General features: G+C 42.2%; 5 protein-coding genes across 8 annotated transcripts in view; 1 reads left to right on the top strand and 4 right to left on the bottom strand.

Moving 5' to 3' along the window:
• LOC104370847 (Y+L amino acid transporter 2) overlaps positions 1-50620 on the bottom strand; it is a 68100-nt gene extending 17480 nt beyond the window's left edge. The window contains exon 1 of the mRNA XM_086608731.1: positions 50230-50620. The gene's annotated coding sequence lies outside the window, so the exon portion shown is untranslated. The remainder of the gene's footprint in view (positions 1-50229) is intronic.
• Positions 24686-38938, bottom strand: LOC104382448 (Y+L amino acid transporter 2). Its single transcript, XM_009990404.2, has 9 exons — positions 38428-38938; positions 35387-35512; positions 33157-33301; positions 32077-32200; positions 31213-31316; positions 30827-30923; positions 28019-28168; positions 27037-27220; positions 24686-26318 (listed from the first exon to the last, which is right to left on the bottom strand). Exons 1-9 carry the CDS (start codon positions 38858-38860, stop codon positions 26227-26229), a joined length of 1455 nt encoding a protein of 484 aa, XP_009988706.2. The 5' UTR covers positions 38861-38938; the 3' UTR covers positions 24686-26226.
• Positions 50621-61358: 10738 nt separating the features above from the next.
• On the bottom strand, positions 61359-93492 carry LOC104377792 (Y+L amino acid transporter 2). 3 transcript variants are annotated; one of them, XM_086608729.1, is made up of 10 exons: positions 93178-93492; positions 81479-81996; positions 76714-76839; positions 70395-70539; positions 67182-67305; positions 66359-66462; positions 65981-66077; positions 64370-64519; positions 62296-62479; positions 61359-61564 (listed from the first exon to the last, which is right to left on the bottom strand). In XM_086608729.1, the coding sequence occupies exons 2-10, from the start codon at positions 81915-81917 to the stop codon at positions 61473-61475; spliced, it is 1461 nt and encodes a 486-aa protein (XP_086464855.1). In that variant the 5' UTR covers positions 81918-81996; positions 93178-93492; the 3' UTR covers positions 61359-61472. The 3 variants fall into 3 exon arrangements, with proteins under 3 accessions (XP_086464855.1, XP_086464856.1, XP_086464854.1); XM_086608730.1 differs by having other exon boundaries at positions 62296-62367; XM_086608728.1 differs by lacking the exon at positions 93178-93492 and adding an exon at positions 91425-91431 and having other exon boundaries at positions 81479-81973.
• Positions 93493-97635: 4143 nt separating this feature from the next.
• On the bottom strand, positions 97636-119516 carry RIPK2 (receptor interacting serine/threonine kinase 2). The gene is made up of 12 exons (XM_086609444.1): positions 119317-119516; positions 115926-116079; positions 114885-115040; positions 112406-112563; positions 109263-109312; positions 108749-108910; positions 104785-104870; positions 104513-104602; positions 103789-103894; positions 99795-99974; positions 98106-98579; positions 97636-97691 (listed from the first exon to the last, which is right to left on the bottom strand). Exons 1-11 carry the CDS (start codon positions 119502-119504, stop codon positions 98254-98256), a joined length of 1656 nt encoding a protein of 551 aa, XP_086465570.1. The 5' UTR covers positions 119505-119516; the 3' UTR covers positions 97636-97691; positions 98106-98253.
• Positions 119517-133725: 14209 nt separating this feature from the next.
• Positions 133726-139422, top strand: LOC147529052 (receptor-interacting serine/threonine-protein kinase 2-like). 2 transcript variants are annotated; one of them, XM_086609442.1, is made up of 5 exons: positions 133726-133773; positions 133956-134045; positions 134669-134774; positions 137428-137607; positions 138823-139422. In XM_086609442.1, exons 1-5 carry the CDS (start codon positions 133738-133740, stop codon positions 139146-139148), a joined length of 738 nt encoding a protein of 245 aa, XP_086465568.1. In that variant the 5' UTR covers positions 133726-133737; the 3' UTR covers positions 139149-139422. The 2 variants fall into 2 exon arrangements, with proteins under 2 accessions (XP_086465568.1, XP_086465569.1); XM_086609443.1 differs by lacking the exon at positions 137428-137607.
• Positions 139423-143857: the final 4435 nt, after the last annotated feature.

The raw sequence follows: 143857 nt of genomic DNA, 5'->3' as shown, positions 1-143857 counted from the left end.
TAATGCAGCTTGGTTAGTTATTGACCTCACTTGACTTCTGGGTACAAACCAGTAGCATGCATAGGGATTGAGTTTTGAACACTCTGTTCCTGGAACACTTTTGTATAAGGGAGTCCAACAAAACACTCTGTAAAAGCTTCCCACTCCAATGCTCACAGGGCAGGATCCAAGCATGCTTGGAGATGGGAAAAAAGATGTAACTGCGTAGCTGTGTTGATAAATCAGCCTTGTGCACACATCACACCCCTCTGGGGATGAGGTTCTCAGGAATGGAGAAGGGAATGGTAACAGCAAGACTGCAGCGACCGTCTCAATGCTTGGGTCCTGCTGACTCATAACTATGCTTACTTGCAACAATGACTTTTTCCAGAGCCTATCTCAAAAAAAGAATCCATTTCTGCTTTTCTTCCCCACTCCACACAATATCTTAAACACTTCCAAAGAAAACTTCCTCAAAATCCTATGAGCTAAAGCCAAATTCTCTGAGTAGAACAAAGCTCCTCCACACGACATCGCCAAAAACATTTGATCACAAATTTATGTTGTTAAACAGTGAGTCAATAGCCAGTTTATAACAAACAATGTACCCTCTACAAACTTCCAAAAGGTTTGCTTTCCTTAGTAAGGCATGTCTGGTTTAGCAGCCCTTAATAATTTTTAACAATGCATTCTTTTCCAGATTTTTTTGGTGCAACTCAGTTTCCTAGTTGATCAAATAACTAATGAGGTCTGATGAGGATTAAAGATTAAAAGATGTCAAACTCTCTTTAAAGATCAAATGCTTTTCTCATCTCAATGGCACTTTCTCTAACCACAGGAGCACTGTGGGAACACTGAAGTAAAGTTAAATATTAATTCTTGCCATAGGTGTTCAAGCCTGACCACTGAGTCTCCAATTTTTTGCTGACTTCGTCTTCATACATGAGTGACTCCTCTCACTTCTCCCTTTGTCCCTCTAAGAATAAAAAAAGTCACCTTGGTCTGGGTGGAAGAATTTCAGGCATCTGACACACCAGTCATGCATCTTCCTCAAAATTTCTGATAACCATTCCCAGTTTCCTACTATTAGCACAATTTTTCTGCTTGTGGGAACGAAAGAAGGGAAAGGAAGTCACCTTCCCCCTCTCCCTGAAATATGAGCTCAGACTTCCAGAACTTCCTAGCTCCATTTCTACTCTCCATGGTGTCCTGGTTTCAGCTGGGACAGAGTTAGCTCTTCTTTTTAGCAGCTAGAAGAGCTCCATGTTTTGATTTTAGTCTGAGACTTGTTCTGAGAAGAACGTTGGCAGCGCACTGATGTTTATGTTGGCACTGAGGTCTCAAGGACTTTTCAGCTGCTGTGTTCTTGCCAGTGTACAGGAGTACAACAGGATAAGGGGGCAACATAGCCGGGACAGGGGGTCCACAACTCTCCTTACGATTTGTACTTAGATTTAGGATTGAGGGCCAAATGAGCCAATTAGTATTCCATATCATGCAACGTCATGCCCAGTATAAAATGAAGGACAGCTGGAAAGATGGGCCTTTGCTCTTCCGGGACTCTCACTCTCGGACTCTCAGAGTGCTCTCTCTGTCTTGCTCTGTATTTTCGGGCCTCTCGCTCATCCGGGATTGTGGTATCGGGATTCATCTGTTTCAGGATCATTAGTTCGGGACAAGATAGGCCTCAGTCGAGGGCTGGTGAGCAATTGTACCGTACATCACTCGTTTGTATACATTTATCCTTGTACGTATCCATCCACATATATATATATTGGTAGCGGTAGTAGTGAATTGTTCTTATCCCAACCCACGGGTCCCTTTTCTTTTTCTTCTTTAATTTTCTTCCTCATCCCTGGGGGGTGGGGGAAGGTAAGAGGGCGGCTGTGACGAGTTTAGCCTAAACCACGACACATGGCTCTGTGAAATGTTGGCAGAAACACCTTCCAGTGACTGCAGCTGTCCAGTCAGCCCATTAGGACAGCAGCCTGCTAGAAATTTGGGCAGAACTCTCTTAATACCACTTTGGCAGCAGAACTGGTTTAAAAACACCATGTGCTTTTTGTGCCTGATCTGGAAATTATTATTTATTAATTATTATTAATATTATTAATATTATTTAAATACGGGTTGTTTATAACTTGTTCTGAGCCAAAACGCACAAATGTTTAAGTGGGTACAGCTCAAAGGGAGTGAGAATTTAAAACGCAGCTACTCCCGAAGCGACGTGAATATGGAGCTATGGAAGCAGTGATCAAAACCAATGACTATCTGTTTTCCTGAATGTGGTCTCACTGAGAAATAAGATAAAGATATTTTCCTGTAAAGTAGGACACATAATGCAATTGGTAGCTTCTCACTAGTACAGGTAACTTGCGTGCATGATAACAAACCTGAACTTCAATGTCCAGCACGGAAGACCCAGCAGCTAAAGGGAGTACGAGCATTTAAACTGGCAATGCTACTTGACTCTAGTAGAACATTTACAATCTATAGTTTCATGAGAGCACAAAGGTAAAGATTAAATTATTTTCTTAAGGAACACAATGTTTGGCATATTTTTTTCTTGTCTCTTGTGCTAACAAAAGACTACGTCAGACCTCTAAAAATGTGTAACCAGAGTTGTGTAGGGAAATATTTCTTTTGTGAATAAGTGACTGTGGATGGAAATATTTTGAAAGAAAAACAAATCAGAAGAAGAAACAATTCAAACTTCTGTACTTTGAGAGCGGTCACATTAGCAAAACTTTTAACCAGACCCTGAATTAAGTCCACGAATAGGTACAGCCTGAGAATCGAAGGATAAGCGATTCAGTTTCCATAACAAAGATGTATAACTTTGCTATAGTTAAGTTACCCAAATTTATACCAGCTGAAAATCTGCAAGAAAATAGCAGTTTGAGAACAAAATCTTTTAAACAGCTTCTGACTGTCCTGTTCCATGCCATCCCAAAGCCAAAAGCAATATTCCTGCTAGCTTTGACAGTGCACTGTTTTCATTCAGTGGGGTCATAACGAAGTTGTTTTTGATTTCTTCTTTCAGGACTATGTCTTCCTTAAATAAATAAGGTTTGACTGAGACAGAACTCCTGGTAGTTCTCAGCAAAGTCTTCACGCTATTAAGAAAATTAGTGGAATATGGGAAACGGTGTCCTGTGCAGATCTTCCTGTATAATACCAAAAGGAGAGGAATTTTTTTTTCTCAATCATGTAAAGAATTTACTGCTGTTACAATCCAGGTAGTGATAAAAACAACTTGAGAATATCCCCAATGTCTATTGCTATGATCTAACCCTTTCCCTCATTTATAGATGTTGCTGGTTTTTTTTTGTTCCTAAATAATCTGGCCCATCGTCCTGCTCTACTGTCATAACCGTCCTTCCATCCTCATGTGATAGGGGGATAGGTATAGAAGTAGGTATAAGACCATATAAAACTATATTAGCTATTATTTCTATGGATAGGTATAAGAATAGGCCTAAGGCTACATAAGATTCTGGAATACATAGCTCTGTAAAATGTTAGAAGTTATCAAATACTAATCCCTGCTTTGAAATACTATCCGAAAAGAAGGCCAGTAAGAGAGACAAAATAAATGATGGCAAGGTTGTAACTCGTGACCCATAGGGAGAAAAACAGACAAAGGAGAGATAAGGACCAACAAGAACTAACATTTGTCTTCAAACAATAACAAGCAGGAGACAACCAGGTGTCCACTCAAGGCCAGGCCAGGTTGGGAAATGGTTTGGCTCTGCAAGCCCAGCCAAAACAGGAATTTTAGGGAAGAAGTGAAAACACACAGCGAGGAAGACCTATGGCCTTCATCCCAAAGACCCCTGCCCACGACCACCAGGAGGAGTGTCAAGGAGGAGTCTGAGGCGGATCCTGAGGCGGGGGCTATGGAAATGATCTCCTGGGAGAGACTGTCCTTTTGGGGAGGGAGTTATGAGTATGTCTGTATAAATACAAGAAAAACTGCTACAGCGGGTGTGCACGTTTGTGGTGGAGCGATCCCCCGTGCACCCAGTGCTTCAATAAACTTACCTACTTTACAACTTTCCAGGTTGTGGAGTCTGTTTCCGCATGTCACATGCTACCATCTCCCCTTTCTGGGACTATTGCTGCTGCTTCTGCCTCAAACTGGTGTGCCAAAAATCTTTGGCTAAGAAGCTGTTCAAGCATGACTCTCTTCTCTGTCACTTGGGCATCTCTTTAGGTCACATTTTGAGGGTGCACATGATCCAGGTGAGACCCAGTACTAGCTAAGGTCTGGGAGGGCTCACATGCTGGGGACAATCATCAGAGCTGTAACAATTTGGATTGTTACAGGGCCATTGTCAGCTGGAAAATCCTGTATTATAATAGGTAAGAAATCTTCCAGAGAACAGAAAGATTTAATGTATGCAGTAATTAAGAAAGGGTGTGTCTTTGCATTCTGATATTCTGCTTTAGCATGGCTGAGAACTTAAAGGCTAACCCTCCTGAACCGATAAAACTTTATGGCATCAAAAATATTGAGTACAGGTATTTTAGGAGCTCCTGTGTATGAAGTCTGAAGAATAAGACATAAAAACTCCCTGACATGAAGAAAAGTCCCTGCTCTCTTTGCCACCATGTGACGAGAAGAAAGTCTTATTGCTCTCTGGAAATCAGAGGTTCAGAATGGCGTTAACATGCCAACATGCCTCAGAGGCTTCAGCAGCCTAAATGAAACAGCTGCAAACACTTAGAATCATAGAATGGTTTGGGTTGGAAGGGACCTCAAAGATCATCTAGTTCCAACCCCCCTGCCATGGGCAGGGCTACTCTCCACTACACCAGGTTGCCCAAAGCCTCATCCATCCTGGCCTTGAACACTTCCAGGGATGGGGCATCCACAGCTTCTCTGGGCAACCTGTTCCAGTGCCTCACCACCCTCTGAGTGAAAAATTTCTTCCTTATATCTAATCTAAATCTGCCCTCTTTCAGTATAAAGCCATTGCCCTTTGTCTTATCGCTACCTGCAATTGTAAAATGTTCCTCTCCAGCTTTCCTGTAGGCCCCCTTTAGGTACTGGAAGGCTGCAATAAGATCATCCCAGAGCTGTCTCTTCTCCAGGCTGAACAGCCCAACTCTCGCAGCCTGTCTTCATAGGAATGGTTCTATGAGATGAGCCTTTGGATCATCTTCATGACCCTCCTCTGGACCCGCTCCAGCAGCTCCATGTCCTTCTTGTGTTGGGGACTCCAGAGCTGAATGCAGTATTCCAGGTGGGGTCTGATGAGAACAGAGTAGAGGGGCTGTCATGGTTTGATGTGGAGGGGGGGCGTGGTTCTGGTGGCAGGAGAGGGGTTTTGCTCCCTGCGACCTCCCCGGTTTTGGAACCGGGTTAGGCTTAGTTCTGGCCACCAGATCAGACTGCCATCCCCCTGGGGATTGAGCCAATAGGGCGCCTCTGCAAATTGCCCTATTTAAGTCAGGACAAGGGAACCGGAAAAGGTGCTTTGCCCAGGATCGAGCAGAGAAGGGAGGAGGGCACTGCCCCCGCTCCCTGGCTCCCGGCTGGGCAGCTTCCTGCGTCGGGCCGGTGCCGCCCACGGAGAATGGCGGTGGCGGAGCCAGCTGGGAAACTCGGGGGCACCCCACTCCCGGGTGCCCACTGGGCTGAGTTCACCTGGAGAGGACTGAGATCTGAGAGAAACAGCCGCATCGATCCAGCCCGTGAGGAAAAGATGCCTGAGCCTGAGGATGGTCGTGTTGGGACGCACGACAAGGCAGAGAGGCATCTGGAGTCTGAGTGACGACCCACGCCGGAGCGAGTGGCTACAGCTCCCTGAGTACCCGAGACTGTGGTAAAGCCCACACCGGAGCAATCTGTGGGGAAGGATTGTTTCCAGTGGGCTGGACTCACGCTGGAGAAGTTTGTGGATTTTTCCTCGTGGGTAGGGGATCCATTGGAGCAGGGGAAAAGGGTGTAAGGACTCCTCCTCCTTTAAGAAAGAAGCAGCAGTAACAGCACGGAATGAACTGACCTGCACCCCCCCCAGTCCCTGCCCCCTGTGCTGCTGGGGGGAGGAGGTAGAGCCGGGAGGAAAAGGAAAGAGGGGGGGGGAAGGTGTCGGTTTTAAGATCTGGTTTTGTTTCTTTCTGTCCTCTCGAGTAATCGGTTTTTGTTTCCCTTTGTCCTTCTAAGTAACCATTAATAAACTGTTTTGCTTTGAGAAAGCCCTGTCTGTTTTGCCCAGGACCATGGTTGGTGGGTGATCCCTCTGTTCTTGTCTCAACCCTCAGTCCCTTTGGTTTTTTTTTCTCTCCTCTCTACTTTACTGGAGAAGGAGAGACTGTGTGAGTTTTAGTTGCTGGATCAGCCTAAAACCATGACAGGGGCGGAATCACCTCCTTCGTCCTGCTGGCCACGCTCCTTTTGATGCAGCCCAGGATATGGTTGGCTTTCTGGGCTGCCAGCGCACATTGCCGGCTCATGTTGAGCTTCTCATCCACCAGCACACCCAAGTCCTTTTCCTCAGGGCTGCTCTCAATCCATTCTCTGCCCAGCCTGTACTTGTGCTTGGCATTGTCCCGAGCCACGTGCAGGACCTTGCACTTGACCTTGTTGAACTTCATGAGGTTCTCACCGGCCCACCTCTCCAGCCTGTCAAGGTCCCCCTGGATGGCATCCCTTCCCTCCAGCATGTCCACAACACCACACAACTTGTTGTCATCTGCAAACTTGCTGAGGGTGCACTCAATCCCACTGTCCTTGTCGCCAGCAAAAATGTTAAATAACACTGGCCCCATTACAGACCCGTGAGGAGCACCTCTCGTCACTGTTCTCCACTTGGACATTGAACCGTTGACCACAACTCTTTGAGTGCGACCATCCAGCCAATTCCTTATCCACCGAGTGGTCCATCTGTCAAATCCATGTCTCTCCAGCTTAGAGACAAGGATGTCATGTGGGACAGTATCAAATGCTTTGGATAAGTCCAGGTAGATGATGTCAGTTGTTCTTCCCTTATCTATCAATGCTCTAACCTCATCATAGAAGGTCACATCAGTCAGGCAGGATTTACTCTTAGTGAAGCCATGTTGGCTGTCATCAATTACCTCCTTATTTCCCATGTGCCTTAGCATAGTTGCCAGGAGGATCTGCTCCATGATCTTGCCGGGCACAGAGGTGATACTGACTGGCCTGTAGTTCCCAGGGTCTTCTTTTTTTCTTCCTTTTAAAGATGGGGGCTATATTTCCCCTTTTCCAGTCATTGGGAACTTCACCAGACTGCCAGGACTTCTTGTTGCCCTTGATGTCCCTGGCCAGATTTAACTCTATCAGGGCTTTAGCTTTCCTAACCTGATCTCTGGTTGCTCAGACAATTTCTCTGTATTTTTCCCAGGCTACCTGTCCTTGTTTCCACCCTCTGTATGCCTTCTTTTTGTGTCCTAGTTGGCGCCGGAGCTCCTTGTTCATCCAAGTAGGCCTCCTGGTGTTCCTACCTGACTTCCCCTTTGTTGGGATGCACCGCTCCTGAGCTTGGAGGAGGTGATCCTTGAATATTAACCAGCTTTCTTGGGCCCCTCTTCCCTCCACGGCTTCATCCCATTGCACTCTGCTGAGGAGATCCCTAAAGAGGCCGAAGTCTGCTCTCCTGAAATTCAGGGTAGTGTGCTTGCTGTGCACCCTCCTTGCTTCCCTCAGAATCATGAATTCCACAATTTCATGATCACTGCAGCCAAGGCTGCTCTTGAGCGTCATGTTCCCCACCAGCTCCTCCTTCTGGTGAGAACAAGGTCCAGCAAAGCACCTCTCCTTGTTGGTTCCTCTACCACTTGGAGAAGGAAGTTACTTGGCTGTGGCTTGTGTCAGCAAGTGATCTCCACCAGAGAATTTCAGAACCCTGTTTACATGCAGGTCTTGCTCTTCCTTAGGAGCTCCCTCAACAAATGGAGGAAAATTTTCCTCTCAGAGAAAAAGCAGAATGCCTTGAGAGCACAGACAGGCATAAGGGCCCTAAATCCTTTGCAATCTCATGTTACATCCCAGCTGTATGCACAAAGAGCAACAGAAAGGAACTTGTAGACGAACACCTGAGAAGTTAAAGAAAACAATAACAGCATATACAGGTAATTCTGAATAGCTCATAGTCAAATAGTCAAGCTGAATAGTCAAGCTACTGCCAGAAGTCACATAGAACAGTGCAGGAAGAAGGGACAGCTTGATAGTAGTTGAAAACCAGAGTTGAAATCAAAGACAATTCTTCCATAAATTAATGCAGGACTGGTTTGGCAGGGCAGGATGTCGTCAGATATTTCTCATCCTTCAGGGATCTGCAACCTCATGAGCGATTACCTCCTTCTTGAGGAGGTAATTAATCAAAAAAAAAGATTGAGCAAGGCTTGGTCAGGGGTTATGGAAGTGTGACATCTTATGAACTGCTCCATAGACTTCCAGAGGGACCAAGCTGCCTCTATTGTTTAGGATGTTTCGAAATTCTCAGCTTTCAGTTCAGGAAATACTAATAGATAAATCAGAGGATCTCTCTCAGAGATCAAATATTGCTCCCTTCAACAGATTCCCTTGGAAACTGAGGGCATTTAAAAAGTCATCTCATATCAAAGATGTTGGAACACGCTGGACATCAAATTTACTCTTAAATATAATTCAGATGATTTCATGGCCTTTTCTTTAGGTGATTGTTGTCTACTGCCACATAACTTCTCAGTAATGAAAGCCTGCTATGTCATTACTGAACATAGCAAAGTAAACCAGACAATAAAACTGATAAACTCCCAATATTTCCCAGTTTAAGTTAGGAAATTAATGACATTAAGGATGACAGGTTGGATGAGGCTTTGAGCAACCTGGTGTAGTGGAAGGTGTCCCTGCCCATGGCAGGAGGGTTGGAACTAGATGATCTTCGAGGTGTCTTCCAACCCAAACTATTCTATGACTCTATGACATTTAAAACCAAAATCTAGCACATTTTAATTATGTTTGTATTAGAAATCAATATATTTTTAGAAAGTAATTTTAAAAGTAATGAGATATCTCTTATTTTCTTGAAGTACACCCTGGGTAATTTTTCCTGCATGTAGCAGATTGACTAAACATAAAAAACCCCAACCATACATATTAATATTAATAGCTATTGGAACGTGAAATCAGATGAGCCAGCAGTTTTAACATGACCAAAACTGTGGAGATCAAACTTCACAACACTGTTACTGACACAAACATCAACAGGTCTTAAAGGAAGTATTCATGGCACATTATACCGTTCAACATTTTCCAGTGGGAGAGGACATCAAGCAAACAAAACAAGATTATGCATTTTGAAGGAATAGCATAAGATAAAACACTCCTAGCAACAATAATAAGAGACACCCTGTCTCTTAAACAACAATGAAAAATCCACTTTGATCTCCTCTGAAGAAAACATATCCCACTCACTATGAATCAAGTATATTTCCTTTTGTTTTTTTAAATTTATGTTTATAAAAATATTAATTGAATTAGTGCTTCACAGGCTCCAATCGGATTACTGGAGATCACTGGTCAGAGAGTGGTTTTCCCATAGGAGGTAATTGTTCCAACCCCAGCACTCCATTTCCACCCCAAAGCAAATCACAGAGGATATTTGAGAGAGAAGCTACTGTAGTCGAAATCTAAGAAAGATATTAAAAAGAGAAGGTAGAAGCTTACCAGAAGGTAGGTGATATGTTTGCTTCCTTTAGCAGAAAGGCTGATGTAATTAAACAGTGACTCTCTAGCGGCTGCTCTAAACAAGCACGCATCTCTTTCACCAGGACGGATAAGTTAACACTAATATGAATAGCCTCTTCTCTCACTCTCAGTTTAGCCTTGCCTTTAGCTGCTATTTTCATTACAGTAGCATGAATACTAAAATCAATGACAGCTTTCAATCTCATTGATCCCAGAGTCTCCTGGAATGTGGTTTCTCCAAACAACCTCAACCAAAGTCATTGACAGACAGAAGCAGGCAGCTTAAATATCAGCTGCTCCTTATGCCTTAGAAAGTTGTGATAGAAATGAGACAAAACGATGGCTGGGGAAAAAAACAAAATCCTTCATCCATGTGTCACTGAATGCAAAAAAACACTTGCCCAGACGTTACTGTGAAGCAAATGCAGTCTAATTCCTTCTTGTTAATTTAGAAAAGCCACAAAGAGATTTTTTACTAACGTCGAACACAAAAAAGATGTTTATTCCTGGCATAACTTGACAAACCAGAAAGATTTCAGAGTGGGGAGACTAGAAAAGAGTGGAAGTTAACGGAAAATTCTAGGTACTATTTTATTTCAAACAACCTAATGTTTTTCTGTTTGCTTTTTTGGATATATTTTCTTTTAAATTTAACCTACTTATTGTTAAATATTTTTCAACTCAGTTATTTTTCTCAACTGGAGAATCATATATCTGTGGCTTTTCTAACAATTTATGATTTATGGTGTTAAGATCTTATTTTGATAAAAGATAAAAAATAAGCAAAGAAACAAATTACTTACCCAACGTATTCAGCTTTGCCTTCTGAAACAGTATGTTGTCCTGTCTATGGAGTACCTTTGGAAAGCCAGTACGGTGTACAGCACAATATCAACCAAAACAAGTAAACACCCAGAAAACAAAGTCTAAAAGTTAATTGATGCAGGAGCACTAACCTAGGATTTTTGTTTCCCATGAACGACAAGGCCAATAGTAAGGCAAAAATCTGTGCTCATGCGTGAAAAAGAATTTGGAAGGAACTGGTCCAGCAGATCCAAAGTCTTAAGCCACTGGTCTGAGTTGAGGCACTATATAACAGGACTTCATCACAGGAAAGTGAAATAATTTAATTCAAGCACAGATATCCCTCCAATCAGCCTCAGTAATCCAACTGGAAAACAAGCAGGAGAGCTGCACCATGTTGCACATTCCATACTGTAACACACAGTGACCCAAAAAATAATAAAAACAACACAAATCTTTCTATCACGTCAGTGCTCCTCCTATTTCTTCCTTTTAAAGTAACATCTTGTAAAAACATTCTTTCACATGACATTTAAAAACAAAATCTAGACTATTTTAATTATGTTTGTATTAGAAATCAAAATATGTGTAGAAAGCCATTTTAAAAGTCAAGAGAAATCTCTTATTTTCTCCATGTACACTCTGGGTGTTTTCTTCCTGCATGTAGCAGTTTGACAAAAAATAAAAACATCCCCCAACTATATACATTTATACACTCCTCCTATTTCTTCCTTTCAAAGTAACATCTTGTTAAAAGATGCTTTCTATGGTACATTGAGAAAGGTCTACAGCTAATGTTTACACAGAAATGACTGAGCTTTTTTGAAACACTATTCAAAGCAGGTATGTGACAGGTGTTTTGAATACACAGCCTCCAAGTTGCTTTATTTTTATCTATGAAGGGCAGTTATTTCTCCCTGAGAGCTCTTTAAGTCTACCTAGAAGGACTGCACAATTCCAGCTGCCTGCAAGTCTGTGGTTACATACAGTATAACATATCAAGAAACATTTTGGCCACAGCATTGTTTTGCAGGGATGTTGTTCTCTGCTGGAAGAGCAGAGGGGCTGAGCGCCACATTCTTTAATCAGAGCCTCTGTTGCCTCTTTCTTTCCCTCTGAAATTTGAACTTGAATTTATCCTGTTTCTGATTTGGGGCACCAAACTGTTTTTTTAAAGGTGTGCTACGCTGAGGAGCTCTGTCATCAGATATTTGCCTCCTCTTAGAGCTGGAGAGCACCTTTATACCATTCATATATCCCCGTCCTGAGCCAGCCTCAGCCCTTTGTTTTTATTTTGTAGAGGCTACATGTTGGAACATGAAACAGAATGTTTTTTTCACTAATGCTTCCCATACTGCTATTGGTCTGACCCTGATGGTTACATCCTACTTGGCATTTCCCACCAATTTACAGTAACAGCACATAAATCAGCATTGTGCAATGATAGAGCAAGCAGAGAGCATGAAAAACATTTCTTTCTTGGACATTTCTCCTGTGAACACAAAATTTATTTCCTTTGCAAAGGAACATGACTCTTATTTGCATTTTAAGTAAGCAAGATGGATAATGTGAAGAAGTGAATGTGACTTTGTGTATAACATATTTTTCTCATTCCTTTTTACAGCCTTGCAGAATTTGACCAGCACTTCTGCAGTGAGGATTCTCCTGTGCCAGCTTACTACTCATAGCAGTTCTGCTGTGTGTTATAGCTACACGTACACACCTTTGCTTATGGCACAGCAAAGGGAGGTACACTTGCCTAAATAAGCCAGTGACATTTTCTGGTTTCTTGCTGACACTTCCATCACTGCTCAGGAAGGCTTCTCATACTCTGCACTGGCAACAAGAGCACTTCAATTCTTTACAGAGCCCTCTTCATTCATACCATTGCCTAGATGCAGCAGACAGCTCAGCTGCACCACTGCCAAGTCATCTGCTTCCTCCTGGTACTTATCTCTGCCCCTGAATCTTAGTGCTCAGCCAGCACAGGCTCCTACGGTCCTCATCTACAACAGCTGCAATTCCAATTAACCCTGATTGAAAAAATACTGCCAAACACCCTCTGCCATTAGCTGCAAGAGTCTGAATGACAAAGGCCACTGTTTGTATTGTCTTGGTAAAATCAGATCTTTATCTATTTTCCCATGAAGTTGATGCAGGTATAGAGCACAGCGCATAGACCATGTCAGAGAACTTCCATCATGTCAGAGAACTTCCATCAACCCCATTAACTCAAGGTGTGGGAGCAGAACATGAGGACGAGCAAAAAATTACACATACAGCAGTCAACTCCATAGCTGGTCAGTGTGGCAACAACACATGCAGGGCTCAGCTCTGATTGGGCTTGCTCTTCATTGTATGGACATGCCAGTTTTGATTGGCACTAGTGCAGAGTAGTTCTAAAGCGGGTTTTTTTGAAGAGTAGCAGCACATCACCAAGACCAGATGGTTTCCAGGTGCCGCGAAGGAGGACAAGTATAATAAAGAGGGTGAATAATAACCTAATGACACTAGGTATTCGGTGCAGTCAAAATTAAAGATGATTACAGATGCTTGAAGCAGTTACACTACTAGGTGACTAGGTGTAAAATGGCACATGAAATCTAATGGTAACAAGCCCAAAATAATATATAGAGTACAAGTGGAAGGTGTCCGTGCCCATGGTAGGGGGCTTGGAACTAGATGATCTCTAAAGTCCTTTCCAATCCAAACCATTCTATGATTCTATTTTTCCCCATGTACATGTAAAAAGATATTTTTACATCTACACTTTAAAAGTCTCTCAATGAGCTATTAGAACTCAGAGACAAGCAAGGACAGTGCTTTGAAACACCAGCAGCATTCCTCCTTGGAGTGAAAATACTGAAAAATCTGTTAGGAATTGCTGTGAAGAAGTGAGGAGTGCACAAAATACTGTTGTGTACTGGATGAGGAAGGGGATGGGAATCAATCGGCTTCCCACATGATAGTCTTCCCAAGTGGTTGCAACCTTTTCTCTCAGAGAGCAGAGTCCCATGTGCCACAACCAGAGAGGGTGACTGTAGCAGACGTCCCAGAGTTGGGCTTCCTGATGGAGAAGTGCACGAACTGTGTGATTGCACTTGACTGTTCTTGCTGCTCTTGGACTTGCTTCCACAGTCAAATCAGTGCTGAGTGCTTCTGTTGCACAGAAACTATGTTCCTCTTTCATAGTACTGGAGTTAAACAATAGAAGAAACGTCAGATTTGACATGTTGCTTCATATGTCTAATTGTTGCCTCCACATGCCCTTCACACACCCTGCGTGGCTCAGACACTCAGCCTCCACCTCCCTAACGCTACTCCCTCATGAAGGAAAGCTCAGTGTCCACAGAAAGAAGAAGGAGGGAGACAAGACTGAGATCTTCTATTGGGTGGCCTCAGGGTCTCCTTGGAGTGCTGGGCTTTGGCTAGAACAACACTCATGGCCTTACAGATGCAGGTGTATTCAGGACTAGGTGTAGGAAATTACTTTTCCCGCAGCTGTACCACCTTTGGGTGATGGTACATGAAGGGTAGCCCATACTGATAGCAGCAGTGTCAAAGTACCATTCCTGAATGTGATTGTGTACTAATCTATTATTCGTATTATGAACTGACCCTGAGATAGTTCCCTACTGACAGGCAAGAGTCAGCAGGGAGACTTCTGAAAGCAGCAGGATGCTCTTTTGCCTCAGGTGGGTGTCCTATCAGTGGGTCCTCATCTTTTATGTCCAATGTTTCCTCTCTACTATGAAGAGACTGGAGGGTGGGCAACCACTACATTTGCCTTGGTGGCACCTGGAACAGCTGTGGGATCAGTCCTATCTGTTCCCCAAGGCTCTTCCACTCATCCACATGACCTCTGGGGAGCAGCAGCTCACAGGGAGTTGACAGAAACACTAGATCAGGTGCACTGACAGGCTGCAGAACATATCAGAGGCAAGCAAATGCAAAGGTGCAACAGTAGCAGCACTGAGAAGGATCAACAGCACAAATCACAAATTCAGATCAGTCTGCCAGCCTGTACAGGCAGCCTTGTGTCCTGTGCACAGCCTGTAGAGCCAGGAAGCACGGCATCCGTGCTGTGCTCAAGTTCTGCTCGCTCTAAGGCAGAAGTTGCTTTCAATGAGTTGGGAAACAGGAAGACGGTGCAGACCCCAGACACAAGACTTCAGATGCCACTTCACAGGCCAAGTGTCCCCTGGCAGGTCAAGGCTTTTTATACGTAGCAGGACTGCTTTTACCTTCTCAGACATAATTTAAAATAGTAAATTACAAAGTTTGCAACTCATGCAGACCCTACTACAAGAACAACGTAGCAGTGTGTAAAAAGGTACCCCTAAAAAAGCCTCTGTTCTTCTAGTTACTAAAACCACAGTTCAGGAAAGCTCTTAATACATGTTGAATTTTGGACACACATCTAAGAAATGCTATTTTGCAACCTTACATGACACAAATCGTTCTTTAGGCACTACTAACAATGAACAAAGGTGACTTAGAACGTGGCATGCTGCAATGAAACACACAGTCCTGGCACTGAACTCCCATGGACCTGGCTGGCAGCTTTTCTCAGAGCCTGTCCCTGCTGGACAACTTCAGGTCTGCTGTACAAAAAGCACAACCATTCATTGCACAATTGTGCTGGACTCAGCTATCTAGTTTGAATTTTACAGCCTTTAGAGAGAAGCAGGATAAAACGCAAAGTCCTAGTTTATGCAAGAAATTCCTTCAATTTTTTTAAAAAATTCCTTTTCTATCTGAGAAATTATACATCATATTCTGCAATTCAGTTCACAAAATAATATAGGTACTGAAAAAACTCATCTGCAGGTAACTATCAATGCCCAGACTGAAGCTTGAATCGTGGAAATAGGGCAGATCTCACATCTCCATAGGTTTCCAAAGAATCATCACTTAGGATTCACTGGCAAGAGCTCTGGCTGCATTGTCCAAGTCACAGAAGGCAAAGGCAGGGACTGGGAGAATGAAGAACTGCCCACTGTAGAATCAGGTTCGAGACCATCTAAGGAACCTGAAGGTGCACAAGTCCATGGGACCTGATTAGATGCATCTGTGGGTCCTTAGGGAACTGATGGATGAAGTTGCTAAACCATTATCCATCATATTTGAGAAGTCATGGTAGTCCGGTGAAGTTCCCATCAACTGGAAAAGGGGAAACATAGCCCCCATCTTTAAAAGGGAAAAAAAGGAAGAGCAGGGGAACTATAGGCCAGTCAGCCTCACCTTTGTGCCGGGCAAGATCATACAATCGAAGAATCATGGAATGGTTAGGGTTGGAAGGGGCCTTAAAGATCATCTAGTTCCAACCCCTGCTGCCATGGGTAGGGACATCCTCCACTACACCAGGTTGCTCAAAGCCTCATCCAACCTGGCCTTGAACACCTCCAGAGACAGAGTATTTGCAACTCCTCTGGGCAACCTGTTCCAGTGCCTCACCACCCTCAATGTAAAAAATTTCTTCCTTAGATCTAATCAAAGTCTATCTTCTTCCAGTTTAAAGCCATTACCTCTTGTCCTATCACTATATACCCTTGTGAAAAGTCTCTCTCCAGCTTTCCTATAGGCCTCCTCCAGGTAGTGTAAGGGTGCTACATGATCACATCGAAACCTTCTCTTCTCCAGACTGAACAACCCCAACTCTCTCAGCCTGTCTTCATAGGAGAGGTCCTCCAGCCCTTGGATCATCTTTGTGGCCCTCCTCTGGGCTCGCTCCAGCAGCTCCATGTCCTTCTTGTGTTGGGGACTCCAGAGCTGAATGCAGTATTCCAGATGGGGTCTCATGATGTGGCCCTCCTCTGGGCTCGCTCCAGCAGCTCCATGTCCTTCTTGTGTTGGGGACTCCAGAGCTGAATGCAGTATTCCAGATGGGGTCTCATGAGAGAAGAGTAGAGGGACAAAATCACCTCCCTTGACCTGCTAGCCACACTTCTTTTGATGCAGCCCATAATACAGTTGGCTTTCTGGGCTGCAAGCACACATTGCCAGCTCGTGTTGAGCTTCTCATCAACCAGCACTCCCAAGCCCTTTTCCTCAGGGCTAGTTCCTTTTCCTCCTCTAGCAGTCATCTAGTATCTTAAAGGGGCTCTTTACAAAGGTATGTAGTGATAGGACAAGGGGCAATGACTTTAAACTGAAAGAAGGCAGATTTTGATTAGATCTAAGGAACAAAATTTTACACTGAGAGTGGTTAAACACTGCAACAGATTGCCCAGAGGAGTTGTGGATGCTCCATCTCTGGAGGTGGTCAAGGCCAGGTTGGATGAGGCTTTGAGCAACCTGATCTAGTGGAAGGTATCTCTGGTTGCGGCAGGGATGTTGGAACTAGATGATCTTTAAGGTCCCTTCCAACCTAAACCATTCTATGATTTTACGATTCCATGACTTGTAGGTCTCAATATGTGGGATTTGATCTATTAATTACAGTGGATGTCAGGAATAAATCTCTTTTTCCTGAGAGCATCAAGAAAAGTTTTCCCTCTTGTGGGGTCAAATGTAACTCCACTGGAAATTTTGTATTCTGCTTCCACGACCACACACACGCTGAGCCAGACAGGATCTAACTCTTCAGATGGCAAGAGACACGTGAATTTAATTTGCAGCTTTCCATGTATGATGGCGTGGTATGGGCAAGAGCAATGGCTAATCAGAAGTAAGGTAATATCATCATAGCACAAGTACAGGCTGGGCAGAGAATGGATTGAGAGCAGCCCTGAGGAAAAGGACTTGGGAGTGCTGGTGGACAAGAAGCTCAACATGAGCTGCCAATGTGCGCTGGCAGCCCAGAAAGCCAACCGTATCCTGGGCTGCATCAAAAGAAGCGTGGCCAGCAGGTCAAGGGAGGTGATTCTGCCCCTCTACTCTGCTCTCGTGAGACCCCTCCTGGAATACTGTGTTCAGTTCTGGAGTCCCCAACACAAGAAGGACATGGAGCTGCTGGAGCAGGTCCAGAGGAGGGCCATGAAGATGATCCGAGGGCTGGAGCACCTCTGCTATGAAGACAGGCTGAGAGAGTTGGGGTTGTTCAGCCTGGAGAAGAGAAGACTTCGGGGTGATCTTATAGCAGCCTTCCAGTACTTAAAGGGGGCCTCCAGGAAAGCTGGAGAGGGACTTTTTACAAGGGTATGTAGTGATAGGACAAGGGACAATGGCTTTAAACTGAAAGAGAGGAGATTTAGATTGGATATAAAGAAGAAATTTTTCCCTCTGAGGGTGGTGAGGCACTGGAACAGGTTGCCCAGAGAAGTCGTAGATGCCTCATCGCTTGAAGTGTTTAAGGCCAGGTTGGATGAGGCTTTGGGCAACCTGGTGTAGTGGAGGGTTTCCCTGCTCATGGCAGAGGGGTTGGAACTAGGTGATCTTTGATGTCCCTTCCAACCCTAATAATTCTATGATTCTATGATTCCATATTTTGGCTCAAGCAGATACTCTGTCATTGCAATCAGATGCTGAAAATCTTGTGTACTATTACAGAAGTGCATCTAAATAGGTCAGGCCTCTTGATCAGCAGCTTGTCTTGAACTTATTGTCATTATCATCAATTTGCCTTTCTTCTATTTATAAATGACTCTTTGTACTTCCCCTCTAAAGAAGAAGAATTCACTACAGTTTTAAACCAGTGCCTGTTCCTTTATTTTCTCTAGTCTATGCATATAGATGAAATGTTCTTAAACAGCCCCAAGCATTTTTTTTCCCGATTAAAACTCTTTGCCCTCCCTCCAGCAGGTGCTGCTCACAGTTGTTTTTGTCTCTGTGAAATGAACTTTTCTGAGCAGTAAGTAAATATATTGCTGAATTAATCTTTGTTCTGTTTGTACGCTTTGTTCTGTTTGTATTCTGTTTGGTTCCATCACTTGTCACACAGCACACTTTGAGTGACCAGCTCTTTAAAGACCTGCTAATTTCTACTGCGTTTTTCATTGAAATGTAGCACAAAACAATTTGCTTTAATGTTGACCTCTCCTGTTTCAAAACCATGGTCATGTAAACCAGGTTCCACTCCCTTTGACTCTAATACTGACCTTCTAGGTAGCTAATAACCAGACATTTCGATAGCCCACTCATCTTTCATGTCTCACGTTCCTTAATAAGCACTTCTAATTTATTGTGGTTATAATCCAGGCTCCTGATGTACAAGATAAATAAGTTATTCTCCCTTTATTGTATGACATCTTGTTTAGTTTTGCAAGTTATTTTTATCATTTGCCTATCTTCTTTTTTAAAAAATTTTAGAGCTTTTGAGACACTTGCAAAATTAGATAGCACTTCACATAGTTGCTTGGCTGCCACTCCTCATAAGTCAAAATCAATCCTGCAGACAAAAAAAAAGGAAAGATTTACAAAGCCTTATTGCTTATCAGCTAGAGAGCAAGGACTTGACAGATCTAGTACCACAGATTCCAAGATTGTGCAATAATACTTCTGTTACAGAATGAATGTAATTTTCAAGAAAAGATATTTAGGAAGTGTCTTCAGTTTCGAGTCACACAGGTGCCAAAGGCACTTTATCCTGTAACGGTGCTGTGACCTGGCCCCATGTCAGGTCGTGTGTCTGTCAGGTCATTTCGCACTTCAGCATCCTCATCCTTCCTAATGTGCGAAGACGTTTCATCACCTCTGTAGCCAGGGACCACACAACAGCCCTTACAGCCCTTCAGGCTCATGCAAAGCCCAGACATCTTCTTCAGGGTTTCTGTGGCTGACGATTAGTCTTTCCCCTATCAACATCAACTTCTGTTCTCCTTTGCTGACACAGAAATGCAGTCTGATACCCATACTCTTCCCTTGTTATTCAAAGAACGGCGATTCTCCATAAAAAGCAAGATTCTCGTATTTTCTTTATTCCTAAAGAAGAGCTAATACTACTCCTGAGCATGGTGTTGGCCCAACTTTCGCCCTGAAAGACCCTTCCCCTGCTCTGCATGTGGGCTGTTCTCCAGGGTCTCTTGTCCCTGCAGCCAGCCAAGCTTCGATCACGCGCTGCAGCGCAGCTGGCACCTCCACAGGCCACGTCTTCCAAAGGCTGCCAGTGTTATAGAATCATAGAATCATAGAATGGTTAGGGTTGGAAGGAACCTTAAAGACCATCTAGTTCCAACCCCTCTGCCATGGGCAGGGATACCCTCCACTACACCAGGTTGCCCAAAGCCTCATCCAACCTGGCCTTGAACACTTTCAGGGATAGGGCTTCCACAACTTCTCTGAGCAACCTGTTCCAGTGCCTCACCACCCTTAATGTAAAAAATTTCTTCCTTATATCTAATCGAAATGTCCCCTCTTTCAGTTTGAATCCATTGCCCCTTGTCCTATCACGACACACCTTTGCAAAAAGTCCCCCTCCAGCTTTAATGTAGGCCCCCTTTAGATACTGGAAAACTGCTATAAGATCACCCTGGAGCCTTCTCTTCTCCAGGCTGAACAGCCCCAACTCTCCCAGCCTGTCTTCATAGGAGAGGTGCTCCAGCCCTTGGATCATCTTCGTGGCCCTCCTCTGGACTCGTTCCAGCAGCTCCATGTCCTTCTTGTGTTGGGGACTCCAGAGCTGAACACAGTATTCCAGGAGGGTCTCACGAGAGCAGAGTAGAGGGGCAGAATCACCTCCCTCGACCTGCTGGCCACGCTTCTTTTGATGCAGCCCACGATACGGTTGACTTTCTGGGCTGCCAGCGCACATTGGCAGCTCATGTTGAGCTTCTCATCCACCAGCACTCGCAAGTCCTTCTCCTCAGGGCTGCTCTCAATCCATTCTCCGCCTGGCCTGTACTTGTTTTTGGGATTGCCCTGACCCACATGCAGGACCTTGCACTTGGCCTTGTTGAACTTCATGAGGTTCTCACCGGCCCACCTCTCCAGCCTGGCAAGGTCCCTCTGGATGGCATCCTTTCCCTCCAGCGTGTCCACAACACCACACAACTTGGTGTCATCTGCAAACTTGCTGAGGGTGTGCTTGATCCCACTGTCCATGTCTCCAACAACTATGTTAAATAGCACTGGTCCCAGTACTGACCCCTGAGGAACACCACTCATCAGTGGCCTCCACGTGGACATTGAACCGTTGACCACAACTCTTTGAGTGCGACCATCCAGCCAATTCCTTATCCACCGAGTGGTCCATCCATCAAAACCATGTCTTTCCAGTTTAGAGACAAGGATGTTGTGTGGGACAGTATCAAATGCTTTGGATAAGTCCAGGTAGATGATGTCAGTTGCTCTTCCCCTATCCATCAATGCTGTAACCTCATCATAGAAGGCCACCAAATTAGTCAGGCAGGATTTGCCCTTAGTGAAGCCATCTTGGCTGTCACCAATCACCTCCTTATTTTCCATGTGCCTTAGCATAGTCGCCAGGAGGATCTGTTCCACGATCTTGCCGGGCACAGAGGTGAGACTTACTGGACTGTAGTTCCCTGGGTCTTCTTTTTTCCCTTTTTAAAGATGGGGGCTGTTTCCCCTTTTCCAGTCATTGGGAACTTCACCTGATTGCCACGACTTCTGAAATATGATGGATAGTGGCTTAGCAACTTCATCAGCCAGTTCCCTCAGGACCCGCAGATGCACCTGGTCTGGTCCCATGGACTTGTTCACCTTCAGGTTCGTAAGATGTCCTGCTTGTTGACGTTCTGATGGAGGTCTTACCCCAACACCCCCATTTTTATACTTTCAGGTGGAGCTTGAGAGACTCCAGTAATGCACATCTTTGTTAGGATTGGTATAAATTTTCCTCGCTTTGATTTAACGGTATAGACTAGAAGTATTTCAGAGCGCCTGCTCAATGAGGGATGGTCGCAGCCCAGAGGTGGATAGCTTTTGGGATGGAGATGTGTTTTGGTATTATAACGATATTATAATGAGCAAAGTTCACCTAAAGGAAAATAATTTTGCAACTTGTTAAACATTAACATGGCCAAATTGCCTAGGTTAATGCCTGGCTAGGTCTTGGCATCCTAACTCCATCGACCACTATTGTTGAAGTAACAGCCGTGATCTGTCTTTCTAGGCAGCTGTGTGCGGTTACCTTTGCCAGACATTCTCTATCCCTGGTAACAGGGTCAAGCTGCGGTACCTTCGTACCACTCTGCTCCCCGTTTCGAGGGTATTGTGCGTTGCCTTGTCCATGCCAACTGCAATCTGTTCCTGGGAGCAGCAACTGTGTCTCACCTCAAAGCTGCTCTAATATTACAGCTTGTAAGCTGAACTTTGGGGAACAGTGTTCTTCCATTCCCCTCATTTTTTTTGTTTTTCCAAAGACAGTGTCTCTGAAAAAATTATTATTTTTTGACTGCATAACTGAGCATCTGTGAATAACGTAAAAAGATGTGTTTACTCTTAGAACAAGAAAGCGTTTGGGTAAAGAATTGGTCATAACTGCAGTAAGAAAGAGTCCCACCTGGAGTAACTAGAAATTTTTCCTTCCATTAGGGTTTCTTTCATTGTGTTATAGAGAACACACATAAGAGTGAGAGTCTTATTGCTCTCCTGGCAAACCAACTTGTGAGATGTAAGACAGGGCAAATTTCCTTTTCAGTACTATTTTTATGCTTTAAAACCACACAACTACAGCATTTACCAAGGATCAAATGTTTATTTATTGAAATACTTCAGCATCTATGACTTGCTTTGGATATTTGACAATAACTTACATGTATTATTTGTAAGGAGTGAAAAATCAACAAACACATGAACATTTCTGAGATTCTGATATTCGTAGAGAATTTCAACAACATTATTCACATTTATAGCCTAGTGTCTGACTACTACTTTCCTTCTGTCCAGAAAGAAAGAAAATGAAAGGTTTGTGCATCATGCCTAGGAGGTTAACAGATTAATGCAAAAACAAATCTAGGCAAAACAAAGACAAACAAAGAAGCTTCTCAGCTCAGAATTCTCTATGGAAATGGTCTTAGTCTGTAGCCCTTATTATACTACCTGTAGTGCCCTAGTGCCTGCCATCTGCTATCTCCCAAGATGTCACCTCGGGTGTCTCAAATCACTTAGGAACTTTGGGCCTGCAAGGGAAAACTTCAGAGGATGGTACAGTGCTGTCTTGGTGTGATGTACAGCTCAGCACCAAGCACGACTTTGAACTCTTGGAGACAAAGACTGTCACGTTTAGGCTGGTGCTGACTTGGAGGGTTTGTGCTCTCTTTGTGCCCTCAGACTGTCTGGGACCACAGCTCTATCATTAACCAGTGCCTTGTGATAGATGGGGTGAGAACGCCCCATTCCCGTACAGTCGTGGAGCAGGATGGACATGGTGCTATGCTGTAACAGGGGCACGTGCTGTGTACGTGACGAGCACATGGGGGTGTTCTGAGCTGGGCCACCTAAATGACACCCTAGGTCTTTGTTCCTCTTCGTGTTTTGTGATTGTGATACTTAAGTGATTTTAGTGCTTGAAGGTTGTGGCCTCCCAAAAGCAAAACAAGCATCTCTAGTATCTTCATGTTTACCCTAATTTAGTGCATTTTTTTCATAGATTTCATAGATTTTTAGGTTGGAAAAGACCTTAGAGATCATCCAGTCCAACCGTCCCTAATCTCCCATTAAACCATACCCCTAAGTAGTTCATCCACCCTTTTCTTAAACATATCCAGGGATGGGGAATCAACCACCTCCCTGGGCAGCCTATTCCAGTGGCTGACAACCCTTTCAGAGAAGAAATACTAACATCCAACCTGAATCTCCCCTGACTAAGCTTATACCCATTTCCTCTTGTCCTATCACCCATCACTCATGTAAAGAGCCCTTCCCCCACCTCCCCACCATCTTTTCTCAAGTATTTATAGGCCGTAATCAGGTCTCCCCTCAGCCTCCTCTTCTCCAGGCTAAACAGCCCCAACTCCCTCAGCCGCTCCCCATAAGTTTTATTTTCCAGCCCCTCGACCAGTTTAGTCGCCCTTCTTTGGACTCACTCCAGGAGCTCAATATCTCTCTTAAAGCGAGGGGCCCAAAACTGGACACAATATTCCAGGTGCGGCCTCACCAGTGCCGAGTACAGGGGCAGGATCACTTCCCTATTCCTGCTGGTCACACTATTCTTGATACACGCCAGTATCCCATTGGCCTTTTTGGCCACCTGGGCACACTGCTGGCTCATATCAAGCCGGTAGTCAACCAACACCCCCAGATCCTTCTCCGCCAGGCAGCTCTCCAGCCACTCTTCCCCGAGCCTATAGCGATGCTTGGGGTTTTTACACCCCAAGTGAAGGACTCTGCACTTGGCCTTATTAAAGCTCACGCCATTGGCCTCAGCCCAACGATCCAGTCTGTTCAAATCCCTCTGAAGGGCTTCCCTACCCTCGAGCAGATCGACACAGCCTCCCAGCTTGGTGTCGTCCGCAAATTTACTGAGGGTACATTCAATTCCCTCATCCAGGTCATTGATAAAGATGTTAAACAGAACTGGACCCAGCACTGAGCCCTGGAGAACCCCACTGGTGACCGGCCTCCAGCCAGATTTAGCCCCATTTACCACCACTCTTTGGGCCCGGCCATCCAGCCAGTTTTTAACCCAAAGGAGGGTGTGCCTATCCAGGCCAGCAGCTACCAGTTTCGCAACCAGAACACTATGAGAAACTGTATCAAAGGCTTTACTGAGGTCAAGGAAAACTACATCCACAGCCCTTCCCTCGTCAACCAGGCGGGTCACCCTGTCATAGAAGGTGATCAGGTTTGATTGGCAAGACCTGCCTTTCATAAACCCATGTTGACTGGGCCTGATCACCTGGTTAACCTGTACGTGCTCATTAGTAGCACTCAGGATAACCTGTTCCATGACTTTGCCCGTCACCAAGGTCAGACTGACAGGCCTGTAGTTCCCCGGATCCTCCTTCCGCCCTTTTTTGTAAATGGGGGTAACATCCGCCAGCCTCCAGTCCAGCGGAACTTCCCCAGTGAGCCAAGACTGCCCAAAGATAATGGACAGGGGTTTGGCAATGACATTCGCCAGCTCTCTCAGGACTCTCGGGTGGATACCATCAGGCCCCATAGACTTGTGGGCATCCAGCTGGCGAAGCATATCCTTGACCCGTTCCTCTTGGATCACAGGAGCTTCGATTTGCTCTCCCTCCCTGCTCTCAGACACCATAGGCCAGCTCACCTGGGAACTACTAACCTTATTATTAAAGACTGAGGCAAAGAAGGCATTAAGGACCTCAGCCTTGTCCTCATCACTAGTGATTAACATACCCCCTGTGTCCAGTAGGGGCTGGAGGTGATCTTTAGCCCTCCTTTTGTTGTTAATGTATTTATAGAAGGACTTTTTGTTGTCCTTTACGGAGCAGGCTAGTCTAAGTTCCAGTTGGGCTTTTGCCCCCCTGATTATCTCCCTACATGCCCTAACTTCCTCCCTGTATTCCTCCCTGGATGCCTGCCCATTCTTCCAAGACTTATAGACTTTCCTTTTTCTTTTGAGGTGTTCCCAAATTTCCTTGGTCATCCAAGCCGGTTTTCTACCCCGGCGGCTCGATTTCCAGCACACAGGGACAGCTCGCTCCTGTGCCTCCAGAATTTCCTTTTTGAGTAGCAACTTCATACTTCGTATCAAAAGAAAACCCTGCTGAAAGCAAACTGCCACAGCAGATGGCATTGAGATGTGAATAGAAGGTTTCACAGGAGTCCTGTCAGCAAAAACTGTGTTGGAGACGCACGAAATTACAATCCTGCAAATGACCTTGCAACATGGGGAGGGAAGGAAGAGAGGTTTAAGTCGCAACAATTGTCTTCTTCCTTATTCCATTGATGTTTCTCTGGGCAGACATCGATAAAAGACAATAATGCTAGAAGCTGCAAGGATTGTATAAAATTAAACTACCTTAATTGGGGTTAATTGAATAGGAAAGGTAAAACTCAAAGTAGAAACAAGGTATGTTATACATTGGAACTGGTGAGGCCTGACAGATTGGCCAGAGGCTCAAGGGATTTTGTAAACATCAATAGTTTTTAATTTCTCCTTGTGAATTCCTTAAATAAGTTCCACTGTGGAAAAAATCAGTGTGATTCATGGGGTCACACCCTTGATACTTCTAGGCAAGCAGTGGACACTGTGAAAGGTATAATTTGGTCGTTGAAAATACCTCTTCAGCGAAAGGATAATGAATGTGGGATATTGTAAATTGAGAATATTTCACAGAATTTAAATGACTGAAAACTTTGGATTTCTCCTTTTGGTATAATGTGTACGATGCAAATTACACACTCTAATAGTTTAACACTAACACTACATTAACTCAAAGCATGTCTACCAGTTTGAATGATATATTTTTACTTTGGCTAAGAATTTAGTTTTATTTTCAGAAGTATACCGTATCTTCTATTTCCTAACTCAGGTTTTGAATCTTGCAAATATCTGGTCTATCTTTTGTTATATTTATCAATTTATTTCTTAAGATTCTGAACTAGACCTAATGCTTTTAATTACATTTTGCAAATATTCTAATATTAGAATATTAATATATCTTCTTATCTACTAAAAAATTTTAGTTCATATAGTGCTTTATAATTTCAAATTGTTACATGAAAACTCACTATTAATAAACAGATTTTTTTTAAAAATATCCTGTAAATCAAAGTGGTTTATAAACAAGCACAAATTAACAAACATCAAACTGATGCATAGTTCAGTGGTGACTGCTTTAGTGTAACTGAACACATGGGGAGAACTTCAGATTATAAAAATTGCTCCAGATAGAAAATGTCAAGGTGCAGCTCTCAATGTCAAGGCAACTCTATCTATCCTTAGCTGCTGTAGGTTCCATGTCTGTGTCCAGGTCCAGCGGAGCACAGTAGAAGAGTATCTGAACATATTTTGTTGTTGTAGCTGTAATACATAGCAAAAATGTATAGTTCAGACAAATTTTCAATATATCTTAGACACATATATGGATTTTTACAGATTTGAAACCACTACACAGAAATTAGGAAAAATTTTAAACTACCTTAATCATTTAAATTAAGCACATTATAAATAGCTAAAGCCAAAAGGAGCTCAATAATTAAACTGAAAGTCTCATTTAAACAGACTTTCATCAACATTTCCATTGAATTGTCAGATTGACAGGTGAGTTCAAACTGAATAAAAATATTAAATATGTTTTTTTAAAGATTTCCTAAATTTGAGGAGTAGAAACTACTTCAATATTTCATAATTTATGAAAATGCAGGGACTCCTCTGACTTGGATATTCCATTCCTTGGGCAGAAAGTGAAGCAATAGTATTTCTGCCTTCCAGGGGGTTAAACTGCTTGCATTTAGTCTTCACAATCCTACACAGCTTTTACTGAGCCAACATGTTGAAATGGCTCAATACCACAAATATTAGAAGACCATAGTATATGCACATATCAGACTGGTTTGTACAGGTATGCGTGGTTTTGTTTTCAGGACCATATGATGAAGCAAACGATCTCAGACGTTCCACATACAGCACAGCAAAACTTCATAAAGAAAAAGGATTTTAGCAAAAATTATTCTTTCATTCTTCTGATCAAGCATTCAAGATTTTGGCACACGGACTAGGACAAGATGATATTTCTTACCAGAGAGCCACTGTAGCCATTTAGGTCGTTTTTCAACTGGCAGACGGACTCCCAAATAATATGCAGGAATGCCTGAGAGGATAATACCAAGGCCAGTAAGGGAATTGCGTGTGTCACTATAGAGAGGAACTATGACCAGGAAAAGGGAACATAAACAGTACATGATAGGGAAGAAGAGGTTAAGCTGTGGAGACAGAAAAAAAAATCCAATTATTATTAAAAAATGCAGTAAATAGTGTATTGTAATAATGTTGGCTTTGTAGACTAGAATTAGACAAGTCAATAATAAGACGACAACTATTGACTCTATGACTACTATGTACTGAATCTTTTGGCTGCCTACAGTCAGTACAATTTGCCAGCTTCTGTGTATGCTGCTGAGAGCCTTTTCTCTGATATATGCCTGAGTATCTGACATTTTTTTTTTGTCCAGGGCTGCAGAAACTCAATTTCTGTCCGCATGAGTGAGAGACCATCAGTCTTTCAAAGCAATACTCTAAAACTGAGCACCAATGGGTAGTTTCCCCTCTAACTTCAATTGTAAATTTTCAATTGTAAGTTTGATTGGAAAAATCAAAGTCAGCTAGACTTTCGATCATCAGGTGGATGCTACAGCACTGACGGACTGATGTACAACCATTTTGCTCAGGCACTTAACAAATATCATGCCACAAACAAGGTAAGTTGCAGTAACCTCTTTATGGATTTATTTTTCACTACAATATTTTTTTATGATCGAATGAATGGAAAAACAAACAGTAAATATAATTTCAACCTCACAGCAAAAGTACCAGAACAGATGTTCTTGTGGAAACTCAAATAGGTTTTGCCCCTTCATGTCTTATCTTGGATGTTGAAAGAATTTTTATGGGAAATAAATAATCTGTAACCTAACTAGTAATGTTATGGTTGTGATATTAAGGATCAGATAAACACGTGCATTAGGTGGCTTTAAGGCTTGTCTCCTGTCTTGTTTTCTTACCTTAATAGGCCGTTGCCTATGAGGCTGAGTATATCTCAAATATATTAGTCCTGCGATAGACAGACCCACGAAAAGCCAGTAGATGTAGGAGTGGTAATTAATGAGGAGGAAAATGTCTTCCACAAGGAGATAAAGCAAACTCATTAAGCCCTGGTCATAATAAAAAAAAAATAAAAAATGTGAAAATAGATACCTGTCTTATAAAATAGTTTGTAAAGTTATAAACCAGTCTGTTTCCAATATATGTGGTTGGACTTAGGAGATCAAGTCCTTACAAGAAGGATGTGATCAGAACTCTGAGAAATCTGCAAACAATATTCTGTGTGAAGCATGCTGGTATCTCTTGTGTAAATGTAGCAGTGAGAACGCCACGTTTGGCTGAAGAGGAGTAGGTTTTGTGAAGTTATGTTTCAGCACCAGCAGGAAACCCTCCTAAGGCAGCCAGATGAGGAGTCCCAGACTCTGCTGTGCTACGGAGAAGGTTGCTAAGAAGCTTTCTGTAGGCAGCAGCTTACTCTGCTCTTCTGCTTGGCTTTGGTTTGAAAGCAAACTTTGAATTTAGTTTAAAACTAAAAACATTTAGTTTTAGTTAGAGTAAATTCTGTGGTGTGCAGGTATACTATACTGTCTGCCTGGAAAGGCTGAGATGAGACGTAAAATAGCAGGAATTTAACATCCATTTTAACAAACATGACAAACATAATAATGCAGTTCTCACTTGACAAGCAGAAAAAAATTTCACTGTGAAAAATACCATGAGGTGCATTAAGGGAGTATAGCTCATTTTACAGGTGCAAATAGAATCCCCCTGGGAAGAGTATTCATAATGAGATGATAACCTGTAGTAATTTATGTGATGTCAAACAGGACCAGTAAGATAATCTATACATACACCTTATGCAACACAGGGCAACAGGAGACACCAAATCAAATACGTGTTCAAATAAAGAGCAGTACAATTCTTTTGAATGATTCCACCTTCGCTGTTTTCACATATCCTTCTCCTTATTTTAATCTGTTAGATTTATGGTTTATCTATTAAAATAACTTACACTAATTCTGTACCTTACGGCTGCTTGATTTTGCACCACCAGATTCATTTGTATGTCACAACAGGAGAAAATCAGTATGACTATAAGCATCCAATGGTAGGAGCACCGTTTTAAATGCTTTTTCAAGTTTGTTATAACTAGAGTCCTAAAAAATCAGCCTGTATGAGGATCTAAGTGATGTTCCTGCCATATTCTTCTCCAATGGAAACTCTGAAAATTCCCATAAAGACTTAGAATCATAGAATCATAGAATGGTTAGGGTTGGAAGGGACCTCAAAGATCATCTAGTTCCAACCCCTCTGCCTTGGGCAGGGAAACCCTCCAATACACCAGGTTGCCCAAAGCCTCATCCAACCTGGCCTTGAACACTTCCAGGGATGGGGCAACTACAACTCCTCTGGGCAACCTCTTCCAGTGCCTCACCACCCTCTGAGTTAAAAATATCTTCCTTACATCCAATCTAAATCTGCCCTCTTTCAGTTTAAAGCCATTGCCCCTTGTCCTATCACTACACACCCTTGTCAAAAGTCCCTCTCCAGCTTTCCTGTAGGTTCCCTTTAAGTACTTGAAGGCTGCTATAAGATCACCCTGGAGCCTTCTCTTCTCCAGGCTGAACAGCCCCAACTCTCTCAGCCTGTCTTCATAGCAGAGGTGCTCCAGCCCTCGGATCATCTTCGTGGCCCTCCTCTGGACCCACTCCAGCAGCTCCATGTCCTTCTTATGTTGGGGACTCCAGAGCTGAATGCAGTATTCCAGGAGGGGTCTCACAAGAGCAAAGTAGAGGGGCAGAATCACTTCCCTCGACCTGCTGACCACACTTCTTTTGATGCAGCCCAGGATACGGTTGGCTTTCTGGACTGCCAGCGCACATTGATGGCTCATGTTGAGCTTCTTGTCCACCAGCACTCCCAAGTCCTTTTCCTCAGGGCTGCTCTCAATCCATTCTCTGCCCAGCCTGTAATTGTGCTTGGCATTGCCCTGACCCACGTGCAGGACCTTGCACTTGGCCTTGTTGAACTTCATGAGGTTCTCACCGGCCCACCTCTCCAGCCTGGCAAGGTCCTTCTGGATGGCATCCCTTCCCTCCAGCATGTCCGCAACACCACACAACTTGGTGTCATCTCCAAACTTGCTGAGGGTGCACTCGATCCCACTGTCCATGTCACCAACAAAGGTGTTAAATAGAACTGGCCCCACTACTGACCCCTGAGGAACACCACTCATCATTGGCCTCCACTTGGACATTGAACCGTTGACCATAATTCTTTGATTGCGACCATCCAGCCAATTCCTTATCCACCGAGTGGTCCATCCATCAAAACCATGTCTTTCCAGTTTAGAGACAAGGATGTTGTGTGGGACAGTATCAAATGCTTTGGATAAGTCCAGGTAGACAATGTCAGTTGCTCTTCCCCTATCCATCAATGACTTGACCAACTCTGGTCTATACTGTTACATATTTAGTCATTCTGTTTTGTGACTAATGATGTTTTCTGACTTCATTCTGACTAATGTTGTTCAGAGAGCATGTACGTGTGAATCAAGCCATTCTCTTTTCACTGTAAAAAACCCCAACCAGACAAAATACCACATGCCCCCGCCCCCCAATGAGATACAGAAATTGTGGGCATGTGAGGAAGATGTCTCCATCGCAGGAGAAGCCCAGGAGAGAGGCCGGGTATAGGCGAGACGCTGCCCTCCCAGTGTCCGAGTTCCCAACTGCCCAGGGCAGGCACGGGGCCGGGTGGTCACTTACATTGAAGAGGAGAGCAGGGACTGGTGTGAAGCGCTTTGCATGAATCAAGCTCAGGCTGTCAGGGAGGTGTCCTTCCCTGGCGCCAACATAAAAAAGCCTAAAAAAAGAATAAGAAAACTCAACCAGACAGTGAGTGAAGGAATAGTGCCACATTAATTAGTTTATTACTCTATTGTAAACGCTGCTCTCTTCTCAAGCGTCCTCAGTTTACCAAAGGTGCTGACCATGAGAAGACACATCAGATTGTAACACTCCTTTCATCACAAATGAACAATTTAACGTGGTAAAAATGAACTGTGTCGCTTTTACGATGTAGTAGCAAAGAATGCAGATTAATTATAAATGATTGCTCTTCAATTATTTTAGGTAAATCTTGTATTTCATACCTGGATGCTGCAATTATTGATGAGTTTAATGCACTGTAGCAGAACATGGCCACTGCTATAGGAATTATCCACTTAGCATAACTGAGAGTTTCATTGCTAAACATCTATAACAAAAAAAGAGAATATTAGTGAGGCCAATTACGTTAAGCATATGGACAATCCTGAGAAACTCTCAAGGAAATACACTAGGCCAACTACAACATCATAGCCCATGCCTTCCTGTGACACTGATAATGAGTTGGGAAATCAGAATTCAGAAAAACCGATCACTATCAAAATAAAAATGACAGATACTTAAAAAAAATGATGAATTTCTTTTTCTAAGTCTACATCAGGTCAATGTGATAATAGATGAAGGAGTATTGACTTTAATGTATTCGAAGAAGTCTTGACTGCAGTAATCTATGAGTTATAATTGTACATTTATATAAAATACTGAGAAGGTTTCAAAAACCATTTTACTGCATATTTTTGTGTTGAAAATATTGCTGTAAACCTGCAGCATTAAACATCACACACTGTACATCAGAACAATAGCAAAAGCCTCTGGTTTCTTAAAACACCCAGAATTTCCATAGCTCTCCATCTGACCCTGGTGAAAAATCTTCTACAATGAAGTACTGTTAAGACCAGGATTTACAGAGTATATAAGAGAATTTTAGAAGAGTAGATCTATTAGATATATAATTTATATGAGTTTTCTGATATACTGGTACTCTTACATGAAAACAAAATTTAAAATAAAGCAAAAACCTTCAGCATGGAAATAATTTCAATTGTTTTGCCAAGGAGTATGCTACCTGAGACTCTTCCACAGTGTTATCCATTCAGTAACTTTTGTTTTAATCATTTTATACAACCTACCATGGGCACTGAGTAACTTCTGAGGAGAGTTGACATGTCCAACACTACATAGTATGCTACAATAGTCAACAAGTAAATAATAGTCACAATAGACGTTGAAATTGCAATAGAAAGAAGTAGATTCCTGCAAAAGAAAAATGGCAATATTGTTTCGTGTTCCTTGAATAAGGAAAATGTAAGCAGAAGATTTTCCAAACATTTGTGAATGGATACCTCCATCACTTTTTGTACTCTGTCATTTTGTGATCGTGGTGTTACAAAATAAAGAGGAACCAACATGTGGAACAATTCCATAAGCAGCTTAGTTGACTGCCTGTGGGTCTGTCACAAGTTAGAGAAAAAAAAAACCACATTTCTACCTGTAAATTTTATATACTGTCTTTTATAGGAAGCAATTTAAGAGAACCCTTAAGCAATGAGATGTAAATGCATACTTAGGTGTTTTCTTGAACGTAGTATTTTTTTCCTGGCTCATAACCTACGCATGTCCCCAGACAAGATGGACTGTATCAGTCTGAGTAGGTGAGGCACAGCACTCCGACATGACTGACATTTGTACAGAGGGGAGGAGATGATATTTCCAGTGCTACTGTGGACTTTTTGATTTTCAGTTAACCACTCAATTTTTAACAAAATGAAATATTTTGCCCACAAAGAGCAATGCTGAAGGTCACATGATAAAACAGTCATAAACCTGACACAGTCTTTACTGGCATCAAAACTGGTTCTGGAAAAATAAAACTATTGTTCTCTCTGACTGAAAAGAAGTAGGGCATTTCAGAGGGCTAGACAGACCCATGTTTTTCCCTGCTTTCAGCAGGGATTTGTTCTTCTCTGGTCTGAAGTGTAAGGTGTAAAATACGTATAGGCAAAGAAGGGATTCATTTGCATGATACAATTGGTGAGTGAGGACAATAATCAGAAAGAGTTCTCATACTTCTTCTTTTGAAAAGGAGAACATTTTTGCAGAGAAAATAGTCTGACTGATTTCCAGTCAGAAACAAATACAGAGCAGCTTGTCCTGCCATCACCTGTCTTACCAGGACACTCCTGAGATTCAACGAAAAAGCATGCTTTTACCTCTTAGGATTCTGTATTTCGTTGGTGACGTAGTTGAGTATGTCCCATCCCCTGTAGGAGTAGAGGGCAGGGTAGAAAGCAAGCACGATCATCTCTAGGTTTATTTCAGAGCCCTCAAACGAAGCTCTCAGTTTTTCTGTTTCTCCTGTACAAACGGCAGGTACCAATTGCCTGTTAGGTTTCAAAGACCACGATGTAGAAGGACACTCTCAGGTAACCAAAAGGAAATAAAACCCCACTGCATCCAGGTTTCATTACTATTTCTAAAAGTGCACAGCTTATATTTTCACTTGAAAAACAGGAAAGTTTTGGTCAGACATTCAGACAGCTACACCAGTACAGAGAAACAGCCGAACATATTTTCCATGTTAGTTATCTGTATGTGGCTGGTGTAATTCCACCAGAATTCATGGCATCCTTGTCACCTGGCATTGCCATCTAGCCTACTGAAGGAGGGAGCCGTACTGAAGTCATGCTATGTACTGTGAGCCAGGCAGAGGCACCTGGGAAACCCAATTTCAATTCCTGAATCTGTCTATTTCTTCCTCATCTGTGCTTTTGTTTTCACCAGATGAATTAATGGCTAATGGAGGGGCAGCTCTTGGAGTCATGGTTCTCAGTGGGATAATCTTTCCCACAAAGATGTTCCACAAAATGAAACGAAGAGACTTGGAAATTCTTTCCTTTCAAAATTTTCCTCTAGTTTAGCTCAATCAGTTGAGAAGACAATCTGCAGAATGCTGCAAAATGGATGAAATGTTAATGAATCTGCATGAGCTTTCAATGTGATTCTGGAAAAGGGGAAGAAATGCCCTACTGAGTTTGCAGAAGGAAACTCAACTAATATAAATGAAAGTGGGTTTAAGTATTAAGGAAGACAGAAACATGCTGAAACCTCTACCAAGGAAGAACGTAAACTCTTTGTTACAAAATGAAACAACTTCATCCTATGGTTAAACTAGGGACATAATAGATACTACAAAAGCAGTTCAGTCTTTGAAGTGCAGTAACTACGAGGAGACTGTTCGAACCATGGAGGATGAAGCTACAAGATGTACACACAGGCTGGGGAAGAAAATGGTTGGAAGGAAAAAAAAAAAGAAAAATCCAAAAGGACCAAGAGAAATTTTTTTTTACTGAAGACAGCACATATTCAAAATCAGATACATGCACGGTGCTTTAAAAAAAGAGGCATATCTGGGCACATCAGATGGAATACGACAGGGCTAGAACATCATAACCATTCTTTACATTAAAGTAGCTGCTGAGTTTAAAAGACTACTTTGACCAGATCATGGCTTGCTCCAGAAGTCTACGTCATTCCTCCTCCCAGTCCTTTCTGTATGTAAGGACTTGGTTCTGCTTAAACAAAGCAGAGACAAGACCTTCAATATCCACTAAAAACCCTCAACATTTTGTGTTCCTCACGATAATGTTTCTTCTCTGCCATTATCCTCCCTGACCCTGTGGAGCAAGGCCAAGACCTGTCGTGGGTTAAGTGGAAGCACAAGCAGAGGGAAGGGCCCCTGGGCCAAGCTATAGTCATATGCAAAGACCAGAGGTAGCACTGGAATAAACTAGTCTCCAGCTTTTCAGTGTGTTCAGTTCAGTCCAGTTACTGCTGATAGGAGGTGGCTCATCTGTCCTGTGATGTCTTACGATACCACAGTGATTCACAGGACTGCAGTATTACAGTCTTTTCCCTTGTTTCTACAAGTGCGCCCTCTCACCAAGGAAGGAAAGGACAAGTTCCTCCCTCCCCGACCCTATCCCCTCACAGGGTGCTGTGACCGCTCATGGCCATGGGCAGGGCAGGGAGAGCGGGGATGAGGAGCGATGTGAAGGATGCATCCAGCAATTTTTGCTGTGCTGTCCTGTCATAGGACTAGTGGCAAGGCTAACCTTTAACAGGAATTACTCAGAGACACTGAGGCTGACTTGACACTTGTTAGCACTAAACTGATGTTAACTCAGTGCTGTTTGCTATTCAGCCCAAGAATCACAGAACTTGGTATGTGTTGGTTTTCCCACACTACGAGTAGAAGAATAATTGAACTCCCATTGCTTAACAAGCCATGAAATTGCTCAAATCTTCCTACGGCAGGCATTTTTTTCCAGAATAAATAACACTTCACATATAAGTCTTAAGGAGGCTGATCTTCCTGCATAGATTCTGAAACTCATACACGGTTCATTTTAAAGAATTTAAGTAAATGAAAAATATTCTTACCTTTACCAATTTTATAAAGGCCAATAGCTATCACCAAGATAAGAGCCAGAACTTTCACATATGTGAACACATCCTGTAGAAGGGTTCCCCACCTCACATTAACACAATTAATAAATGTTAGGGAACCTGTAGGGAAAAAGAATATGAATGAGAGGAGCACTGATATTTTACATCACATAAACCACTTTTCAAATACATCCATCCAGATTATCCTTCTTTTAAAAATAAAACAGAATCAAATTTCACCAGTTCCGGACAACCTAGATTTGATACAATGAGTGAAACCTGATTTAAAAGTTACACAACAGTTTTTTGGATGATACTCATCATGACAGTAAGTAAGACAAAACAGATCAGAATATGAATTTCAGGACTAACTTCTGCTTCTTTTAAATAATCTTTAGATTTTACTAAAGCCAGCAGAGTTAGTCACATGCAGAAGAGATCTAAATCTTTTATTTCCACTGAGATTTTCCCCTGAGGTTTCCCTGCTGATTTGAGCTCTACTCTCCTTAGAGAGTAAGGATAGCTTCGGTATGAAAAAGTTTGGATATGGTTGGCAAGATATTGAATTGAGCCAGGCCAGCATGCCATTACTCTGTGACCATGGCTTAGGAGCCATGCCATTCACACTTGACTCCAAGTCTGAACACTACAGAAGTACTTACTTACAGAGTCCTCTCAAGATTCGGTTTTGATAGAATCAAATAGAAATAACAAAGTAGTGTGTTTGCAGAGAGTGGGTGGGATCAATTAATAGTCATTTGCTCATGAAGGTCAAGAAGGCAAAATGCAAGGTTCTGCACGCAGGTTGGGGCAATCTTAAGCACAAGAGCAGGCTGGACAGAGAATGGATTGAGTGGAGCCCTGTGGAGAAGGACTTGGGGGTTCTGGTTGATGAACCAGAGCTTGCAGTCTAGAAAACCAGCCGCATTTTGGGATGCATCAGAAGAGGCATGGCCAGCAAGTGAGAGTGGTGATTTTGTATATCTACAGTTCTCTCCTCAGACACCACCTGGAGTACTGTGTTCAGCTCTGGGGCCCCCAAAGAAGAAGGACATGGAGCTGTTAGAGCGGGTGCAGAGGAGGATTGTAAAGATGTTCCGAGGGCTGGAGCATCTCTACTATGAAGACAGGCTAAGAGAGTTGGGGTTGTTCAGCCTGGAGAAGAGAAGGCTCTGGGGACACCTTCTAGCAGTCTATCAGTAACTAAAGGAAGCCTACAGGAAAGCTTGAGAGGGACTTTTTACAAGGGTGTGTAGTGATAGGACAAGGGGCAATTGCTTTAAACTAAAAGAGGGGAGATTTTAATTACATTTAAGGAAGAAATTCTTCACTCTGAGGGTGGTGAAGCACTGGAACAGGTTGCCCAGAGAAGTTGGGAATGCCCCATTCCTGGAAGTGTGTACTGTTGGTGGGCAAGGTAATAATAGACCTGTTTAAAGAAACGAGACCTGATTTACCCCCTATTTCCTATTAATATAACAATGTTGTGCAATGGGCACAGAATTTGGTTTTTATTCTGGTGTTTAAAAAAGCCAAAATATTATGTAATGATAGTTCATGTCTTGTGTGAGGTTTGAATTTAACTTTAAACATGTCTGTAAATAATAATTTCTGTAAACCTTGCTCTAGTAAATGTGATATATGCAGTATATAGTACAGTGGTATATAATACAGTAAAATATATCAGTAACTCCTTCAAAGGGTATGTTTACTATATACGTATATGACACACGACACGTATTGTGCTGCAAAGTCTAATTAAATTCAAGGCAGTGGGATCTTGCCATGAAATTCCCAGTAAATTCTACTAAATATATAGATTTAAATAAGCGTTCTCCACTGCGTTGGAGAAGTATCAATTAAATCCATGCTCCTGAGCTTTATCCATTTTGTTCAAGCTAGTAATGAATATGCCACCTGACACTGCTAAATTGCATATCACAGTCAATATAATAAACTATAATTTTCCCAGCAATCTGGGCTGTTACTCAAAATGCTTGTTGTAAGTCAGTGGTGAGGCAACTGCTTTGCTGTATGAGAAAGCAGCAGCTGCCTGTCCCACCTGGGGCATCAGCTCAGAAATCAGAGGTACTAAAGCACCCAGTAGCTGATTCACATGAAGACTGCAGCCAGAATAACTAAGACAATGAAGGCTTAAAGAAACATCAGCATTTGAAGACTTTTTCTCTTAAGCATTAGGATTTCATGAGGTGCACCTAGAACACCAGGGAAATAAATTTTGATCTAATCAATAATTGCTTTCCTGTGCAAGTGGAGAATTTCAGCTGATGAAGTCTTTTGGAATAGGTTTAGTTGCTTTTTAGACTGTTGCCTGGTCATGGTGGTCTCAAGTTATACCACAGAGTCTTCTTCAGAAGTGAACTTCCTCTGCATCACAGTGACAAAATTCAGTGTATGTTATATTATCTGAAGTGAAAATTACTTATCCTTTTAGATATTTTTGGTTGAGTTAGACAATTTAGGTTATTTTTAAAGGATCATGTTATAGCCCAGCGTAAAAGGAACACATACTCCATCCTGACAAATCCACATTTACAAGGAAAGGAATCTGAGTGCAGTCCATCTACTAGCGGACAGATTTACACCTAAGACATACAGTCATGCCAAAGTCAACTCTGCAGAGTGTCTGATTACACCACCCAGTTTTTCTAGAGACAATACTCAGATTAGGCAGAGTATTTTTAATTCCATATGAATTTTTAGATTTTTGTTCATCTTCTATGATTTGCAAGAAATAGGGGAGAGAGCTCTGTGAATTAGGCCATAAGATCCATAGATATATGTATCTATAATCAGCAGTTAGTTTCCCCTAGCCAAATTGTTGCAATTCTCCTCTCTAATAGTCTTATCCGCAAGCAAAATCCATCTGAATAAAAGATTACTAGTTCCTATGAATATGTTTTAGAGAGGCAATAATTATTTTCACAGAAGGCAAAGGAATAGAAATTGAGAAAAATCTCTAAGAGCACCTACAATTACAGTTCTTAACTTTCAAGAATAATAACTTTACTTACAAATACAAGCAGCTGCGATTAACCTGACTGCATCATATGGCGGTGGAACACAATCAGGAAAAAATGATTGAACGATGTAGTTAGCAAATATGATTGCTCTCACTGCCTGAGATGCTGGCTCAATAGTTAGCAAGGAAGACCACAGACTGATGAAGGCCACAAAGGCACCAAATGTTTCCAGAAGATAGGCATAATAACCTCCAGATTTAACAATGGATGTTCCCAATTCAGCGTAACACAAAGCTCCGAACAGTGAGAATATCCCAGCGAGTGCCCAGATGACGAGAGAGAGTCCATAGGAAGCACTGTACATTAAAACACCTATGGGTGATACAAATATCCCAGAGCCAATCATGTTCCCTACAATTAAAGAAACTCCATTTAATAACGTGATTTTTTTTTTCATCTGCATTCTTTCACTTCTGTCTGCCATATTGTCCTTTTCAGCGCTTCCTTTCTTAGTTCTGGATCTTTTATTGCAGCGTATTTGCCAGGGAGCTGGAGCTCTCGACTATCATTACCTGAAAACAAGAGGAGAAAACAACATAGTATCTGAGATACGGGTGAGATAATTAGCATACAAGGCATAAATGATACAAAGAACAATTATTTTGCCTAGTTTTATCTTGCAGTCCAGGAGACGCACACTAGTGGATTTTCTTAACTTTCACTGGTCTGTACCTTTTTAATGGATAAATGTGAGGCCACTGTCTTTGGTTATAGATCCCAAACCTTTCATGAACTTTGAGTTCACTGTTATTATTTATCTTGAATTGTAATTCTGTGTTACATTACTGGAATTATCATAGGGAAGAAAGAGACACTGTACCTCTGGAAACACGTTGTGATACAGCTGGAGTGTTCCCCACAGGTATACCTCTCCCTAAATTTTGCTTTCATCCCAGGAAGAACTTTACTTCGTTATTATTTGTTTCATCGAATCACATCCACCTGAGAATTATCTGCTGAGGAACACAAGAGAAAAGAGAGAAAAAGATACCAAAAAAGTCCAGCCTCAGGAGGTTAATGTTAATGTGAGGATGAAGAAAAGAGCTTGAGCTGTTCCTAAAGATGAGATTTCTGCTGCAGTGAATAATGCAGCTTGTTTAGTTATTGACCTCACTTGACTTCTGGGTACAAACCAGTAGCATGCATAGGGATTGAGTTTTGAACACTCTGTTCCTGAAACACTTTTGTATAAGGGAGTCCAACAAAACACTTCTGTAAAAGCCTCCCACACCAATGCTCACAGGGCAGGATCCAAGCATGCTGGGAGATGGGGAAAAAAGATATAATTGCGTAGCTGCGTTGATAAATCAGCCTTGTGTACACATCACACCCCTCTGGGGCTGAGGTCCTCAGGGATGGAGAAGAGAATGGTAACAGCAAGACTGCAGCGACCATCTCAATGCTTGGGTCCTGCTGACTCATAACTATGCTTACTTGCAATAATGACTTTTTCCAGAGCTGATCTCAAAAAAAAGAATCCATTTCTCCTTCCCTTCCCTACTCCACACACACTCTAAAACACTTCCAAAGAAAACATCAAAATCCTATAAGCTAAAGCCAAGTTCTCTGAGTAGAACAAAGCTCCTTCACGTGACACACTGGTCGAAAACATTTGATCACAAATTTATGTTGTTAAAAAGTGAGTCAATAGCCAGTTTAACACAAGCAATGTACCCTCTACAAACTTCCAAAAGGTTTGCTTTCCTTAGTAAAGCATGTCTGGTTTAGCAGCCCTTAACAATTTTTAACGTGTTTTTTTCCAGTTTTCTTTGGTGCAACTCAGTTTCCTAGTTGATCAAATAACTAATGAGGTCTGATGAGGATTAAAGATTAAAAGATGTCAAACTCTCTTTAAAGATGAAATGCTTTTCTCATCCCAATGGCACTTTCTCTAACTGCAGAAGCACTGTGAGTACACTGGAGTATGTTAAATATTAATTCTTGCCATAGGTGTTCAAGCATGACCGCTGAGTCTCCCATCTTTTGCTGACCTCATCTTTGTACATGAGTGACTCCTCTCACTTCTCCCTTTGTCCCTCTAAGAATAAAAAAATGTCACCTTGGTCTGGGTGGAAGTATTTCAGGCATTCGATACAGGAGTCATCTATCTTCCTCAAAATTCCTGATTCCAGAACTGGAATCAAGAAAGTAGCAATTCGAGAGCAAAATCTTTTAAACAGCTTCTGCCTGTCCTGTTCTATGCCCATCCAAATACCAAAAGCAACATTCCCACGAGCTATGACAGTGCACTGATTTCATTCAGTGGGGTCACAATGTTGAAGTTGTTTTTGATTTCTTCATTCAGGACTATGTCTTCCTTAAATAAATAAGATTTGACTGAGACAGGACTCCTGGTAGTTTTCAGCAAAGTCTTCACGCTACTAAGAAAATTAGCAGAATATAAGAAATAGTCTTCCTGTATAATAACAAAAGGAGAGGAATTTTTTTTGTCAAATGTGTAACAAATCTACTGCTGTTACAATCCAGACAGTGATGAAAACAATTTGAGAATATGTCCAATGTTTATTGCCATGATCTAACTCTTTCCCTCCTTTATAGCTTCTGCTATTTTGTTTCCAAACAACCTGGCCCATAGTTGTGCCCTACTGTCCTCACTCTCCCTTCATCCTCATGCTACCATCTCCCCTTTCTGGGACTATAGCTGCTGCTTCTGCCTCAAACTGGTTTACCAAAAGCTTTGGCTAAGAAGCTGTTCAAGCATGACTCTCTTCTCTGTCACTTGCGCATCTATTTAGGTCTCGTTTTGAAAGTGCGCATGATCCAAGTGATCCAGTACTAGCTAAGATCTGGGAGGGCTCATGTGCTGGGGACAACCATCAGAACTGTAAAAAGTTGAGTTGTTACAGGAGGGTGGCCATTGTATAAGAGGCAACAAATCCTTACGGTGAATCATCTAGCAGAGAGTAAGTCAGAATGGCTTCCAGAGAACGAAAAGATTTATTTATGCAGTAATTAAAAAAGGGAGCTTCTTTGCATTTTGATATTCTGCTTTAGCATGGTTGAGTACTTCAATCATAGAATCATAGTATCGTTAAAGTATGAAAGAACCTCAAAGATCATCAAGTCCAACAGTTAACCCAATACCCCCATGCCCACTAAACCATGTCCTGAAGTGCTACATCTACACATTTTTGGAACACTTCCAGACATGATGATTCCACCACTTCCCTGGGAAATCTGTTCCAATGTTTGACCACTCTTTCAGCAAAGAAAATTTCCCTAATATCTAAGCTAAACCTCCCTTGATACAACTTGATACCATTTCCTCTCGTCCTATCGCTAGCTACCTGGGAGAAGAGATCAACACCCACCTCAATACAACCTCCTTTCAGGTAGTTGTAGAGAGCAATAGGGTGTCCCCTGAACCTCCTTTTCTCCAGGCTAAACGACCCCAGCTCCCTCAGCCACTCCTCATAAGACTTGTACTCCAGACACTTCACCAGCTTTGTTGCCCTTCTCTGGACACACTCCAGCACCTCAATCACCTTCTTGTAGTGAGGAGCCCAAAACTGAACACAGTATTCGAGGTGCGGCCTCACCAGTGCCAAATACAGAGGCATGATCACTTCCATAGTCCTCCTGATCACACTATTTCTGATACAGGCCGGGATGCTGTTGGCCTTCTTGGCCACCTGGGCACACTGCTGTTTCACGTTCAGTTGGCTGTCAACCAACACCCCCAGGTCTTTTTCTGCTGGATAGCTTTCCAGCCACTGTCCCTCAAGTCTGTAGTGTTGCCTGGGGTTCTTGTGACCACAGTGCAGGACCCAGCAATTAAAGGCTCACCCTACTGCAACAATAACAATTTATGGCATCAAAAATATGAGTGCAGGTATTTTAGTAGCTCTTGTGTATGAAGTCTGAAGAGTAAGACACAAAAACTTCCTGTCATGAAGGAAGGTCCCTGCTCTCTTGGTCCCCATGGAATGTGACAAGCAGAAAGAGCTATTGCTCTCTGGAAATCAGAGATTCAGACAGGCTTCAACATGCCAATATGCCTCAGAGGCTTCAGTAGGCTAAATGAAACAGCTGCAAACACTTGCCTGGGGTTTGTGTCAGCAGGTGATCTCCACCAGAGAACTTCAGAACCCTGTTTAATGCAGGTCTTGCTCTTCCTTAGGAGCTCCCTCAACAAATGGAGGAAAATTTTCCTCTCAGAGAAAAAGTAGAATGCCTTGAGAGCACAGACAGGCATAATGGCCCTAAATCCTTTGCAATCTCATGTTACATCCCAGCTGTATGCACAGAGAACAACAGAAAGGAACTTGTAGACTGAAACCTGAGAAGTTAAAGAAAACAATAACATCATATACAGGTAATTCTGAGTAGCTAATTTTTTTAGTCAAGCTACTGTGAGAAGTCATACAGAACAGTGCAGGAAGAAGGGACAGCCTGATAGTAGTTGAAAACCAGAGTTGAAATCAAAGATAATTCTTCTACAAATTGGAGCAGGACTGGTTTGGCAGGGCAGGATTTTCTCAAACACTTCCCATCCTTCAAAGATCTACAGCCTCATGAGTGATTACCTCCTCCTTGAGGAGGTATTTAACCTTTGCCATATGATTGAGCAAGGCTTGGTCAGGGGTTATGGAAGTGTGACATCTTATGAACCACTTCATAGACTTCCAGAGGGACCGAGCTGCCTCTATTTTTTAGGATGTTTTGAAATTCTCACCTTTCAATGCAAGAAATACTAGTAAATAAATCAGAGGATCTCTCTCAGAGATGAAATATTGCTCCATTCAGCAGATTCCCTTGGAAAATAAAAATTACCCCCAACAATATGCATTCATACACTCCTATTTCTTCCCTTCAAAGTAACATCTTGTTAAAACATACTTTCTGTGATAGATTGAGACAGGTCTACAGCTAATGTTTACACAGAAATGGCTGAGTTTTTAAAAACACTACTCAAAGTAGGTATGTGACAGGATTTTGAATAAACTATCTCCAAGTTGTTTTATTTTATCTATGAAGGACAGTTATTTCTCCCTGAGAGATCTGTAAGTCTGCCTGGAAAGATTGCACAGTTCCAGCTGTCTGCAAGTCTGTGGTTACGTACAGTATAATATAGAATCATAGAATCATAGAATTATTAGGGTTGGAAGAGACCTCAAAGATCATCTAGTTCCAAGCCCCCTGCCATGGGCAGGGAAACCCTCCACTACACCAGGTTGCCAAAAGCCTCATCCAACCTGGCCTTGAACGCTTCAGGGATGGGGCATCCACAACTTCTCTGGGCAACCTCTTCCACTGCCTCACCACCCTCAGAGTGAAAAATTTCTTCCTTATATCTAATCTATATCTCCCCTCTTTCGATTTAAAGCCATTTCCCCTTGTCCTATCACTATATACCCTTTTAAAAAGTCCCTCTCCAGCTTTCCTGTAGGCCCCCTTTAAGTACTGGAAAGCTGCAATAAGATCACCTTGGAGCATTCTCTTCTACAGGCTGAACAGCCCCAACTCTCTCAGCCTGTCTTCATAGCAGAGGTGTTCCAGCCCTTGGATCATCTTCATGGCCCTCCTCTGGACCCGCTCCAGTAGCTCCATGTCCTTCTTGTGTTGGGGACTCCAGCACTTAACGCGGTATTCCAGGTGGGTTCTCATGAGAGCAGAGTAGAGAGGCAGAATCACCTCCCTCGACCTGCTGGCCATGCTCCTTTTGATGCAGCCCAGGATACGGCTGGCTTTCTGGGCTGCCAGCGCACATTGCCGGCTCATGTTGAGCTTCTCATCCACCAGCACTCCCAAGTCCTTCTCCTCAGGGCTGCTCTCAATCCATTCTCTGCCCAGCCTGTAATTGTGCTTGGCATTGCCCCTACCGATGTGCAGGACCTTGCACTTGGCCTTGTTGAACTTCAAGAGGTTCTCACAGGCCCACCTCTCCAGCCTGGCAAGGTCCCTCTGGATGGCATCCCTTCCCTCCAGTGTGTCCACAACACCACACAGCTTGGTGTCATCTGCAAACTTGCTGAGGGTGCACTCAATCCCGCTGTCCATGTCACCAACAAAGATGTTAAATAGCACTGGCCCCACTACCCCTGAAGAACACCACTCATCAGTGGCCTCCACTTGGACATTGAACCGTTGACCACAAAACTTTGAGTGCGACCATTCAGCCAATTCCTTATCCACTGAGTGTTCCATCCATGAAAACCATGTCTTTCCAGTTTAGAGACAAAGATGTTGTGTGGGACAGTATCAAATGCTTTGGATAAGTCCAGGTAGACGATGTCAGTTGCTCTTCCCCTATCCATCAATGCTGTAACCTCGTCATAGAAGGCCACCAAATCAGTCAGGCAGGATTTGCCTTTGGTGAAGCTATGTTGGCTGTCACCAATCACCTCCTTATTTTCCATGTGCCTTAGCATAGTCGCCAGGAGGATCTGCTCCATGATCTTGCCAGGCACAGAGGTGAGACTGACTGGCCTGTAGTTCCCTGGGTCTTCTTCTTTTCCCTTTTTAAAGATGGGGGCTATGTTTCCCCTTTTCCAGTCATTGGGAACTTCACCAGATTGCCATGACTTCTGAAATATGATGGATAGTGGCTTAGCAACTTCATCAGCCAGTTCCCTCAGGACCCGCGGATGCACCTCATCAGGTCCATGGACTTATGTACCTTCAGGTTCCTTAGACGGTCTCGAACCTGATCTTCTCCTACAGTGGGCAGTTCCTCATTCTCCCAGTCCCTGCCTTTGCCGTTTCTGACTTGGGCCTTGCAGCTGGAGCTCTTGCCAATGAAGACTAAGGCAAAGAAGTCATTAAGAAGCTCAGCCTTCTCCATATCCCGGGTGTCCAGGTCCTCCGTTTCCTTGCAGAGAGGGCCTACGTTTTCCCTAGATCTCTTTCTATCACTGACTTATCTATAGAAGTTTTTCTTGTTGCCCTTGATGTCCCTGGCCAGATTTAACTCTATCAGGGCTTTAGCTTTCCTAACCTGATCTCCTGGTTGCTCGGACAATTTCTCTGTATTCTTCCCAGGCTACCTGTCTTTGCTTCCACCCCCTATAGGCCTTCTTTGTGTGCTTGAGTTGGTCCAAGAGCTCCTCGTTCATCCATGCAAGCCTCCTGGTGTTCCTACCTGACTTTCTCTTTGTTGGGCTGCACCACTCCTGAGCTTGGAGGAGGTGATCCTTGAATATTAACCAGCTTTCTTGGGCCCCTCTTCCCTCCAGGGCTTCATCCCATTGTACTCTAGCGAGGAGATCCCTGAAGGCTCTACAGTCTGCTCTCCTGAAATCCAGGGTAGTGAGCTTGCTGTGTACCCTCCTTGCTTCCCTAAGAATCGTGAATTCCACCATTTCATGATCACTGCAGCCAAGGCTGTCCTTGAGCGTCATGTTCCCCACCAGCCCTTCATTGTTGGTGAGAACAAGATCCAGCAAAGCACCTCTCCCCGTTGGTTCCTCTACCACTTGGAAAAGGAATTAATCATCCATGCATTCCAGGAACCTCCTGGATTGCCTATGCCCTGATGCGTTGTCCTGTCAAGAGATATCAGGGTGGTTGAAGTCTCCCATGAGGACCAGGACTCGTGAATGAGAGGCAGCTCCTGTCTGTCTGTAGAGGGCCTCATCCACCCAGTCCTCCTGGTCAGGAGGTCTGTAGCAGACCCCTACTACTATGTTCCCTGTCCTTGCTCTCCCTTTAATCCTAACCCATAAGCATTAGCATAAGGCATTTAAGTTTTAGCATTTAGCCTGGGAGGAATACAGAGAAGCTGTACGAGTGACCAGGGATCAGGTGAGGAAGGCTAAAGCCCTGAAGGAATTGAATTTGGCAAGGGATATAAAAAGCAATAAGAAAAGCTTCTATAGGTATGTAGGGGACAAAAGGAAGTCCAAGGAGAATGTAGGCCCCCTCCGGAAGGATACTGGTGCTCTGGTTACCTGGGACATAGAGAAGGCTGAGGTACTCAATGAATTTTTTGCCTCAGTCTTCACTGATAAAGCCTTTTGTCTTACCACCCAAGCTGTGGAAAGAACTAGCAGGGACTGTGAGGATGAACCACCGCCCACTGTACTTGAAGAGCAGGTTCGAGAACATCTGAGGAACTTGAAGGTGCACAAGTCCATGGGACCTGATGAGATCCATCCGCGGGTCCTGAAGGAACTGGCGGATGAAGTTGCCAAGCCACTGGCCATTGTATTTGAGAAGTCGTGGCAGTCTGGAGAGGTCCCCGATGACTGGAAGAGAGGGAACAAAACCCCCATATTTAAAAAGGGGAACAAGGAGGACCCGGGCAACTACAGGCCAGTCAGCCTCACCTCTGTGCCTGGCAAGGTCATGGAGCAGATTCTCCTGGGAACCATGCTAAGGCACATGGAGAGCAAGGAGTTGGTGGGTGACAGCCAACATGGCTTCACCAAAGGCAGATCGTGCCTGACCAACTTGGTGGCCTTTTATGATGGGGTGACAGAATCGGTGGACAAGGGTTGACCAACGGATATCATCTACCTGGACTTGTGCAAAGCTTTTGACACTGTCCCGCACGACATTCTTCTCTCTAAACTAGAGAGGCATGGGTTTGATGGATGGACCACTCGGTGGATAAGGAATTGGCTCAATGGCCGTACTCAGAGAGTAGTGGTCAATGGCTCAATGTCCAAGTGGAGACCGGTCATGAGTGGCGTCCCTCAGGGGTCCGTGTTGGGCCTGGCCCTCTTCAACATCTTTGTCGGTGACGTGGACAGTGGCATGGAGTGCACCCTCAGCAAGTTCGCCGATGACACCAAGCTGTGTGGTGCCGTCGACACGCTGGAAGGGAGGGATGCCATCCAGAGGGACCTCGACAGGCTGGAGAGGTGGGCCCTTGCCAACCTCATGAAGTTCAACCAGGCCAAGTGCAAGGTCCTACATCTGGGTCGTGGAAATCCCAGGCACAAATACAGACTGGGCAGAGAATGGATCGAGAGCAGCCCTGAGGAGAAGGACTTGCGAGTGCTGGTGGATGAGAAGCTCAACATGAGCCGGCAATGTGCTCTTGTGTCCCAGAAGGCCAACCGCATCCTGGGCTGCATCAAGAGGAGCGTGGCCAGCAGGTCGAGGGAGGTGATTCTCCCCCTCTACTCTGCCCTCGTGAGACCTCACCTGGAGTATTGCGTCCAGTTCTGGAGCCCCCAACATAAGAAGGACATGGACCAGTTGGAGAGGGTCCAGAGGAGGGCCACGAAGATGATAAGAGGGCTGGAGCACCTTTCCTATGAGGACAGGCTGAAAGAGTTGGGGCTGTTCAGCCTGGAGAAGAGGAGGCTCTGGGGTGACCTTATAGCGGTCTTCCAGTACCTCAAGGGGGCCTACAAGAAAGATGGGGAGAGGCTGTTCAGGAGGGCCTGTTGTGATAGGACAAGGGGTAATGGTTTTAAAATAGAGGGAGGTAGATTCAGATTGGATATTAGGAAAAAATTTTTTACCATGAGAGTTGTAGAACACTGGAACAGGTTGCCCAGAGAGGTGGTGGATGCTCCATCCCTGGAGACGTTCAAGGCCAGGTTGGACGAGGCCCTGAGCAACCTGATCTAGTTGGAGATATCCCTGTTCCTTGCAGGGGGGTTGGACTAGATGGCCTTTGAAGGTCCCTTCCAGCCCTAACCATTCTATGATTCTATGATTCTATGAAGTTGGACCCCAGACGAACCTGACTTCCTGGCTGGAGCAGCTGGAATTCCCTTCTTCTGTTCTACAGGTACTTCCAGCATATCTTTGTCATTCTTGATATTCCCCCCCTCCCCCTTCAAATCTAGTTTAAAGCCCTGTCAATGAGCCCTGCTAGTTGTTGCTCTAAGACCCTCGTTCCCCTCTGAGAAAGGCAAGTCCTGTCTGGTGAAGTAGGCCTGGTGCCATGTGGCCCACATCATTATCAAAAAAGTCAAAATTGTGGCGATGACACCAGCCACGGAGCCACTTATTAATCGACTGAATACACTTGCTTCTTCCAGTGTCACTGCTTGCAACTGGAAGGATGGACAAAAAGATAACCTGTGCCCCAGATCCTCTTACCACTTGTCCCAGGGTCCTGAAATCCCTCTTGATTGACCGTGGACTCCGTGTTTCAGTTTCATCTCCACCCACATGGAAGAGCAGTAAAGGACAGTAGTCCATGGGCCGTACCAGGCTAGGAAGTTTCCTAGCGACATCTTTAACCTGGGCTCCAGGGAGGCAGCAGACTTCCCCCAGAGTAGGGTCAGCCCGGCATATTGGACCTTCCGTCCGCTTCAGATGGGAGTCTTGATATAATATATCAAGAAACATTTTAGATGCAGCATTGTTTTGCAGGGATGTTGTTCTCTGCTGGAAAAGCAGAGGAGCTGAGCGCCACATTCTTTAATCAGAGCCTCTGATGTCTTAAAATCTTTTTCTTCTGCCAGGGCAGTGTTAAAAAAGTGTATCTTAAAAACCAGACTGTCTATTTCCAAGAACGCATAATCATTTTCACTCTGAAATTTGAACTTGAATTTGTCCTATTTCTGATTTGGGGCACCAAACTGGTTTTAAAGGTGTGCTACGCTGAGGAGCTCTGTCATCAGACATTTGCCCCCTCTTAGAGCTGGAGAGCACCTTTATACTCTTCATATACCCCCGTCCTGAGCCAGCCTCAGCCCTTTGTTTTTATTTTGTAGAGGCTACATGTTGGAACATGAAACAGAATGTTTTCTTCACTAATGCTTCCCATACTGCTATTGGTCTGACCCTGATGGTTACATCCTACTCAACATTTCCCACCAATTTACGGTAACAGCGCATAAATCAGCATTGTGCAGTGACAGAGCACGCAGTGTGAATGAAAAACATTACTTTCTTGGACATTTCTTCTGTAAACACAAAATGTACTTCTTTTGCAAAAGAAAATAACACTTATTTGCATTTTAAGTAAGTGGGATGGATAATGCGAAGAAGTGAATGTGACTTTGTTTATAACTTATTTTTCTCATTCATTTTTACACTTGTTTATAACTTATTTTTCTCATTCATTTTTACACCCTTGCAGAATACGCGTTGAATTTTGGACACACATCTAAGAAATGCTATTTTGCAGCCTTACGTGACACAAGTCATTCTTTAGGCACTACTAATAATGAACAAAGGTGACTTAGAACGTGGCATGCTGCAATGAAACACACAGTCCTGGCACTGAACTCCCATGGACCTGGCTGGCAGCTTTTCTCAGAGCCTGTCCCTGCTGGACATCTTCAGGTCTGCTCTACAAAAAGCACAACCATTCATTGCACCATTGTGCTGGACTCAGCTATCTAGTTTGAATTTTACAGCCTTTAGAGAGAAGCAGGATAAAATGCAAATTCCCAGTTTATGCAAAAACTTCCTTTAAAGAAATTTTAAAAACTCCTTTTCTATCCAAGAAAGTACACATTGTATTCTTGTGATTCCATTCACAAAATGAGTTAAGATAGGTACTGAAAAAACTAATCTGTTGGTAGTTAGCAATGCCCACACTGAAGCTTGAATCATTCAAATGGGGCAGATCTCACATCTCTATAGATTTCCAAACAGCCCTCACTTAGGATTACTCATTTATCTGCCCCTTCTTATATGGTAGTTTAGGTAGATTTCAGCTTACTTGTATGTGAAGTTTGGATTTTCCCGAATTTCAGATAGTGTTAATAGAATCTGTAATTATTTGTCAGTGCTTGTAAAAATAATTTGCCTGTGCTGTGTTCTAACAAATTAAAACCAATATTTTTTTCACTAATTTTGAAGCCACCTGGGTAAACTCCCTAAGTCTTTCTGAAATGAGCTGAAAAAAATCTCACATACCTTTTCCTCTCAGGTGGCCCCATTGGTGCCTCAACGTGTCAGTACCATCCTTCAGAAAAAACAGGACGGCGGAGATGTTGTCCAGAGAAGGTTAAGGCAGGTTGTGGCAGGAAAGATGCATGCACGTCTGTAAAACCCCAGTGAGCGATTGTCACAAACCGCCGTCTTGAGAAACCGAGACAGAGACGCTCAAACGCTTTGTACTTTCCTCACTCGAGAAGGGACCTATGGTGGATGCCAAAAACATGCTGTTTTTGCAGACCCACACAAGTCTGGGCGCAGCAGATAAGGGCAAGTCTTGTGCAGGCAGGGCTGAGCCACCTTCTGCATTGACTCCCCTGTCTTGACCTGAGGGTAAGGGCACATGTGCCCAGAGAGGTCATGTTGTGATCACAGCGATAAAAGGGAGGGGCTGAACCCACCACCAGGATGCCCTGCCCTCCAGATCCATTTCAAGAACTTTTGTGAAGTACAACTGCTTATGCACAACAGTGCTCATCCCCTGAGGAGGGACTACAGGCACCCAAAGATAAAAGGGGAATGGGCAAGCCTCTAGGCTTGCAGTGGTCTGAAGCACTTGCCCTGGCAACAAAATGGGGAAAACAAGACACAATAAAAAATCCTCTGAAAATGCAATGTAAACTTCCTCCCACCTGCTGCTCTTCTCCAATATCTCGGTACAAGTCACCAGCATGGCTGAAAGAAGAAAATTTATTATAAACACAGCCTACATGCCCTGAAATAGAGCATCGAGATGTTTTTCTCCCTCTATCAGAAAGACCAGATGGAGGGAGAAAAACAGTACTCCAGGTTGAAATGGGTTGTCTTAAACCTGTAGGTGAAAGGAAAGGATATGGATAAACAGAAAGTGTGTAAACCAGGAAACATTTAATGTTCTTTCTTTGTCATCTATAAACAAAATACTTGTATGAATTGAGTCGATAAGCATCAAGTGTTTGGCTTTATGATTGCACTCCAGCTGATTAATTTGTAACTCACCAAACACAGTCCAGAAGAACTCAGTGTCATTTCTGAGATCAATAAAGGCACAGTAAAGACAAAGCACTACATATATAAAACTACTACATAGAAACAAGACTCGTGGTGTAAGAAATGTTCACGTGGCTTCATATAGTAAGAATAAATTTAAAGATGCAGTCTTAGAGAATTAGATACAATGTCTGGATAAGGTTGAAGTCTGAGCTGTTTGTTGTCTTTCAACTTTTGTATTATAATTCTGGCAAATTCCTCTCCATGTCTATCTGAGGTATCAAGCAATTGTTGGACTTTTGATGTCCTTGCAGGTTTCGCGCTTGTAAGTTCATAGTCTTCTTTCATGAGTAAAAATCTTGATAGAAGAGCATCCAGTGACTGATTCAAACGTTTCAGTCATCTGATCAATAATTTCTTCTCTTTTACTTTGAATCCATTGATGAGCTAAATTCTGTTGTATGGTCTCCAAAACAAAATCTGAAATTGGAGAGGATTAAAAAAAAAAATAAACTATTATTGTAACTGTCTGTCAATAAACAGTGCCATAGGACAAAGAACAAGTTGAGGAAGCTCTGTTTAAAACTTGGTTTTGATCAGAAATACACTAGACTACTAAAAATGCTTTCAACATTTAACTATTGTATTTTACATTTAAAATGTTCCAATTTGTCAAATTTGGTGGTTAGAGTATTTATGTTATCCGGATCATAAAATAATTTAGTTTGGAAGGAACCCTCAAAGAGGTCATCTGTTCTAATGGCCTGCTTAAAGCCGGGCCAACTTCAAAGACAACTCTGGTTGCTCAGGGCCTTGTACTGAACTTTGAGCATCTTCAAGTGATGGGATTTCTACAGCCTCTGCAGTCAACGTGCTCCAGTGCTCAATCCGTTCCAATATTCAACCCAAGCTGGTACTAAAAAGAGAGAGGTGGTAACTTCACTTTCCAGTAGTATTTTTATTGAAGTTTACTGAAAACATTCCTGTAGTTTCCCATGTATTTTCCCCCAGCTGAGGATTCGCATAGTGAAAAGGTGCCGATTCTCATATTTAGAGAAGAGGGATGATGCAACAGCTGTTTATGAAGTTGCATGTAACTGTGTGGCCCATAAGAAAAAATTATCTCTGAATAATTCATCACGCATTAAAGCTTCTTTTTGTTGTTTTTTTGAAGCACACTTTTAACAGGTATTTTATGTGTTGGAATATCCCTGAAATAGCCAGGTGACAGCATACTTTTTCCAACTGTTCTACTAGTTTTTCAGAATTCTGCACTTGTTCAGGGGTGAAGGATGACACCAAGCTGTGTGGTGTTGTGGACACACTGGAGGGAAGGGATGCCATCCAGATGGACCTTGACAGGCTGGAGAGATGGGCCGGTGAGAACCTCATGAAGTTCAACAAGGCCACGTGCAAGTCCTGCATATGGGTCGGGTCAATTCCAAGCACAAGTACAGGCTGGGCGGAGAATGGATTGAGAGCAGCCCTGAGGAGAAGGACTTGCGAGTGCTGGTGGATGAGAAGCTCAACATGAGCCGGCAATGTGCGCTGGCAGCCCAGAAAGCCAACCGTATCCTGGGCTGCATCTAAAGAAGCGTGGCCAGCAGGTCAAGGGAGGTGATTCTGCCCCTCTACTCTGCTGTTGTGAGACCCCACCTGGAATACTGTGTTCAGCTCTGGAGTCCACAACACAAGAAGGACATGGAGCTGCTGGAGCGAGTCCAGAGGAGGGCCACGAAGATGATCTGAGGGCTGAAGCACCTCTCCTACGAAGACAGGCTGAGAGAGTTGGGGCTGTTCAGCCTGGAGAAGAGAAGGCTCCGGGGTGATCTTATAGCAGCCTTTCAGTACCTAAAGGGGGCCTATAGGAAAGCTGGAGAGGGACTTTTTACAAGGGTATGTAGTGATAAGACAAGGGGCAATGATTTTGAAGTGAAAGAGGGTAGATTTAGATTGGATATAAGAAAGAAATTTTTCACTCTGAGGGAGGTGAGGCTCTGGAAGAGGTTGCCCAGAGAAGTTGCAGATGCCCCATCCCTGGAAGTGTTCAAGGTCAGGTTGGATGAGGCATTGGGCAACCTGGTGTAGTGGAGGGTTTCCCTGCCCATGGCAGGGGGCTTGGAAATAGATGATCTTTGAGGTCCCTTCCAACCCTAACCATTCTATGATTCTGTAAGTTCCAAAACACCTGAGTTGCCCACCATCCTAGGCATTTGCTCATGCTCTCCCAGACACTCCGCCACTCATAATTATCCAGCCTTGAGGTGGATCCCTGTGTGATATTTTCAAATAGGTTTTTAACCTCAAACAAGACCTGAAATTCTTTGGGAGACATAACAATAAGACTGTGCTGGCTGGAACACTCCCAGGACATTCAAAATCCTCTAAATTTGTTTTAATGAGCCTGAATGAGAAAGGGGAGGTGAAGAACCAGGGAAAAGCATCCTCCTCATTTTCCTGTATGTTGGGCATGATTACCAACAAATTCTGAGAAGTGGTGCCCGAGATACAGGCATGATGCCAACACTACGTACATGGGCCAGCTCAGCCTTGTGGCCAGCACCGATACTGTATCATAAGTTGATGTTACACAGTACAGCAAAATGAGAGCCCTGAGATGATAAACAGCACCGCAGTGAATACACAGGGCACATAAGGAGTTACAGAAAACCACCATGTAAGCAACTGAAACATTATGACCAGTGACTATTTAACTAACACAATGAACACGTGTAGCAAATTTGGTTTAACCCATTCGAGTCACATCTGTTGTTATCCCAACCCTTCGAGCCCCACATTGAGTGCCGTAAAGGACTGTCGTGGTTTAGACCAGCCAGCAGCTAAGCTACCACACCACTGCGCTCTCACTCCTCTCTCTTGGTGGGGTGGGGAGGAGAAAATCAGGAGAAAAAGGCAAAACTGGTGAGCTGGGATAAGGACAATTTAACAGAACAGTACAAGAGAAACTAGAAGGGGTGACAACTACAATATTACTAGCATAAGAACAATACAAAATGAGTGACTATCTAGAGTGTCCTCTCCTTCTCCTCAGGTAGAACACGGAGCTCGGACATTGACCAGATCCTATCCTTGATAGATATCCCAGATCATCTGGAATTTCCAGTATTACATAGCTACATGCCATGCAGGACACACTCCTGAACACATCTGCCCAGCACGCTCAGGAGAATGTGAGCACAACGATTTTGCAGCTGCCCGGTGTGGTTTGTCCATCCTAGAGTTCACCAGCCCTCAGTCACCGCCCTGCCCAAAGGCTTTGAGATGGCCCTTCCCAGGGCAATGCGGGGCTGTTTCTGCCGAGGGTTTGGCCGTGAGTGGAGGAATGGCTTCCCTTGCAAGCCATGGCGTGCAGCAGTTGCTGACCTCAGAGCACTATCGTGCTGGTGAGGCTTTATCTTGCACTGATGTACTGAAATGGCCGGCACGGTTACATCAGCCAGGGACTCTTGATTGATGCAGCTGCACAGATGTTTTTTATCTAGGGTTTACAGACAGAAAACACTCAGTATGGAAAAGAAAACAGAATACAGGCATTTTTAATGCTACTATGCAGCTCCTAAAATTTAATTTGTCACTTAGGTCTACTGAAATGTTACATAAAGAAATACAAATATTTGACTAAAGAATCACTTCATCTTGTTCTTTTGTGAATAATTTTGTCACTAAGCTAAATGACGTATTAGAAAAATACGTCAAAAAATTCCCCACCACCCCCAACCGGCTGATATATCTCTTTGGGCTCTGAAATCATGACTCAGAGTATGGGTGATTGTATGCTACTTGAGATATATATAGAAAAAGTTTAATTCTAGATTGCCCCTATAGGGTTATAAAGTATTCAGATTTGTAATCTATAAAAGAGCATTTTTCCATGTTAAGAAAACAGTAGCAAACATGTAGTTTTGTTATCACCTGAGAGTACTATACAATTCTTCTCCAGTTAAGCAACAGCTTAAAAGCTGTTAACTATAAAAGTCCAATTTACACTAGTATTTTCTTTTTATTAAAAGAGGGAATTGATAATAATGTTTAATTAGAAAATGGAGTATTAGACTGCAGTGTTTAAGGTAATGTCACGTGTCATAGTCATATAGTAATTAAAAAAAAAGGAACTTCACTATTTTGTTTTTTGTATTTGCAGCAGTGGACTACACATATTCAAATATGGGTCAAACAAACTGCAAAACATGCTTATATTCTTGGGCACAGTTTAAACTTTGTTCATAAAAGAATGGGGAGAAAGTAGATAGTGTAAACTTTCACGTACCAATTCTATTTCAGGTAGGCACATTCAACTTATTCAGTGGAGATTCATCTATTTCAATCAACATCAATCTTAGCAGTTGTATTTAGTATATGTGGCTCAGAAAAATCTCTTTAAAAGCAGAAATCCTGAAGGGCACTGCAGACACACAATCCCGAGAACCGATTACCTAAAGAACACAAGTATGCTTGGACCTTTAAAGACATAGTAAGTGGAGGAAAACTTATTTGGTCAATATGCTTTAGGGAAGCTGGTGGTTCAGTACTTGACTTCTAACAGTTTCCTTGCAAAGCTCCCTGGGAAGAGAGAAGAGAAGAGAAGAGAAGAGAAGAGAAGAGAAGAGAAGAGAAGAGAAGAGAAGAGAAGAGAAGAGAAGAGAAGAGAAGAGAAGAGAAGAGAAGAGAAGAGAAGAGAGAAGAGAAGAGAAGAGAAGAGAAGAGAAGAGAAGAGAAGAGAAGAGAAGAGAAGAGAAGAGAAGAGAAGAGAAGAGAAGAGAAGAGAAGAGAAGAGGAAAGGTGGAAGGGAGAAAATAGTACTGCTTTGCTGGACTCTGCTGGGTGAGTTGCAGAATGCGGATTCTCATTTTAAAGACATTACATGAAAGAAATAAGCATTTGGAAGACAAAGACGATTCTTTTAGGACAGTGCATCCTGTTTATTCCTAGAATGGAACTGGTTTATCTTCCTTGAGTGTAAAACTATAATGAAAACTAAAAGGGAGGTAGCAGGTTATCCTGGTTTTAGCTGGGACCGGGTTAGCTCTTCTTTTTAGCAGCTAGAAGAGCTCCGTGTTTTGGTTTTACTCAGAGGCTCGCTCTGAGAAGAATGCTGATAGCAAGTTGATGTTTGTGGTTGGACGTGAAACTCCAAGGACTTTTCAGTGTGCCGGAGTGCAGAAGCACAGCGGGATAAGGGGGGAGCATAGTTGGGACAAGGGGGACACGATTGCCCTGGTGATTTGTGGTGGAACTTAAGATTGAGGGCCAAACTGGCCAATTAGTATTCCATATCATGCAGCGTCATGCCCAGTATAAAAGTGAGGGTCAGCTGGGAAGAAGGGCTTTTGCGCTTTGGCTCTTTCGCCGCTTTTGCTCTTTTGTGCTTGCTGCGCTGTTGCTCTATTGTTTTTCTTTCTTTCTCTCTCTCTCCCAGTACTCCCACTCTCGGAGTACTATCTCTCTCTCTCTCTGCCCCTCTCTATTTCGGGGCCTCGTGTTCGTCCGGGATTGCAGTTTCGGGACGAGACAGGCTTCACATACGAGGGGGTGGTGAGCATCTACACTGTGTATTAAATCATCTGTATTAAATTATTCTTATCTCAACCCACGGGTTTCCCGTTTATCCTTTAATTCTGTCCCTCATTCCTGGGGCTGGGGGAGGGGGAGTGACCGGCTGTGTGGGAGGGTCAGCCTAACCCATGACACAGGTACAAATTATAAAGATAAGTCTTCATGGACACCAAACCTGCAGTTATAATTTGCAGGTTAAGTGATCACACTGCAGAAAATCTGGGAACATAAGAAAGAATTTGTTCAAACTTCATAGGACAAGTCATCAGAGCAATTTTGAGGGAGAGGAGGGGAAAAAGGAGGCAATGAAAAGAGATTGCTGTCCTTAATATTGTTGTATGAAGAAAAATCCCTCTCAAGTGATCGTAATTGTAACAGCGAAATGTTAAAAAAAAGAAAAGTAAGGAAAAAAATCAAGGGAAAGAAACTGAAAAAAAAAGTAAACTGTTGGTATACGAAGGGTGAAAGGAAAAAAACAGGTATACAGCTTTGTTAAATCTAAGTACGTTTTCCGCTAGCGTGGCTGTTGCAGAAAGGTTGATGTTATTCTTTGTGCTGGGTTTGTGTGACGAGGTTTTTGGTGGCAGGAGAGGGGCTGCAGCCCCCGTAACTTCCCGGGCTCCAGAAGCGGTGGGACCGGTCTCTGGCCAGGTCAGACCCCTCATCCCGTCTGGCCAGGGCCGAGCCAGTCAGTGCCTCTGCGAATGCCCTATTTAAGAAGGGGACAAAGGAGAACAAAAGGCGGTTCAGACCTGCAGTGGAGAGCGCGGGAAGGCGTGGGGCTGCCTCTAGCCTCCCGGCCCCCCCGGCCGGGCGGGCGGCTGCCCACGCCGGGCCCCCGGCCCCCGGCTGGAGGCGGCCACAGCGGCGCAGCCTGGAGCGCTCCGAAGCGCCGCGCTCCCGGGTGCCCGCTGGGCGGAGCTCGTCCTGCCGGGACTGCCGAGGGTCGTCCGGTCCGGCACGGCTGCAGCAGGGAGAGGGCTGAGACCTGAGAGAAATGGACACACAGACACAGGGTCAGTGAAGATGGAGCGGGAGGAGGTGCCGGAGCTGGGATTCCCCTGCAGCCCGTGGTGAGACGGCAGCGGCCCCCCTGCCGCCCGTGGAGATTAACCGTGTAGCAGAGATCCACCCGTGGAGAATCCCAAGTTGGAGCAGAGGTGCCTGTGCCTGGAAAAAGTCATAGACAATGGTCTCTGTGAGCTACTGGAGACTGGAGTCAAAGTAGAGATGCATCTGAAGTTTGTGGAAAATCCACGCTGGAGCGGGTAGCAGCTCCCTAAGAAGCCATGACTTTGTGGAAAAAGCTCGTGCTAGAGCATCTGATGGGTAAGGATTGCATCCTGTGGGACAAACTCACATTGGAGAAGTCTGAGAACTGTCCCATGAGGAGGGGATCCATTGGAGCAGGGGAAAAGGAGTCAGGAGTCCTCCTCCTTTGAGACAGGAGCAGCAGAAACAACGTGTGACGAACTGACCAGCAAACCCCCCAATGCCAAGGGAGGGGTGAGGGAGAGGTGTTGTTTTTAAAATCTGGCTTATGTTTCTTGTTATCCTCTCAAGTAACCATGAATAAATCAAATTGGTTTGTCCCCAAGCCAAGTCTGTTTTGCCTGGGGCCATGGTCAGTGGGTGATTCCTCCCTGGTTTTGTCTCAACCCTCAGTCCTTCTGTTATACCTCCACGGGCCACGTCTTCCAAAGGCTTCCATACAGTCATGGAACAGGATGGACATGGTGCTATGCTGTAACAGAGGCACGTGCTGTGTACGTGACGAGCACATGGGGCTGTTCCGAGCTGGGCCACCTAAATGACACTCTACGTCTTTGTTCCTCTTCGTGTTTTGTGATTGTGATACTTAAGTGATTTTAGTGCTTGAAGGTTGTGGCCTCCCAAAAGCAAAACAAGCACCTCTATTATCTTCATGTTTACCTTAATTTAGTGCATTGTTTTGTTCATACTTTGTATCAAAAGAAAACCCTGCTGAAAGCAAACTGCCACAGCAGATGGCATTGAGATGCCAATAGAAGGTTTCACGGGAGTCCTGTCAGCAAAAACTGTGTTGGAGATGCATGAAATTACAATCCTGCAAATGACCTTACATCGTGGGGACGGAAGGAAGAGAGGTTTAAGTAGCAACGATCGTCTTCTTCCCTATTCCATTGATGTTTCTCTGGGCAGACATCAATAAAAAACAATAATGCTAGAAGCTACAAGGATTATATAAAATTAAACTACCTTAATTGGGGTTAATTGAATAGGAAAGGTGAAACTCAAAGTAGAAACAAGGTATGTTATATTCCAATATAATTACAGAAAGGAAGCATGGCTTGCCAGCAAGGTTCACAAACAATACTAGATATCAACAAAGCATATTAGAGCAGGAGCCACTGTTTTTATGGTCCAGGTTGAAAGGCTGATGGCTTTTTTTAATGACAGTTATTGTCTCTTCCATTTCAGGAGTCTAAGAACTAGGACTAGTTGCACATTCCTGTGTGCCACACTGAAAGGTTTCATGTTCAAGGTAATGCCTCTAGTTCTCTTGTCTTTCATGGCACCCACTGCTCCAGCGCACGCTCCTGTGCTGGGTGTTGTGCAACAATATTGTGAAGACTGGGCAGCCAGTGCTGGAGGCTTCCTGCGTGCTCAGTAGGACACCTGCAGGTTCCCTTGCCAGCAGGAACTGGTGAGGCCTGACGGATTGGCCAGGGGCTCAAGGGATTTTGTAAACCTCAGTAGTTTTTAATTTTTCCTTGTGAATTCCTTAAATCATAGAATCATAGAATCATTTGGTTGGAAGAGCACCTCAAGATCATCGAGTCCCACCATTCACCCTTCATTGTCAGGGTCCCTAAATCATGTTCCTCAACACCAATCCACACATTTTTTAAACACCTCCAGGGATGGGGACTCCACCACCTCCGTGAGCAGCCTGATTCAATACTTCACAACCCTCTCTGTAAAGAAATTCTTCCTGATATCTAACCTAAATTTCCCCTGGTGTAACTTGAGGCCATTCTCTCTCGTCCTGTCATTCATAACGTGGGAGAAGAGATTGACCCCCATCTCCCTACAGCTTCCTTTCAGGTAATTGTAGAGAGTGATAAGGTCCCTGCCGAGCCCCCTCTTCTCCAGACTAAACAGTCCCAGCTCCCTCAGCCGCTCCTCATAGGACAAGTTCTCTAAACCCTTCACTAGTTTCATTTCTCTTCTCTGAACCCGCTCCAGCACCTCAACATCCTTCTTGAAGTGAGGGGCCCAAGACTGGACACAGTACTCAAGGTGTGGCCTCATCAGTGCTGAGTACAGGGGGACAATCACTTCCCTGCTCCTGCTGGACACACTGTTTCTGATACATGCCAGGATTCCCTTGGCTTTCTTGGCTGCTTGGTCACACTGCAATGTTCAATTGGCTGTCGACCAGCACCCCCAGGTCCTTATCTGCTGTGCAGCTTTCCAGCCACACTTCCCCAAGCCTGTAACGCTGTAGGGGGTTGTTGTGGCCCAAGTGCAGGACCCAGCACTTGGTCTTGTTGAATCTCATACAGTTAGCCTCGGCCCATCGATCCAGTCTGTCCAGGTCCCTCTGTAGAGCCTCCCGACCCTCAGGCAGATCAACACTACCCCCCAATTTAGTGTCATCTGCAAACTTGCTGAGGGTGCACTCGATCCCCTCATCCAGATCATTGATAAAGATGTTAAAGAGAACAGGCCCCAACACTGAGCCCTGTGGAACACCACTGGTGACCGGCCGCCAGTTAGATTTAACTCCATTCACCACCACTCTCTGGGCCCCGACGTCCAGCCAGTTTTTGATCCAGCTAAATAAGTTCGACTGTGGAAAAAAATAGTATGATTCATGGGGTCACACCTTTGATACTTTTAGGCAAGCAATGAACACTGTGAAGAGGTGAAGTGTTTCCCCTATACACACACAGCTGGAACACGACTCAGTCCCTTAGAGTGCTTTGCAGCAGGTTGTTCTGCTGGAAAGCAAAAGTACTTCAGTTACAATGATATAATTTGGTTGTTGAAAATGCCTCTTCAGCAAAAGGATAATGAATGTGGGATATTGTCAAGGGAAAATTTCTCACAGAATTTACATGACTGAAAACTTTGGATTTCTCCTTTTGGTACAATGTGTAAGCCGAGAATTACACACTCGAATAGTTCAACACTAACACTATATTCACTCAAAGCATGTCTACCAGTTTGAATGATATATTTTTACTTTGGCTAGGAATTTAGTTATATTTTCAGAAGTATACTGTGGCTTGAATTTCCTAACTCAGGTTTTGAATCTTGCAAATATCTGGTCTATCTTTTGTTATATTTATCAATTTATATTTTAGGATTCTGACTAGACCTAATGCTTTTAATCACTCTTTTACAATTATTCTAATATTTAGCACTTATCTACCAATAAATTTTATTTCATATAGTGCTTTATTATTTCAAATTGTTACACTAAAACTCACTATTAATAAACAGATCTTATTTTTTTAAATCCTGTAAAATAGAGTGGTTTATGAAACAAGCACAAATTAACAAACATCAAACTGGTGCATAGTACACTGGTTAGTGCTTTATTGTAACTGAACATATGTGAAGAATTTCAGATTATAAAAATTGGTCCACATAGGAACTGTGAAGGTGCACCTCTCAATGTCAAGGCAACTCTATCTACCCTTAGCTGCTGCAGGTTCCATGTCTGTGTCCAGGTCCGGAGGAGCACAGTAGAAGAGTATCTGAACATATTTTGTTGTTGTAGCTGTAATACATAGCAAAAATATGTTGAGTTATAATATATCTTAGATAAATATATGGATTTTGACAGATTTGAAACCACTATTACAGATACTAGGAAAAATCTTAAACCACTTTAATCAGTTAAATTAAGCATGTTATAAATAGCTAAAGCCAAAAGGAGCTCAATTATTAAACTGAAAGTCTCATTCAATCAGACTTTCATCAACATTTTCATTGAATTGTCAGATTGACAGGTGAGTTCAAACTGAATAAAAATATTACATTTGTTTTTTAAAGATTGCCTGAATTTGAGGAGTGGAAACTACCCTTCAGGCCAATAACTCACTATTTCTTAATTTATGAAAATGCAGGGACTCCTCTGACTCGGATATTCCATTCCTTGGGCAGAAAGTGAAGCAATGGTGTCCTAGTATTTCTGCCTTCCAGGGGGTTAAACTGCTTGCATTTAGTCTTCACAATCCTACACAGGTTTTACTGAACCAACATGTTGAAATGGCTCAATACCACAAATATTAGAAGACCATAGCATATGCACATATTGGACTGGTTTGTACAGGTATGCGTGGTTTTGTTTTCAGGACCATATGATGAAGCAAACGATCTCAGACGTGCCACATACAGCACAGCAAACTTCATAAAGAAAAAAGATTTTAGAAAAAAATATTCTTTCTTTCTTCTGATCAAGCATTCAAGATTTTGGCACACCGACTAGGACAAGATGATGTTGCTTACCATAGAGCCACTGTAGCCATTTAGGTCGTTTTTCAGCTGGCAGATGGACTCCCAAATAATATGCAGGAATGCCTGAGAGGGCAATACCAATGCCAATAAGGGAATTGATTACATCACTGTAGAAAGGAACTATGACCAGAAGAAGGGAACATAAACAGCATACTATAGGGAAGAAGAGGTTAAGCTGTGGAGACAGAAAAAAAATTCCAACATTTATTAAAAGATGCAGTAAATAGTTTTCTGTAATAATGTTGGCTTTGCAGATTAGAATTAGACAACTCAATAATAAAAAGACAACTATTGACTCTATGACTACTATGAACTGAGTCTTTTGGCTGCCTACAGTCAGTGCCATTTGCCAGCTTCTGTGTATGCTGCTGGGAGCCTCTTCTCTGGTACACACCTGAGTATCTGACCATTTTGGCTTTTCCAGGCCTGCACAACTTCAATTTCTGCCCACATTAGTGAGAGATCATCAATCTTTGAAAACAGTACTGTAAACCTGAGCATAATGGGTAATTTTCCCTCTAACTTCAATTCCAAATTTTCAATTGTAAGTTTGATTGGAAAATAACTCAGCTAGACTTCCAGTCACCATGTTGTTGCTACACCACTGACGGATTGATGTACAACCATTTTTCCTGTGCACTTAACAAATATCATGCCACAAACAAGGAAAGTTGCAATAACCTCTTTATGGATTTATTTTTCACTACAATATTTTTTACTGGTGCAGTAATGAGCGTCCTCAAGACCCCAGGAGTTGACATTTGAACACTAGCTGAGACTTGTGAGAGTGTACTGGTATAAATATTGCTTTTTCTTTACAAAGGTTAAAAATGTAAGTTGATGAATACCAACTGCTACGTTTCAGCAAAGGAAAAGGTGTATGTGGAGTTGTGACATTGACTAAACTGGCAAACGCTGATAGGAATTAAACAGTTATTATCTGTAATCTGACTGTAATCCTTGCTTTAGTAGAGTCAATAGCAAAGCTGTCAATAGTCAAGATTTAATCTTTATCTTCCACATATTTTGGGGGACAGTTTGGAAACAAAGTGCGAACATGCTTCAGGAAAATTTGCTCTGCTCTGGAAGACTGGCAAGTTTTCTAGCAGTAGGTGCTTAGGATATTTTATTCCTTTGTTGGAACCGTGTCTTTTTTCAATCAAGAGTTACATTTAAACAGAAAAATGTGTGTTGTTAAAATTGGTGCAGGAGGTTAGGAAGAGAGAGTGACAAGGAAGAAATATTTAGATAGGGTGTTAATTTGGATTTCTCATAATTTTTACTGCATCGCTGCAGAGCTGAAATGCAGGTCATGGAACCAACAGAGCACAGGGAACTGGGAACCAGCACATGGTTTTTTGTGCCTGGGGCAAGCTGTGGGTTTCTGTCCCTGCTTCCTGGACAATCACTGGATTAAAACTAGAAACAAGATTTAGGCATGCTTTGTTTCTGTGTAGTCTTCTCTTGTAACTGATAGTCGGGCGCTCTTCCACAGTCAGTCATTAAACTTGCATTTTACTGTCTATGACCAGTATGCAGAGGGAGGGAACAACGAAAATACATTTGATTATTCAAGCTTTTGAACTTCTGCATAAGCCAAATTTTGGACACTTATGGGTTTTGGAGGGATTTTGCTGAATTTGTTAAGTCATGTAAGTTTGATCATGTAAGTTTGGTCATCAACCTCACTGGAGATGACATCTTAGCTCTACTGAGGTCTGCTGTGAACAATATAAAAGGGAGTTGTTCCAGGATGGACCAAGAACCCCAGGCATTTATTTATTCCTTGTTTATTTTGACATGAAAACAGTTATAAGACTGAATGAAAGGAAAAAGAAACGGTAAATATAATTTCAACCTCACAGTGAAAGTACCGAAACAGATGTTCTTGTGGAAACTCAAATGGGTTTTTCCCCGTCATTTCTTATCTTGTATGTTGAAAGGATTTCTATGGGAAATAAGTAGTCTGTAACCTAAATGGTAATGTTATGGTTGTGATATTAAGGATCAGATTAAGATGTGCATTAGCTGGCTTTGAGGCTTGTTTCCTGTCATATTTACTTACCTTAATAGGTCGTTGCCTATGAGGCTGAGTATATCTCAAATATATTAGTCCTGCGATAGACAGACCCACAAAAAGCCAGTAGCTGAAGGAGTAGTGATTAATGAGGAGGAAAACATCTTCCACAAGGAGATAAAGCAAACTCATTAAGCCCTGGAGATAATAAAACCAAGCAGCTTTTAATATGGAAAGAAATACATATGTTATTAAATAAAGAAGTAATAAAGTTATAAAACAGCCTGTTTCCAACATATATGGATGGGTTTAGGAGATCAGGTCCTTGCAAGAAGGATGTGCTCAAAACTCTGAGAAATCTGTAAACAATATTCTGTGTGAAGCATGTTGGTACCTCTTTTTTAAACGTAGCAGTAAGACCGCCACATGTAGATGAAGAGGAGTAGGTTTTGTGATGTTATGTTTCAGCACAAGCAGGAAACCCTCCTAAGGCGGCCAGATGAGGAGCCCCAGACTCTGCTGTGCTACGGAGAAGGCTGCTAAGAAGATTTCTGTAGGCAGCAGCTCACTCTGTTGTTCTGCTTGGCTTTGGTTTGAAAGCAAACTTTGAATTTAGTTTCACTGTCGGAAGCTCTCATGGTTTACTCATACGTTGAGACCATGAGAGTAAATTCTGTGGTGTGCAGGTATACTATACTGTCTGCCTGGAAAGGCTGAGATGAGACCTAAAATAGCAGGAATTTAATGTCCATTTTAACAAATATGAAAAATATAAGAATACAGTTCTCTCTTGATGAGCAGAAATAAATTCCACTGTGAAAAAAACACTGTGATGTATTAAGGGAGTATAGCTCATTTTACAGGTGCAAACAGAATCCCCCTGAGAAGAGTATTCATAAAGAGATGATAACCTGTAGTAATTTATGTGATGTCAAACAGGACCAGTAAGATAATCTATTCATACACCTTATGCAACACAGGGCAACGGGAGACACCAAATAAAGTACATGTTCAGATAAAGAGCAGTACAATTCTTTTGAATGATTCCACCTTCTCTGCTTGTACATATCCTCCTCTTTATTTTAATCTATTAGATTTATGGTTTATCTATTAAAATAACTTACACTAATTCTATACTTTGTGGTTCCTTGATTTTGTGCCAGAAGATTCATTTGTATGTGACAGCAGGAAAAAATCAGTACAGTAGAAGCTTAATTTTAAATGCTTTAGCACTCCTGTTATAACTAGAGTTATGGAAAATCAGCCTATGACAGCATCTATGACATATTCTTCTCCAATGGACACTCGGAAAACTCACATAAAGACGCAATCAACTCTGGTGTGTACTGTTACATGTTTAGTCGTTCTGTTTTGTGACTAATGATGTTTTCTGACTTCATTCTGACTAATGTTGTTCAGAGAGCATGTACGTGTGAATCAAGCCATTCTATTTTCACTGTAAAAAACCCCAAACAGACAAAATACCACCCCACCCCACACCGTACCCCCAATGAGATTTAGAAATTGTGGGCGTGTGAAGAAGATATCTCCAGCGCAGGAGAAGCCCAGGAGAGAGGCTGGGCAGAGGCGAGGTGCTGCCCTCCCCGTGTCCGAGTCCCCAGCTGCCCAGGGCAGGCACGGGGCCGGGTGGTCACTTACATTGAAGAGGAGAGCAGGGACTGGTGTGAAGCGCTTTACATGAATCAAGCTCAGGCTGTCAGGGAGGTGTCCTTCCCTGGCGCCAACATAAAAAAGCCTGAAAAAAGAATAAGAAAACTCAACCAGACAGTGAATAGTGCCACATTAATTAGTTTATTACTCTATCGTAAATGCTGCTCTCTTCTGAAGTGTCTTCAGTTTACCAAAGGTGCTGACCATGAGAAGACATGTCAGATTGTAACGATCCTTCCATCATAAATGAACAATTTAACATTGTAAAAATGAATGGTGTTACTTTTATGACATAGTAGCAAAGAATGCAGATTAATTATAAATGATTGCTCTTCAATTATTTTAAGCAAACCTTGTATTTCATACCTGGATGTTGCAATTATTGATGAGTTTAACCCACTGTAGCAAGACATGGCCACTGCTATAGGAATTATCCACTTAGCATAACCGAGGGTTTCATTGCCAAATGTCTGTAACAAAAAAAGAAAATATTAGTGAGGCCGATTACGTCAAGCATATGGAAAATCCTGAGAAAATCTCATGTCTTGTGACCCTGGTAATGACTTGAGAAATTCAGAAAAACGGAACACTATTAAAATAAAAATGATAGATACTTTAAAAAACATTTTTTTTTTTTTATTTTCTAAGCCCACTTCAAGTAAATGAGATAATAGATGAAGGTGTATTGGCTTTAATGTATTCAAACAAGTCTTGACTGTAGTAATCTATGAGTTATAATTGTACATATATATAAAATATTGAAAAGATTTCAAAATGCATTTTACTGCATAGTTTTGTGCTGAAAATATTGCTGTAATCCTGCAACATTAAACATCACACACTGTACGTTAGAACAATAGCAAAAGCCCTTAGTTCTTAAACCACTCAGTCTTTCCACAGCTCTTTCTCTGTCTGGTTCTGGTGAAAGCATCTTCTACAATGAAGTACCGTTAAGAGCAGGATTTACAGAGTAGATAAGAGAATTTTAGAAGAGCAGATTTATTGTATATATACTTTATATGAATCTTCTAATATACTGGTACTCTTACACGAAAACAAAGTTTACAATAAAGCAAAAATCCTCAGCATGGGAAATATTTCAATTGTTTTGCCAAGGAATATGCTACCTGAGATTCTTCCACAGTGTCATCCATACAGTAACTTTATTTTAATCATTTATGCAACTTACCACAGCCACTGCATCACTTGTGAGGAGAGTTGACATGTCCAACATGACATAGTACGCTATATTGGTCAGCAAGTAAATAATAGTCACAATAGGCATTGAAATTGCAATAGAAAGAGGTAGATTCCTGCAAAAGAAAAATGGCAACAAGATTTCATGTTTTTTGAACAAGGAAAATGTAAATAGATCTTGTTCAAATATTTCAATGGATACCTCCATCACTTTTTGCCACCTGTCATTTTGTGATCGTGGTGTTACAAAATAAAGAGAAACCAACATGTGGAACAACTCCATAAGCAGCTTAGTTGAGTACTTGTGGGTTTGTCACAAGTTTTAAAGTAAAAATCCACATTTCTCTCTGTACATTTTATATATTGTCTTTCACAGGAAGGAATTTAAGAGAACCCTTAAGCAAAGAGATTTAAATGCATACTTAGGTGTTTTCTTAGTTGAGGTATTTTTTCCTGACTCATAACCTACGCATGTCCCAAGACAGGGTGGACTATATCAGTCTCAGCAGGTGAGGCACATCACTCCCACAGGGTTGACATTCCTAACAAGGGGAGTAGATGATATTTCCAGTGCTACTTTGGACTTTTTGATTTTCAGTTAACCACTCATTCACAGAATCATAGAATCATAGAATGGTTTGAGTTGGAAAAAATCTTTAAGATCATCTAGTTTCAACACCCCTGCCATGGAAGGGACACTTTCCACTACACCAAGTTGCTCAAAGCCTCATCCAAACTGGCCTTAAACACCTCCAGGGATGAGGCATCCACAACTTCGTCGAGCAACCTGTTCCAGTGCTTCATCACCCTCAGAGTAAAGAGCTTCTTCCTTAGATCTAATCAAAATCTACTCTGTTTCAGTTTAAAGCCATTGCTCCTTGTTCTATCGCTACTCGCCCTTGTCAAAAGTCCCTCTCCAGCTTTCTTGTATGTTCCCTTTAGGTAGTGGAAGGCTGCTATGACATCTCCCTGGAGTCTTATCTCAGCCTGTCTTCATAGGAGAGGAGGTCCAGCATTCTGATCATCTTCATGGCCCTCCTCTGGGCCTGCTTCAACAAGTCATTCTTATGTTGGGAAATCCACAGCTGAATGCAGGACTCCAGATGTGGTCTCACAAGAGCAGAGTAGAAAGGCAGAATCACCTCTGGCCACACTTCGTTGGATTTAGTCCAAGATACGGTTGGCTTTCTGGGCTGCAAGTGCACATTACCGGTTCATGTTGAGCTTCTCATCTACCAGCACTCCCAAGTCCTTTTTTTTCCAGCACTCCCAAGTCCTTTTTTTTCCGTACTGCTCTCAATCCGTTCTCTGCCCAGCCTGTACTTGTGCTTGGGATTGCTCTGACCCACGTCCAGGACCTTGCACTTGGCCTTGTTGAACTTCATGAGGTTCTCACAGGCCCACCTCTCCAGCCTGTCAAGGTCCCTCTGGATGGCAGCCCTTCCCTCCAGCGCATCAACTACACCACACAACTTGGTGTCATCTGCGAACTTCCTGAGGGTGCACTCGATCCCACTGTCCATGTCACCCACAAAGATGTAAAACAGCATGGACCCCAATAGGGACCCCTGAGGAACACAATTCGTCTCCGGTCTCCACTTGAATATCGAGCCGTTGACCGCAACTCTTTGAGTGCGACCATCCAGCCAATTCCTTATCCACCGAATGGTTCATCTGTCAAATCCATGTCTCTCCAGTTTAGAGATACGGATGTCATGCAGGACAGTATCAAACGCTTTGGACAAGTCCAGGTAGATGATGTACAAGCACAAGGACAGGCTGGGTGGAGAATGAATTGAGAGCAGCCCTGAGGAGAAGGACTTGGGAGTGCTAGTGGATGAGAAGCTCAACATGAGCCGGCAATGTGCGCTGGCAGTCCAGAAAGTCAACCGTATCCTGGGCTGCATCAAAAGAAGCGTGGCCAGCAGGTTGAGAGAGGTGATTCTGCTCCTCTACTCTGCTCTCTTGAGACCCCACCTGGAATACTGCGTTCAGCTCTGGAGTCCCCAACAAAAGAAGGACATGGAGCTGCTGGAGCAGGTCCAGAGGAGGGCCACGAAGATGATCTGAGGGCTGGAACACCTCTGCTATGAAGACAGGCTGAGAGAGCTGGGGCTGTTCAGCCTGGAGAAGGCTCCAGGGTGATCTTATAGCAGCTTTCCAGTACCTAAAGGGGGCCTACAGGAAAGCTGGGGAGGGGCTTTTTACAAGGGCATGTAGTGATAGGACAAGGGGCAATTGCTTTAAATTGAAAGAGGGCAGATTTCGATCAGATATAAGGAAGAAATTTTTCACTCAGAGGGTGGTGAGGCACTGGAAGAGGTTGCCCAGAAAAGTTGTAGATGCTCCATCTCTGGAAGTGTTCCAGGCTAGGTAGGATGAGGCTTTTGGCAGCCTGGTAGTGGAGGATTTCCCTGCCCAAGGCAGGGGGGTTTGAACTAGATGATCTTTGATGTCCCTTCCAATCCTAACCATTCTATGATTCTATGATTCTATGATTCTATGTCAGTTGCTCTTCCTTTATTGACCAAGGCTGTAACCCCACCATAAAACGGCACCAAATTTCTTCAGGCACAATTTGCTATTATTGAAGCCATGATGGCTGTCATCAATCACTTCCTTTTTTTCCTATGTGACATAGTATAGTTTCCAGGAGGATCTGCTCCATGATATTGCTTGGTTACAGAGGTGAAACAAGCTGACCTGTAGTTCCCTGGGTCTTTCTTTTTCCTTGAGCAAAATTAAATATTTTGCCAACAAAGAGTAATGCTGAAGATCACATGATAAATCAGTTATAAACCTGACAGAGTCCTACTCTACTGGTCAAAAAATCTGTCCTGGAATAATAAAATAATTGTTCTCTCTGACTGAGAAGAAGTAGGACATTTCAGAGGGCTAGACAGACCAATGTTTCTCCCTGCTTTCATCAGGGATTTGTTCTCCATCTTTAAAAATTCTGGTATGAAGGGCAAGGTGTAAAATACATATAGGCAGACAAGGGATTCATTAGTGTGATAGAATTGGTGAATGAGGACAATAATCAGAAAGAGTTCTCATACTTACTTCTTCTTTTGAAAAAAGAACATTTTTGCAGAGAAAATAGTCTGACTGATTTCCAATCAGAAACAAATACAGAGCAGCTTGTCATGCCATCACCTGTCTTATCATGATGCTCCCGTGATTCAAAGAAAAAGCATGTGTTTACCTCTCAGGATTCTGTATTTCTTCAGAGACATAGTTGAGTATGTCCCATCCCCCGTAGGAGAAGAGGGCAGAGTAGAAAGCAAGCACAATCATCCCTGGGTTTGTTGTTGATCCCTCGAACGGAGCTCTCAGGTTATCCGTTTCTCCTGTACAAATGGCAGGTACCAATTGCCTGTTAGGTTTCAAAGACTACAACATAGAAAGACACTCTCAGCCAAACAAAAGGAAATAATACCCCACTGCATCCAGGTTTCATTACTATTTCTAAAAGTGCACAGCTTATATTTTCACTTGACAAACAGGAAAGTTTTGGTCAGATACCCAGACAGCTACACCAGTACAGAGGAACAGAGAAGACATTTTCCTTTGTTAGTTATTTGTGTTTGGCTTGCGTAATTCTATCAGAATTCACGGTGTCCTCATCTCCTGGCATTGCCGTCTAGCCTACTGAAGGAGGGAGCCATACTGAGGTCATGCTACGTCTTGTCAGTCAGGAAGAGGCAATTGGGAAACTCTATTTCAATTCCTGAATCTGTCCGATATTTCTTCCTCATATGTGCTTTTGTTTTCGCCAGATGAATTAGCAGCCAATGGAGGGGCAACTCTTCAACTCATGGTTCTCAGTAGAACATTCTGCCACACATAGATGTTCCCCAAAATTAAAGGAGGAGATCTGGAAATTCTTTCCTTTCAAAGTTCCCCCCTAGTTTAGTTCAATCTGTTGAGATGACAACCTGCAGAATACTGCAAAACAGATGAAATGTTAATGAAACTGCACGAGAATTCAGTGCAATTCTGGAAAAAGGGAAGAAAGGCCCTACTGAGTTTGCAGAAGGAAACTCAAGTATCTAATGTAAATGGAAGTGGAATTAAATATTAAGGAAGACAGAAACATGCTGAAACCTCTATTAGGAAAGAAAGAAAGGTCTTTGTTATAAAATGAAACAACTTCATCCTATGGTTAAACTAAGGAGATTATAGATAATACAAAAGCAGTTCAGTCTTTGAAGAGCAGTAACTACCAGGAGACTGTTTGAACCACGGAAGGTGAAGCTACGAGATGTACACACAGGCTGGGGAAGAAAATGGTTGGAAGGAAAAAAAGAAAAATCCAAAAGGACCAAGAGAAGTTTTTTTTTTTCACTGAAGACAGCACATATTCAAAATCAGATACATGTACAGTGCTTTAAAACAAGATGCATATCTGGGCACATCAGATGGAATACAGCAGGGCTAGAACATCATAACCATTCTTTAAATTAAAACAGCTGCTGAGTTTAAAAGACTACATTGACCAGATCACAGCTCGCTCCAGAAGTCTATGTCACTCCTCCTCCCAGTCCTTTCTGTATTTAAGGGCTCGGTTCTGCTTAAAAAAAGCAGAGGCAAGACCTTTACTACCACTAAAAAACCCTCAACATTTGGTGTTCCTCACAATAATGTCTCCTCTCCGCCCTTACCCTCCCTGACCCTGTGGAGCCAGGCCAAGGACCCGTCGTGGGTCAAGTGGAAGCACAAGCAGAGGGAAGGGCCCCTGGGCCAAGCTGCATCGTGGCAGCTGCACGGCAGTGAGTGGGCTGGGAGTTTTGAAGGTGATGATTTGAAAGCATGGGTAAATTTGTAACTGTGGGGACAGGGCAAATCTGCTATAGGGGTGACATCATGGACTCACACCTTTGTAAAACCACACCAGCTTCATGTAACTGTGGCCCTTAAGCAATGCTTTTCCTCTGGACCTTGTTCTCACCAACAAAGAGGGGCTGGTGGGGAATATGACGCTCAAGGACAGCCTTGGCTCCAGTGATCATGAAATGGTGGAATTCAAGATTCTTAGGGAAGCAAGGAGGGTGCACAGCAAGCTCACTACCCTGGATTTCAGAAGAGCAGACTTCGGCCTCTTCAGGGATCTCCTCGCTAGAGTACAATGGGATGAAGCACTTGGAGGGATCCAGGAAATCTGGTTAATATTCAAGGATCACCTCCTCCAAGCTCAGGAGTGGTGCAACCCAACAAAGAGAAAGTCAGGTAGGAACACCAGGAGGTCTGCATGGATGAACAAGGAGCTCCTGTACAAACTCAGGCACAAAAAGAAGGCCTATAGGGGGTGGAAGCAAGGACAGGTAGGCTGGGAAGAATACCGAGAAATTGTCCGAGCAACCAGAGATCAGGTTAGGAAAGCTAAAGCCCTGATAGAGTTAAATCTGGCCAGGGACATCAAGGGCAACAAGAAAAACTTCTATAGATATGTCAGTGATAGAAAGAGATCTAGGGAAAATGTAGGCCCTCTCCGGAAGGAAACGGGGGAGCTGGCTACGCGGGATATGGAGAAGGCTGAGGTTCTCAATGACTTCTTTGCCTCAGTCTTCACTGGCAAGACCTCCAGCTGCACAGCTCAAATCACATAAGGCAAAAGCAGGTACTGGGAGAAGGAAGAACCGCCCACTTGTGATGGTTTGATGTAAAGGATTCTTGTGGCAGGAGAGGGGATTTGCTCCCTGTTACTTCCCTGGTTTTGGAACCGGGTCAGACCCAGTTCTGGCCACCAGATCGGACTCCCATTCCCCTCGGGGTTAAGCTAATCGGCACCTATGTGAATTGCCCTATTTAAGTTGGGACAAAGGAACCAGAAATAGTGCTTTGCCAAGGAGCGAGGAGAGAAGGCAGGAGGGCACTGCCCCTGCTCCCCAGCTTCCGGCTGAGCACTTGCCTGCACCGGGGTGGCGCCACCCGCTGAGGATGGCTGCGGCGGAGCTGCCAGGTGAACTCGGGGAGCGCCCTGCTCCCCGGGTGCCCGCTGGGCTGAGTTCACCCAGAGAGGACTAAGATCTGAGAGAAATGGCCACACCGACACCAGGTCAGTGAAGATGGAGCGGGAGGAGGTGTGCGGAGCTGTTTCCCCTGCAACTGGTGGTGAGACAGCAGGCAGCCCCCCTGCAGCCAGGACAGACTCGGTGGAGCAGAGACCCACTCGCAGCCCGTGGAGAAGCCACGTTGGAGAAGAGATGCCTGAGCCTGAGAACGGTCATGGAGCACGGGACGCACGACAAGGTAAAGACACATCTAGAGTTCGTGTGATGACCCACGCCGGAGTGAGTGGCAATAACTCCCTAAGAATCCGAGACTGTGGTAAAGCCCGCACTGGAGTGATCTGATGGGGAAGGATTGCATCCTGTGGGTAGGACTCACGCTGGAGAAGTTTGTGGATTTTCCTCGTGAGTAGGGGACCCACTGGAGCAAGGGAAAAAGAGTGTAAGGACTCCTCCTCCTTTAAGTAAAGGAGCGGCAGGAACAACATGGGATGAAATGACCTGCATTCCCCCATTCCCTGTCCCCCTGCACTGCTGGGGGAGAAGGTAGAGCCGGGAAGAAAAGGAAAGCAGGGGGAAGTTTTTGTTTTTAAGATCTGGCTTTGTTTCTTTTTATCCTCTCAAGTAATCGGTTTTGTTTCGCTTTGTCCTTTTAAGTAACCGCTAATAAATTGCTTTGCTTTGAGAAAGCCGAGTTTGTTTTGCCTGGGACCACGGTTGGTGGGTGCTCCTTCTCTATTCTTGTCTCGACCCTCAGCCCTTTTATTATATTTTTTTTTTCTCCTCTCCACTTCACAAGGGAAGGAGTGAGAGAGCAGCTGTGTGGAGGTTAGTTGCCGGATCGGCCTAAACCACAACACCACTGTAGGAGGAGATCAGGTTCAAGACCATCTAAAGAACCTGAAGGTGGACAAGTCCATGGACCTGATGAGGTGCATCCGCGGGTCCTGAGGGAACTGGCTGATGAAGTTGCTAAGCCACTATCCATCATATTTCAGAAGTCGTGGCAATCTGGTGAAGTGCTCACTGACTAGGAAAGGGGAAATAGAGCCCCCATCGTTAAAAAGGGGAAAAAAAAAGACCCAGGAAACTACAGGCCAGTCAGTTTCACCTCTGTGCCTGGCAAGATCATGGAGCAGATCATCTTGGCAACTATGCTAAGGCACATAGAAAATAAGGAGGTGATTGGTGACAGCCAACATGGCTTCGCTAAGGGCAAATTCTGCCTGACTAATTTGGTGGCCTTCTATGATGAGGTTACAGCATTGATGGATAGGGAAAGAGCAACTGACATTGTCTACCTGGACTTAACCAAAGCGTTTGATACTGTCCTGCACAACATCCTTGTCTCTAAACTGGAAAGACATGGTTTTGATGGATGGACCACTCGATGGATAAGGAATTAGCTGGATGGTCACTCTCAAAGAGTTGTGGTCAACGGTTCAATGTCCACGTGGAGGCCAGTGATGAGTGGTGTTCCTCAGGGCTCAGTAGTGGGGCCAGTGCTATTTAACATCTTTGTTGGTGACATAGACAGTGGGATTGAGTGCACCCTCAGCACGTTTGCAGATGACACCAAGTTGTGTGGTGTTGTGGACACGCTGGAGGGAAGGGATGCCATCCAGAGGGACCTTGGCAGGCTGGAGAGGTGGGCCTGTGAGAACCTCATGAAGTTCAACAAGACCAAGTGCAAGGTCCTGCACATGGGTAGGGGCAATGCCAAGCACAAGTACAGGCTGGGCAGAGAATGGATTGAGAGCAGCCCTGAGGAGAAGGACTTGGGAGTGCTGGTAGATGAGAAGCTCAACATGAGCCGGCAATGTGCGCTGGCAGCCCAGAAAGCCAACCGTATCCTGGGCTGCATCAAAAGAAGCGTGGCCAGCAGGTCGAGGGAGGTGATTCTGCTCCTCTACTCTGCTCTCTTGAGACCCCACCTGGAATACTGTGTTCAGCTCTGGAGTTCCCAACACAAGAAGGACATGGAGCTGCTGGAGTGAGTCCAGAGGAGGGCCATGAAGATGATCCGAGGGCAGGAGCACCTCTGCTATGAAGACAGGCTGAGAGAGTTGGGGTTGATCAGTCTGGAGAAGAGAAGGCTCCAAGGTGATCTTATTGCAGCATTCCAATACTTAAAGGGATCCTACAGGAAAGCTGGAGAGGGACATTTTACAAGGGCGTGTAGTGACAGGACAAGGAGCAATGGCTTTAAACTGAAAGAGGGGAGATTTAGATTGCATATAAGGAAGAAATTTTTAACTCAGAGGGTGGTGAGGCACTGGAACAGATTGCCCAGAGAAGTTGTAGATGCCCCATCCCTGGAAGTGTTCAAGGCCAGGTTGGATGAGGCTTTGGGCAACCTGGTGTAGTGGAGGGTTTCGCTGCCCATGGCAGGGGGGTTTGAACTAGATGATCTTTGAGGTCCCTTCCAACCCTAACCATTCTATGATTCTGTGATTCTATCTTCACACTCCTGCCCTTAGGACTGGGTTCATTTGTTCAGGTTTCTTTAAACTAGAACAAATTAGTGACAACTGACATGCTGGATAATGGCTAAAGGGAAAAGCTCTCTTAAAGTCTGGTGTAGCTTTACAGTGTGACAGCTGACAGTGTAACAGCTGATGCAACTGCAGCCAAGGAAAGGAGGAGGCCAGCAAACATGGAAAAGCAAGCACGCTCGTTGGGTTTAATAAACTAGTTTCTGCAGGAGAAAAAGGCAATTCCTAAACTGAAGAGGGAAAACCATCTGCATTTCAACCGAAGAAAGATACAATGGCTATTTAGAAATTTCATGGGAAAGGAAATTGAGGACACCCTAGCAACTAAGCAATAGAGCTAGAGTTGGAAGAGACTTCACTGTACCAGAGGTCCAAATTAATAAAATCAAATCTATTGTCATATGCAAAGACCAGAGGGAGCACTGGAATAAACTAGTCTCCAGCTTTTCAGTGTGTTCAGTTCAGACAGGTTACTACTGATAGGAGGTGGCTCATCTGTCCTGTGATGTCTTACGATACCACAGTGATTCACAGGACTGCAGTATTACAGTCTTTTCCCTTGTTTCTTCAACAAGTTCGCCCTCTCACCAAGGAAGGAAAGGACAAGTTCCTCCCTCCCTGACCCTCTTCCCTCGCAGGGTGCTGTGACCGCTCACGGCCATGGGCAGGGCAGGGAGAGCGGGGATGAGGAGCGATGCAAAAGATGCATCCAGCAGTTTTTGCTGTGCTGTCCTGTCATAGGACTAGTGGCAAGGCTAACCTTTAACAGGAATTACTCAGAGACACTGAGGCTGCCTTAACACTTGTTAGCACTAAACTGATGTTAACTCAGCTGGTGTTTGCTGTTCAAATCTTTTTTCAAATCTGTTTGCTCAAATCTTCCTATGGCAGGCATTTTTTTTCCAGAGTAAATAACACTTCACATATAAGTCTTAAGGAGGCTGATCTTCCTGCACAGATTTTGAAACTCATATATGGTTCATTTTAAAGAATTTAAGTAAATGAAAAATATTCTTACCTTTACCAATTTTGTAAAGGGCAACAGCTATCACCAAGATAAGAGCCAGAACTTTCACAAATGTGAACACATCTTGTACACGGGTTCCCCACCTCACATTAACACAATTAATAAATACTAAGGAACCTGTAGGGAAAAAGAATACACACTGATATTTTACATCACATAAAGCACTTCTCAAACACGTCCTTCTAGACACCACCCCTATTTAATAAGCAAAACAGAATCAAATTTCACCAGTTCAGGAACACCTAGTTTCATCACAATGAGACAAATACTTGATTTAAAAGTTACATAAGAGTTTTTTGGACAATACTCTTCATGACAGTAGGTAAGACAAAACACATCAGATTTTGAATTTTAGGACTAACTTCTGCTTCTTTTAAATAATCTTTAGATTTTACTAGAGTCAGCAGAGTTAGTCATATGCAGAAGTTAAGATTTCTCTAAATCTTTTATTTACACTGAGTTTTTCCCTGAGGTTTCCCTGCTGATTTGAGCTCTACTCTACTTAGAGAGTAAGGACAGCTTCGGTACGAAAAAGTTTGGATGTGGTTGACAAGATATTGAATTGAGCCAGGCCAGCATGATATTACTCTGTGACCACATCTTAGGAGCCATGCCATTCACGCTTTAAGTCTAAACTTCACAGAAGTACTTACTTGCAGAGTTGTCTCAAGCTTCAGTTTTGGTAGAATCTAAGAGAAATAACGAAGTAGTGTGTTTGCAGAGAGTGGGTGGGATCAGTTAATAGTCCTTTCCTCATGAAGTTCAAGAAGGCCAAGTGCAATGTCCTGCACATGGGTCGGGGTAATTCCAAGCACAAGTACAGACTGAGCGGAAAATGAATTGAGAGCAGCCCTATGGAGAAGGACTTGGGGTGCTGGTTGATGAGGAGCTCAACATGAGCCGGCAATGTGCACTTGCAGCCCAGAAAGTCAACCCTATCCTGGGCTGAATTAAAAGAAAAGTGATCATCAAGTCTAGAGAGGTAATTCAACCCCTCTACTCCGCTCTTGTGATACCATATGTGGAGTCCTGCATTCAGCCCTGGAGTTTCCAAAACAAGAAGACCATGGAGCTGTAAGCAGGGCCACAAAGATGATCTGAGCCTTGGAGTACCATGAAGACAGGCTGAGAGAGTTGGGATTGTTCAGCCTGGAGAAGAGAAGGCTCCGGGGAGATGTCATAGCAGCCTTCCAGTACCTAAAGGGGGCCTACAAGAAAGCTGGAGAGGTTCTTCTGATAAGGGCATGCAGTGATAGGACAAGGGGCAATGGCTTTAAAATAAAACAGAGTAGATTTTGATTAGATCTAAGGAAGAAGTTCTTCACTCTGAGGGTGATGAAGCACTGGAACAGGTTGCACAGAGAGGTTGTGGATGCCCCATCACTGGAGGTGTTTAAGGCCAGTTTGGATGAGGCTTTGAGCTACCTGGTGTAGTGGAAAGTGTCCCTGTCCATAGCAGGGAAGTTTGAAATAGATGATCTTTGAATCCTTCCCTTCCCTTCCAACCAAAACCATTCTATGATTCTATGATTCTGCCATGTTCTTTACTTTTGGTTTTGTTGCAGAAATTAAACTCTGATAAGCATATAAAGTGCTGTGATGTGTGCTGCTTCTCAGCTGGTGGCAGGTCCAGCCAGGGGCTGAGCCACATGCCCAGCTCCTCTCTCTCTAGCACACACACAAAGGGCACCATGGGCAAGTTAACTCTATTGCAACTCTGTAATTCAAAACATAGGTAAATGAGGAATGGAAAGAGTATGCATTGGTATCAGGTATAAAGCCCAGCTGCTGCAGAAGACAGCAGGCCAAATGCGGCCTGGCTGGTCCAGAGTGCTCTCAGGCATGGACCAGGACAGACTATTTCTTCTCTAGCAGTCTTGTTCATCTTTCCTTCTGTTTCTTTGACCTGCCTATAATCTACACTGCAGTTTTGAAAGGAAGAAAAAGGGTTTTATAAAGCTTAAACCAAAAACCATTTAGAAATCTTTCTATATAGCAAGGAAATTAGCATCCAATCACAGATGCTCACAGCAGAACTTCTTGACTTCATTATCACCAGTGGCTCTGCATTACTTGACAGCGTGTCCTGTTGGCTGTCAGCGTAATAATAGACCTCTTTACTGAAACGGGACCTGATTTGCTCCCCTATTTCCTATTAATATAACAATGTTTTGCAATAGGCACAGAATTTGGTTTTATTCTGGTGTTAAAAAAAGCCAAAAGGTTGTATAATGATAGTTAATGCCTAGTGTAAGGTTTGAATATAATTTTAAACATGTCTGTAAATAATAACTTATGTAAACCTTGCTCTAGGAAATGTGGTATACATATTGAAAAAAGATTTTATGCCCTATAGCTCAAAAAATTTCCTGAGTAGAAGTTAAGTGTATACCTCTTTCTTTAAAGTACAGTAGTATATGTCAGTAACTCTCAGAATTGTAGGCCTATGTCTTGAAAATTATAAAGTAAGTGTTGACTGAAGTTTTTAATACTGAACATTTAGGAGTCATTTGTGATGCTCTAAAGTGCTATTTGAAACACTGAAAGGATATGTTTACTGCATGTGTATATGACACATAATATCTATCATGTGCTGCAGAGTCTAATTAAATTCAAGGCAGTGGGATCTTGCCATGGAATTCCCAGTAAATTCTACTAAATATATACATTTAAATAAGTTCTCTCCACTATGTTGGTGAAGTGCCAATTAAATCCATGTTCCTGAGCTTATCTATATTTTTCAAGCTGATAATGAATTTGCCACCTGACACTGCTAAATTGCATATCACAGTCAATATAATAAACTATAATTTTCCCAGCAATCTAGGCTGTTACTCAAAATGCTTGTTGTAAGTCAGTGGTGAGGCAACTGCTTTGCTATATGAGAAAGCAGCATCTGCCAGTCTCACCTGGGGCATCAGCTCAGAAATCAGAGGTACTAAAGCACCCAGTAGCTGATTCACATGAAGACTGCAGCAAGAATAACTGAGACAATGAAGACTTAAAGAAACATCAGCATTTGAGGAGTTTTTCTCTTAAGCATTAGGATTTCATGAGGGAACACTGGGGAAAAAAATTTTGATCTAATCAATAACTGATTTCCTGTGCAAGTGGAGAATTTCAGCTGATAAAAGTCTTTTGGAATAGGATTAGTTGCCTTTTAGACTGCTGCCTGGTCATGATGGTCTCATGGTGTACCACGGAGTCTTCGTCAGAAGCGAACTTCCTCTGCATCACAGTGGCAAAATTCAGTGTATGTTATATTATCTGAAGTGAAAATTACTTACTTACTTAATTAATTAATTAATTAAAGTCGTTCTTAAAAGATCCCTCTATAGCCCAGCATAAAAGGAACACATACTCCATCATGAGAAATCCACATTTACAAGAAGATTCTGAGTGCAGTCCATCTACTAGAGGTCAGATTTGCAATGCTTATCTCTTTGTTCACCTAAGACATACAGTCACGCCAAAGTCAACTCTGCAGGGTGTCTGATTACACCACCCAGTTTTTCTAGAGACAATACTCGGATTAGGCAGAGTATTTCTAATGCCATATGAATTTTTAGATTTTTGTTCATCTTCTATGATTTGCAAGAAATAAGGGAGAGAGGTCTGTGAATTAGGCCAATGATCCATAGAGTTATACATATCTTTAACCGGCAGTCAGTTTCCCCCAGCCGAGTTTTTGTAATTCTCCTCTCTTTTCCAATAATCTCAGATGCAGAAAAAATCCATCTGAATAAAAGATTACTAGTTCACAAGTAACAAGTTTGAACAAGTTGAACAAGTTTTAGAGATTCATAGATTCATAGATTTCTAGGTTGGAAAAGACCTTAGAGATCATCGAGTCCAACCATCCCTAATCCCCATTAAACCATATCCTCAAGTAGCTCATCCACCCTATTCTTAAACACATCCAGGGATGGGGACTCAACCACTTCCCTGGGCAGCTTATTCCAGTGGCTGACAACCCTTTCAGAGAAGAAATACTTCCTAACATCCAACCTGAATCTCCCCTGACTAAGCTTATGCCCATTTCCTCTTGTTCTATCTCCCATCACTAATGTAAAGAGCCCTTCCCCTACCTCCCCACCATCTTTTCTCAAGTATTTATAGGCCGTAATCAGGTCTCCCCTCAGCCTCCTCTTCTCCAGGCTAAACAGCCCCAACTCCCTCAGCCGCTCCTCATAAGTTTTATTTTCCAGCCCCTTGACCAGTTTAGTCGCCCTTCTTTGGGCTCGCTCCAGGAGCTCAATATCTCTCTTAAAGCGAGGGGCCCAAAACTGGACACAATATTCCAGGTGCGGCCTCACCAGTGCCGAGTATAGGGGCAGGATCACTTCCCTGCTCCTGCTGGTCACACTATTCTTGATACATGCCAGTATCCCATTGGCCTTTTTGGCCACCTGGGCACACTGCTGGCTCATATCAAGCCGGTAGTCAACCAACACCCCCAGGTCCTTTTCCGCCAGGCAGCTCTCCAGCCACTCCTCCCCGAGCCTATAGCGATGCTTGGGGTTTTTATACCCCAAGTGAAGGACTCTGCACTTGGCCTTATTAAAGCTCATGCCATTGGCCTCAGCCCAACGATCCAGTCTGTTCAAATCCCTCTGAAGGGCCTCCCTACCCTCGAGCAGATCGAGAGAGAGATAATAATATTTTCACAGAAGACGAAGGAATAGAAATTGAGAAAAATCTCTAAGAGCACTTACAATTATAGTTCTTAACTCTTAGGAATCATAACTTTACTTACAAATACAAGCAGCTGCAATCAACCTGACTGCATCATACGGTGGATCACAATCAGGAAAAATTGGCTGAACGATGTAGTTAGCAAATGTGATTGCTATCACCGCCTGAGTTGTTGGTTCGATAATTAGCAAGGAACACCACAGACTGATGAAGGCCACAAAAGCACCAAATGTTTCCAGGATATAGGTATAACTGCCTCCAGATTTAATGATGGATGTTCCCAGTTCAGCGTAACACAAAGCTCCGAACAGCGAGAATATCCCAGCGAGTGCCCAGATGACGAGAGAGAGTCCATAGGAAGCACTGTACATTAAAACACCTATGGGTGATACAAATATCCCAGAGCCAATCATGTTCCCTACAATTAAAGAAACTCCATTTAGTAACGTGATTTTTTTTTTCATCTGCATTCTTTCACTTCTGTCTGCCATATTGTCCATTTCAGCGCTTTTTTTCTTAGTTCTGGATCTTTTATTGCAGCGTATTCGCCAGGGAGCTGAAGTCCTCACCTATCATTACCTGAAAACAAGAGGAGAAAACAACTTTTGTAATGCACATGGCATCAGAGACATGGGTAAGATAATTAGCATAGAAGGCATAAGTGATACAAAGAACAATTGTTTTGCCTGGTTTTATCTTGCAGGAGCCGCACATTAGTGAATTTTCTTAACTTTCACCAGTCTGTATCTTTTTAATGGATAAACGTGAGGCCACTGTCTTTGGTTATAGATCCCAAACCTTTCATGAACTTTGAGTTCACTGTTATTATTTATCTTGAATTGTAATTCTGTGTTACGTTACTGGAATGATCACAGGGAAGAAAGAGACACTGTACCTCTGGAAACATGTTATGATACAGCTGGAGTGTTCCCCACAGGTAAACCTCACCCTAAATTTTGCTTTCATCCCAGGAAGAATTTTACTTTATTTGTTTCATTGAATCACATCCACCTGAAAATTATCTGCTGAGAAACACAAGAAAAACGAGAGAAAAAGATACTAAAAAAGTCCAGCCTCAGGAGGTTAATGTTAATGTGAGGATGAAGAAAAGAGCTTGAGCTGTTCCTAAAGATGAGATTGCTGCTGCAGTGAATAATGCAGCTTGTTTAGTTATTGACCTCACTTGACTTCTGGGTACAAACCAGTAGCATGCATAGGGATTGAGTTTTGAACACTCTGTTCCTGAAACACTTTTGTATAAGGGAGTCCAACAAAACACTTCTGTAAAAGCTTCCCACTCCGATGCTCACAGGGCAGGATCCAAGCATGCTGGGAGATGGGGCAAAAAGATGTAATTGCGTAGCTGCGTTGATAAATCAGCCTTGTGCACACATCACACCCCTCTGGGTCTGACGTCCTCAGGAATGGGGAAGGGAAAAGTACTAGCAAGACTTTTTCTGGTGCCTATCACAAAAAAAAATCCATTTCTTCTTCCCTTCCCCACTCCACACACACTCTGAACCACTTTCAAAGAAAACTTGCTCAAAATCCTATGAGCTAAAGCCAAGTTCTCTGAGTAGAACAAATCTCCTTCACACGGCATCGCCAAAAACATTTGATCACAAATTTATATTGTTAAAATGTGGGTCAACAGCCAGTTTATAACAAGGAATGCACCCTCCACAAACTTCCCAAAAGGTTTGCTTTCCTTTGTAAGGCACATCTGGTTTAGCAGCCCTTAACAATTTTTAACGTGTTTTTTTTCCAGTTTTCTTTGGTGCAACTCAGTTTCCTAGTTGATCAAATAACTAATGAGGTCTGATGAGGATTAAAGATTAAAAGATGTCAAACTCTCTTTAAAGATGAAATGCTTTTTTCATCCCAATGGCACTTTCTCTAACCACAGGAGCACTGTGGGAACACTGAAGTAAAATTAAATATTAATTCTTGCCGTAGGTGTTCAAACGTGACTGCTGAGTCTCCCATCTTTTGCTGACCTCTTCATACATGAGTGACTCCTCTCACTTCTCCCTTTGTCCCTCTAAGAATAAAAAATGCCACCTTGGTCTGGGAGGAGGAATTTCAGGCATCCGATACAGAAGTCATGTATCTTCCTTAAAATTCGTGATAATCGTTCCTGGTTTCCTACTTTTAGAACAATTTTTCTGCTTGCCTGAAAGAGACAAGGGAAAAGAAGTAACTTTCCCCTACCTCTGAAATACAAACTAAGACTTCCAGAACTTCCTAACTCTGTTTCTGCTCTCCATGGTTCTGTGAAATGTTGGCAGAAACACCTTCATGTGACCACAGCTGTCCAGTGAGCCCATCAGGACAGCAGCTTGCTAGAAATTTGGGCAGAAGTCTCTCTTAATACCACTTTGGCAGCAGAGCTGGTTTAAAAACACCTTGTGCTTTTTGTGCCTCATCTGGGAATAATAATAATAATAATAATAATAATAATAATAATAATAATAATAATAATAATAATAATAATAATAATTCATAACTTTTTCTGAGACAAAATGCACAAATGTTTAAGTGAGTATAGCTCAAAGGGAGTGAAAATTTATTATGCAGGTATGGAAAAATAATAGAAAATGGAGGAAATGGAAAAACACTCTTCCCCAAAGTTCAGCTTATACCTTAACATAAGCTGTAATATTAGAGCAGCTTTGAGGCGAGACACAGATGGTGCCTCCAGGAACAGAATGCTGTTGGCATAGACAAGGCCTGCTCTGTCTGAGCAGAGTGCGCAATATCCTTGAAATGGAGAGTTGTACAAAGGTACCGTGGCTCATCCCTGTTATCAGGGATGGAGAGTAACTGGCAAAGAAAATTGCATAGCTGCCATCAACGAAGACGGATCACAACTGCCGCCTCAGCAATGATGGTGAATTCATGTCCTGAAGCTGAACTTTGCTCATTATAATGACATTATAATACCAAAACACACCTCAGTCTCAAAAGCTACCCCTTTTCCTCTGGGATACCCCTATCCTCTGGGCTGCGACAACCCCTCACTGAGCATGCGTCCTGAAATTCTTCTAGTTTGTACCTTTAAAACAAAGTGAGGAAATTTACAGCAATCTTAACAAAGGTATTTGTAACTAGAGTCTCTTGAGCTCCATCTGAAAGTAAAACCAGTATAAAACTGGTTTAGGAGAAGGGGGTTTTGGGGTAAGACCTCCATTGGAATGTCTGGGACCAGTCGATGGGTGGATCTCTCTTTTCCCCCCATAGAGAGGCCTATTGGGTAGGAGCTCTGTGTTACTAATGCTTATGTACTAATAACTTGCTAGCTATTTAAAATTATCACTGATCAGTTCCATTTATTTATTGTTCCAAATCTGTTTTTGCAGTCATCTTATCACCAGCCATATTTGAACCTTTATCCTATAACCAACTGTCATGGTTTGATGTGGAGGGGGTGGGGGTTCTGGTGGCAGGAGAGGGGTTTTGCTCCCTGTGACCTCCCCGGTTTTGGAACCGAATTAGGCTTAGTTCTGGCCACCAGATCAGACTGCCATCCCCCTCAGGGTTGAGCCAATAGGGCGCCTCTGCGAATTGCCCTATTAAAGTCGGGACAAAGGAACCTGAAAAGGTGCTTTGCCCAGGAGTGTGGAGAGAAGGGAGGAGGGCACTGCCCCCGCTCCCTGGCTCCCAGTCAGGTGGCTGCCTGTGTCGGGCTGGCGCCGCCCACGGAGAATGTAGGCGGCGGAGCCAGCTGGGGAACTCAGGGGCACCCCACTCCCGGGGTGCCCACTGGGCTGAGTTCACCTGGAGAGGACTGAGATCTGAGAGAAACAGCTGCATCGACAGCAGGTCAGTGAGGATGGAGTGGGAGGAGGTGTGCCGGAGCCGAGTTTCCCCTGCAGCTGGTGGTGAGATAGCAGGCGGCCCCCCTGCAACCAGGACGGCCTCGGTGGAGCAGAGACCCACTCGCAGCCCGTGGAGAGAAGATGCCTGAGCCTGAGGATGGTCGTGTTGGGGTGCACAACAAGGCAGAGAGGCATCTGGAGTCTGCATGACGACCCACGCCGGAGCGAGTGGCTACAGCTCCCTAAGTACCCGAGACTGTGGTAAAGCCCACACCGGAGCAATCTGTGGGGAAGGATTGTTTCCAGTGGGCTGGACTCACGCTGGAGAAGTTTGTGGATTTTTCCTCGTGGGTAGGGGATCCATTGGAGCAGGGGAAAAGGGTGTAAGGACTCCTCCTCCTTTAAGAAAGAAGCAGCAGTAACAGCACGGAATGAACTGACCTGCACCCCCCCAGTCCCTGCCCCCTGTGCTGCTGGGGGGAGGAGGTAGAGCCGGGAGGAAAAGGAAAGAGGGGGGGGGAAGGTGTCGGTTTTAAGATCTGGTTTTGTTTCTTTCTGTCCTCTCGAGTAACCGGTTTTGTTTCCCTTTGTCCTTCTAAGTAACCATTAATAAATTGTTTTGCTTTAAGAAAGCCGAGCCTGTTTTGCCCGGGACCATGGTTGGTAGGTGCTCCCTCTGTTCTTGTCTCAACCCTCAGTCCCTTTTTTTTTTTTTTTTCTCCTCTCTAGTTTACTGGAGAAGGAGAGACTGTATGAGTTTTAGTTGCTGGATCAGCCTAAAACCACGACACAAACATATATAATGATATTTGTTTATCTATAAATATAACTTTCCAGAAACTTAAATAATTGATACCAGGGATATAAGGGATTTGTCCCAGTGTTGCTGCCCGTGAGAGTCCCTGAATATGTTAGAGGACCATCCTCCAACCTGGCAGGCTGTGCAGAGGGATGTGTCCCAGTGATGCTGTCAGTGTAAACCTGACAGGCTGGTCAAATTGTAAAGGGTTTGAGGAAACCTCCTTTCTCCTTAAACGGAGTGTAGCAGGCTGGTGGGATACAAGGGTCTCATCTTTCTTGGGAAACTGGCAGGCTGGTCAAATTGAAAAGGGTTCGAGGTGGTCTCCCTCCCTGTCCTCTATCAACATAACATTGTATCTTATTGTGACAGCAGCTGTTTCTGAAGCAACGTGAATACCCAGTTATGGAACGAGTGATCAAAACCAATGGCTATCCGTTTTCCTGAAATGAGGTCTCACTGACAAATGACATAAAGATATTTCCCTGTAAAGTAGGACACATAATGCAATTGGTAGGTTGTCACTAGTACAGGTAACTTGCGTGCATGATAACAAACCTGAACTTCGATGTCCAGTGCAGATGACCCAGTAGCTAAAGGGAATATGAGCATTTAACTTGACTCTAGTAGAACATTTACAATCTATAGCTTTCATGAGAGCACAGAGATAAAATTATTTTATTAAGGAACACAATGTTTAGCATAGTTTTTACTTCTCTGTTGTGCTAACAAAAGATAATTTCAGACCTCTAGAAATGTGTAACCAGAGCCGTATGGGTAAATAATTCACAAATAATTGACTGTGCATGGAAACATTTGAAAGAAAAACAATCAGAAGAAGAAACAATTCAAAATTCTGTACTTTGAGAGATGTCACACTACCAAAACTTAACTAGATCCTAGCTGCACTGACCAAGTTATACAAGGCAAAGGCAGGCACTGGGAGAATGAAGAACCACCCACTGTAAGGGAAGATCAGGTTCGAGACCATCTAAAAAACCTGAAGGCGGACAAGTCCATGGGACCTGATGAGATGCGTCTGCAGGTCCTCAGGGAATTGACAGTAGAAGTTGCTAAACCATTATCCATCATATTTGCAAAGTCGTGGCAGTCCGGTGAAGTTCCCACTGACTGGAAAAGAGGAAACATAGCCCCCATTTTTAAAAAGAGGAAAAAAGGAAGACCCAGGGAACTACAGGGCAGTCAGTCTCATCTCTGTACCAAGCAAGATCATTGAGCAGATCCTCCTGAAATCTATGCTAAAGCACCTGGAAAGAAAGGAAGTGATTGGTAACAGCCAGCATGGCTTCGCTAAGGGCAAATTGTACCTGACAAATTTGGTGGCCTTCTACGATGAGGTTACAGCATTGGTGGATAAGGAAAAGCATGTCATCTACCCCGACTTCTCAAAAGTATTTGACACTGTCCCCCACAACATCGTTGTCTCCAAATTGGAGAGACATGGATTTGATAGATGGACCACTCAGTGAACAAGTAATTGGTGGATGGTCGCACTCAAAGAGTTGCAGTCAATGGCTCAATGTCTAAGTCGGGGCTTGTGCTGTTTAACATCTTTGTCGATGACATGGACAGTGGGATCGAGTGCACCCTCAGCAAGTTTGCAGATGACACCAAGCTGTGTGGTGTTGGGGACATGCTGGAGGGAAGGGATGCCATCCAGAGGGACCTTGCCAGGCTGGAGAGGTGGGCCGGTGAGAACCTCATGAAGTTCAACAAGGCCAACTGCAAGGTCCTGCACGTGGGTTGGGGCAATTCCAAGCACAAGTACAGGCTGGGCGGAGAATGGATTGAGAGCAGTCCTGAGGAAAATGATTTGGGAGTGCTGGTAGATGAGAAGCTCAACATGAGCAGGCAACATGCACTTGCTGCCCAGAAAGCCAACCGTATCCTGGGCTGCATCCAAAGAAGCATGGTCCTGCACGTGGGTCGTGGCAATCCCAGGCTGGGCGGAGAATGGACTGAGAGCAGCCCAAAGGAGAAAGACTTGCACACTGCTGGTTGATGAGAAGCTCAACATGAGCTGGCAATGTGCGCTTGCAGCTCAAAAAGCCAATGGTATTCTGGGCTGCATCAAAAGAAACATGGCCATCATTTGAGGGAGGTGATGACAGGCTGAGAGAGTTGGGCTTGTTCAGCCTGGAGAAGACAAGGCTCCAGGGAGATCTTACAGCAGTCTTCCAGTACTTAAAGGGGGCCTACAAGAACGCTGGAGAGGGACTTCTGATAAGGGCGTGTAGTGATAGGACAAGGGATAATGGCTTTAAACTGAAAGAGGGGAGATTTCAATCAGATCTAAGGAAGAAATATTTTACAATGCAGGTGATGAGGCCGTGTAACAGGTTGCCCAGAGAAGTTGTGGCTGCCCCATCGCTACAAGTGTTCAAGACCAGGTTGGATGAGGCTTTGCGCAATCTGATCTAGTGGAAGGTGTCGCTGCCTGTGGTAAGGGGGGTTGGAACTAGATGATCTTTAGCGTCCCCTTCCAAACCAAACTATTCTATGATTCTATGATTAAGTCCACAAATAGGTACAGCCTGAGAATCAAAGGATAAGAGATTCAGTTTCCATAACCAAGATGTATAACTTTGCTGTAGTTGTTACCCAAATTTATATCAGGTCAAAATCTGCAAGAAAGTAGCAATTTGAGAACAAAATCTTTTAAACAGCTTCTGCCTGTCCTGTTCCATGCCCATCCCAAAGCCAAAAGCAATATTCCCACTAGCTTTGACAGGGCACTGATTTCATTCAGTGGGGTCACAATGTTGAAGTTGTTTTCGATTTCTTCATTCAGGACTATGTCTTCCTTAAATAAATAAGATTTGACTGAGACAGGACTCCTGGTAGTTCTCAGTAAAGTCTTCATAGTATTAACAAAATTAGAGGAACATAGGAAATAGTCTTCCTGTATAATACCAAAAGGAGAGGAATTCTTTTTTGTCACGTGTTAAGAATTTGCTGCCAATACAATACAGACAGTGATGAAAACAATTTGACAGAATGCCCAATATTTATTGCCATGATCTAACCCTTTCCCTCATGTACAGATTCTGTTATTTTGTTCCTAAATAATCTGGCCCATCATCCTGCCCTACTGTCATCATTGTCCCTTTATCCTCATGGTACCATCTCCCCTTCCTGGGACTACCACTGCTGCTTCTGCCTCAAACTGGTGTCCCAAAAAGCTTTGGCTAAGAAGCTGTTCAAGCATGACTCTCTTCTCTGTTACATCTGTCCATCTACTTGGACATCTCTGTAGGTCACATTTTAAGGGTGCACACAATGCAAGTGAGACCCAGTATTAGCGAAGGTCAGAGAGGGCTCACATGCTGGGGACAACCATCAGAACTGTAACAAGTTGAGTTGTTACAGGCGGGTGGCCGTTGTCAGTTGGAAAATCCTGTATTATAACAGATAACAAATCCTTATGGTGAATCCTCTAGCAGAGAGGAAGTCAGAGTGGCTTCCAGAGAACGAAAAGATTTAATTTATGCAGTAATTAAAAAAGGGAATTGCTTTTCATTCCAATATTCTGCTTTTCATCATTGAGTACTTAAATCATAGAATCACACAACCAATAAGACTAGAAAGAACCTCTGAGATCAAGTGCAACTGTCAACTCGATATGACCATGCCCACTAAACCATGTCCTGAAGTGCTACATCTACACATTTTTTGAACACTTCCAGGTATGATGACTCCACCGCTTCCCTGGGAAACCTGTTCCAATGTTTGATCACTCTTTCAGTAATGAAAATTTTCCTAAAATCTAATCTAAACTTCCCCTAATGCAACTTAAGGCCATTTCCTCTCGTTCTATTGATAGCTACCTGGGAGAAGAGACCAACACCCACCTCACTACAATCTCCTTTCAGGTAGTTGTAGAGAGCAATAAGGTTTCCCCTGAGCCTCCTTTTTTCCAGGCTAAACAACCCCAGTTCCTTCAGCTACTCCTCGTAAGACTTGTACTCCAGACACTTCACCAGCTTTGTTGTCCTTCTCTGGACACACTCCAGCACCTCAATCACCTTCTTGTAGTGAGGGGCCCAAAACTGAACACGGCATTCGAGGTGGGGCCTCACTAGTGCCAAATACAGAGGCACGATCACTTCCCTAGCCCTACTGGTCACACTATTTCTGATACAGGCCGGGATGCTGTTGTCCTTCTTGGCCACCTGGGCACACTGCTGGTTCACGTTCAGTTGGCTGTCAACCAAATGTTGCTCCCTTCAGCAGATTCCCTTGGAAACTGAGGGCATTTAGAAAGTCATCTTGTATCAAAGATCTTAGAACATGCTGGACATGAAATTTACTCTTTAATAATATTTCAGATAATTTCATGGCCTTTTCTTTAGATGATTGTTGTCTACTGCCACATAATTTCTCAATAATGAAAGTCTGCTATGCCATCACTGAACATAGCAAAGTCAAATCAGGCAAAATACTGATAAACTCCCAATATTTCCCAGTTTAAGTCAGGAAATTAATGACATTAAGGATGATATTTAAAAACAAAATCTAGACTATTTTAATTATGTTTGTAAAGTGTTATTTATGTTTGTATTTGAAATCAAAATATGTGTAGAAAACCATTTTTAAAGTCATGAGAAATCTCTTATTTTTTCTGGATATTTTTTTCCTGCATGTAGCAGTTTGACAAAAAATAAAAACAAATCCCAACCATGTACATTTATATGTTCCTCCTATTTCTTCCTTTTAAATTAATATCTTGTTAAAAGATGCTTTCTATGATAGATTGAGAAAGGTCTACAGCTAATGTTTACACAGGAATGGCTGAGCTTTTTTTAAAACACTATTCAAAGTAGGTATGTGACAGGTGTTTTGAATACACAGCCTCCAAGCTGCTTTATTTTCATCTATGAAGGGCAGTTATTTCTCCCTGAGAGCTCTTTAAGTCTACCTAGAAGGACTGCACAATTCCAGCTGCCTGCAAGTCTGTGGTTACATACAGTATAACATATCAAGAAACATTTTGGCCACAGCATTGTTTTGCAGGGATGTTGTTCTCTGCTGGAAGAGCAGAGGGGCTGAGTGCCACATTCTTTAATCAGAGCCTCTGTTGCCTCTTTCTTTCCCTCTGAAATTTGAACTTGAATTTGTCCTGTTTCTGATTTGGGGCACCAAACTGGTTTTTTAAATGTGTACTACACTGAGGAGCTCTGTCATCAGATATTTGCCCCCTCTTAGAGCTGGAGAGCACCTTTATATCTTTCATATATTCTCATCCTGAGCCAGCCTCAGCCTTTTGTTTTGATTTTGTAGAGGCTACATGTTGGAACATGAAACAAAATATTTCCTTCCCTAATGCTTCCCATACTGCTATTGGTCTGACCCTGATGGTTGCATCCTACTTGGCATTTCCCAGCAATTTACGGTAAAAGCACATAAATCAGCATTGTGCAATCATAGAGCACACAGTGTGTGTGAAAAAACATTTCTTTCTTGGACATTTCTTCTGTGAACACAAAATCTATTTCTGTTGCAAAGGAACATGACACTTATTTGCATTTTAAGTAAGCAAGATGGATAATGTGAATTGAATGTGACTTTGTGTATAACATATTTTTCTCATTCCTTTTTACAGCCTTGCAGAATTTGACCAGCTCTTCTGCAGTGAGGATTCTCCTGTGCCAGCTTACTACTCATAGCAGTTCTGCTGTGTGTTGTAGCTTCAGCTACACACCTTTGCTTATGGCACAGCAAAGGGAGGTACACCTGCCTAAATAAGCCAGTGACATTTTCTGGTTTCTTGCCGACACCTCCATCACTGCTCAGGAAGGCTTCTCATGCTCTGCACTGGCAACAAGAGCACTTCGATTCTTTACAGAGCCCTCTTCATTCATATCATTGCCCAGAAGCAGCAGACAGCTCAGCTGCACCACTGCCAACTCCTCGGCTTCCTCCTGTTCCTTATCTCTGCCAGGATCAACAGCACAAATCACAAATTCAGATCAGTCTGCCAGCCTGTACCCTCGTGTCCTGTGCACAGCCCGTAGAGCCAGGAAGCACGGCATCAAGTTTTGCATCTCAAGTTCTGCTCGCTCTAAGGCAGGAGTTGCTTTCAATGAGTTTGGAAACAGGAAGACAGTGCAGACCCCCAGACACAAGACATCAGATGCCGCCTGGCAGGCCAAGTGCCCCCTGGCAGGTCAAGGCTTTTTATACGTAGTAGGACTGCTTTTACCTTCTTAGTCATAATTTAAAACAGTGTATTACAAAGCTTGCATTTCATGTGGACCCTACTACAAGAACAATGCAGCAGCTTGTAAAAAGGTACCGCTGAAGAAGCCTCTGATCTTCTAGTTTCTAAAACCACAATTCAGGAAAGCTCTTAATACATGTTGAATTTTGGACACACATCTCAGAAATGCTATTTTGCAACCTTACATAACAGAAATCGTTCTTTAGGCACTACTAATAACAAACAAATGTGACTTAGAACGTGACATGCAATGAAACACAGAGTCCTGGCACCAAACTCTCACGGGTCAGGCTGGCAGTTTTCCTCAGAGCCTGTCCCTGCTGGACATCTTCAGGTCTGCTCTACAAAAAGCACAACCATTCATTGCACCATTGTGCTGGACTTGCTATCTAGTTTGAATTTTACAGCCTTTAGAGAGAAGCAGGATAAAATGCAAATTCCTAGTTTATGCAAAAAATTCCTTTAAAGAAATTTTAAAAACTCCTTTTCTATCCAAGAAAGTATAAATTTTTTCAGTTCACAAAATGAGTTAAGATAGGTACTGAAAAAACTCATCTGTTGGTAATTAGCAATGCCCACACTGAAGCTTGAATCATTCAAATGGGGCAGATCTCACATCTCCATGGGTTTCCAAACAGCCCTCACTTAGGATTACTCATTTATCTGCTCCTTCTTATATGGTAGTTTAGGTAGATTACAGCTTTCTTGTATGTGAAGTTTGGATTTTCCCAAATTTCAGATAGTGTTAAAAGAATCTGTAATTATTTGTCAGTGCTTGTAAAAATAATTTGCCTGTGCGGTGTTCTAACAAATTAAAACCAGTATTTTTCTCACTAATTTTGAAGCCACCTGAGTAAAGTCCCTAAGTCTTTCTGAAATGAGCTGAAAAAAATCTCACATACCTTTTCCTCTCAGGTGGCCCCACTGGTGCCTCAACGTGTCAGTACCATCCTTCAGAAAAAACAGGACGGCGGAGATGTTGTCCAGAGAAGGTTAAGGCAGGTTGTGGCAGGAAAGATGCATGCACGTCTGTAAAACCCCAGTGAGCGATTGTCACAAACCGCCGTCTTGAGAAACCGAGACAGAGACGCTCGAACGCTTTGTACTTTCCTCCCTCACGAAGGGACCTATGGTGGATGCCAAAAACACGCTGTTTTTGCAGACCCACACAAGTCTGGGCGCAGCAGATAAGGGCAAGTCTTGTGCAGGCAGGGCTAAGCCACCTTCTGCATTGACTCCCCTGTCTTGACCTGAGGGTAAGGGCACATGTGCCCAGAGAGGTCATATCGTGATCATGGCAATAAAGGGTGTGGTGGTGAGTCAACCCATTTTGAGAACTTTTGTGAAGTACAACTGCTTATACACAACAGTAGTCGTCCCTTGAGGAGGGACAACAAGCACCCAAACATAAGAGGAATGGGCAATGGGTTTTTGTATACCTCCTTGTCTGTCTTTTACTTGGTTTATAGGAACATAAGGGCAATGTTGTTGTAAGTTTTGTCAATCATCTTCTATATTTTGTAGTTTAGGAACATCAGACATTACATAGTTTTAAGTTTTGCCATGTTAATATCCATTGTAACCTCACTACATTAAAAGCAATGAAGTTGTTCAGAGTTACTATGTTTTGCCATTTTGCTGCATCCTAAGTAAAGCTTTATTTTTAGTCTAACCTCTTGGGTCACGGTTGTGACTCCTGCATACTGTGCAGAAAATTAAAAAAGCTCACCCGCCCGGCTCCGCAGAGTGGGATGGGACATTAATTTGGTGTCATGGACAGGATTCTTTGTGAGAAGTCCTAAAGAGGTTCTGTAAAAAGGGGTATCAGCCAGAGTGCTGAAGAAAGGAGGGCTGAGTTTTGATAGAAGCCAAAAACTCAGGCCAGAGATCCTGGCAAACCAGGATAAGCCTGACCTTGCCTTCTTCCTGCTGTTAATTTTGTTAAAAGAATACAAAGCCTGCCCGACTCCTAATAGGCGGAGCTAGGCCAAGGAACATCGGCCATCTCCCGTGACTGTGGCAGAATGGATAAGAGACTTGGCAAAAGAAAATCATTTCAAGCCTGGTAAGGGAAAGGCAGTGGTATGTGGTGTCCTGGGAGCCGCCTTAACAGCTGCCCAAAGTGACAAATATATCATAAAACAAACAAAGCAAGAAGCCAGTGAATCCCTCCAAGAATTAGTTAAAACATTGCAGGTGAAACTAGAGGCTGAATGAATAAAACAGCAAGATGCCGAGCGGGGATTAACTGATGAAAAATGAATAACAATAAACCTCCAACACAGCTGTGGGATGTTTTTGTAAGGCAGAGCGAGTAAAGGTTGCAGGTAGCTGAGGATGACTTGGAGAGTGAACCAGGGTTCTCCAGCCTAGCAAAAGAGACTGACGTTCTTGCCCAAGAAGTTACCTGTCATTATCCCTGAAAGGAGTTAAAAGAGGCAAAGGAGGAGCCTGACCCTGCTCATAAGCTCTGACCACTCATTAAAACTGAGGTCGTATAGGAAGGTGAAGACGCCAAACCCACTGTTACTGCTAAACATATACCCTACAGTGCAACTGAATTGGCTAAACTACATGAGAAGTATAGCAGACAAGCTAAAGAAACCAAAACTGAGTACCTATGGAGGGTCTCCCTGGCTGGAGGGGATCTAATAAAGCTCATGGAAGAGGAAGCTCAGAGATGTTGAGGTCCCAGTGTGTTTCTAACAGTAGAGGATGATAGAGAATCATGGTCTCTGACCCAGCATATAGGGCCAGTGGGATAGACCCAATTGAAAGGAGAGGAAGCCTGTTGCCATCCCTACCCTGGGTTGAGTCAGCTTACTGAGAGTACACAAAAAGCAGCCTGCCTCCAGCTGATGCTCGACAGGTGCCTTGCACCTCGTCAACCCTCCCCCACGCTATTGTTTGTCAATCCAGATAGGATGAACTCTCTGACCTATTGGTAACTTTCCCCCTTGGCCCTTTTAAGACTCCCGCTACCTTTCTAGTAGATACAGGGGCCCAAATGTCTGCTCTGAGTGCTGATACCACAGGCCAGCGTGGGGTCGTCCCCGATAAAAAAAAAATATGGGTAACTGATGTGTTCGGGTGTTCCAAACCTCTGCCAATGGCCCAGCTAAAGAGCCGGTTATCAGGAGACAATACCCCCACTGAGACCATCATGGTATTGGGAATGGTCCCTTTGAGCATCTTAGGTGTAGATCTATTGAAGGGGAGAGCATGGACAGACTTGGCAGGGAGAGAACTGAAGTTTGAATCTCCTTTAACTCTAATGAGGCTTCTGCAGGCAGCTCCCCTGCTTCCACCCTCCAAAATCATCAATGTGAATCATATCCTTTACCACCGGGAGTGAAAGAAGGAATTGCTCCGGCGATACAAGAATTACCCGAGCAGGGAGTGATCATTCAGACTCACTCCCCATATAATTCCCTAGTGTGGCCAGTTTGCAAAGCCAAAGGAAAATGGCAACTAACAATTGCCTATCGGCGCTTAATTGCAAGCACTAGTCCCCTGACAGCAGCCCTGCCTAACACAGATGAACTGATTTCCACTGTACAGGAGCAGTTCCACCCCATTTTAGCCACTGTTAATGTAAAAGATATGTTCTTTATGGTGCCCTTACAAGAAAGTGACCGGGATAGATTCGCGTTCACATGGAGGGTATTCAACAAACCTTTACTAGCCTGCCTCAAGGATGTCCATGTTCACCTACCCTCTGGCCCAGGCACTAGCAGAAATCACTCTAGAAGAGGGAGTTAAGATGCACCCATATTTCAGTGACGAACTAGTGGAGGGATCTGATGTTATCTGATGTTTGGGCAAACCCAAAAGAAAATAATTACTCACCTGGAAAATTTGGGACTACGGATTCTGGCAGAAAAAGTGCAAGTCCCCTCTCCTGAAGTAAAATTTTTAGATATATTGTGGAAAGGAGGAGCGAAACCTTAAGTGCCTTAGAACAGATAAAAATGCCAGAGAATAAAAAGAGGTTGCAATATGTCCTGGGACTACTGGTATTCTGGAGAAAGCATATTCCAGATATTTCTATCATAGCTCATCCCCTGTAGGATTTAACATGCAAAAAGGCTGAATGGGATTGGACCTCAATTCATCAAGAAGCTTTAAAGTTGATGGGTTTTGAGGTGGGGGCGTACCAAGCTCTGGGCCTGATACACCAGACAGATCCACTCCAAACTGAGCGAGGCTTTGCAATTCATGGGGCGTCCATGCATATGTGGCAGCGTGGGCCGGAGGGTCCAACTCGCCCTGTGGAGTTTCATTCACAGAGTTTCAAAGATGCTGAAAAGAGATATTTGAACTGGGAAAAAGGCCTCTTTGTGCTCAGTTTAGCCTTGCAGGAGGCTGAAAAAATTATACGGCAACAATCAATCATCCGGTGGGGACCCTTTAAAGTCTTGAAGCCCGTACTGGCTGGCACTCAGCCCCCTGTAGGAGCTGCACAATGAGAAACAGTTAGAAAATAGTATGCCCAGCTGCAACATTATAGTCACGTTTACCAAGTAGAGAAGGGCACACTCAAAATACTCCAGATACGAGAAGGATCCATCACTTCCCCATATCATGGATTTCCCCCCTCACATATAAAAGAGGCTCCACAGTTTGGACCACACTTAAAAAGTATGTGGTTCATCGGCACCTCTTCCAAGAGTGAAGGGAAGATATGGAAATATCGGTGGTAGCCCTGCCTGTTGATTCTAGGGAAAACTTGGTAACCTAAGGAGAAGGGAGAGCCCAAGTAGGAGAAGAGCAGTTTGGAGTGTGATAACACAGGAAACTGTCAGCATTAAATGTGTGCATACTTACACTGACTCATATGCTGCATTTAAGGGGTGTATCGAGTGCCTTCCCTTTTGGGAACAAAATCAGTGGGAAGTAAACAGACAGCCTGTACGGCAAACTGATCAGTGGATCAGTTCTCCTGGATACCACACAGTGAATTAAAAATAGCTCACCTCGCTGACTCCACTGAGTGGGAGAGGACAATGTCACTTCCAGCCTGGCAGTGCAGTGCATGCTTGATCTTTGTACAGACCCAAAGTACTGCTCATCATGTAAATACTAAAAATAAAATTGAATTACAAGTTTCATCCAGCAACATGGCATGAGAAGTATTTATAGCAGATGACAAAGGTAAGGGAGGCATTAACTAAGGAAACGTAAAAAAGGCATTAACTGAGGGTTCCCTTCTATAAGCAGTGTGTGGATCTCATCATAATACAATTTCAATAGGAATTTAAGTGGGTGTAACCAAAGAATGTAAAAGGCTATAGCTGCACCCTTTCCCAAGTATCACTTCTCAGCACAACAAAGATGATCAGCACAATGTACTTCTTGTCCCCAGGCTCCTTTACGGACTGGCATTCTTCTTATGCAGTGGCCTGAAGTGCTTGCCCTGGCAACAAAATGGGAAAAACAAAACATAATAAAAAATCCTCTGAAAATGCAATGTAAACTTCCTCCCACCTACTGCTCTTCTCCAATATCTCGGTACAAGTCACCAGCATGGCTGAAAGAAGAAAATTTATTATAAACACAGCCTACATGCTCTGAAATAGAGCATCGAGATGTTTTTCTCCATTGATGAGAAAGACCAGATGGAGGGAGAAAAAAAACAGTACTCCAGGTTGAGATGAGTTGTCTCAAACCTGTGAGGTAAAAGGATATGGATAAACAGAAAATATATAAAAAGGAAACATTTAATGTTCTTTCTTTGTCATCTATAAACAAAATACTTATATGAATTGAGTCGATAAGCGTCAAGTGTTTGGCTTTATGATTGCACTCCAGCTGATTAATTAAAACTCACCAAACACAGTCCAGATGAACTCAGTGTCATTTCTGAGACTCAATAAAGGCACAGTAAAGACAAAGCACTACATATATAAAACTACTACATAGAAACAAGACTTGTGGTGTAAGAAATGTTCACGTGGCTTCATAGAGTAAGAATAAATTTAAAGATGCAGTCTTAGAGAATTAGATACAATGTCTGGATAAGGTTGAAGTCCTAGCTGTTTGTTGTCTTTCAACTTTTGTATTATAATTCTGGCAAATTCCTCTCCATGGCTATCTGAGGTATCAAGCAGTTGTCGGACTTTTGATGTCCTTGTAGGTTTGGTGCTTATAAGTTCATAGTCTTCTTTCATGAGTAAAAATCTTGAGAGAAGAGCATCCAGTGACTGATTCAAACATGCTTCCGTCATCTGATCAATAATTTCTTCCCTTTTACTTTGAATCCATTGATGAGCTAAATTCTGTTGTATGGTCTCCAAAACAAAATCTGAGATAGGAGAGGATTAAAAAAAAAAAAAAAATTATTATTGTAACCATCTGTCGATAAACAGTGCCATAGGACAAAGAACAAGCTGAGGAAGCTCTGTTTAAAACTTGGTTCTGATCAGAAATACACTAGACTACTAAAAATGCTTTCAACATTTAACTATTGTATTTTACATTTAAAATGTTCCAATTTGTCAAATTTGGTGGTTAGAGTATTTATGTTATCCGGATCATAAAATAATTTAGTTTGGAAGGAACCCTCAAAGAGGTCATCTGTTCTAATGGCCTGCTTAAAGCCAGGCCAACTTCAAAGACAACTCGGGTTGCTCAGGGCCTTGTACTGAACTTTGAGCATCTTCAAGTGATGGGATTTCTTGAAGATGTTCAACCCGTTCCAATATTCCACCCAAGCTGGTACTAAAAAGAGAGAGGTGGTAACTTCACTTTCCAGTGGGATTTTTATTGAAGTTTACTGAAAACATTCCTGTAGTTTCCCATGTATTTTCCCCCAGCTGAGTGAGGATTCACACAATGCAAAGGTGCCGATTCTCATATTTCCAGAAGAAGGATGATGCAACAGCTCTTTATGAAGTTGCATGTTACTATGTGGCTCATAAAAAGAAAAAATATCTGACTAATTCATCATGCACTAAAGCTTCTTTTGTTGTTTTTTAGAAGTACACTTTTAACAGGTATTTGATGCATTGGAATATCACACTTTGGGCTCTCAACTAATGCACAAGATCGTTAAAGGCGAGATGCTGACACAGCTGTTGCTTTTCTTTGCCCCACCATTACTAAGAGGAAGATTGACAGGCCTAAAAAGTGGGGAGAAGTGAGAGGCAACTGATGAGTTAAGCTCGAGATAAGTTTTTTCCAGTTCGATTGAATTGCAGCACTGCTGCAGCAGCAGGAGAAAGGAGAAACAACAGGAGCAAAGGGAATTAAGAAGACCCAAGGCAGCAGGAATTAAGTTTGCTTAAAAGGAGAGAAAAAAGCTAGGAGGTACAAGCACATGTACTGGGTCACACTTTACATTGGTTTTACTTTGCAACACAAGGGTACAAGGACAGAATCACCTACATTCTTAATTTGAAGTACGCTTTGTTTTCATTTTACAGATGAACAACAGTTCCAGTGTCCGTTTCACACAAACATATATTTGCTATTAGGACACTTAGTGTGAGTCTTGGAATTAAATCAGTGTTTGTTGTACCTGAAGGAATTGGTGATGACCGCAGCATACATGATGCAGAACTTGAGGCATCTGAAATACTCTTGTCAGATGAGGGAAAATTACTGTATGGATGCACAAGAAGTTTGGCGCTCTGAGTTACAGAAATATTTTCATCTGTGCTCTGACTGCTGAGAGAGTGTGGACCTGCAGAATTTCCATCTTAAAAAAAAAGGGGGGGGGGGGAAGAGCGAGCTGTATTACTTCCATGTTCAAGTAAAACATAGCCATCAAAGACTATTTCGAGCAATTCCATGAAACAAGACATAAACTACCTAAATTCACTTCAATGATAACACATGCTTCCTTACACTCAGGTTCTGAGTACATTTATGTCCCTTATCTTTTACTAGGGTTTGACCATGTGTTTGGGGGTCTTGTTCTGTTTTAAAAGAACATTGAGAGAACTAATTCAGTAGACGTGAACTTTAAAGAAGCTCTGTTCTGCAAAACAAAATTTTATAGGAACTGGAAGAACAAAATAACTTCTTCAAGTGTTTGGAGAGGTAGCTAGGAATCAGCATGAAAGCTGACTAACATCTTTTGATGAAGTTCAGCAGCATAATAAAGGTGGAAAGACTGAAAGAAAGATTCAGGTGGAGGGAAAGAACATGAAGACCAATGGTGACATTTGGTGGGAAGTCAATGGAAGCTTTTGGTAGTTGGTCAAAACAGCATATGACTTCAAGAAAGCTTCATGTAAACTTTGAAAAGAAAGAGGAAAAAAGGGTTTTATCAGGTGGAAAACTTAATCGTTTCTATTTTTAAGATTTTTTTATGGCAGAAAAAGATGATGGATGTGAAAGCAGCAGTAGGAATGACTCAGAAAAGATGACAAATAGCTGATGAGAAACAAATTACAGGGCACATGCGTAATTCTGTATGCAGTTTTCATTACAAACTTTCACAGTGTCACTTGATAAAGAGCTTCAAAGATGTTAACTAAGAACCAGAGATAGAAACGTAAGAATTCAGACTAACAACTAAAGGCACAATAAGAACAAGTAGCTCCCTGGTCAGCTTGGGATTTATAGATATTCATCCAATGGGAGTATATGAAGGTGTATTCCTAGATCAGAGTGTTGACCTGCAGAAGAATATGGCTATAAATCCAAGGAGCAGGAATACGAAAAAGCGAAAGAAACAACACTGTCATTATTGAAAAAATCGTGGACTAGAAACTCATAGCAACCAGCGTTTCATTTCATTAAAGAGAGAGAAAGCAAGCTGGGCAGAGCTATATATTGTGAAGCAGCAGATGTCATCTACTGTGTGAATGTTAAAGGATTAGGAGACAATTAGTGTGAGTGAAAGATCATTGTAGAAAAGGATTTTAAACAGCTCTGCTGGGATAGATTGTTATAGATCACTAAACACAAACGGATGTCTAATAGCATTAAAGACAAAATTGCTAGGATTGTACTACTATGGGAGAATGAACTTGACCAGTGACTCTAACATAAAAAATAGAAACATGCTCACAAAATTTGCAGATGTTATTCAGAAAGAACGGTTTGACCTAAGTTACTAAGAACGAACCTAGCTGACCTAGAAGACTGGAGTAATACAAGTGGAAATTTGGCAGCACAAAACATGAAATCTAGACTTTCTTCTTGAAGCTGAGGCTAATGATTTGGAACTGAGATGAGGAAAAAAAACCTAGGTAGATTATTCTGTAATGAAGGATCTGGTAAAAAAGAAAAATATAAAATTCTAAGATATTTTAAGCACAGTTTTTATCAATGGCTTAAGTTAGAACATGCACAGAGAGAACTAGTAGGATATCAGGAGAATGAAGAAGGCCGTTTTATAAATGGACTTCTAAAGAGCACATCCTGTTTGTCTAGCAAAACAAAGTGTATTACCCAAAACAAAGGATTACTCTCTATATCAGAAGTAAAAAGGAACGGAGTTTGTTTAGCCTGGAGAAAAGGAGGCTGAGGGAGACCTTATTGCTCTCTACAACTACCTGAAAGGAGGTTGTAGTGAGGTGGGTGTCGGTCCTTCTCCCAAATAACAAGCAACAGGACAAGAGGAAATGGCCTAGAGTTGCACCAGGGGAGGTTTAGATTGGATAGTAGGAAAATTTTTTTCACTGAAAGGGTTATCAAGAATTGGAACAGGCTGCCCAGGAAAGTGGTGAATTCACCATCCCTGGAGGTGTTTAAAAACCATGTAGATGTGGTGCTTACGGACATGGTTTAGTGGTGGACTTGGCAGTGCTAGGTTAATGGTTGGACTCAGTGATCTTAAAGGCCTTTTCCAACTGGAATGATCTGATGATTCTATAAAAATGGGAAAAGAGCTATTTCAGCTTAAAGCAATGTCCAAGAACAAATGTGTGTATAAGCTGGCCAGGGAAGAAAAATTAGAGGTTGAAAGTTAGAAGATGGTTCCTAACTCTGAAGGAGTAATTTTCTGAAAAATTCTTCTAATTGTATTGGTGGAAAAAACAACTCAACTAAAATCTATAGTCATTAACTTCTGCCTTGGTACCATGCCAAACTCATCTCTGACAGCTACCTGGGAGCAGAATTTCACCGGAAACTATTGGATCTAATTTTGGCAAAGTGAGAGTAATGTCAGTCTCTCTTTCCATAATAAAAGGATCTGATGCAGATATTGGCAAAGTAATAACAAACACTTCTGCTATAGTACGGTTTTGTAGACAGTATTTTCACAGGCTTTACAGTATCTATACATACATGCAACAAAGTCTAAGCCACGATTCTCTAAAGCACCAACAACTGATCAATCAGATTAATAGTACCACCACAACCTCACCAATGACTTTCACAGGTAGATATAACATTTTTTAACAGGAACAAGCAGCCAAAAAGGGCTGACATTTATCATTATCTTATCTTATTACACTTATCCATGTTCATATTCAAGCTAATACTCCACTTTCTAAAATTCTTCACAACGTTCCTATTAAGCTTGGTCACATGGTAAGTTATTTTTCACTTTTAAGATTTTTATGCTTTGTGTATAGATCAATGCTTGGGTAGAGGTACAGCCAAAATACACTACGTTTGCTTTCTGCCATTTTCCCCAGCAACTCACATTCCTTAAGCCTCCCATAATTCATTTTCCTTGGAATTCCTGCTGTATTTATATCTTTCTAGTACATTGAGTACAAGCCTAGAATTGTGGATGTGTTCAAATGGGATCTGGGAAAGAAACTGCCTGTGCCTTCCTACCTCTACCAGAACATCTCCAGTTTTGCCACCCCTCAGTGCACTTTCTGTTGCCATACTTTATAGCAGTGACGTCAATTGTCTTGTCTGCTTTCACACCACTGGTCCCTGCAAAGCCAAGGGAGGCTCCATTCTTTTGAAATATACTTGTGTGTTCTTTCAAGAGAAGAAACTTCAGTGCAGTTTTAGTTGCACAATGTATTGCCATTCCACCTGGGTCTCATTGCGTTTTTCTGGCTTCTGATGGCAGCAAAACCTCAAAATGGAGTTTAGCCTGGGAATTTTGCCAACTTTTACTCAGAAAAAGTGATAGCTACAAAAGACCTGTACAGGTACATATGCAAGGCAATCTTATTAAAGCTGTTTTATTCATTGAATTGAAAATGATCGAGAGGTTGAGCTGTGTTAGGAACTTGCAGTTTACTCAGCTTTAAGAGTTATCTCCAAATGTTTAGCCTTTTTCTCTTTAGAAGCAGTCCAAACATTATTAACTAAACTGTCAAGTGTCTGAAGGGACAAGTAAAAGAATCTCTGCACTCATGACTCTGAAGAGGAAAACCGAAGCTGTGAGCTGTGGGGATTTCTCAAGTGACAGGTACCGAAAATCAGAGCAGAAATACTCTCGTTTTTTTACCTAGAGCACTAAGTTTAGAAAATACATCTCTTTTCTGACATAAACAGAAATGCAACTTTCTACTATGCAAATGCAATGTCACAGTCGGAGCGTAAAGCTGCAATGACAACCTAAGTTTGCACAAAAGCATGAGTATCTCTACCTGAGGAGAGGATATTGCACTTGGGATCAGACTTGAGTCTTGATATATCTGGAGAGATGCTCCGAAGCGGAAGTGCATCACATTGTATGGAGCCAGAAGATGTTTCCTGAAAGTATTCCAGTTGTATATTGAAAAGGCACATTAAATAAATACAAAGACACAATTGTTACAGAGTACTTTACCATCACTGTGTTTTCCTACCTGTGTTTTTACTATCTAAATGCTCAATAGGCAGCATGATTAAATAGAGTAAAACAAAAGAAATTGGATAATCCTAATACTTGTGTTTTTCCAAAGCTGACAGCAATTTTGTATACAAGCTTAACTATTAGTAAGAACTAAGAGCAGCAGCATTATTAAAATACAAAAGAAATCTGTATGACCCTATATAAGCAGGCTTCATGGAGGAGAAAGGGAGCAGAAGACAATCTCTTACAAGTTGCAGACATTGTGTGCTGCATTCCTCCTTGAGGGAATGGCTTTCCCACACTTACAGGATATACCAAACACGTCCTTCTTATTTCTGCTTACCCATCCTTGACTATCTTCACTTAGATGACTATGCATTTGCTACACACCAGCTCAGCTAATGCATTTTATGCCTCTCCTGACTGCATGGGAAAGTAAACTGCAGAACAATTCCCCTGACTAAGTCAACTCCCTTTAAAGCTCTCAGGATCTTTAATGATGTCGATATACCAAATGCAACATGTAAAATATTTACCTCTTGGGGATTCAGAGGTATATTTAGAGATATCTGCTCCACATCTGCTTTCCTTCCACTCTTGTAAATACATCGTGATTCATATAGAGACTGGAAGAGACATATTTACTTGGATTAAGTTTTTGCTATAAGACAAGACAGCAGCTCTGCACAAACACATGCTTCAGCCAGATACAAGACTAGATAAATGGCAAAGGAGATTACATTTCTTTTAGAAAGCAAAACTTACCAACTTAGTTGACCAACTCACGACTGTAACAAAAGCCACTTACCTTTGATCTCTTCAACAGAATTACTGCTTCCAGCATAGCTATTTCATCAAATGTTCGCAGCACTGGCTCAAGGTCTATCAAACATTCTAAACAAAGAAAGAGTATTCTGCTGAAGGATTTAAGGTGGAAACTAAGTTTTCTTTTTGCTAAAGCTACTTTCTTACATTTACAAAAGTAATTGGTTTATTGATACATATCAAACTCCTTATGCTGCTAAACAGAGTCTTCTTGCTGTCACCTGTTACAACAACTTCACATCACCAAAACAAACCTCATCCTAAGCTGGCCACTTCAGCACTCTGTATCCAAAGAGATCCAGGACTGTGCCAGACCATGAGTCTTGCCATCCTGGAATGGATAGATCGGTGGGTTTCCTGTGTTTCAAGATAGACCCAACAAGCCTGGTTTGCTAAGTGAGACCAAACAGCAGAAGACCTCAGAGTGGGTCACTGTCTTCCCACTCCAGCAGAAGTGTAAAGATTTATATGAGAAAAAGAAATAAACAAACTCCCACCACAACAATATCCAGAACAGATGATGTGTGACAGGACCAGAGAAGATGGTGATAGTCAAGGCACTGACTCATCACTTCCAGTGAATCCAACTGATAGAGTCCTCACGCTCACCAAAGGCAGCAAGTCAGAGAAGTGACAATCATCTGCTTGCACAGGGAGGCACAGGACAATCCAATACGCAAGTGACAACCTGTGCTCTGCTTCCTTGCTTTCCAATGCTGAAAGGTTTACGAAACTAAATATTTCATATTTGGAGAGGACTGTGTTTTCAAAACATCTCTATGAAACTGTGCTCAAGTATAACAAAACCTCAGGAAAGGACGATGGCATATCACAGTTCTGCTGCATTTCTGTCAACCCCACTCATTTGGCCAAATTCATTTACTGCGCTAGCAATCCCTCACGGTGCATCCTTATTAACGTAGCTTTATTTTTTACTGTAATTTTAACACAGTTCTCCCACATTGACTTTTCCACTAGCATCTTCAAGACGTACGTTCAATAATGGGAATCTTAATTTCTTGCATCATGTCATGGGTTAGGCTGACCCTCCCACACAGCCGGTCACTCCCTCTCCCCCACCCTCAGGAATGAGGGAGAGAATTAAAGGAGAAACGGGAAAAATGTGGGTTGAGATAAGAATAATTTAATACAGATGATTTAATACACAGTGTAGATGCTCACCACCCCCTCGTATGTGAAGCCCGTCTTGTCCCAAAGCTGCAGTCCCGGATGAACGCGAGGCCCCGAAATAGAGAGGGGCAGAGAGAGAGAGAGATAGTACTCCGAGAGTGGGAGTACTGGGAGAGAGAGGAAAAAAAAAAGGCAATAGAGCAAAAGCGCAGCAAGCGCAAAAGAGCAAAAGCAGCAAAAGCCAAAGCGCAAAAGCCCCTCTTCCCGGCTGTCCCTCACTTTTATACTGGGCATGACGCTGCATGATATGGAATACTAATTGGCCAGTTTGGCCCTCAATCTCAAGTTCCAACACAAATCACAAGGGGAATCGTGTCCCCCTTGTCCCAGCTATGCTCGCCCCTTATCCCGCCGTGTTTCTGCACTCCGGCACACTGAAAAGTCCTTGGAGTTTCACGTCCAACCACAAACATCAACTTGCTATCAGCATTCTTCTCAGAGCGAGCCTCTGAGTAAAACCAAAACACGGAGCTCTTCTAGCTGTTAAAAAGAAGAGCTAACTGTCCCAGCTAAAACTGGGACACATCAATATAAACAGAGTTTTACAGGTTTGGCACTCCATTTTCCATGCTGAAATACTAGCACTGTTAATTTTTATGGGTTATAATTAAACTGTAGGTACACATTCCAAGCACAGAGTAATGCAGAAACATGGTGGTAAGTAGTCTTTGTCCTTCCTTTGTAAGGGGAACAGACAGGTTAACCAAGCTTTTCTATTTAAAATTTATTTATCAAAAAGGATTTTGGGTGTTTTGGTTTACACCTCCACCCCGTGCTATGGTAATTGCAAAATTTCCCAATCAGTGAGCTTTTCTTCCCTTAACTTTGCAACAGTTTTGCAGCTTCCTCTTTTTCTTTTTTTTTTTTTTATGATAGTAAAGTAGAGGAAAAAGCAAGGCATGTTTTCTTCAAAGATCATCTTACTACAGACACAGCACTAATAACAGAATCCAAGTTAGCTCAAACTGTAGAACATATCCTGGGTAATCATCCCTTCAGTGTGACCATAGACTTTGATTGCTATTTTGTTTTGGTTAACTGACACAGGAAAACAAAAGAACATAAGGAAATCTCATGACTTGTCTATGTCATTTGATTTAAAAAAAAAAAAATGTAAATAGATACATTTCCTTGCTTGGAGAAAAATAAAAAAAAAAAAGAATCCTCAAATTAAAATCATGCAAACAAGACTAGTGTTAAAATAACACCACAATTTAAAATGTTCTTAATACAAAAATAAAAGTGTCTCAAAAAAGGTCATGTAAATCATTTTGGACTGTATACTGAGCATGAAGATGCTGCATGTGTTTGGATGCATCCCCATTTTGTTCTCTGCCAAACTGATGAAAAAAAACAAAATTATGAACGTTTCTTTCTAAGCTATCTGAACAATAACTTTCAAACACTTTACGGCTCAAAAGAAGTGTGCCTATAAAGGTTTTCAAAATAGTAAACAAGCTTCTGTTCACCAAAGCTACAAATGAAACATTAAGAGTGCAGACCTCTCTACTTGTAACATCAAAAAAAGCCAATAAAAAAAAACACTAAGACAGCAGAACGAACTAAAACCCCCTAGTATGTCACACTTGAGCCATTGCATCTTCAACTTAACCAGTGAGAAACTTAAAAGATAGAATTGTTTAAGCCAGAGCTCTTTGTACTGTTCTACACTTGAATACTTTCAGTAACTCTTATTCCACACTTTTGCCTCTCCAAGGTGATCCAGCTTTCCTTATGGAATTAAGATCATGTTTTCTGAAGGAGTAGGGTGGAGGTTTTTAAAGCACCTGCAAATTAAACAAGCACAGTGAGGCAGCTGCAGGAACCACTGTCAGCTTCACAACACTGACATACGTGACCACAGCAACACTCGCAAGAGCAAATTTCACCATTGAAAACAGGCGATCCCTTTCTGCCAGTTTTGATGGAATTGTCTTTACACAATGGCTAGACAAGAGCTGAAAATCACCACAAAATTAAGTGTGTTAAGGAGAAATTTGTATGAGAGAGAAACTTGGACTCAACATACACAGGTTTGCAAAAATCAAACCAAAACTTGTCCCATTCACGCTATGACACTCTAATCTCTACAAATTCCCACTTCGGTCTTATTCTCTAAATTCTGCAATCCACCGTAAAAAAGACTGAAAGTATCTATATTTGGTCTCATGGACAAAAAGGTGAACGGAGGAAAGATGGAAAGAGAATGTTAAGTGTGTGGGTTCAACCAGTTCCTGCTCGATCTGGGAAGTGAAGCAGTCAAAGATAAAGTTTCAGTGAAAAACATTTACTCTGAGATGCAAACACAGGGTGAAGTCACTACGGCTTATCTGATGCACAATTATTTGTTGGTGTGTTTGCCAGCTTGCTCATAAATCCCACAGTACTCTTATATACTTCACTTCCACCTCCTTCTTAAAAAAAATGTTCCCTTCAACAATAAACAAAAAATCCCACATGGAAGTAGCTAAAAAAAATGTGCTGCTTTTTTACAGGTAAATTAGAGATGGCAAATGCAAAAGACTTCAACTAACAACTTGGGTTTATGGTACACACGTACTTCCATTCCTAAAGTTTGTTTACAGACATGGTGGAAGCAGACGAGTACCTTATCACATGCAACAATACTGAGCACATGGATCTCTTGACATCTTTACCATTCGCCTTCTATGATTATAACATTACTCTGTAAGTACCATGCTCAACAGAAGTCTGGCAATTTAAAAATCCTTTCTCATTTTGCAAGGTAAACTCACTTAAGAACGATGGTCTTTCATCCGGGTTTTGTGCCCATCCAGTTCCTATTAATCTTATGATGAGCACTCGATGAGGAATGTCCATTGATAAACTGTCTTCACTTAAGTCTAGTCGTTGTCCTTGTGACACACTGTACATTATCTGCAAGGGGTTTATAACTTCTGTCAAAATAGACATCGTGCCTTCATTAGAAATATATGCAATATAAACAGCTTACTATAGGAAGAATAACTTAGTTTGCAGACATAGTTTTATAGTTCACCAAATTAAGTTTATGTTTCTTTTTTTTTTTACAAAAAAATGTATTTTTAATTTATCAAATAACATTGTAATTTAAAGAAAACAATATAGAGAGTTGTGTAATTTGAAAAGTAACTCAAAGTGTTGTTCAAGAAGCTTGCAAGTTGAATCATTAAAAAGTAACTCCTAAAATGAAGTCCCCAGGTATGTAGGTCTCAGGTTTAGCCTTTATGTAAAGCTGTAGAAATAAATTAAAGAAAGCCATGGCCTTACCTTCGAATGGCTGTTTCCTTGACATCACTTCCCACATAATAATTGCATAACTGTTTAAAGTATAAAAAGTATAGACGGTGTTATTTTGGATTACCTACACTTAATAACACAATGCGCTAAGCTTCATTTTATTAAAAATATTTTACTAAAATGATCCTGCATGACACACACAGGACTGACTGTAGCTAACTATGATGACCTGAATATATGAAAACTAACAGGAATTGTAACCAGTGACTTCAACTAGAACTAGCTAATAATATTAAATACTGAAAAGGTACATGGCATATAAACTCCTATTCCAAATCTGTATTAGTCTGCTCTACTAATACACTGTGAATTATATACATGCAGTTTAAATCTTGGTACACAAAGCAAAGTGCTCCCCAGAGTCCCAGCTTCTCTATCCTAACTGTACTGTGGCATTTCCCCACTCTGGACAGAAACTCTCTGACATTCCCATGGGAAGCAGGGTACTAGCAGGGAGCATGGCTTTCACCCACACCTCTATCCCAACACAAAGTCAGAGCCAGCTAAGATACAGACTTGTATCTGGAAAGCACACTCCAGTTTCTCCTCCTAGACATAAATTCTTTCAACATATGCAATCTTCTTTATAGGGAGAGATGTCCCTTTTACATACAAAGTTCACTTTACAAAAGAGTCTCGGGAAGACCACCATGAGCTACAGCCAGCAGGCTGAACACACAGTTGCTTACTCAAACCAGTGATTTTTTTTTTTCCATTCGTATCAACATGAATCGGAAGTGGCTCAGTGAATACGAAGACATATCTGCTCCATCTTTACTGTACTAGTCACCCTCTTCGATCATCAGGATATATTAAAAAAAAGGTAACTTTTTTATAATTATTTTTATAATAAAAGGTAACAAATTTATAATTGAAATTGGATTAGACTATTTCATTTAAATGAAACATCGACTTAATTTACAAAAAAATAATCAATGGAGTTAAAGCAAATAAAAGATAAAAAAAAGAAAAAGAATGTAAAAACTTCAAATCTGGTTTTCCTATTTAAGAATATGAATTTGGTGTGAGGAATAAATCCAGTAGTTCTAAAGCTAAAATAAGAGAGCAACAAAGTTTCATTGCTTAAGAACTGAATTTCAAATGTCAAACATATCCTTGTAAGCTTACCTCTACTATTTTATTTTTCAGTAAATCAATTTAAAAGTGGATTGAAAAGTTTTTCAAATTTTACTTCAAAAAAATTGAACTCCAATTTCAACTGAATAAAAATTAAACTATACAAAGAATTATTTTTTCACTATCAAAAAAAAAAGTAAGAGCGAAGTAACTGACGCTTCAAATCAATCATTTATATTGAGCTTTCCTAACTACTTATTCCATTCACATTACAGCATTCATCAATTTTAAAAATTATTCAAGTAACTTTTAGTAAAAGCAGTCCTCCCTGTTAGAAAGCCTGCTTTGGGTACATTCTTGAGGAATTTATGCAGGCAGATTTTTTGGGCTGATTTTTTTGGCATGACAAATTGTTACTTTTGTAAAAGTTAGTGTTGCTTCACTGTTGTTTGAATGATTTTTTTCTTTAAGAAAGATCCTCACAAGTTATCTTCAATATCTCAACAATATTCAGCTGTATCTGCTGTGGTCAACTAATCAGATAACCAGCCTTTCATTTAGTTTGGAATCCCTCTACAATAAAGATTGCTTTCTCAATTCTACAACACTGCAGCATACCACTTCCTACTGATTTCTTTTTACACTATTACTATTTTCCTTTCTATTTCTGCTTCATAACATCTCCTTCTGATCCTGAGCACAGATCTTTCTCTGTGACTTTTCTGGTAGTCGTTTCCTTCACTGTTTCTCTACCTTCATGTCTTCCTACCTTGAACTGCCATCCCTCGTTACTATGTTGCCTCAGTTTCTTTTCTCTCTTCTAAAATAATCTATTTCCTTCCTAATTTATCAGTTTTCTAAGATCTTCTACTTATCTTTTCTCTCTTATTTTCTCTCATTTGGTTGTTATTCCTCTGTAAGCATTTTTTTTTTTTTTCTCACAAACATTCAGCGGCATCTTCTCCACTCATTCATTAAGCCACCAGCCACAATTTCAAATCCTCTAAAATCAGAAGCTGGAGGACACACTGCTACTTCTTTCCCCATAATATACTGTTATTCCTTTTTAATGTCTTCCTAGTCCAAACTTTCTCATCAAAGGGTGAGGAAAGCAGATATGTTACCATCTCTATTATTTGGACAGGAATGTCAAGGAACTTTATGTATCCCTTAAGGGTACAGGATAATTAAGAGAAATCGTGGTCTCCCTGGAAGTGGTCAAGTAAGATGGTCAGTAAGACCCTCTGTGACTGATTCATCTCTCATCAAAATTCAACCCTGTCACAGATAGTGGAAGGTAAAGGTGGTAGAACGCAACAGAGATGGACATTGTCACAGTGATATGTCTCTTCATGCTTCCTTGATCTCCATTTACACATGACAATACCCTCCACAATCGTTCAAGTAATCTTTGAGCTCTCCAAGCCTTTTCAGATCAGCTAATTGTAACTCTAATATGCTAAGAGCAACTGCCATTTTGCTACATGGGTCACCACCACTCTACTGCTTCCTATTCTGTTGCTTCTACAACTCGGAACTGACTGACGCAAATCTACCTGAACTTTCCTAAAATAAATTATTCCTTAAGGAGAGCTCTCTAAATACTCCCTCCAATCCCATTACCCTGTTTTTTCCCTAATCCCTTTCCAAACATATGCTTTCTTCTTTCCCCCAAATACACTCTGCAAAGCATTTTAACTGATGTGCATGAATTACAGGGGTATGTGCATTGAGATACTGGTGTGGACAGTTTTTCCCCTCCCTACATTGTCTCTATGAGTACAGTCATTGATAGAAACCAGTCTCCTCTGTCTTTTTCTGTAGTTCTAGCTTAGTTTCTGGAGCATTACACTTGTCACAGTGTTTCCTAAAGAAACAGGTGATCAAATCTGGCTGCCACTCAATTCTATTTGTTGCTTATACACTTATTATACTTCTGAAAAAAATAACATTGCTGAAAATATGTGAAAGTCTAATTTAATTAAATCAAATTTGAATTCAGATTGCAAAGCCCACTTGAGGACAACATGAGCTACCTGTAGATATCGTGTTTTACACTTGCTCGAGTTTTCTGACTGGGGTTGTAATCTTCAGGTGGCATGTAGATAATCGTCCCTCCTTCTGGCAAAGAGGTTTCACTTCGTGATTGCGACATGGATATGACACGCCATTTTGACATGCCAAAATCTGCAATCTGTAAAGAAAAAAATCAGTTGTTCTGAGAAGAACTGAGAAGAACTTATGTGCTGAGCCTTGTTAGAAATTCCTGGAATGTGCCTTAAAGAATGGGTCACTTCAAGTCCTTAACCCAACACACAAAAAGTATGTGGTTGTCCTAGCAACAGGAAACACCAGCTCCAGATCAGAAAGCATTCCCAGGTCATGACTCATGCTATCCCTATAGCACTGCCTTGCCCTCTTTTTCTTTTAAAGAAGGACTCAGGCTTTTTGGCTAGGGAATCTGCTATGGGAGTCTATCTGGTGTGAAGACAATCACTTTCTTTGGTTAAAAAGAGCAAACAAAAAGCCATTGAGTACTTGTAGCTCTCTGGTTGTGAAGAAAGCAGAAATTTAGTATAAATCATAATAGCTCTAGGTAACTTAGCTTGCAGATGTCTCGAGACAGTTGCTCTCACAGAAAAATCGTAGGGTATTCCAGTTCACCTCCAAAATTATGAAATATTAATCTCGAATTAATAAATTTGATATTCCAAAATTCTGTGCTGCAAAAAGTTGGTGAATATTTTCTTTACTGTGCACTTGGAGGCCTTGTCCCTTGCTACAGAATTTGCAGTACATCTACATAAAGAATTAATTGACTTCAGTTTACATTCCCAGACATTTGTGAGCCAGAGAGCAAGATGTCAGAGTAGGTTATGGGTAGGTAGACAAACAGCCAGCAGAATAAGTTTGCTGGTTGAGCTGCAGAGTGCCTGGCATACAATGGGGAAAGATAAGTAGCCAGCTATGAGCTCTGCACTTGTCAAGTATTTGCATAAGAGCAAAACTGTTTTCAACAAAGATGCCTACGCGAGCACTGTGGCAACTAAGATAACAGAAATAAGCTTTCTGGAGAGCGTACAGTTAAAATCCACAGTGAAAAATAACCTTTTTTCCCTCTGTAACACACTCTCATCAAGCTTTCCTCACTGTAACTGGTCATGTTATCCTGCCCATTCAGTAGATCTGGGACAGCCAGAAACACTCTATGAATGGTGTTACTTTTCTACATATGCAATACTTTTATTTGGCATGCATGATAACCTTCCTTGCCTTTCCTGCTAGCTGTCCTAAATTAGAAAATCTTGCTTTACTCCAAAAAAACACTCAAAAACCCTAAGGGCAGTCTTCCAGAGACTCCTTAGAGGAGGCAGGGCAGGCATGCAAGAGTTAATCTCTTCCCTTCAATTGCTGCGGCAAAGCAACTGTCTGGCAGAGCACCAGACCACATCAGTGTTGTTAGGGTTTAAAAAAAAAAAAAAAAAAAAGAGTGGATAAAAAAATTACTTGGACCAGTTCCCCAATCAGGTTTATCAGGAAGCTCGAGAGATGGCAACACCAGCACAACTGAGTGGGAGGAGGTATGACCTGCTCGAGGGTGTGAGCGGAGACAAAACTGTGTAAGGCACCTTGCTGCCAGGAAAAATGTCTTTGCAATGGATAAAGAAGAAATCAACACTGGATCTTTGATCTTTGCTCAAGGGACTTTCAAAAAGGTTCATCTCATGGTGAAAACTGCAGCATTCACCATTCAAGTATAAATTAAGTGCAAAATATCTCTTATTTCTCATTTACTTGCATAGCGTATTCTATCAATTTTAAAACCAGAGGATCTTTTAAAAAAACCCAAACAAATCTTGCAATTATGGAAGCACCTAACCCTTCTGTCAGAAGTACTTTTAGTCTCTTTTCACATCATGGCAGCGAAATTTTAAAAGGCAGAATTAAAGTTTTAAACTAACATTACTTCTCTACGCATGTTTTCTTGCTCTAAGGATCTTCACAAAAGCCATCTTCCAACACGTACAGATTTCGCAGTTACGTTTTACATGTTCTTACACTAGACTGACAGAACATATATGTACATATTGCAGGGTAAATATCAAATAGGGTATTAACATTTGAATTTGATCTAGGGTCCTCCAGAACTAACTTGTCTGAGCATTCCAGGCAGAACACTTTCCATTTTGTCCTCAGAAAGGGCCAAAGGTAGCTACCCTTGGAATGTTGCCCTACAAGAGTGTGTCACTGCTATTAAGTATCAGATAGTGCTATAGAACAAGCAGCCCAAATTCTGGCTTTCTGATCTTTTCAGTTGGATCAAATCCACACTTGAGCAAAGCAGAGTTTACAAAAGAAGTTGTTAAGTTCTGACAGCAAGGACAGAAGAAAACATCTGGCATACAATTACGTCCCCTCTATATGGCCCATTCTTACTCTTCCTCCTCTATAATAATTAAAACCACTTTTGCTCATTCTGGAGGCTGAAGAACAGAAGAATTAAATAACTCATACCTTAACATGAAATTCATCATCCAGCAAAATATTCTGGGTTTTCAAGTCATGGTGCAGCAATGGAGGATTCATGTTGTGCAAATAGTTTACTCCCAAAGCAATTTCATAAACAATGCGGAATCTCAGGCACCAGGGAATGTCAGGATATACCTCTTTCTGCCAAGATAAAACCACAAAACCAGAATATAATCATCTGTTCTGATCTAACAGCACAACATAAAGACTTTAATAATAAGAAGAAAGCGACTTGGACAAGCAGTAATCTTTTAAAACATACACTACATGAACTCCTTAAAAAATTTCATCTGAGCATTAAGTCTGGTTAGCTGTTAAAGCAAATATATAATGCAGTGTTATGTTTCCATTCCCCAGCATTCACATAATAGTTCATGACTGGTATACACAGTGTAGGACATTTACTATACTACTCATTCATATGGAAATACGATTTACAAATGAACTCCAGTATGAAACTTGCAACCCACAGATTATAAGTATTACACAAATGAAGGAAAGAATCATATCTTATTGGGAAAAAAATAAAGCTGTGGTGAAAGTAAGCATAAAATACCACCCTTATAAGTATTAATACACCAAGAAAAAGGTTGTAAATCTCAACTGGAATCTTAGAAGCCACATTGACACTAATATCTTTATGAAAAACACACAGTTGAGCTCTCTAAGGCATGAGATATGTGCTGATTAAAGGTACAGACAAGACTGCAGTGCTGCTGAGGCACATTGCAGTAGCTTTACAGTAGCAATACTGGATGCTCAGACCAAGCTAATGGGAGCGGCTGAGAGTTCAGCACAGGAGAACTTAACGCCTGAGGGTAAGATCTGGTAGAAATATCCATATCTGTTTAGATTAGCAATATTTGACTTCTATAAACTAAATTAAAAATCTTCAATTTTTTTTTTAATAAAGATTCAGATTCAGGAAAAAATCCTTACCTTTGTGTAATACTTTCCTTAAGTATAGAAATCACAATCTATTTGAAACAACCAGGGATTGTATTTAGAGACTGTAAGTACACTTACCTCATGTAAAAGCTGGTTTAATGACCCATTTGTCATGTACTCTGTTACTATCCCCAGAAATTCAGGCTCATTGCAAATTCCCAAAATTGGCAGAATGTAACTGAACCTGGCTTTGTGTAATATCTCTGCTTCTTTTAGAAGGTGGTTTCTATCACTTAAAGAAAAGAAAACAAACAAAAAAGGTTACCATACCAATAATAGCAAACTCAAAGCAAATGTTGGGTTCACTATAACCTCTTAAAAAAATTATGCACCCATATGCAGTACCACCACCTTTCACCATTTGTTTCCCACTATGCTGTTTTGATAACAAGATGCTTTAAGACAAATGAGAATCTGCAAATGTAAATACAAGACAGCTTCCCCAGTTTAATTGTACCACACAAATCTCTCTATTTCCATCACACGTCATCCGTGTTTCCAGTAAATGAGGATACAGTCAGAACTCCAACTTTTCACCATCCTGTGTAACCATAATGGTAATAATCAACTACATTTGTCCTGGTTTACTGCCCATCTTCAAACCCTGAGTTTTCACTGAGGCCCAGTATTAATCTCCTACAGAGTGGAGATTTTAATACTTGCACTTCTTAGCTGTTTCAATTTAGCAGACACTGACTTGGACTAAAATAATATGGGTTAAAGGAATGCACTTTCAGTTTCTGAAGGAAAAGGAATGTCCAACTATGTTTTGTTTTCACATAAATTGTTCTTCCAAAGCCCCCACTTTGAATCACTCTCCGGAAAAAACATTCCCTGGATGCACAGGAAGCTGGAAGAGACCAGCCTCATAATGTTTGGACACCTGAATTTGGCTGTGTGAATGACCTCTGTTACATCAAACCTCCTCATAAATGTGAATTTGATGTATCTTCACAAATCCAGACCTTGCAGCATGTGGATTCAAGAAGATCAAGTTTTATTTAAGAATGAGTATGCTTCTATCCCTAAAAATGATAATTTTTTTTGTATGTGTTACATCTCTAATGTTCTTGAATAAAAATGGGTTTGTTAACAGTGCAGATACCTGGACCAAGAGGAATAATTCTAAGCAAAAAAAAAAAAATTGATTTTACACCAGCGGAGACTAGTACAGGTACAAGTACACGACTAGGATATCCACATACAGGACTTCTACAGCACATCTAAGACTGATCCTTTGGATGTGAGCCAGACTGATTCAGAAGCAATACAGCTTGTGTATACAAGCCAGGGCTACACCCAGCACGACTGGCTCAGCACAGCACAGTGTGGCCATGCAGCTCCCGGGCGTCCATCAAGCTCAGGGCACACTCTGAAGAGCTCAGGTCAGTCTGGACCCATTGATGTAGATCTAGCCGTCACAAAGCGTCAGAGTATATGGTCAAAAGAAGCAGCCTGGAGAACTAAAGCCTGCTGCTTTTACGCCGGAAAACTTTGAATTTGGATGAATGTGAAATTAAGGGCGATTGTTGGTCCTTATCTATGTGATGGAAAAAGGCTTCTATTGTAGGAAATGATCAAAGTAAAAAGGCAGCCTTCAAGAAAAGCATGGGACAAAAGATACCACTCCCTCCCTTCCTCTCTCTCCAGAGAAGATGAGGTTTGAGAAAGCTAGGGGTTTTCCAAGGCCCTGAAGCACATCTGCCTAAATTAGTACAAGTCCACAGCAGCTTCCAAATTGGCTTTGCTCTCTGGCTGGTCACACACCAAGATCTGGGATACACAGCGCAGGCTTCCTGTTTGGGGAATTAACTGCACCGTGAACTCTTCCCTTTTATTGACAGAATTTACCGAATAGCGTTTTATGTTGCCTACTATACAACCAATAAATCACTTGCTGCAGGGACTCGGGTATAACAGATTTCTTACAGCTTTTGGTCTTTTGATAGCATTTCCAAGCTCTGTACGATATATGATAGGCAGCGGAATTATTTTGATTATCTCAGTTGCCCTTTTCATCATAATTTCATGGGTTAGATAATTAACAGGGATTTAAGCAGACATATAAATAAAAGAAAAAATCCCAACGATAAACTTATCAGAGAACACAATATTCCTGCTTAAGAACATAACCGAGATTCCATTTCATTCTGGCACGTTTACAAAGATTAAGCATCTGTATACACACCTGGGGAGCAAGAGGTGAGATAGCTTAAAACAACTTATCTTGTATTCTAGTATATTGGGTCACAAGACTAAAAGCCATGTTATTTTGAGTGAAGCTATTCTGCCCAAATACCTAATACTACGCCAAAGAAACCTGAGGCAGTAAAGATTAAAGACACCTAGGTAAGACACAAGAGGCAGGTTTACAGTCAGGCAGGATTCAGATAGCCTAAGAAGAAGCAAGTTTGCATCGATATGATAAAAAATTGGCACTATTGAGAGTGAATGAGGCAGGGATGGAATAAAAATGATTACCTTCTGCACCCTTACATGGAGTGAGAGCTCCTGCAATAAACATGCTGTCAGTAGGTCCCAAGAAAATGAGGAACATAACTGCTACATGTTGAAGAGCTAGTAAAAAACATGAGTTGTATGTGGGGGCCTAGAAGCCAATTACTTTAAATTAGCTTATCTCAATACTATGAGATCTGGGGAAAAAAAAACAAACAAACAAGAACACACAACAAAAATAGTGCGTTGTCTCATAGAAGCTTCTAGGAGCTAGAAGCAATGTCTAGTGGATACAGTAATACATTCCTTACATTCTTCCCGTCTCTCTCTGTAAACAACGAACCTATAGTAATCACTCTATTTTAATATCACACTGATACTTCAGCAAAACGGTTCGCAACAAACAGACCCAGAAAGAAGCTGAACTGTGCAAATCCCACCCTGAGGAGGAACGGAGGCGTGCTCTGCAGAAGTAAAAAACCTTCAAAAGACGCAATCTGCTTAGTGTCTCACACGCCGAGACTGAAACCGGCCATTTTCAATGACCGAAAGAGAGGAAGCTCCGGGGCTGGTTACGTGCGTTCTTATGGCTCAAGCTGAATCAGTCTTCATGGGATCTCCTTTGCCCTTGGCTTTAAAACAGCGCTGCCCAGTGAGGCACCCACTCTGATCCATCAACCTTCGCCGTGGTAGTTCGACCCAAGCCCGGTAGAGCCCAGCCTCGCCGCCCGTGGGGCCTTTTTAACCACCGACGGGACGCACTTATGGGAGTGTCTCGGGCCAAAGAGGGAGCGTGGGACCCCCTTCCTTGGGGAAAGGCGGTTCAGTTCAGTCCTTCCTCACGGGGGCTGGACTGAGGGGAGGGGAGGGGTGATGGAGGCAGCGCGGCTGCCGGGTGAGGGCGAGCCCCCTCACCCGGCAGCCGCGCCGCCCCCATCACCTTCCCCCTCCTCCCCCGTCCGCCCCTTCTGCGATGCCCCATCCCTGCTGTTCCCCTCCTCATCCCCGTTACCTGTCTAGCAATGGCCCTTGCAGACATTTGAGGGCCACCGGGACCCTCCAGTCAGCGTGGCGGGCGGCGGACACGGTACCGTAAGCGCCACGGCTGATAAAACGCAGGTCCGGCAGTTTGTTGGAGGGGATGGAGGGAAGGGCGTAGCTGATGGCGCCCGCCCTACCTCCACCGTCCCCGTCGCTCATCCTCGCACTCCGCCGCCGGAGACGGGTCCGCGCTGCCCGTGGGCGGCCGCGCCGTCTCTCCGCCGGGCGCAGCGGAACCCAGAGCGTCGCTCCTCTCGCCCTCCTTCCCCGCCTCTCCCTCCACCTCCCGGGTCCGCCTCCTCTCCAGTCCGCCGGCAGCCCGCTCCTCCTTCAGCGCCACGGAGGAGCGACTTCCCTTCCCAGCGGAAAACGGACTCCTGCGGGTTCTTGGGTCGGGGAAGGCGGAGACGCCTCTATGAGCCTTGCGGGGAGGAGGAAGCTCGGAGCGAGCCGGGGAAGCGCCGTGTCGGTCCCAGCGGCCCTCCAGGAGACCTGTGCCGGGCCAGCAGCCTGCTGCTTCGGGGGAGTCGGGGCGTCGTGCCTGGTGGCACCCCCCAGGCCGGGTATGGGGAAGGAGAGAAGGATCCCTCTTCGCCCGGGAGGCGGGCGGAGGATGCGTTATTTCTGTCCCCGAAAGATGATGCGGGATGCCAGGGCCGAGCCCGGCCCGAAGCCCCCCCACCGCCGCCACCCCGGAGCTGTGATTTGGGCGTTTCCCGGTGTACATTCATCGCTCAGGTGAAGTGAGATGAGAACGAGCTCTTCCCCCTGACGGCAGGGACTCACCTGTTCTCTCCGTGTCTGTCCTGGGAGGATTTTTCAGGATAGCAGTGTTTCAAAAAGGTAATTTTGAAATTTCCAGAAAGTGCCAGTTCACCCTTGCCCCCGCTCAGAGAGCTGCCTGATAGCTTGGGGGGTTTGTGGTAGCTTTACGCGACGGGGTTACGCAGGAAGATTTTTCAAGGCTGTTCACCGAGTCAAGTTCTCAAAGCCTAACAAAATGCTTTAATTTAAAGTTAGAAGTCTTCAGCTTTCCACAAAGAGTGATACTTCTGCAGGATGAAATGGAGATAAATTGAGCAAATCCCTCGCCTTTCCGTGTGTATGGATCTTGGGCTAAACGGCTGTGGCTTTTCACCTCTCTTCTACCGGTAAGGGCTAGGGACCAGAAAATGAGGGAAACGAAATTTTCAGACTATGGTATTGTGCGATATTTCACAGCATGTGTTTTAAAACATGGCAATTATTTTTCAGTTCTGTCTAGGTTCTGGTACTTAGATAGTTTTGCTATGTTTTTTCAATTCTCTGATACCTTGGACAATTTATATCCTCCAAATACTGCAGCATTACTAACATGCTAAGCAGCCATATATAGCAAGTGCTGAATTGCTCTGTTTTCAGTTTTCATTTAGCCTGTGTCCTATGTCTATGAAGACAGGCTGAGAGAGTTGGGACTGTTCAGCCTGGAGAAGAGAAGGCTCCGGGGTGATCTTATTGCAGCCTTCCAGTACTTAAAGAGGGCCTACAGGAAAGCTGGAGAGGGACTTTTTACAAGGGCATGTAGTGATAGCACAAGGGGCAATGGCTTTAAACTGAAAGAGGGGAGATTTAGATTAGATATAAGGAAGAAACTCTTCCCTCTGAGGGTGGTGAGGCACTGGAACAGGTTGCCTAGAGAAGTTGTGGATGCCCCATCCCTGGAAGTGTTCAAGGTCAGGTTGGATGAGGCTTTGGGCAACCTAGTGTAGTGGAGGATTTCCCTGCTCATGGCAGGGGTGTTGGAACTAGATGATCTTTGAGGTCCCTTCCAACTCTAACCATTCTATGATTCTATGACATACACAGAGAGCATGTACTATAAAACCACTGGGTAAATACATACTTCTGATATTTCCCATTGAGAAACTATGAATGCTACTCTACTAAAAATTTTAAGATATTGTACAAAAAGTTATTTGCACATCATCTTGCCATGTGTTATGTTGATTTCATGTATATTTATAATTTTAAGTATATTAACTTTAAAAATAAGAAAATTATTGTAATTATAAAAAGTGACAGGTTGGTAACAGTGCCAAGAGTATTATGATAGTCCTTAATTAATTGTTTTATTATAAAATATAGAGAGGTTTTGTGGCTTAGAACCGTATATATTGTCTAAAAACTCCATCCTTATAGGTTGATGTCAGTGGGTTTTGGATCACGCTAAGACTGCAAGCTGAGTGGAAGAAATATTGACATTTTCATCATAGTGAAGGAATACAGGATGAATAACAGGAATAAGTAGTTAGTTGCTGCTTTCTGCAGATCTTTTGGAATTTTGTCAGAATTTGAAGGCAAGCTTGGAAAGGGAAGAGGAGTGCTCTATTTGATCTGAGTTCTGTGGCATAGTGCTGGTGGTGAGCTGCTGGTGGTGAGCTGGTGTTTTGTTGGCACACCAAAATAGAAATTCCAAAAAGATAAATTGGTGACTTGAAGTTCCCAAGACAAAGAGGGGGCTATCGAGGGAAAAAACAGAGTAAATCATTAGTGCTTCTGGAATTCTCCCTTTTTTTTATTAGTGCATTAAAAGGCATTCTCTCAAATGACATAAGTGGCATCACAGCTGGCTTAAGGTTTCATTGTTGAAGTTGTGTGGCGTAAGCTGCAGCTAAAATACAAAGTAATTGCAGTGCAAATTAAAGTTTAAAATATTCCTTTGACATTATGTTGAAGTTGTTAACTGTTGTAAAACTCAAATACAACATGATGTCAAGTGAAGTATTATATGTAGTATTCTGATTTTTTAGATTAACTGTGTAACTGGCTTTAAATCAATGCTGTAAAGGCATTCAGGAAAGCCATGTAACTTGTTGACTTTCTGTTTCCAACAGTAAATTGGATCATAGCCTCATATCTGAGAGACTTGTAGTACGCTCACTTATAGTACGTACAGTTGATTTCCTTTTTAATCACTTGGAATAATTTTTGAGAAATACCTTCATAACTATATTTCCCAATCAGTGTAAGGCCTAACTTGTTTCAGCAGTTCATCATATGTAAAAAAATCTAAAATTCATTGTTCCCAATGTTACTGATTTTTAATTAAAATCTCTTTGTTATCTCTAAATGTAAGCAGAATACCTTCTTGTGATAATTGCAAAGTCACTTTGCAGGAAAAATCAACGGCAGATTTAAGGATAATCAGCGACTAAATGGTGAACAGCACAGACCTGTTAAACTGTAATTTGAAAATGAGCAGTTGACAATACAGAAGACACTTAGTATACTGATAAGAACAACTGGTAGAATATCTGATAATCACTTGTAATGTGTTATCATGCCATAAAGTTTTTTTGGGCCTAATTCAGTCTGTGGTTTTTCTGAGAGTGCTGCTGCTGCATTTGAAGGAGCAGGTGATGTAACCTGTAACTTGCCATCTGTCCCACTGTGTCAAGCAATAAATGACCTGGTACAGCAAGCTGCGCCTTTCACATTGCTTATTATCTCATGGACATAAGAATAAAAAAGGACTCTTCATACTCAAAGAGAAGTTTCAGAGTCCTTCATTACGATTGCAGGCAGGATTTCTATTCATTTAGCCTTCCTAAGGTAGATCAGACTTTTGATAAAAGGAAAACTTTTGTTAAATACTGTTTCTAAATGATGGAAACTCTCTCTCTTGAATTTAAGAAATGTTTGGTGAAACTGGTTTTGAAAATGTGACAGCTATGTTGATCAGCTTAGTCTTCAGCTTGTGAAATCCAGGAGGGAAGCTACTGTGTGTTCAGTACACGATAATTTAGACTTGTAAAACACTTTTCATGCCTTGTGTATCTGTATAAAAGATCAACTGAAATAACAACTAAAATTAAACACATTTTCTGGACTGAGGTGGTATTTGCTTTCTGACGTTCTTCTCTATGGGCAGCATGGAAAGAGCTTTTAGATTTCTGCTGTAAACAGGTATTCACAGGCATGTTGAGAAGAGGGTACAAAATATATAAAAGTGAGGTTTTTTTGCTGTGCATCTGGGGAAATCAAACATGTTTGTTCCATCTGAAAGGTCTCCAATGCACAGATGTGCACGCACCCCTTTATAATCATATATATGAGTGCACATCATGTACATGTCTTTACTAATAGAAACACTTGTTTTTCTGAAGTAGTTTGTTGCAGTCTTGTCCCTCCATCCAGAAGAATTTTAGTGCCTTCATTTTTATGGACATTAAACACCAAAACTGGTTGTATTGTTTTTAAAGTTCACCAGATTGACTGTATTTCCACAACAGCACAGAAGGTTGTACGGATCTCTTTGTTGTCAAGATGTTCAGATTTAAAGAAGTTATGGTTTCATGATGCAATTTTAAACACTGTTTTAATCCTAGCTGATGAGGGGTAATTTTCTTCCTAAATAAATCAGGTTCAATTTGTCATGGTTTCAAATACTTCCCTTTCAGTGCAATTTCTCCTTTTATGCCCGTTTTTAGAAAGAATAACTTTCTGATTTGTTCTCAGTTGTGAAATTGTAATTTATATTGTCTGTATGCCTTAGGACTGGCCTTTTTGGTCATTCATTTTATGAATATATCTGGGTTTAATGGAACAGCTAGAGTTACACTGAAAATCAGAGGTGACAAGTGAATAATCCTCTCTGATCTCTATATATGGAAGCCTATCAAAACCAGTGGACTGCATCAGACACTTAGGCTATGACTGTGTGTTGGGATTGAGGATGGATCTCAGCCTGGATGTGTCACCTAGGTGTTACATATCTGGGAAGAAATCTGCCTATGCATCATATTTTCCCACCTCAGCTGCCTCATCTTCTTGTGCTGTGCTTCCCATATAAAGTGATGCAATATTCAGAAAGGACAGCTACCCATAGCTCCCACCAAACAGTGGCACCAGAAATGTGATGGTCACCATCTGTCCTGCCTCATAAATGCAGCCTTATTTTGGTGCTGTCAGAGCCCTTCCTTGGGTTTTTTTAGACTACTTTTTTTTTTTTTGGTGGTGTTTACCATTTGGTGATATTTTGCAAGTAGGATCATTTTATTTTTTTATGGCAGGATTTAAAATCACAGGCCCAGCAAAATGGAATTAGTATCTTGCCCACAAAATCTGGATAGGATTGTATAGCAAGCTGCCATATTTTTTGCAAGGTAGTAAAAGAGCAAACGGTAAGTGGTTAAAATCAAATAGAGAAAGTGATTATGTCTTTTGAAGATAATGGAACATTTGTTCAGGTCACTAGTATAATTTCCTATGAACATATAACATTTAATATCCATTGTAAAGATTTACTGGATATGACTAACCTGAGGACAGGAAAATGCTAATCTTAAATACACTAATCTGTATCACTTAGATAGGACTATTTATATGACCATATGGAGTAATATAAAAGCATGGCAATAGCCAGAACAGGGACTTATATATTTAGCCATTATACCTTTCACACAACTTTACTATATTTTTTTTCTGTTGGACTTAAACATGACAGAGCCTGTTACTTATTAAATACTCCAAAACATTTGGAGAAAAGACATTATTTTTCTCTTAACTCTTGATAGTCCCTGAGTTTTATTTGTATATTTAAAGTTGTATAGAGGATTGTATTAGAAAATGAGTTTTCATTCAGTAATCACAATGCCTTTGTCCTTGCTTTTTTTTAATGGATTTTCCAAGTTTTTAAATGAAAAGAGAATGGATTTTTGGTTTATAATCGCTTTTTTAAAAGGAATATTTTGTCAGAATATTTTATACTGTCTACATACCAGGAATGAAGGTGTTGGGTAGTAATGTCTTCAGTTGTGCTTGTTCTTACTAGTGAGAAGTCATTCCCAGTGCTGATATTTTCCAAAAAAAAACCATCAGATGTTTAGATTGGCTGAGATCCTGTTTTGCCTGCTGCCGCCCTGGCAATGTGAAGATACACTTGCTCAGATCTATTGATAGTGGGGGCTACAACAGAGGAGCACTGTGGAAACCAACACCCTTTGCAATCACCCATGTAGTCTCCTACCAGCCTCAACTAACCCCTCTGTGTTAGCGTGTGCCACACACTAGCTGGGCTGTTCCTGAACATCTGAATTCTTTTGGAAATTATTACCTATTGGTTTAGGTGACTGTTTACACAATTTTGCATTATGAGATCTGCATGAAAGTACTTGTAGGTGGCTATTGCAACACTACCCAGCTGACTGAATCAAAGGGCAGAGCTGCTAGGAACTTTTCTAGCAGTTGGGAGGGAGGGAGGGAGGGAGTGCCTGGGAGTATGATACTTCTGAGTCACCTGGGATTTTATTTCCATCTTGTGCTACAGCTGTGGTGGTGCCCGTGTGGTGATGCCATGTCATAACCATAATGTCAGGAGAAACTCTGGTGCTTTCTTGAAGATAAATGTTATTTCCTTTCGGTATTACCAGTTTAACAAAGCCACCCCACACTTGAATCATTTCTATGTTTATTTGCTGCTTTCACTGAGCTTCCTCTTTTCTCCTCTTGCTTGTGAAACATGGGCAATTTTATGATACCAGTCTTCTTCCTAGTCAGCTGCTTTGCATGAGCCCAGTGAAGCTTTCTGTGTGGAAGAAATGCAGAGTTGAAAGCTCAGTAGAGAAGGAGGAAGGGAAAGGGGGAGATTTTGATGGATTTTCCTTGGACACAATAACACTGTGGTACTTTTCTGTACCTTTCTCAACATGTGCTGTCTTGGATTCTTTGGGGCCACATGGAGCACAGGTCTCTCGGTGCTGAATCCAGGCCAATAAATTAAACATGCACTGGACCATTTCTTGGCAATGAGGCCAGCTAGCATGGAATGACTGTCTTCCATTCAAAACTAAATGAGAATCTGCATCGTCTTCTCAACACCTGTTGAGAAGAGTTCCTGGCTCCAACTCCTGAAGCAGGGGGCTTGTTTAGGAGAGTGGTATTTCTCATGGGCGAAAGGGATTATACTGATAGTCTTCTAATAGATGTTCATTTTCTAGGCTAGGATATTTCCTCAAATGCTTCAGCTTCCCCCTTCCCCTATCTTCTAGGTTTTAACCTTTATTTTGATTTTTGGTCTAAAATCCTGATTCCTGATGGAAATCCTGTTTCCTGATGGAAAGACATGGTTTTGATGGATGGACCACTCAGTGGATAAGGAATTGGCTGGATGATCGCACTCAAAGAGTTGTAGTCAACGGTTCCATGTCCAAGTGGAGGCCAGTGACGAGTGGTGTTCCTCAGGGGTCAGTACTGAGGCCAGTGCTATTTAACATATTTGTTGGTGACATGGACAGTGGGATCGAGTGCACCCTCAGCAAGTTTGCAGATGACACCAAGTTGTGTGGTGTTGCGGACACGCTGGAGGGAAGAGATGCCGTCCAGAGGGACCTTGACAGGCTGGAGAGGTGGGCCGGTGAGAACCTCATGAAGTTCAACAAGGCCAAGTGCAAGGTCCTGCACGTGGGTCAGGGCAATCCCAAGCACAAGTACAGGCTGGGCGGAGAAGGAGTTGAGAGCAGCCCTGAGGAAAAGACTTGGGAGTGCTGGTAGATGAGAAGCTCAACATGAGCTGGCAATGTGCGCTGGCAGCCCAGAAAGCCAACCATATCCTGGGCTGCATCAAAAGAACCATGGCCAGCAGGTCAAGGGAGGTGATTCTGCCCCTCTATTCTGCTCTCGTGAGACCCCACCTGGAATACTGCGTTCAGCTCTGGAGTCTCCAACACAAGAAGGACATGGAGCTGCTGGAGCGAGTCCAGAGGAGAGCCATGAAGACAATCTGAGAGCTGGAGCACCTCTGCTATGAAGACAGGCTGAGAGAGTTGGGGCTGTTCAGCCTGGAGAAGAGAAGGCTCCAGGGTGATCTTATTGCAGCCTTCCGGTACTTAAAGGGGGCCTATAGGAAAGCTGGGGAGGGACTTTTTACAAGGGCATGTAGTGATAGCACAAGGGGCAGTGGATTTAAACTGAAAGAGGGGAGATTTAGATTAGATATAAGGAAGAAATTTTTCCCTCAGAGGGTGGTGAGGCACTGGAAGAGGTTGCCCAGAAAAGTTGTGGATGCCCCATCCCTGGAAGTGTTCAAGGCCAGACTGGATGAGCCTTTGGGCAACCGGGTGTAGTGGAGGATTTCCCTGCTTATGGCAGGGGGCTTGGAACTAGGTGATCTTTGAGGTCCTTTCCAACCCTGACCATTCTATGATTCTATGTTCTTGGTGTTTCCCACAAAATTATTTCAGCTGAGAGCAAGCTGAAAAATTTACTTTGGGCAGTGACTTAGAGGAAATTTAATTTTTCTCCCCTTTTTTGTCTTTTTAAATTTAAACCGTTATGCAAGTGTGGCGTATTTGATGCAAAGCATTGCCTAGAGTGTAAAAAATCTCCTAGGTCTGTAATTACAGTTCCCAGGAGTACATAATCTGTTGGAGCTCTGTCTTTAGCTTGAATATCTACAGTTCTCTCCAAATAGCTGTCAAGCTTTCAGTCATGACAAAGTCATAAAGGATAACATTTGTTACTTCACTACAAGACTGCAAGGAGAGGTCTAAATAATCAAATGGATACACAGAACCAAGTGGGGACTGGAAATGCTAAACATCGGCATTTGCTTTTTTTTTGTTTTGTGTTGGCACTTCAATAAGGGTAAAAAATCAGTGTGTTTAATTGACAGCACCTGTGTGCCTTGAAATCAAATTAAGATGGAACCTGTAAGTGAAATAAGGAGCTAAGACGTGCAGGAACTGAGCATACTTAGTTCAGTACTGAAGTATTGAGCTATTGAATACTGAATCCTCAACAGAAGCAACAGCCTCAGTTTCCAGCTCCAGGTTTGATAACTTTCAGGTTTGAGCAAGGTCATATCTTGCCCGAATTCTCTGATTCTGAACCACCTCCAATAGATACACTTTTGTTTAATGACATGTCATTTTTCTTGTTTAAAACTAACAGGCTTTTTTTCGTGGTTTTTTTTTTTTTTTTTTTAAGAGAGAAATAAAGCCTCTGTGATGTTTGTTGACTACAGTGTTCAACCCACTGATAATCCAAACCTTAGTCATTTTGTTAGTAGGTGCAATTAATTCTTGTTCATTTAGGAACAGGTAATTCCTGTTGAGTATTCTGCTGAAGATCTGTGGCTTTTAGCAACAGTGTTTATATCTTGAGGAATTTACATTAAGCCAAAATGAATCAACCCTGTTAATCATTTCCTCTGTTTTCAGGCATAAACACATGGCCCACTCTTCCTGTTTGTATATGTAATTAGTATGTGTCATCTGGGAATAACACAAGGCATATTTTCAGCACAAATGCAACAGTTTGGGAGAGGGTAAATTCCTGAGAAAGATTTAAAAAAACCAAACACTCAAAAATGAAAGTTGAAATATTTTCGCAAAAAATACATATGTGAAACAGATATTAAATGAGGACCCTATTTACCAGCCCACATGCACTGGGTACTAAACACCATTCCTACAGGCTCAGATTGTCTGAATGCCTATAGGTATTAGCATGACCCTTTTGCAAGTCTCTAGGCTGGAGCACACGGACCTTTTCTGTGGGGGTCTTCCATCAGCTTATTGGCCAATATGTGAAATGCCTGTAAAGATTAAAAGAGGCCTGGAGCTACCACAGCTCACCACCCTACAGGCAAAAATAACACAGACAGGCTGAGATGGTAGTTAGGATGGGACAAAAAAACTTTTTTTTTTTGAGTCTGGGAAAGTATTTGAAAAGATCTGCAGAATGAAGGTGTTTCCCTGGAGTGCAATTCAGAAAACTAGACACGTGAACATGATGCACTCTTTATTGGCAATGGCGAAAATGTGATGTTATCATCACAGATAAAGCGTATGAAATGAAGACATCCCAACAACTAGCTCCTAACAGCTAACACCCTCACAGCTTTAGTGTCCTTTAGGCTTCCCAAAGACATCTGCTGAATCGGCTGGATTCAGAAGTGTGTGAGATAAGTGAAAAGTTTTTCGTTGTACTCAAACAGACATCAGTCTGAACAGGCTCAGAACTTAGATGGTGTAGCACAATGGTACCAGATGCCATACTTCTGCATTTTAAAACATAGTTTAACGTTTAACAAAAACTCTTAATGAATTTTTTATTAAAGTGAGATTTAGCAAATTACAGCTGCATACACGATGGTCTGATTCGTATGGCTGTTGAATGGAAATAATGGAAGAAATTTTCTGAAGTTTATACACTGATTGTTTTGTATTTTGCCTCTGTGGGTAGCAAGACCTAGTGTCTGTTTTAGAATGCCCTAATACACTTTTCTATTAGAATAGGCCCTCCTTGTTAATAAAAGTCTTCTGCACCTTATTCCTTTTCCAGTGTAAAGAGCTTGCACTGAAAAAGACAAAACTCTATAAAAAATTTAGACTGCTTTTTAAAACTGTTCATATTTTCAGGTATACGGTTATCTGGTAGCACTTTGTACTAGTTTTCTACTGTCTTCTTCCAAGCATGTTTATTGTGTGTTTCAGATGCCACCTTGTGGTCTTCGATGAAAAAAAAAAATTTTGTCTGATTTGGTAAACTGGAAATATGTTTCTGTGTAAATATTTCCAAAAAATTAAAATCTCTAGTATAGGTTCATATCTCAGCAAATTTATCAAAACCAAATTTTCAAAAGTTTTATAAAGAATAAGTTTTAAGAGCATCAAACGCAAATTAGTTTAGAACATGATCTTCAAACTGACAGTATTTATGTTGTAGTAATTGTGCTCTACATATAGTCAAAATAAAGATGAAATATCGAAGGAAATATGCAGGATGCTAATCCTTTATATCCCCAGCATAGAAACACCAATAAAAATATTGTAGATGCTGGCCAAGAAAACAACTGTGATTTGTTCAGTGGTACTGACATTCCAGGAACTGTTCTCGTAAGAAGTTAGTTCCAGAAAATCTATCAAGATGATATGATTTTAGAAGATTTTATCTACCTGAAAAATAATTATCTTTTCAAATCAGAAAATATTGTGATTTTAAAACAATTAAGAGTTTGTTTTGCTGTTGCACCTTTCCTGAGTGACAAAATGTAAAGTGTTTTTTAAGATCTAGATTTTGTTTTGCCTTACGGTCTCACATAACCTCATCCCAGCCAGACCCAATACAGCCTTGCATGGTTTGTCCTGGCCCCCCTGCACACAAAGGAGAAGTGCAACATATTCCAGAAGATAAAGCTGCAATGTGTAGATGTCTTCCAAGACATGTACAATGGACCTTGAAGGACAGTGACCTCACCTGTGTAAGTGGGCTTGCTGCTAGAAGAAACCAGAGCAAACCCTCTGAAAGCACCAAAGTTGCAGCACAATTGTGCAAACTCAGCTAACAAATGTGTACTAAGCGTGCTTGCCTGGTGGGGTTTGGGTGCACAAATGCTCAAAAGTGAATGGTAACGGATGATGTCATGGACATAGCCAATGGGGTTTGTAAATTGTAAAAATGAATATGTGAATGGTCTTCGGATGGCTTAGAAGGAATCAAGAGCTGTCACAAGTGGTCTTACTTGTACTCCCAGCCGAGAGCTCTCTTTATTGCTAAAAATAAAAAAAAGGGGTTTAGCTAGCATGCACTTCTGCTGCTTTCTGCCCGGCACCTACACAAACTAGAAGAAAAATGCAAGTAAATCCATTTTGATATCCATGGGGTGACCCAGGTTGGAGTCTATGGGTTCCCAGTCTGTTGAGCATATGACACAGCCGGCACTAGGTGAGTTCGCCTGATTGTCCTTGTGGAATGTGCATTCCCCAGGAAGGTAGGAAAGCTGGGGGCAACATCAGTCCTGGGGGTGTTCAACAGGTAAGGTAAAATGGGGAAATTCTGGGAAACCAAAAGAAAATTGACGGTAATTCAGGACTCAGTAAAGCTCAAGCTGTAGTTCTCTGTCAGTGTCCGGGGTTTGTCTGGGAAAGAGTTAACTTTTTCATGGGAAGCTGAGAGAGCCCTTGTTTGGCCATTGTGTAAAGACAATTCCATTAAAATTGGAAGAAAGGGATTGCCTGTTTTCAATGGTGAAATTTGCTCTTGCGAGTGTTGCTATGGTCAGGTATGTCAGTGTTGTGAAGCTGACAGTGGTTCCTGCAGCTGCCTCACTGTGCTTGTTTAATTTGCAGGTGCTTTAAAAACCTCCACCCTACTCCTTCAGAAAACATGATCTTAATTCCGTAGGGAAAGCTGGATCACCTTGGAGAGGCAAAAGTGTGGAATAAGAGTTACTGAAAGTATTCAAGTGTAGAACAGTACAAAGAGCTCTGGCTTAAACAATTCTATCTTTTAAGTTTCTCACTGGTTAAGTTGAAGATGCAATGACTCAAGTGTGACATACTAGGGGGTTTTAGTTGGTTCTGCTGTCTTAGTGTTTTTTTTTATTGGCTTTTTTTGATGTTACAAGTAGAGAGGTCTGCACTCTTAATGTTTCATTTGTAGCTTTGGTGAACAGAAACTCGTTTACTATTTTGAAAACCTTTATAGGCACACTTCTTTTGAGCTGGAAAGTGTTTGAAAGTTGTTCAGATAGCTTAGAAAGAAACGATCATAACTTTGTTTTTTTTCATCAGTTTGGCAGAGAACAAAATGGGGATGCATCCAAACACATGCAGCATCTTCATGCTCAGTATACAGTCCAAAATGAATTACATGACCTTTTTTGAGACATTTTTATTTTTGTATTAAGAACATTTTTAAATGTGATGTTATTTTAACACTGGTCTTGTTTGCATGATTTTAATTTGGGGATTCTTTTTTTTTTTATTTTTCTCCAAGCAAGGAAATGTATCTATTTACAATTTTTTTTTTTTTTTAATCAAATGACATAGACAAGTCATGAGATTTCCTTATGTTCTTTTGTTTTCCTGTGTCAGTTAACCAAAACAAAATAGCAATCAAAGTCTATGGTCACACTGAAAGGATAATTACCTGGGATATGTTCCACAGTTTGAGCTAACTTGGGTTCTGTTATTAGTGCTGTGTCTGTAGTAAGATGATCTTTGAAGAAAACATGCCTTGCTTTTTCCTCTACTTTACTATCATAAAAAGAAAGAGGAAATTGCAAAACTGTTGCAAAGTTAAGGGAAGTAACGCTCACTGATTGGGAAATTTTGCAATTACCGTAGCATGGGGTGGGGGGTAAACCAAAACACCCAAAATCCTTTTTGTTGAATACATTTTAAACAGAAAAGCTTGGTTAACCTGTCTGTTCCCCTTAGAAAGGAAGGACAAAGACTACTTATCATCATGTTTCTGCATTACTCTGTGCTTGGAATGTGTACCTACAGTTTAATTATAACCCATAAAAATTAACAGTGCTAGTATTTCAGCATGGAAAATGGAGTGCCAAACCTGTAAAACTCTGTTTATATTGATGCAAGAAAATAAGAATTCCGTTATTGAAAGAACATCTTGCAGATGCTAGTGGAAAAGTCAATGTGGGAGAACTGTGTTAAAATTACAGTAAAAAATAAAGCTACGTTAATAAGGATGCAGCGTGAGGGATTGCTAGCGCAGTAAATGAATTTGGCCAAATGAGTGGGGTTGACAGAAATGCAGCAGAACTGTGATATGCCATCGTCCTTTCCTGAGGTTTTGTTATACTTGAGCACAGTTTCAAAGAGACGTTTTTAAAATACTGTCCCCTCCAATTTATAAACCTTTCAGCATTGGAAAGCAAGGGAGCAGAGCACAGGTTGTCACTTGCTTATTGGATTGTCCTGTGCCTCCCTGTGCGAGCAGATGATTGTCACTTCTCTGACTTGCTGAGGGTGAGAGCGTGAGGACTCTATCAGTTGGATTCACTGGAAGTGATGAGTCAGTGCCTTGACTATCACCATCTTTTCTGGTCCTGTCACACATCATCTGTTCTGGATATTGTTGTGGTGGGAGTTTGTTTATTTCTTTTTCTCATATAAATCTTTACACCTCTGCTGGGGTGGGAAGACAGTGACCCACTCTGAGGTCTTCTGCTGTTTGGTCTCATTTAGCAAATCAGGCTTGTTGGGTCTTAATCTTGAAACACAGGAAACCCACCGATCTACCCATTCCAGGAAGACAAGACTCATGGTCTGGCACAGTCCTGGATCTCTTCGGATACGGAGTGCTGAGGTGGCCAGATTAGGACAAGGTTTGTTTTGGTGATGTGAAGTTGTTGTAACAGGTGACAGCAAGAAGCCTCTGTTTAGCAGCATAAGGAGTTTGATATGTATGAATAGACTAATTACTTTTGTAAATGTAAGAAAGTAGCTTTAGCAAAAAGAAAACTTAGTTTCCACCTTAAATCCTTCCGCAGAATACTCTTTCTTTGTTTAGAATGTTTGATAGACCTGGAGACAGTGCTGCAAACATTTCATAGATTCATTTTTCATAGATTTCTATGTTGGAAAAGACCTTAGATGAAATAGCTATGCTGGAAGCAGTAATTCTGTTGAAGAGATCAAAGGTAAGTGGCTCTTGTTACAGTCGTAAGTTGGTCAACTAAGTTGGTAAGTTTTGCTTTCTAAAAGAAATGTAGTCTCCTTTGCCATTTATCTAGTCTTGTATCTGGCTGAAGCATGTGTTTGTGCAGAGCTGCTGTCTTGTCTTATAGCAAAAACTTAATCCAAGTAAATATGTCTCTTCCAGTCTCTATATGAATCACGATGTATTTACAAGAGTGGAAGGAAAGCAGATGTGGAGCAGATATCTCTAAATATACCTCTGAATCCCCAAGAGGTAAATATTTTACATGTTGCATTTGGTATATCGACATCATTAAAGATCCTGAGAGCTTTAAAGGGAGTTGACTTAGTCAGGGGAATTGTTCTGCAGTTTACTTTCCCATGCAGTCAGGAGAGGCATAAAATGCATTAGCTGAGCTGGTGTGTAGCAAATGCATAGTCATCTAAGTGAAGATAGTCAAGGATGGGTAAGCAGAAATAAGAAGGACGTGTTTGGTATATCCTGTAAGTGTGGGAAAGCCATCCCCTCAAGGAGGAATGCAGCACACAATGTCTGCAACTTGTAAGAGATTGTCTTCTGCTCCCTTTCTCCTCCATGAAGCCTGCTTATATAGGGTCATACAGATTTCTTTTGTATTTTGATTCTTAATGCTGCTGCTCTTAGTTCTTACTAATAGTTAAGCTTGTATACAAAATTGCTGTCAGCTTTGGAAAAACACAAGTATTAGGATTATCCAATTTCTTTTGTTTTACTCTATTTTAATCATGCTGCCTATTGAGCATTTAGATAGTAAAAACACAGGTAGGAAAACACAGTGATGGTAAAGTACTCTGTAACAATTGTGTCTTTGTATTTATTTAATGTGCCTTTTCAATATACAACTGGAATAATTTCAGGAAACATCTTCTGGCTCCATACAATGTGATGCACTTCCGCTTCGGAGCATCTCTCCAGATATATCAAGACTCAAGTCTGATCCCAAGTGCAATATCCTCTCCTCAGGTAGAGATACTCATGCTTTTGTGCAAACTTAGGTTGTCATTGCAGCTTTACGCTCCGACTGTGACATTGCATTTGCATAGTAGAAAGTTGCATTTCTGTTTATGTCAGAAAAGAGATGTATTTTCTAAACTTAGTGCTCTAGGTAAAAAACGAGAGTATTTCTGCTCTGATTTTCGGTACCTGTCACTTGAGAAATCCCCACAGCTCACAGCTTCGGTTTTCCTCTTCAGAGTCATGAGTGCAGAGATTCTTTTACTTGTCCCTTCAGACACCTGACAGTTTAGTTAATAATGTTTGGACTGCTTCTAAAGAGAAAAAGGCTAAACATTTGGAGATAACTCTTAAAGCTGAGTAAACTGCAAGTTCCTAACACAGCTCAACCTCTCGATCATTTTCAATCCAATGAATAAAACAGCTTTAATAAGATTGCCTTGCATATGTACCTGTACAGGTCTTTTGTAGCTATCACTTTTTCTGAGTAAAAGTTGGCAAAATTCCCAGGCTAAACTCCATTTTGAGGTTTTGCTGCCATCAGAAGCCAGAAAAACTCAATGAGACCCAGGTGGAATGGCAATACATTGTGCAACTAAAACTGCACTGAAGTTTCTTCTCTTGAAAGAACACAAAAGTATATTTCAAAAGAATGGAGCCTCCCTTGGCTTTGCAGGGACCAGTGGTGTGAAAGCAGACAAGACAATTGACGTCACTGCTATAAAGTATGGCAACAGAAAGTGCACTGAGGTGTGGCAAAACTGGAGATGTTCTGGTAGAGGTAGGAAGGCACAGGCAGTTTCTTTCCCAGATCCCATTTGAACACATCCACAATTCTAGGCTTGCACTCAATGTACTAGAAAGATATAAATACAGCAGGAATTCCAAGGAAAATGAATTATGGGAGGCTTAAGGAATGTGAGTTGCTGGGGAAAATGGCAGAAAGCAAATGTAGTGTATTTTGGCTGTACCTCTATCCAAGCATTGATCTATACACAAAGCATAAAAATCTTAAAAGTGAAAAATAACTTACCATGTGACCAAGCTTAATAGGAACGTTGTGAAGAATTTTAGAAAGTGGAGTATTAGCTTGAATATGAACATGGATAAGAATTTTATATTTTTCTTTTTTACCAGATCCTTCATTACAGAATAATCTACCTAGGTTTTTTTTCCTCATCTCAGTTCCAAATCATTAGCCTCAGCTTCAAGCAGAAAGTCTAGATTTCATGTTTTGTGCTGCCAAATTTCCACTTGTATTACTCCAGTCTTCTAGGTCAGCTAGGTTCGTTCTTAGTAACTTAGGTCAAACCGTTCTTTCTGAATAACATCTGCAAATTTTGTGAGCATGTTTCTATTTTTTATGTTAGAGTCACTGGTCAAGTTCATTCTCCCATAGTAGTACAATCCTAGCAATTTTGTCTTTAATGCTATTAGAGGTCCGTTTGTGTCTAGTGATCTATAACAATCTATCCCAGCAGAGCTGTTTAAAATCCTTTTCTACAATGATCTTTCACTCACACTAATTGTCTCCTAATCCTTTAACATTCACACAGTAGATGACATCTGCTGCTTCACAATATATAGCTCTGCCCAGCTTGCTTTCTCTCTCTTTAATGAAATGAAACGCTGGTTGCTATGAGTTTCTAGTCCACGATTTTTTCAATAATGACAGTGTTGTTTCTTTCACTTTTTCGTATTCCTGCTCCTTGGATTTATAGCCATATTCTTCTGCAGGTCAACACTCTGATCTAGGAATACACCTTCATATACTCCCATTGGATGAATATCTATAAATCCCAAGCTGACCAGGGGGCTACTTGTTCTTATTGTGCCTTTAGTTGTTAGTCTGAATTCTTACGTTTCTATCTCTGGTTCTTAGTTAACATCTTTGAAGCTCTTTATCAAGTGACACTGTGAAAGTTTGTAATGAAAACTGCATACAGAATTACGCATGTGCCCTGTAATTTGTTTCTCATCAGCTATTTGTCATCTTTTCTGAGTCATTCCTACTGCTGCTTTCACATCCATCATCTTTTTCTGCCCTAAAAAAATCCTAAAAATAGAAACGATTAAGTTTTCCACCTGATAAAACCCTTTTTTCCTCTTTCTTTTCAAAGTTTACATGAAGCTTTCTTGAAGTCATATGCTGTTTTGACCAACTACCAAAAGCTTCCATTGACTTCCCACCAAATGTCACCATTGGTCTTCATGTTCTTTCCCTCCACCTGAATCTTTCTTTCAGTCTTTCCACCTTTATTATGCTGCTGAACTTCATCAAAAGATGTTAGTCAGCTTTCATGCTGATTCCTAGCTACCTCTCCAAACACTTGAAGAAGTTATTTTGTTCTTCCAGGTCCTATAAAATTTTGTTTTGCAGAACAGAGCTTCTTTAAAGTTCACGTCTACTGAATTAGTTCTCTCAATGTTCTTTTAAAACAGAACAAGACCCCCAAACACATGGTCAAACCCTAGTAAAAGATAAGGGACATAAATGTACTCAGAACCTGAGTGTAAGGAAGCATGTGTTATCGTTGAAGTGAATTTAGGTAGTTTATGTCTTGTTTCATGGAATTGCTCGAAATAGTCTTTGATGGCTATGTTTTACTTGAACATGGAAGTAATACAGCTCGCTCTTCCGCCCCCCCCCCTTTTTTTTAAGATGGAAATTCTGCAGGTCCACACTCTCTCAGCAGTCAGAGCACAGATGAAAATATTTCTGTAACTCAGAGCGCCAAACTTCTTGTGCATCCATACAGTAATTTTCCCTCATCTGACAAGAGTATTTCAGATGCCTCAAGTTCTGCATCATGTATGCTGCGGTCATCACCAATTCCTTCAGGTACAACAAACACTGATTTAATTCCAAGACTCACACTAAGTGTCCTAATAGCAAATATATGTGTGTGTGAAACGGACACTGGAACTGTTGTTCATCTGTAAAATGAAAACAAAGCGTACTTCAAATTAAGAATGTAGGTGATTCTGTCCTTGTACCCTTGTGTTGCAAAGTAAAACCAATGTAAAGTGTGACCCAGTACATGTGCTTGTACCTTCTAGCTTTTTTCTCTCCTTTTAAGCAAACTTAATTCCTGCTGCCTTGGGTCTTCTTAATTCCCTTTGCTCCTGTTGTTTCTCCTTTCTCCTGCTGCTGCAGCAGTGCTGCAATTCAATCGAACTGGAAAAAACTTATCTTGAGCTTAACTCATCAGTTGCCTCTCACTTCTCCCCACTTTTTAGGCCTGTCAATCTTCCTCTTAGTAATGGTGGGGCAAAGAAAAGCAACAGCTGTGTCAGCATCTCGCCTTTAACGATCTTGTGCATTAGTTGAGAGCCCAAAGTGTGATATTCCAATGCATCAAATACCTGTTAAAAGTGTACTTCTAAAAAACAACAAAAGAAGCTTTAATGCATGATGAATTAGTCAGATATTTTTTCTTTTTATGAGCCACATAGTAACATGCAACTTCATAAAGAGCTGTTGCATCATCCTTCTTCTGGAAATATGAGAATCGGCACCTTTGCATTGTGTGAATCCTCACTCAGCTGGGGGAAAATACATGGGAAACTACAGGAATGTTTTCAGTAAACTTCAATAAAAATCCCACTGGAAAGTGAAGTTACCACCTCTCTCTTTTTAGTACCAGCTTGGGTGGAATATTGGAACGGATTGAACATCTTCAAGAAATCCCATCACTTGAAGATGCTCAAAGTTCAGTACAAGGCCCTGAGCAACCCGAGTTGTCTTTGAAGTTGGCCTGGCTTTAAGCAGGCCATTAGAATAGATGACCTCTTTGAGGGTTCCTTCCAAACTAAATTATTTTATGATCCGGATAACATAAATACTCTAACCACCAAATTTGACAAATTGGAACATTTTAAATGTAAAATACAATAGTTAAATGTTGAAAGCATTTTTAGTAGTCTAGTGTATTTCTGATCAGAACCAAGTTTTAAACAGAGCTTTCTCAGCTTGTTCTTTGTCCTATGGCACTGTTTATCGACAGATGGTTACAATAATAATTTTTTTTTTTTTTTTAATCCTCTCCTATCTCAGATTTTGTTTTGGAGACCATACAACAGAATTTAGCTCATCAATGGATTCAAAGTAAAAGGGAAGAAATTATTGATCAGATGACGGAAGCATGTTTGAATCAGTCACTGGATGCTCTTCTCTCAAGATTTTTACTCATGAAAGAAGACTATGAACTTATAAGCACCAAACCTACAAGGACATCAAAAGTCCGACAACTGCTTGATACCTCAGATAGCCATGGAGAGGAATTTGCCAGAATTATAATACAAAAGTTGAAAGACAACAAACAGCTAGGACTTCAACCTTATCCAGACATTGTATCTAATTCTCTAAGACTGCATCTTTAAATTTATTCTTACTCTATGAAGCCACGTGAACATTTCTTACACCACGAGTCTTGTTTCTATGTAGTAGTTTTATATATGTAGTGCTTTGTCTTTACTGTGCCTTTATTGAGTCTCAGAAATGACACTGAGTTCATCTGGACTGTGTTTGGTGAGTTTTAATTAATCAGCTGGAGTGCAATCATAAAGCCAAACACTTGACGCTTATCGACTCAATTCATATAAGTATTTTGTTTATAGATGACAAAGAAAGAACATTAAATGTTTCCTTTTTATATATTTTCTGTTTATCCATATTCTTTTACCTCACAGGTTTGAGACAACTCATCTCAACCTGGAGTACTGTTTTTTTCTCCCTCCATCTGGTCTTTCTCATCAATGGAGAAAAACATCTCGATGCTCTATTTCAGAGCATGTAGGCTGTGTTTATAATAAATTTTCTTCTTTCAGCCATGCTGGTGACTTGTACCGAGATATTGGAGAAGAGCAGTAGGTGGGAGGAAGTTTACATTGCATTTTCAGAGGATTTTTTATTATGTTTTGTTTTTCCCATTTTGTTGCCAGGGCAAGCACTTCAGGGCACTGCATAAGAAGAATGCCAGTCCATAAAGGAGCCTGGGGACAAGAAGTACATTGTGCTGATCATCTTTGTTGTGCTGAGAAGTGATACTTGGGAAAGGGTGCAGCTATAGCCTTTTACATTCTTTGGTTACACCCACTTAAATTCCTATTGAAATTGTATTATGATGAGATCCACACACTGCTTATAGAAGGGAACCCTCAGTTAATGCCTTTTTTACGTTTTCTGAGTTAATGCCTCCCTTACCTTTGTCATGTGCTATAAATACTTCTCATGCCATGTTGCTGGATGAAACTTGTAATTCAATTTTATTTTTAGTATTTACATGATGAGCAGTACTTTGGGTCTGTACAAAGATCAAGCATGCACTGCACTGCCAGGCTGGAAGTGACATTGTCCTCTCCCACTCAGTGGAGTCAGCGAGGTGAGCTATTTTTAATTCACTGCGTGGTATCCAGGAGAACTGATCCACTGATCAGTTTGCCGTACAGGCTGTCTGTTTACTTCCCACTGATTTTGTTCCCAAAAGGGAAGGCACTCGATACACCCCTTAAATGCAGCATATGAGTCAGTGTAAGTATGCAGACATTTAATGCTGACAGTTTCCTGTGTTATCACACTCCAAACTGCTCTTCTCCTACTTGGGCTCTCCCTTCTCCTTAGGTTACCAAGTTTTCCCTAGAATCAACAGGCAGGGCTACCACCGATATTTCCATATCTTCCCTTCGCTCTTGGAAGAGGTGCCGATGAACCACATACTTTTTAAGTGTGGTCCAAACTGTGGAGCCTCTTTTATATATGAGGGGGGAAATCCATGATATGGGGAAGTGATGGATCCTTCTCGTATCTGGTGTATTTTGAGTGTGCCCTTCTCTACTTGGTAAACGTGACTATAATGTTGCAGCTGGGCATACTATTTTCTAACTGTTTCTCATTGTGCAGCTCCTACAGGGGTCTGAGTGCCAGCCAGTACGGGCTTCAAGACTTTAAAGGGTCCCCACCGGATGATTGATTGTTGCCGTATAATTTTTTCAGCCTCCTGCAAGGCTAAACTGAGCACAAAGAGGCCTTTTTCCCAGTTCAAATATCTCTTTTCAGCATCTTTGAAACTCTGTGAATGAAACTCCACAGGGCAAGTTGGACCCTCCGGCCCACGCTGCCACATATGCATGGACGCCCCATGAATTGCAAAGCCTCGCTCAGTTTGGAGTGGATCTGTCTGGTGTATCAGGCCCAGAGCTTGGTACGCCCCCACCTCAAAACCCAACAACTTTAAAGCTTCTTGATGAATTGAGGTCCAATCCCATTCAGCCTTTTTGCATGTTAAATCCTACAGGGGATGAGCTATGATAGAAATATCTGGAATATGCTTTCTCCAGAATACCAGTAGTCCCAGGACATATTGCAACCTCTTTTTATTCTCTGGCATTTTTATCTGTTCTAAGGCACTTAAGGTTTCGCTCCTCCTTTCCACAATATATCTAGAAATTTTACTTCAGGAGAGGGGACTTGCACTTTTTCTGCCAGAATCCGTAGTCCCAAATTTTCCAGGTGAGTAATTATTTTCTTTTGGGTTTGCCCAAACATCAGATAACATCAGATCCCTCCACTAGTTCATCGCTGAAATATGGGTACATCTTAACTCCCCCTTCTAGAGTGATTTCTGCTAGTGCCTGGGCCAGAGGGTAGGTGAACATGGACATCCTTGAGGCAGGCTAGTAAAGGTTTGTTGAATACCCTCCATGTGAACGCGAATCTATCCCGGTCACTTTCTTGTAAGGGCACCATAAAGAACATATCTTTTACATTAACAGTGGCTAAAATGGGGTGGAACTGCTCCTGTACAGTGGAAATCAGTTCATCTGTGTTAGGCAGGGCTGCTGTCAGGGGACTAGTGCTTGCAATTAAGCGCCGATAGGCAATTGTTAGTTGCCATTTTCCTTTGGCTTTGCAAACTGGCCACACTAGGGAATTATATGGGGAGTGAGTCTGAATGATCACTCCCTGCTCGGGTAATTCTTGTATCGCCGGAGCAATTCCTTCTTTCACTCCCGGTGGTAAAGGATATGATTCACATTGATGATTTTGGAGGGTGGAAGCAGGGGAGCTGCCTGCAGAAGCCTCATTAGAGTTAAAGGAGATTCAAACTTCAGTTCTCTCCCTGCCAAGTCTGTCCATGCTCTCCCCTTCAATAGATCTACACCTAAGATGCTCAAAGGGACCATTCCCAATACCATGATGGTCTCAGTGGGGGTATTGTCTCCTGATAACCGGCTCTTTAGCTGGGCCATTGGCAGAGGTTTGGAACACCCGAACACATCAGTTACCCATATTTTTTTTTTATCGGGGACGACCCCACGCTGGCCTGTGGTATCAGCACTCAGAGCAGACATTTGGGCCCCTGTATCTACTAGAAAGGTAGCGGGAGTCTTAAAAGGGCCAAGGGGGAAAGTTACCAATAGGTCAGAGAGTTCATCCTATCTGGATTGACAAACAATAGCGTGGGGGAGGGTTGACGAGGTGCAAGGCACCTGTCGAGCATCAGCTGGAGGCAGGCTGCTTTTTGTGTACTCTCAGTAAGCTGACTCAACCCAGGGTAGGGATGGCAACAGGCTTCCTCTCCTTTCAATTGGGTCTATCCCACTGGCCCTATATGCTGGGTCAGAGACCATGATTCTCTATCATCCTCTACTGTTAGAAACACACTGGGACCTCAACATCTCTGAGCTTCCTCTTCCATGAGCTTTATTAGATCCCCTCCAGCCAGGGAGACCCTCCATAGGTACTCAGTTTTGGTTTCTTTAGCTTGTCTGCTATACTTCTCATGTAGTTTAGCCAATTCAGTTGCACTGTAGGGTATATGTTTAGCAGTAACAGTGGGTTTGGCGTCTTCACCTTCCTATACGACCTCAGTTTTAATGAGTGGTCAGAGCTTATGAGCAGGGTCAGGCTCCTCCTTTGCCTCTTTTAACTCCTTTCAGGGATAATGACAGGTAACTTCTTGGGCAAGAACGTCAGTCTCTTTTGCTAGGCTGGAGAACCCTGGTTCACTCTCCAAGTCATCCTCAGCTACCTGCAACCTTTACTCGCTCTGCCTTACAAAAACATCCCACAGCTGTGTTGGAGGTTTATTGTTATTCATTTTTCATCAGTTAATCCCCGCTCGGCATCTTGCTGTTTTATTCATTCAGCCTCTAGTTTCACCTGCAATGTTTTAACTAATTCTTGGAGGGATTCACTGGCTTCTTGCTTTGTTTGTTTTATGATATATTTGTCACTTTGGGCAGCTGTTAAGGCGGCTCCCAGGACACCACATACCACTGCCTTTCCCTTACCAGGCTTGAAATGATTTTCTTTTGCCAAGTCTCTTATCCGTTCTGCCACAGTCACGGGAGATGGCCAATGTTCCTTGGCCTAGCTCCGCCTATTAGGAGTCGGGCAGGCTTTGTATTCTTTTAACAAAATTAACAGCAGGAAGAAGGCAAGGTCAGGCTTATCCTGGTTTGCCAGGATCTCTGGCCTGAGTTTTTGGCTTCTATCAAAACTCAGCCCTCCTTTCTTCAGCACTCTGGCTGATACCCCTTTTTACAGAACCTCTTTAGGACTTCTCACAAAGAATCCTGTCCATGACACCAAATTAATGTCCCATCCCACTCTGCGGAGCCGGGCGGGTGAGCTTTTTTAATTTTCTGCACAGTATGCAGGAGTCACAACCGTGACCCAAGAGGTTAGACTAAAAATAAAGCTTTACTTAGGATGCAGCAAAATGGCAAAACATAGTAACTGAACAACTTCATTGCTTTTAATGTAGTGAGGTTACAATGGATATTAACATGGCAAAACTTAAAACTATGTAATGTCTGATGTTCCTAAACTACAAAATGTAGAAGATGATTGACAAAACTTAGAACAACATTGCCCTTATGTTCCTATAAACCAAGTAAAAGACAGACAAGGAGGTATACGAAAACCCATTGCCCATTCCTCTTATGTTTGGGTGCCTGTTTTCCCTCCTTAAGGGACGAGTACTGTTGTGTATAAGCAGTTGTACTTCACAAAAGTTCTCAAAATGGGTTGACTCACCACCACACCCTTTATTGCCATGATCACGATATGACCTCTCTGGGCACAT

The sequence above is a fragment of the Tauraco erythrolophus genome, chromosome 3 (assembly GCF_009769465.1).
Source record: "Tauraco erythrolophus isolate bTauEry1 chromosome 3, bTauEry1.pri, whole genome shotgun sequence".
Classification (NCBI taxonomy): Eukaryota; Metazoa; Chordata; class Aves; order Musophagiformes; family Musophagidae; genus Tauraco; species Tauraco erythrolophus.
The sequence above is the reverse complement of the archived record's forward strand: the minus strand, read 5'-3'. Positions and strand labels throughout refer to the sequence as shown.

Coding starts and splice junctions, on each gene's coding strand:
- LOC104382448 (XM_009990404.2), bottom strand. CDS start 38,860: ATGGCAGACAGAAGTGAAAGAATGCAGATGAAAAAAAAAATCACGTTA. Junction 28,169..30,826: donor TCCCTGCTCTCCTCTTCAAT/GTAAGTGACCAC, acceptor TATTATGACCAG/GGCTTAATGAGTTTGCTTTA. Junction 26,319..27,036: donor ATGGCTACAGTGGCTCTCTG/GTAAGAAATATC, acceptor TATGTATTACAG/CTACAACAACAAAATATGTT.
- LOC104377792 (XM_086608728.1), bottom strand. Junction 76,840..81,478: donor GATTGCAGCTGCTTGTATTT/GTAAGTAAAGTT, acceptor TTTTCCCTACAG/GTTCCTTAGTATTTATTAAT. Junction 61,565..62,295: donor ATGGCTACAGTGGCTCTATG/GTAAGCAACATC, acceptor TATGTATTACAG/CTACAACAACAAAATATGTT.
- RIPK2 (XM_086609444.1), bottom strand. CDS start 119,504: ATGAGCGACGGGGACGGTGGAGGTAGGGCGGGCGCCATCAGCTACGCC. Junction 103,895..104,512: donor TACCTCTGAATCCCCAAGAG/GTAAATATTTTA, acceptor GAATACTTTCAG/GAAACATCTTCTGGCTCCAT. Junction 99,975..103,788: donor GTGCAATATCCTCTCCTCAG/GTAGAGATACTC, acceptor TTTTTTTTTAAG/ATGGAAATTCTGCAGGTCCA.
- LOC147529052 (XM_086609442.1), top strand. CDS start 133,738: ATGCTGGAAGCAGTAATTCTGTTGAAGAGATCAAAG. Junction 133,774..133,955: donor TTCTGTTGAAGAGATCAAAG/GTAAGTGGCTCT, acceptor TGTCTCTTCCAG/TCTCTATATGAATCACGATG. Junction 134,775..137,427: donor GTGCAATATCCTCTCCTCAG/GTAGAGATACTC, acceptor CTTTTTTTTAAG/ATGGAAATTCTGCAGGTCCA.